This window comes from Meriones unguiculatus, assembly GCF_030254825.1.
Source record: "Meriones unguiculatus strain TT.TT164.6M chromosome Y unlocalized genomic scaffold, Bangor_MerUng_6.1 ChrY_unordered_Scaffold_25, whole genome shotgun sequence".
Lineage (NCBI taxonomy): Eukaryota > Metazoa > Chordata > Mammalia > Rodentia > Muridae > Meriones > Meriones unguiculatus.
The window spans coordinates 23,975,122-24,119,300 of NW_026843710.1; the positions used below are offsets into that span (position 1 = coordinate 23,975,122).

The following is a 144,179-nucleotide window of genomic DNA, read 5'->3' on the forward strand; positions in this document are numbered from 1 at the left end:
GGAAGGGGAAGAAGATGGAGGGATCTCTAGGCTAAAAGAACATAGTCATCCTGATAGTTTGTCATTCAATACAATGATCAAAATTCCAGCAACTTCCAAGGACTAAAGAACAGGACTGACAATCTCCTTTGGGGAATATGTGAAATATTTCCATAACAGAGTATTATTCAGCTTAGAAAATGACATCATGATATTTTCAGGCAAATGGATGGAACCAGAAAAAAATCATCCTGAGGAAAATAACTAAATTGCAGAAAGACAAATACAGTATGTATTCACTTATTAGGAGGTCTCTGAATAGTGGCAGATAAAGTTCCACTAGGACATGTAGTGTGACCAACCCATTCTACAACTAATAGGTGGCCATTAGTTGAGTTTTTGGGCAAAGGCACCCTTGGGAAATTTCCAACAACCCTGGCTGTTGTTATTAAAATATGTTGCTCTCTGCCCTCAACTGATAGATCAGTGCCATGTTCTTGTATCCACAGAGATGCTTCCTTCTGCATCAAATGTGATTGCATACAGAGACCCACAGTCCACTATTATGCAAAGAGAGAAATTAAAACACCCAGCTCTATGATTTCCTTATGAAATTCTCCCTCCACTCAGAGCTCTGGGAAGCCTGCAAGAGAGGAGGCAGGAAGAGTGTCATAAGTACAGTTAATTGAGGACACAGAAAAAACAATGCCCTGAGAATCAGGCCTCCTAGGAAGGTGATGCAGCCAGCTTTGGTGAGAACTAATAGGCAAAGGACAGTTTTAAGGAAGAGGAGGACCTTCCCTATCTGGGAATGAGAGAAGGGGCATAGGGGTAGAAAAAGGAGGGGAGGTGGGACTGGAAGAAGAAAGGGAAGGCAGCAGAAAGAACACAAATTGAAAAAATCAGAGTGGGCCTAAAGGAAACTGTGATCAAGGTGATGATATATAGAGCTCTTCAAGACTGATGACATCTTTTTGGGGTGGTACCAGCATACAGCAAGGGTAAATTCAGTTTTTTTTAAGGGACTTGGCACTGAGAATCTGATCATGTTGCAATGAGTATATGAAAAACACATACTTCAATTGATGTATTTTAAAGAAAATAAATTACTGTATCACATGAGAAGAAATTTCAACCTTTGAGCAATGGTAAAGAGTATAAAATACGTAATATAAAATTCCCACATAATCAATTAAAAAATATGTTGACAACATTAACAATGACTTTTAACATGGAGAAAAGAGTCCGCTAATGGAGGGCAGATTTTTTCTTTGTAAGGCATGCTTTCCAGGAACTCATTATATAGCAGAGAATCCTAGTCATGAACTAGTGGTTACCCAGCTACCTGAAACACCAGGAGCTCAGGTAGAACCTCACAACAAGCAGTCCTGGCACTAAAACTACATTTAAACTGTTTTTTTTTGGAGGATGACAGAAAAAAAAAAAAAAAAACAACCAACCAACCAACCAACAAACAAACAAACACACACACACACACACACAAAACAGCTGTTCTGTGTGCTAGGCATACAATTGGAACCATTTATTTGTCCTGAAGGACCATTTTTAATGTTAAACACCAGTACCAGGAGGCTTGCTCACCTACCTCTGAGTAGGACACAGATGCCAAATGAGCCAAGACAGCCAAAGCATCCCTGATCATAGAGGGTTGCCAACACTTATGGAATAGCACCAGATGTCAAAAGTTTATTGCCCATCATTTCTCCTTTTACACTCAATTATCTTTTTTCTGTTTCAGCAAAACCAGTCCCAGGAATTATGTTTTCCTTCTCTTTTCCCTGCTCTTAAAGACTCAATACCTCAGGGATGCTGAAACCCTGCCAGCCTACTATATCAATAAGAATGTGAAGGTCCATTTAGTTTGTATGCAAGTAATTGCTCAGTTCTAAGTCACAACCTAGGAAATTTCAAATCCAAGAGGACACGTGAAGACCACCTTGTCATTCAGTAGATTCCCATTAGTCCCTTATCACTTTGAGGCTTCCCTACTTAAGAAGATGTCCAATAAATGAACATTAAAGTTTCATTTCCTACTTGAGATTGTCACAGAGGTAAACAGGAGCAAAGTTGTGGGATGTGCATAAAGGGATGAGATAAAGGCTTATTGGGTTTCATAAGACAATGTGAGGTATGCATAGTATTAGAGATACTGGACACTGAGAAAAGTTTGCTTACTCATCTCCATGGAAACCTCAAGATTCTCTCAGTTGCTGACTGGCTGAGAGGGAGAATGATGTCATGAAACATGTGAAAGCCTGTGAGAGTTTCACGAGGATGTTATTAAAATCCAAGTGGACAGCCTGCTTGAGAAAAGGCTGAGCAGCCCTACATGAATCAATCTGAGCAGCTGAAAACACAACCCAGAGATGACAATTCCTGTGTCCAAAACTCTTAGTTCAGGAAAAGTGTCACATATTTCTTTCAAGTGTTCATTAATAAAGTCACGTCCCTTGACCTGTTACATTCACATTATCACTGATTCCATTATTTGTTAAATGCACAAATAAGGCATCAGTCAGTGAATTACTTACTATGAAAATGCTCCCTTACCAAGGCAAATATTTGAAAAAAAAATGTAAAACTGGGACCTTGCTTATATTTTTTACAGAGACCATCCAGGACTTCACATTAGCAAGCATTTATCTTGTTGTAGTCCTTCATCAAAACTGAGAGCTTTTCATACTGAACCACAAGCGGCAGGCAGAGAAGCAGACTGAGAGAGACAGAGAGAGAAATAGCTAGAGAGACAGATTCAGAAACAGAGAGACCAAGACCAACAGAAACAAAGATATAAACTGATCTAGACCTAGAGACAAAGACTCCATTTTATCTGGTAACTTTCATTGGCATATCAACCTCAAAGCACACCTCCCTATAATATAACTCAAATAGGAATTATATTATCTAACAACTTTATACCTTTTAACATTTCCCAGACATTTTCTCACTGGGGATTACACATGTTAATAGATGAGCTTCAAAGGGACATTGATATTCAAATCACCAGGAAATGGAAGAAGTTGGAGAGACATATAAGCTAACAGAACATAGTTATCCTGATAGTTTGTCATTCAAGACAATGATTAAAGTGTGAGCAATTTCAAAGCATTACAGAACAGGACTGGCCATATTCTTTGGAGAAAATGTGGAATATTTGCATAACAGATTATTACTCAGCTAAAAAAATGACATCATGATATTTTCAGGCAAATGGATGGGACCAGAAAAAAATCATTCTGGGTGAAGTAAATAAATGTATAAAGACAAATATGATATGTACTCACTAATTAGGATGTCTCCGAATAGTGGGGGATAATTTCACAGAGGCCATCTATTATGAAGAAAGCAGTCTTCCACTAAGGGGATTAGGTGGCAGTGAATTGAGTTATTGTGCCAGGGCATCCTACAGAAATTTTCAAGCAACCCCAGCTGTTGTTATTAAAATAGATTACTGTCTTTCCTCAACTGATAAATGAGTGTCATGTTCTTGAATCCATAGAGATGTTTCCTTCTACATCAAATCAGATTGCATACAGAGACTCCACAGTCTTATATTATGCAGAGGGAAACCTTAAAATAACCAGTTCTAAATAGGATTTCCCTATGAAATTCTCCCTCCCCTCAGAACACTGGGAAGCCTGCAGGAGAGGAGAAAGTAAGAGTTTCATAAGCATAGGGAATTGAGAACACAAGAACAATGCCCTGAGAATCAGGCCACAGAGGAAGATGATGCAGCCAGTGTTGATGACAACTGATAAGCTAGGGTCGGGTAGAAGGGGGGGAGGACCTCCCTCATCAGGGAACTAGAGAAAAAGTATATTGTTAAAAGAATGATGGTAGGTGGTACTGGAAGAAGAGGGAAGGGGCAGCAGAGGGGATACAATGTCAACAAATCTTAATATAAGAAAAATCAAGGGGATGAAGTATAGAGCTCTTCAGGAATAATGGCTTCCTGGAGGTGGCAAGGATGAACTCAGGTTTCTTTAAGGAACTTGGCACTGACACTCTGATCATTTTCCAATGAGTAGATGAAAAACACATACTTGAATTGACATATTTTAAAGAAACATGTGGGAAGGAATTTGAAACTGGGAGCATGGAAAACCAATATATTATATGAATCTCCCACATAATCAGTAAAAATAACAGGTTAACAACTTTTATAATAACTTTTAAAAAGGAGAAAAGATTCCTCTAAAGGAGTGCAGTGTTTGACTTTGTAAGGCATGCTTTCCAAGAACTCATTATGTAGCAGAGAATACTAGCCATGAACTAGTGTTACCCAGCTACCTCAAACCTCATGTGTATAGGAGGCATCTCGGATCAAGCATTCCTAGCACTAACACTACGTTTAGATTGCTTGTGTGGAGGACAACATTAATAAACACCTCTGCTCTTGTGTCCAAGACATATAACATTGACACATTTCTCTGTACTAAAGGCCCAGTTTTAACTTTAAACCCCTGGATCAGGATGATTCCTCACTGACTACTGAGTAGGACAGACCTGCCAATACAGCTAAGTCAGCCAAGGCAACCACACTCATAAGGAATTGGCAACAATATTGTGGAACATCACCAGCTGTCAAATAGTTTATTGCCCCTTAGTTCTCTTTTTATACACTCTGATCTTTTCTGTTTCATCTAACATTTCCCAGGTATGTTCTGGTTTGCTTCTCTTTTCCTGCTCTTAAAGAGTCAATATTCCAGGGAACCCAAGACCTTGACAGGCTATTATTTCAATAAGAATGTAAATTCACATTTAGTGAGACCATGAGTAGCTGCTCAGTTCAAAGTCACAACCAAGGATATTTCAGATCCAAGACCACAATAGGAGACCCCTTGTCATTTGGTACATTCCCTTTAATCTGATATCACTTTGAAGCTTCCCTACTTAGTAAGCTGTCAATTAAATACACATTAAAGTTTCATTTCCCAACTGACATTGTCAGAAAGATAAACAAGAGTAAATGTGTATAATATATCGAAGGTGTGACAACACAATGATATGACATCATAATACTTATATGATATCTCAAATATATTATGATATCGCAATTGTATTATGATATCACAATTTCTTTAGGATATCTCAGTGGTGCTATGTTATCTCATTTGAGTCATGACATCTCAGATCTATTATGACTTCACAATGTTATTAGGACATCTTCTCCTAGGACATCATATGGTATGATATCACAATGGAATTATAACATCATAATAATAATATTATGTAACAATGCAATTATGAAATCACAATGCTATCCTGACATTACATGAGTATTATCATGTCAAAATGGTATTATGACATCACAAGGCTGCTTTAACATCACAATATTATTAAAATTTCACAGTAGTAAGACATTAAAATACTCTAATGACATTTCATACTATTATTACATCATAATGTTATGATATGACAATAGTTTGGTGACTTCACAATAATAGAACTTCCCAATGTTATTGTCACATCACAATGGTATTATGACATCACAATGCTATAATTACATCACAATGATATGACCACACAATGTTATTATGACTTCACAATGGTATGACATCCCTATGGAATTATGACTTCACAATTGTTTTCTGACCTAAGAATGGTATTATGAAAGTCTTTGACTTGTTTGTTTAGGGTTTACACCAAGGTAATTTATGTCATTTCTGGCTATTATAAAGGGTTGTTTCCCTAATTTCTTTCTCAGCCCTTTGGACTTTTGTATACAGGGGGGCTACTGATATTTTTTAGTTATTTTTGTATCCAGCTACTTTGCTGAAGATTTTTATCAGCTGTAGGAGAGAATTTTGAGGGTCACTCATGTATACTATAATATCATCTACAAATAGTGTTACTTTGACTTCTTCCTTTTCAATTTGTATCCCCTAGAATTTTCTTATTTCTCTAGCAAGGACTTCAAGAACAATGTTGAAGAGATACAAAGAGGAGAAGCAGTCTTGCCTTGTCTCTGATTTCAGTGGGATCGATTTAAGTTTCTCTCCATTGAGTTTGATATTGGCTATAGGCTTGCTGTATATTACCTTTACTATGGTCAGGTATGTACCTTGTATCCATGATCACTCCAAGACTTTAAACATGAATGGATGTAGGATTTTGTCAAATGCCTTTACAGCATCTAAGGAGATGATCATGTGGTTTTTCTCCTTTACTTTGTTTATGGGTGGTTCACATTGATGGATTTCCGTATATTGAACCATCCCTGCATGCATTGGATGAACCCTACTTTGTCATATTTTTGATGTGTACTTAGATTCAGTTTGCAAGTATTTTGTTGTGTATTTTTGCATCAATATTCATAGGGGAGATTGGCCTGAAATTCTCTTTCTTTGTGAAGTCTTTGTGAGGTTTAGGTACCAAGGTGATTGTGGCTTTATAGAATGGGTAGTGTTCCTTCTCTTTCTATTTTGTGGAATAGTTTGAAGAGTATTTGTGTTAGCTCTTCTTTGAAGGTCTGGTAGAATTCTGTGCTGAAACCAACTGGTCCTGGGCTTATTTTATATGGTAGGCTTTTGATGAGAGCTTCTATTTTCCTTAGGGGATATAGGACTATTTAATTGATTTACCTGGTCTTGATGCAGCTTTGGAATGTGGAATTGGTCAAGAAATTTGTCCATATCATTTAATTTTCAAATTTTGTGGCAGATAGTTTTTTAAAGTAAGTCCTAATTATTGTTTGGATTTCTTCAGTGTCTGTGGTTATATCTCCCAACTCTATACCTGACAGAAGACTACTATCCATTATATATAAAGAACTTAAAAAGTTCTTTATATATAAGCTTCTTTAGTTCTTTATATATATAAGCCACAAACCAAATATACCAGTTAAAAAATGGAGTACAAAACTAAACAGAGAATTCTCAATAGAAGAATACAGAATGGCAGAGAACCACTTGAAGAAATTTTCAACATTCTTAGTCACAAGGAAAATGAAAATCAAAATGACCCTAAGATTTCATATTACACCCATCAGAATGGCTAAGTTCAAAAAGTCAAGTGAAAACACATGCTGGAGAGGTTCTGGCAAAGGGGAGCCCTCCTCCACTGCGGGAGGGAAGGTAAACTTATAAAACCACTCTGGAAAGCAATCTTGCCCTTTCTCAGACAATTAGGACTACCACTTCCTCAAGATCGAGCTATACCACTCCTAGGCATATATCCAAAATATTCTCAAGTACACAATAAGGACATTTGCTCAACCATGTTTGTAACAGCTTATTCGTAATAGCCAGGAGCTGGAAACAGCCAGATGCTCCTGAGTGGAGGAATGGATGCACAAATTGTGGTTTATCTACACAATGGAATATTTAGCAATAAAAAACAAGGAAATCATGAAATTTGCAGGTAAATAGTGGGATGTGGAAAAGATCATCCAGAGTGAGGTATTCAGAAAGGCAAAGAGGCTGGACATCAGAAGAAGGAGAAAAAAGGGAACAAGTCAGGAGCCTGAACAGAGGACCTCGGAAAGGCTCTGCCCTGCAGACTATCAATGTAGATACTGAGACTTATGGGCAACCTTTGGGCACAGTGCAGGGAAGCTTAGGAAAGAAGTGGGAAACAGTAAGATCTGGAGAGGACAGGAACTCCATAAGGAGAGCAAAAGAACCAAAAAATCTGAGCACAGGGGTCTTTCCTGAGATTGCTATTCCAATCAAGGACTATGCATGGAGATAACCTAAGACCCCTTCACAGATGTAGCCCATGGCAGTTCAGTATCCAAGTGGATTCCATTGGGATAAGAACATGGACTGTCTCTGACATGAACTGATTGACCTGCTCTTTAATTATCTCCCGCTGAGGGGGAAGCAGCATTACCAGGCCAGAGAAGAGGACAAGGCAGCCTCTCCTGATGAGACCTGATTGACTAGGATCTGAAGGAAGGAAAAGAAGTCCTCCCCTATTCATGGACTTGAATGCAGAGGGTGGAGGAAGGGAGGGATTGGGATGGGAGGAGAGAGGGAACCTTGGGAGGGCATACAAAGTGAGTAAAGCATAATTAATAAGCCAGTCCTGAAGATACCTGATAAAACAGGAACAGATGAATGGGGAGGAGGTCCCCCCCATCAGTGGACTTGGAAAGGGGCACGGTGGAGATGAGGGAGGGAGGGAGGGAGGGACTGGGAGGGAATGAGGGATCGGGACACGACTGGGATACAGAGTTAATAAAATGTAACTGATAAAAAATAAATAAATAAATAAATAAAAAGAAAAAATGAATATAAATAAATAAATAAATAAATAAATAAAGGGGATAAAAGGAATTCATGAAATTTCCAGGTAAATGGTGGAATCTGAAAAAAATCATCCTGAGTGAGCTATACCAGAAGCAGAAAGACATACAGGGTATATACTCACTCATATAAACATAATATAGGATAACTCTACTAAAATGTGTACACCTAAAGAAACTCATCAAGAGGGAGGACTCTTGCTAAAATGCTCAATTCCTATCTAGAAAGTCAAAGAGGAGGGCATCAGAAGAAGGCAAAATGTGGAAATAAGTCAGGAGCCTGACACAGAGGACCTCTGAAAGGCTCTGCCTTGCAGACTATCAATGCAGATGCTGAGACTTAGAGGCAACCTTTGGGCAGAGTACAGGTAATCTTAGGAAAGAAGTGGGAAACTGTAATATCTGGAGAGGACAGGAATTCCACAAGGAGAACAAAAGAACCAAAAAAATCTGAGCACATGGTTCTTTTCTGAGACTGATGCTCCAACCAAGGCCTATGCATCGAGATAAACTAAGACCCCTGCACAGATGGCATTTCAGTATCCAAGTGGGTTCCATTGTAATAAAAACAGAGACTGTCTCTGCTATGAACTGATTGACCTGCTCTTTAATTACCTCCCTCTGAGGGGTAAGCAGCATTACCAGGCCACAGAAGAAGACAATGAAGACATTCCTGTTGAGACGTAATTGCCTAGGATCAGAAGAAAAAAAAAGAAGACCTCCTCTATGAGTGGACTTGGGGAGTAGCATGGATGCAGAAGATGGAGGAAGGGAGAGATTGGGAAGGGAGGAGGGAGGGAATCACAGGGGGGATACAAAATAAATAAAGTGTAATTAATAAAGTATAAAAAACATAAAAATAGAATGGTATTACGACATCACAGTGGTATTATGACTTACAATGCTATTATGACATCACCAGTCTATTATTATGGCACAGGAATGGTATTATGACATGATGGTGATATGACATCACAATAGAATTTTGACATCACAATGATATCATGACAACACAATGCTGTTATGAATTCACAAGTCTATTATGACATCACAAACCTATTATGACATCTTAATGTTATGACATCATAATTATATTATGACTTTGCAATGCTATTATGGTACCTAAGTGGTGTTATGACTTTACAAGGTAATTATGACATTAAATTCTATTATGACGCACAATGGTATTTTAACTTCACAATAGCCTTATGACATCACAATGATATTATGACAGCACAATGCTATTATGAATTTACAATGTAATTATGATATCTCTGTGCAACTATGATATCTCAATGATATAAAACCACAATGCTATTAGGATATCAAAAATGTGTTTTGACATCAGAATGCTATTATGATATCACAAGTATATGACATCTGAATGGTTTTATGATTTCATAATGTTATTTTGACATCAAAATTTTATGATGACCTCACAACACTAATATGACACTGTGGTATGACATCACACTGGAATTTTGTAATCACAATGATATTATGACATTACAAAACTATTATGACATCATAATGTTATTATGAACTCAAAAAGCTAATTTGACCTCAAAAATGTTATTATGACATCACAATGGTATTATGATATCACAATTCTATTATGACTTCACAAAGCTATCATGACATCATAATTGTCTCAATGCTATTATGAAAACAATGATATGATATCAAAATGTCATCACAATGATTTAATGACATTACAATGCTATTATGACATTACAATTTTATTATGACATCATAATGCTATTACAATATGATTGTGGTTTGACATCACAATGGAATGTTGACATCACCATAGCATTAACACTTAAAAAAATGCTATTAGACATCACAGTGCTTATATGGCATATCAATTCTATGGCATCACCATGGTAGTAACACATTGCAATGCTTTGATGACATAACGATGCTCTTATGACATTGCAATGCTATTATCACATCACAAAGGTATTATCATATCACAATAGAATTATGATATCAAAATACTATTATGACCTAGAAATAGTATTATGACATCACAATGATGTTATTACATCAAAATGCTTTTATGGCATTACAAAGATTTTATGATATCACCTTATTATTATAATTTCACAATGGAATTATGACTTCACCCTGCTATTATGACATCACAAATGTAACACTACATGATTGTGGTATGACATCACAATGGAAATTTGACATCAAAATGTTATTATAACTTTACAATGATATGAGTACACAATGGTACGATGACAACAAAATGCTATTATATCTCAATGCTATAATGCCATCACAATGATATGAAATCACAATCAGAAAGGTATTTTGTTATCACAAGGCTATTATGACATCAAAATATTATGACATCCCAATGGTATTATAATTTCACAATGTTATTATGATATGACACTACTATTATGACATCACAATGCTATTATGAGGATAAAATGTTATTATGACATCACTATAGTATTAAGATTTCAAGATGGTATTATGATATCAAAATGCCGTTCTTATATCACAGTGGTATTATGACTTCACAGTGATATTATGACATCACAATGTGATATGAGAACACAATGGTGTTATGATTTCACAAATCTATTATGATCTTAAAATGCTATTATGAGATCAGAATGGTATTATGATATCAAAGTATTATTAAACTTAAAAAGGTATTATGACATAACAATGGAATGATACCTAAATACTACCATGATGCCACAATTATATGACATCACGATGTTATTATGACATCACAATGCTATTATGACATCACAATATATTATGACATCACAATGCTATGAGGACATCACAAAGTTATGATGACATCATAATACTATTACAACATAATTTTGTTATGATATCACAATGGAATTATGACCTGATAAGATTATTAAAATTAAGGACCGTATGTCTTAAAAATGATATTAGGACATCCCAATGCTATGATGACATCACAATGCTTTATATCAATGTTGTATTATGATATTATTGTGGTATGACATCACAATATAATTTTGAGATCACAATGCTATTATGACTTCACAATGACATCATGACATCAAAATTCCTCATGATATTCCCATGATATTATGACATTAAAATGATTTTATGACTTCACAAAGCTTTATCACATCACAATTGTATTATGACATCACAATGCAATGATGATATCACTATGATATTATGATATCACAAAGCTAATATGGCATGGCAATAGTATGAACTCTCAATGCTATAATAACATCACAATGCTATTATGACAACACAATGGTGTTATGACTTCACAATGCTATATTTACCTTAAAAACATAATATGACATCACAGTGGTATTATGGAATAAATATGGTATGACACTGCAATGGTATTCTGATTTAACAATAGTATTATGACATCACCATACTATTATGGCATCAGAATCGTATTACAACATGATTGTGGTATGATATTACAATGAAATTCTGACATCAAAACAGTATTATGATATCACCATACTATTATGACATCACAATGGTATTATGACATTACAATGCTATTATAACTTTGAAAAATATGACTTTACAAGGATATTTAGGACTTCTCAATGCTATGATGATATCACAATGCTATTATGCTATCACAATGGTGTTACGATTTCCCAATGCTATTATGACATTACAATGCTATTATGACATCACATCTTATTATGACTTCACAATGGTATTATGACATCACAATGGTAAAAAAACATGATTGTGTTATGACACCTAACGGAATTTTGACATCAAAATGCTATTATGGCAACAAAATTCATCATGATATACAATTGCAATTATGATATCACAATGCTATTATGACATGATTGTGGTATAACATCATTATGTTGACATCACAATGGATTATGACAACACAATGCCATTATGATGTCACAAAGCTATTATCATATTGCAATGGTATTAGGACATCACAATGCTGTTCTGACATGATTATGATATGACATCTCAGTGTAAGTACGACATCCCAAGCTATTATGACATTATGACATCACAATGCTATTAAATTTCATAAGGCTATTTTGGCATTAAAATGCTATTATGACATCACTAGCATCACTAGCTTATTATGATATAACAATGCTAGTATGACCACAAAGTCGTATTATGACATCACAATGCCTTTATGAAATCATTATTATATTATGACATTACAATGATATGACATCACAATAGCATTATTGCATCACAATGATGTAATGACATAACAGTCCTATTATGACTTCACATTGCTATTATCATATCTCAATGCTGTTAGAATATCACAATGATATGAAATCAAAATGCTGTTATATCATGAAGGTATTTTGACCTCACAATGCTATTATGACCTCAAAAGTGTTTTATGATATCACAGTGCTATTATGACTAAAAAAAGGAATTATGCTATCAAAATTATATTATGACATCACAAATCTATTATGACATCACAATGTTATTATGACAATCATGACCTCAAAATTATATTATGACATCACAACCATATTATGACCTTACAATACTATTATGACAACAAAAAGTATGAGATCACAGTGATATGATATCTAAATTCTATTAAGACAACACAATGATATGACATCACATTCTCTCTGGGAATGCAAGTAGCTTTGCTAAATTAATCAACTATACTTCTGTTTTGGCTTGTGTTGATCCTCCTTATTTACTGCTCATTGGAAACATTGTAGTAAGACATTTTAGAACAATGATACCTATTCAAATGAATGTGTATATTACAATCTTACTAACTGTGTTAGTGTTGATAATAATGCTTCTTCAGTATTAGTTGTTAAGCAACCTGCTTTTGTTATGATTCCTGTTAGGATTTCTGATTCTTGGTATGATGAAATGGAATTTAATTTGACTCAGGTTCAGAATCACCTTGCCGGTTTTTTGTCTTGCAAAAACTTCTCATTGGACATGTTAATGATGAGAAGGGAAGATACATGACATAGAAACCTAGGTTAGAATTGTCCAATACAGCATGGGATAGATTTAGTAGCCTTAGGAGGCGCTTTCCATCTTTCGACTCTGTGCTGAAGTGGGGACTGACACTTGGGGGCCTGGCAGGTATGAGCCTGTGCCTGCCTTCCTTGTGTGTTACAGTTCCTTCTTCAAACAACTTCAGTGCATGCAAGTAGAGTTGCATATTTTTTTTTTTTTAAATATGGAATGCTTCACGAATTTGCGTGTCATCCTTGCGCAGGGGCCATGCTAATCTTCTCTGTAATCGTTCCAATTTTAGTATATGTGCTGCCGAAGCGAGCACGAGTTGCATAAATTTAAATTAAAGATCTCTAACAACCCCATTTGATATGGAGGTAAGTCAATGATGGGTCAGAGTAAAATTGTGGTTTTTCCAACCTAAGACAAAGGGTCATAAAAGTCAGATGCAACCTACATGATGAATAAGGAAAAATGCCCATTTAGCCAAAATAAGACAGGCTATCCATTAAACAAAGAACGGAAAACTGAAGCAATTTGGTAATTGGAATTCTGTCTCTTAGTCATGGCAGATGCAGGTCTTATCTAAGTTCAATGTTTCAGAGAATGTCTTTGGCCATCTCTCTGCAAGTGGGGTGTTCTGAGCCTGAGAAGTAGATAGCAAGTTCCCTGCAACCATGGGAAAAGAGCACAAACTTGCTGTAACTTTGAGTAAATTCCTGGATGCCATGCCAGGTGGCATAAATGTGTTGCTAATGTAAAAAAAAATACTTGCTTGTACTTTGCTTTATAAGTGTTGTTTGCACATTCAGTAAAATGAGACTTGAACAGGAAACTGTCTTGTCTCCATTCTTTGTGTCTCCGTCCCCAATATACACTCCCTCTTTCAGGTAGACCCTGATAAACTAGCCAGCAGGACTATCAGGTTGCCTTGTCTTTTACCAGCTTTTAAAGACTCAATCCACCAGTGAGCCCTAGACCCTGTCAGCCTATTATATCAGTAAGAATGTGAAGGTACATTTAGTGAGTATGCCAGTAACTGCTCAGTTCAAAGTTACAACCTAGGAAATTTCAGAGCCAAGACCACAGAAAGAGATCACCTTATCATTCAGTACATTCCCCTTAATCCTACATCCCTTTGAAACTTCCTTATTTAAGCAGCTGTCCAATTAAAAAGTGTTGCTTTCTGCCCCCCACATCAGTGCCATGTTCTTGGATCCACGGAGATTCTTTATTCTACTCAAATGGAATTCGATACAGAGACGCACAGTCAGATACTATGCAGAGAGAAACCCTTAAACACCTAACACTGAATGAAATTTCCCTATGAAATTCTAGCTCCCCTCAGTTCTCTGCTAACCCTGCAGGAGAGGAGGAAGGAAGAGTGTCATAAGAAGAGGAAATTGAGGACACAGGAGAACAATGCCCTGAGCATCAGGCCATAGAAGAAGATGATGCAGCCAGCCTTGAGAGACCTGATAAACTAGTGTCAGAGAAAATGGGGTGGTAGATCCTGGAACTAGAGAAATAGCATAGGGGTAGAAGGAGGAGCCTGGTTGTGACTGGAAGGAAAAGAGGTAGGGGATAACAAAGTGAATAAATCTTAATAAATAAATACATAAGAGACACTGTGATCAAGGTGATAAAGTATAGAGCTCTTCAGGACTGATGGCTTCTTCTTGGGGTTGGTGCCAGGATACGGCAAGGATGAACAGTTTTCTTTAAGGAACTTGGCATTGAGACTGATAAAGTTCAAATAAGTATATGAAAAACACATAATTAAAATGATGTATTTTAAGGAAAAAAATATTGTGACACATGGGTAAGAATTTGAATGTGGGAGCAATGGAAATGGAGTGTAATATATATTATATGAAATTCCCGCATAAGCAATAAAAATAACATGGTGATAACTTTACAATGACTTTTAACATGAAGAAAAGATTCCACTAAAGGAGGGGAGAGTTTGACTTTGTAAGGCATGCTTTCAAGGAACTCTTTATATAGCAGAGCCTCCTGGGCATGAACCAGCTACCTCCAGATCATATGAGTTGAGGTGGCATCTCTGAACCAGCAGTTCTGGCACTAAGACTGTTTAGAGTGTTTGTTTGGAGGACCACAGCAGGCAACACAGCTGCTCTTGTGTCCTAGGCATATAATACAACCCATTTTTCTATCCCAAAGGCCCAGGTTTAACATTAAACCCCAGGACCAGGAGGATTTATCACTGACCACTGATTAAGACACAACTGCTGATCAAGCCAGGTCGGCCAAGGCAACCCTTCTCATAGAGGGTTGGCAACACTATTGTGCCTCAGCTGTCAAATAGTTTATTTCCCCTAATTTCTACTTTCACATACACCGATCTTTCTCTGTTTCAGCCTAACCAATCACAGGAATTGTCTGGTTTCCTTCTCTTTCCCCACTCTTAAGGACTCAGTACCACAGGGAACCATAGACCCTATCAGGCTTTTATATCAGTAAGAATGTGAAGGTTCACATTCTTAGTATAGGAGTAACTGCTCAGTACAAAGTTTCAACCTAGGATATTTCAGATCCAAAACCACAGTAGGATACCACCTTTTCATTGGTACATTCCCCTTAGTCCCACATCATTTTGAAGCTTCCCTACTTAGGAAGCTGTCCAATTAAATAAACATTAAAGTTTCATTTCCCACCTGACAATGTCACAGAGATAAAAAGGAATAAAGATGTGGGATCTAGATAAAGGGATGAGATAAAGGCTTGTTGGGTTTCACAAGAAAATTTTGCATGTGCACAGATACTGGACACTGGGAAAAGTTTGTTTATTTATCTCCATGAAACCTCAAGATTCTCTCAGGTTCTGATTGGCTAATATGGAGAATGATGTCATGCAACAGGTGAAGGCCAGTAAGAGTTTCAGGAGCCAGTTATTAAAAGGGCCAAGTGGACAGCCTGCTTGAGAAACCCAAACTAGAGATGACAGTTACTATGGCCAAGAAAGTGTCACATATTTCTTTCAAGTGGTCATTAATAAGGTCAGGTATCCTTGACATGTGATTTTCACATTATCACAGATACAATTATTACTTGTTAAATGCACAGATAGGTCTTCAGTCAGTGAATTACTGAGTGTAAAAATGCTCCCTGACCAAGGCAAATATTTGAACAAAATGCATTTAATTGGGACCTTGCTTATATTTTTATAGAGACAATCCCTGATGTCATGTCACCAAGCAGTCAAATTGTTGCAATCCTTCAGCAGAACTGAAACTTTTCATAATGAACCACAAGTGATAGGCAGAGAGATGGAGAGAGAATAATAGAGCAAAGAGCTAGAGAAACAGTTTCAAAAACAGGTTGAGACAAAGACCTACAGAAACTAAGATATAAATTGACCTGTACTGAGATACAGACTCCCTTCTGTCTGGTCACTTTTATAAGTATATCAACTTCCAAGCATAACTTCCTAAAATATAATGCCAAGGAGAATTATGTTTTTCAATATTTTTATTTTAATTTTCATTAATTACAATTTATCACTTTGTATCTTCCCATAAACCCCTCATTTCTTCCTTCCGTGTCCTACCTTCTGTCCCCCTTTTCCATGCATGCTCCTTCCCAAGTCCAAGAAGTTCAGAGGACTTTCTCTCCTACTTCTAATCCTAGTCTATCAGATCTCATTAGGAGTGGATTGTCTTCCTCTGTTGCCTGGTAAGGCTGCTCCCACATCAGGGTGAGGTAATCATAGAGCAGGCAAATCAGTTCATGTCAGAGGCAGGCCCTGTTCCCATTACTGTTAAACCCACTTGAGCACTGATCTGCCATGGGCTACATTTCTGTAAGGCTTCTAGGTTATCTCCATGCATAGTATTGATTAGAGTATGAGTCTCAGGAAAGACAACTGTGCTCAGATTTTTTGGTTTTATTGCTTACATTTTGGAGCTCCTGTCCTCTCCAGATCTTACTATTTCCCACTTCTTTCATTAGATTTCATGCACTTGCCCGACAGCTGGCCATGAGTCTCAGCATCTGCTTTCATAATGTGCAGGGCAGAGCCTTTCAGAGGCCTTCTGTGGTAGGCTCCTAACTTGTTCCCTGTTTTCTCCTTCTTCTGATGTCCATCCTTTTTGTCTTTTGGGATGGGTATTGAGCATTTTAGCCAGAGTCCTGCCAATTTATTACTTTCTTTAGGTGTACAGATTGTACTAGGTGTATCCTATATTATATGTGTATATGAGTGAGTATATACCTTGGGTCTTTGTGCTTCTGGGACAGCTCACTTCCACTTCCCATCATTTTCCTGCAAATTTCATGATTTCCTTTTTTTTTCTGAGTAATATTCTATTGTGTAGATATACCACAACTTCTGTATCCATTCTTCACTTAGAGGGCATCTGGATTGTTTCCAGCTCCTGGCTATTAAAAATAAAGCTGCTACAAACATGTTTGAGCAAATGTCCTTATGTGTACTTGAGCCTCCTTTGGTTATATGATTAGGAGGGGTATAGATGAATCTTGAAGAAGCACTATTCCTAGTTGTCTGAGTAAGCACCAGATTGATATACAGAAACGTTGTATATATTTACATCCACAGAAGCAGTGGAGGAGGATTCCCTTTGTCCACAATCTCTCCAGCATGTATTGTCACTTGTGTTTTTGATCTTGGCCATTCTGATTGGTAAAAGATGAAATCTCAGAGACATTTTGATTTGCATTCCCTGATGGCTAATGAGGTTGAGCATTTCTTTAAGTATTTCTTTTCCAATCGTTATTCGTCTATTGAGAATTCTCAGTTTAGTTCTGTTCCCCATTTTTTAAATGGATTACTTGATTTGTTGCTTATCAACTTGTTTAGTTCTTCATATATACTTTATATTAGCCCTCTGTCACATAGAGGCTTAGTGAAGATTCTTTCCCAATCTGTAGCATTCGTGTTGTTTTGATGACAGTGTCCTTGGCTTTACAGAAGCTTTTCAGGTTCATGAGGTCTGATTTACTGACTTTTGCTCTTAGAGCCTATGTTGTTGGTATTTTGTTCAGGAAGTTGTTTTCTATACCAATGAGTTCAAGGTTCTTCCCCACTTTTTCTTCTAATTGATTTAATGTGTCCAGTTTTATGTTCAGGGCTTTGATTTGTTTGGACTTTAGTTTTGTGCAGGCTGATAAATATGGATCTATTTACATTTTTTTCTACATGTATACATCCAGTTACACTAGTACAATTTGTTGAAGATGCTAACTTTTTCCATTGTATGGTATTGGCATCTTTGTCAGAAATCAAGTGTCCTTAAGTGTGAGGGTGTATTTCTGGGTTTTCTTTTTTTTTCTTCAAAAATAGGCTATTTATTTAAATGCAATTTAGTCACTTAAATGAATATTTTTTTTTGTTTTTTTTTTCAATGCAGTTTATTCAGGAACCTTGAACAATCATCTGACCCTGGGGAAAACCAGCCCACAGCTTAAAGAGCCTCTGGGTAGCCAACCCCAGCATGCCACGTGGGCAATGCAGATAGGTCCACATACATGGAAGCAAGCCAGATCCTCAGCCTTAGCCAAATGTGGAGTTGTTCGTGACAGAGAGCACTCACCATCGGGAAGGTGGAAGGCAGAAACCAGCTCCATCTTTAAGGCGCTGCATTAAGCAGCTCTCTACAGTTCCCCCTTTTTGTTTTAGACACATCAGGCAAGAGTAGAGGTCTGATCTCTGATATTAGAAATAAACTGGGACTTTGTATTGATGTTCATTTAGGTGTCATCCATCCGAAGAGTATCAGACCTGTCTGATACCTTTTTCTCAGAGGTGGGACCTGGGGCATCAACCTGCATGCAATCAGACATGCTCTTCTCTGGGTCCAAAGCAGCTGACCCTGAGTGCAGTGCTTAGCCTCGCATCCTGAGCGTAACATTTTAGCTTTTTATTGTAGCCAACCATGCTTGGGGAGACTGTCCTGCTTCAATGGCTGTAAAGACCTGAATGGTCATGGCTGCATTACGCTGTTGGGAGACTCTAATCTTGCATATATACCACAGGCAAACCAAGGAGACCAACACCAGAAGGCCTGCTAACACTCCCATGCCCACCCATTCCTTCAGATGATTCATGGCTGCAGCAGTCCATTATGATAATCCTGTGGCTAGTCCTGCGTCCACTCTGGTAGAATTTACCGTGACAATGGCCACTCACAGCTGCTCCATCGTAGTATTGAATTCTCCAGTCCAATTACCTAAAATATAGCTAGACAATTGTTTAGACAGATTTGCAGCACAGGGAAAATTCTCATGTTGTATGCTAGTGACTCAAAGTCCAGCATACTTTCATTGACAGCCAAGTTGAGCGATTTGCCATAGGGGATCAATTTGCTCCTGCACGAGGTCAATCCTCTGATTGAACACCATCAAGCCTCCTTTTAGTTGAGCATTAATTCCTTTTTGTACATCTAAGGCATGCGCTACATTGGCTAAAAGGTTATTCAGGGTCTGAGCAGTCTGCACAGTATGACTCCTGGCTAATGTCGCGGTGGTAGCTTCAACAGCCGCCAATGAGATGGCAGTAACAATGGCGGCTATAATTCCAAGATCCCTTTTCTGTCTAAAGAGAGTCATAGCGTGAGGGGCATCAACAGGCACAGGCACCCAGCAAGGCATGTGAGTAACCAGCTAGTAAATTTACTAGCATTCCAGCATTGGGCAAAAAAGCAAGTATCATTACCACAATTACTTGGCTCTATCTGGCTAATAATGAATACAAATGGGGGATATAAACAAACAGGTGTGGGCTTATAGGAAATATTATGAGAAGCCTTAACCCCCTCGTTGGAACATCCTGCATCAGTTCTAGAACTAGCAGTGGTGGTGTCCGAGGTCTGAGTAGGTTCAGGAGACCATTGCCCCCAGGGGCGAGATGTGCTCCATGTAAATTGACTAATTCCATGTTTTCCTCCACTTTTGAAAGTCATTTAAGGTTCTTAAATTATTTTTCCCCCTTTTTTAAAATTTTTTTCATCAATTACACTTTACTCATTCTGCATCCCCCCATAAGCCCGTCCCTCCTCCCCTCCCAATCCCACCCTCCCTCCTCCCTCTGCATGCATGCCACTCCCCAAATCAACTGATAGGGGAAGTTCTCCTCTCCTTTCTGATCTTAGTCCATCAGTTCACATCAAAAGTGTCTGTATTGTCCTCTACTATGGCCTGGTAAGGCTGCTTCCCCCGAGGGGGAGGTGATCAAAGAGCAGGCAAGTCAGATTATGTTAGAGGCAGACCCTCTTCACATTACTATGTAATCCAATTGGACTCTGAACTGCCCTGGGCTACATCTGTGCAGGGGTTCTGGGTTATCTCTATGAATAGTCCTTGTTTGGAGTATGAGTCTCTGGGAAGTTCCCTGTGTTCAAATTTTCTTGTTCTGTTGCTCTCCTTGTGGAGAACCTGTCCTCTCCAGCTCTTACTATTTCCCAGTTCTTACATAAGAAGAAGAAAACAGGAAACAACCTAGGAACCTACCACAGAGGGCCTCTGAAAGCCTCTGCCCTACAGACTATCAAAGCAGATGCTGAGCCTGATGGGCAACTGTTGGGCAGAGTGAATGGAATTTTATTTCTGGGTTTTCTATTCAGTTATATTGATCCACCATTCTGTTTCTATGCCAGTACCATGAAGTTTTGGTTACTGTTGCTATATAATACAACTTGATATCAAAGATGGAAATACCTCCTGAAGATCTTTTATTATTGAGGATTGTTTCAGCAATTGTTGTTTTTCCATATGAATTTGAGAATTTTTTTCCAGGTCTGTAATGAATAGATTTTGTAATTTGATGGGTATTGCATTGAATCTGTACATTGGTTTTGGTAAAATCATCATTTTTACTATGCTAAGACTGCCAAACAATGAGATTGGAAGATCTTTCCATCTTCTGATATCTTCTTCTGATTCTTTTGTTTTTACAATTTCACCTTTTTAATAAGAAATAGGAATAAGAAAATTCATAAAGATAGAAAGCAAATGCTATTTTATTGAAATGGTTTAATGTTGCTCAAGTTCATCCCAGTTTCTGAAATTTTTTCTTTTTTTATTTTTTTAATGTTTTTTTATTAAGTACATTTTATTCATTTTTTATCCCCCCATAAGCCCCTCTGTCCTCCCCTCCTGATCCCACCCTCCCTCCCTTTCTGCATGCATGCCCCTCCTCAGGTCCACTGATAGGTGAGGTTCTCCTCTCCTTCTTTTTGATCTTAGTCTATCAGTTCTTATCAAAAGTGACTACATTGTCCTCTTCTGTGGCCCGGTAAGGCAGCTCCCCCCTCAGGGGGAGGTGATCAAAGAGCAGGCCAATCACACTATGTCAGAGGCAGTCCCACTTCCCATTACTATGTAACCCACTTGGACACTGAACTGCCATGGGCTACATCTGTGCAGGGGTTCTAGGTTATCTCCATGAATAGTCCTTGGTTAGAGTATGAGTCTCTGGGAAGTTCCCTGTGTTCAATTTTTCTTGTTCTGTTGCTCTTCTTGTGGAGTTTCTGTCCTCTCCAGCTCATATTAATTCCCACTTCTGCCTGACAGTTGGCCATTAGGCTCAGCATCTGCTTTGATAGTCTGTAGGGCAGGGGCTTTCAGAGGCCCTCTGTGGCAGGTTTCTAGTTTGTTTTCTGTTTTCTTCATCTTCTGATGTCCATCCTCTTTGCCTTTCAGGATGAATATTGAGCATTTTAGTTAGGGTCTTCTTTAGATGCACAGATTTTAGTGGGTTTGTCCTATATTGTATGTCTATATGAGTGAGTATATACCGTGTGTCTTTTTGCTTCTGGGACAACTCACTCAGGATGATTCTTTCCAGGTCCCAACATTTACCTGCAAATTTCATCATTTCCTTATTTTTCATTGCTGACTAATACTCCCATCATATAGATATACCAAAATTTCTGCATCCATTCTTCAGTTGAGGGGCATCTATGCTGTTTCCAGCTTCTGGGTATTACAAATACAGCAGCTACAAACATGGTTGAGCAAATGTCCTTTTTGTTTACTTAAGCCTCTTTTGGATATATGCCTAGGAGTGGTAAGGCTGGATCTTGAGGAAACGCTTTTCCTAGTTGTCTGAGAAAGTGCCAGATCGATTTCCAGAGTGGTTGTACAAGTTTACATTCCCAACAACAGTGGAGAAGGGTGTGTGATCCACGCGAACTTCTCGCCAGCAAGAACGCACACGCAGACACTAGGATCCTTCTGCAGTAAACATTTATTAAGTTGAATAGAGGAAGATGATAACCGCCAGAATGGTGCTGCTTAAATACACCTTATGGCGGCGTGTACTCCGCTGGTTGACTGCTTGCCCATTGCCCCGTGTGACGCCCTGGACTGGGCAGTAACGCCCTTAGGCTGGACAGTGGCTTGGCGCGCTTTTACAACTTGCAGACGTGGTCTATTGTTTGTTCATTAGGGCCAGGGCCGGGTGTCAGCGCCATCTCGTAATGGCGATTGCACTCTCTCGGCTCTCCACATCTCCCCCTTTTTGTTTTAATAAATGAAAACTGCCTCAAAGCCTTGTAAGCACGGCACAAGAAAGCCCTAAACTCGATCAAGCAAACTCCTTCTTTGGGGAGTAAGCGATCAAGAGCTTTAGATTACTCCCTTACCCCACCAGGTGCAATGGAGACAAGTCCTCTGGGTGCAGGGGCTAAGGGAGAAGAATAAAAATGGAGGTGACACCCATTCCCGTGCAATGGAATAAAATTCCAGGGAGTGCAAGGGCTGTCATTCTCCTATTTTGGTACCGCAGCCACTTAGGCAAAGGCAACATTGTGATTTGGATCACTCATCGACTCAGTGCAATGGGTAAAACCCCTGAGGTGCATCGACTGAGTGTCACAGTCTGTTTTAATTTTTTAACATGGATAGCCAAATTTTGGGAGATGATCCTTGTTCCAAGGCCACAAGTGCTTGCGTGATCACGACCTTGTCATGTTGTTGTTGGGCTTTGAGCTTGCAGACCAACCAGAGTAAGAACACTAAGCCACAACATAGGGCTGCACCAAACATTCCAACACCAACCCATTCCTTAAAATAAGAAAAGGCGGAAGAAGCCCAGGATAATAAGCCATCTGTGAGCGATAAATCCACTCGAGTAGAATTAATGGTCACCACCGCCGCCCTTAGCTCTTTAAGCATTTCTTTAAATCCTTCTGACCAGTTTCCTGCAAGATATAAGGACAATTTCCTGGACAAATTAGCAGCTTGGGTAAGATTTTCATATTGTACACTGGTAATACAGAGTGATCCTATTTTTCTCTCACATCCTAATTGAGACAATTGAAATAAAATATCTATTCTTTCTTCCATAAGATCCAAACGCTGGTTAAGAATCATCAATCCACCTTTTAATTGTGCGCTAGCAAATACATGAAGGTTCATGGCTTCAGCCACACCTGCTGACAATTGTTTTACTGCTGTGCTTGTTTGGACTGAATTTGCCATTGCCAAGCCGGCTGCAGTGGCAGCAGCTGCACTGACAGCGATGGCAGTAACATTGGCTGCGGTGATGCCAAAATCTCTCTTCTGTCTAAACAGGGAGAGGGTGAATGGAGTCTCCACAGGGATTGGGATCCACTGTGGGACTCTAACAACCAGGGCACGAGTGTAACGCCTGGCATTCCAACATTGTGACATCCAGCATGTCTCATTGGTACAATTTCTAAAAGAATTATTGGACAAAACAAGTAAGCAAGGAGGATAAACACAGACAGGACTAGGTGGAAAAGTCGTCTGATTTGTAATGGTTTTATTCCAATGGGTAATCTGCCTTGACACATTTTCCATTTCCATAACCTTTTTTCTTAATGCAGTACCATTTATGGCGCCCATGACGATTGATTTCCCTACAGTAGCGCCACTAATGAATCCCAGAGGATTGAGGTCCGTACAACTACCATTTGTCCCACAAAGTATCCATTTATAAAAAGGGACCATATCTCGATGTTGTATAAAGAGCCCCTTTCTCATTACCATTCTTTTTGTAGGATCCATCAACATATTTGGGGAAAAAGAAAAGGTTTTATTTTTGTCAGCCCATCAAATAAAGCACGACTGACAGTCGGACCATGGAGGGATGGTCCCATCATCCTCCCATGCACATGAAGGGGCCACCCTAGGTTGAAGAGGTCTATCTATATCTAAAAAATTTGGTCCTAAAAAGGAAGCGTTTATCCAGGTGACCTTATGCGAAAAGGTATAATGGATATCGATGGCGTCCTTACTATCCCTTTCCTTTTGGGACATAACTTCCCAATCCCAATCCTTATAGCCAAATGACCCAAGAATCCGTTTGGTAAGCCGAACACAGTCTCCTACAGAATCCTCGATTTGAAAGCAAAGGGAGCCAGCTTCTGGAAAGTCATGGCTTTCCCCTAATGATGCCTCAGTCTCATCATAAGGCAGATAAGGCAGACCTAAATCTTTATTGGACGAGAAGAATTTTGGGAAAGTCAATGAATTATGTCTGACCAGCATAGGCTTCGGGAATGCAGACAAAATGGCCCAAAGTTGTACCCCCACAATACAAGGAACCCGATTTAGAAGAATCCAAGCAAGAACTGGAATTAGTTGCAGGTATATTCGTTGGAGGATCATCTTCAGCTGCCGCGAGCTTTTGCGTGAGGTGCTCCGGTACACAGAATGGATTGTTTTCTTCCTGTGGGAAAACACAGACAGCTGCCCTGGATCTTATTAAAATAGAATCCAGGCCTTTCCACTGACCAGTCAAGACATCCTTCCATTTGACCATTTCCTTAGGCCTATCAGGCTCTAAGCAGTGGCAATCAGCCGCCGAGTGGCCCTGACTGTCCAAATTTAAAAAAAATTGAGAGTAAAGAGTGCCAAAGAAACAGTCACTGGTGGCACTGAGGGCAGAGCCTCCTGGACTCCCCTTTTTGTTTTATTAAATAGGATTTTAGAGTGCGATGACCACGTTCAATGATACCTTGTCCCTGAGGGTTATATGGGAGACCTGTTAGATGGGTCACTCCCATTTGATGACAAAACTGTTCAAATTTTTGAGAAGTATAGGCTGGCCCATTACCAGTTTTTAGAATTTTGGGCTTTCCCCAGGCACTCCATGCCTCCAAGCAATGTTGAATAACATGGGCTGCCTTTTCTCCAGTCAGGGGAGAAGCAAACATAATTCCAGAGCAAGTATCAATGGAAATGTGTAAATATTGTAGTTTGCCAAAAGATGACATGTGAGTAACATCGATTTGCCACATCTGTAGAGGATGGATTCCTCTGGGATTAATCCCAACATGAGGCACAGGTAAAAACTGACAACAATTTTGACATTGGGTAACAATATCTCTAGCTTCCTTTCTAGTTATGTCAAATCGATGATGCATTGTCTCAGCTGTAACATGAAATTTTTTATGAAACTCCTTAGCCAATTCTAAATTTGAAAGGAGGGCAAATGCAATCATCTTTGTGGCTCGATCTGCCAGGTCATTTCCATGGGACATGGGCCCCGGTAGACCGGAATGAGCCCTAATATGTGTAATAAAAACAGGGGATCTTCTGGAAATTAAGGCAAACTGAATCCTTTGAAAAATTTTTTCAAGCTTGCTAGATGCTTTAATTAACCCAGCAGCCTCCAAAATCTTTGTTGCATTAACCACATAACAGGAATCCGAAACAATGTTTAAAGGACCCAAAAATTTTTCCAAAACTTCTAATACCACTAGACATTCCACAATTTTGGGCGAGGTTTCATGATATTGTATAGAAACAACTGTATTATTAACTATATAAGCTCCTACTCCTGTTTTTGATCCATCTGTATACACTACCAATCCATCCCGAAGTGGTTCCTGGGATGTTACATGCGGGAAGACTACCTCTTGAGTTAAAGCAAATTGCAAAACAGGGTGTCTACGGTAATTATGTCAATCAAACCACTAAAGGAGGTAACTAGCACTGCCCAAGTATCAGAGGTAGCAGTTAATACCTGAACTTGATGAGCTGTATAAGGCACTATTAAGGACTTTGGCTCCTTTCCAAAGTATGTAATGGCTGCTTTTAGCCCACGAAGTGCAAGTTGAGCAACTGCATCTGGATACCATTCAATAATTTTTGCAGGAGAAGCATTGGGATGAACCCACAATAAGGGTCCATCTTGCCATAATACAGCAGTTGGTAAATGTTTAGTCTTAATGACACACAGGTCAAAGGTCTTAGTTTCATCTACACGTTTTAATTGGGCATCTTGTAAGCGTCTTCTACCACTTGTAGGGCGTGGCTTGCAGCCGGTGTTAAGGCTCTGGGTGAAGAAATATGAGCATCCCCTTCCAAAATATCAAATAGGGGTTTTAATTCAGCAGAAAGAATCTTTAAAAATGGCCTAAGCCAATTTATATCACCTAATAATTTTTGAAAATCATTTAAGGTATGCAAATGATCCCTGCAAATTTTTATTTTCTGAGGAACTATTCGTTCTGGATAAATAACAGTCCCTAGAAAGGAACCTACTTCTGAAATTTGGACCTTTTCAGTGGCTATATGCAATCCCCATTGTTGCAGGGTTTTTTGCAACAAAGGATACGCATCTTGCAAGATGGCTAACTCCTCATGGCACAAGAGAATATCATCCATATAATGAATCAGTAACAAGGAAGGAAATTGCTGTCTAACTGGTTCAAGAGCCATCTGCACATACAATTGACACATGGTGGGGCTATTAGCCATGCCTTGAGGTAGAACAATCCACTGATATCTTTGGTCTGGCTCATGGTGATTAAGAGCAGGTAGGGTAAAGGCAAATCTCTGTCTGTCTCGTGGGCACAATGGAATGGAGAAAAACAATCCTTGATGTCTATTATTATAATTCTCCATTGCTTAGGCAGGGCTGAAAGCAGAGGCAAGCCTCGTTGCACTGTTCCAAATAATCGCATCTGTGCATTAATAGCCCTCAAATCATGGAGAAGCCTCCATTTTCCTGATTTCTTTTTTATAACAAAAATAGGTGTATTCCAGGGGGAAGTAGATGGTTCCAAATGACCAAGCTGTACCTGTTCTTTAACCAGCCTTGTAGCGGCTTCTAGCTTTTCAGAGGAAAGGGGCCATTGAGGAACCCATAAGGCTTCCTCTGTGAGCCAAGATATGGGCATGGAACCCTCAATGGCAGTTAATGAAAACCCAGGCCTTGTTTCCCTGTATTACTTTCCTGTGAAATCGGGTGTAATCTCCCTTGTTCCTGTTTACCAAGACCTTTTCCTTCCTTATAACCCATCCTTTTCATTATATCAACCGCTTGTTGAGAGTACTCATTGGTCAATGCTAATCCTAAATCCTGCAAAATATCTCTTCCCCAGAGATTGACAGGGAGAGGAAGAACATATGGTATGAAACTTCCTGTTTGACCTTCCGGTGCTTGCCACATTAAAGAACATGAACTAACTGTATACAGGGCTGGCCTCATATCCCAACCCTTGTAAGGAGTGGGATGATTGTGTAACAGGCCATGCCTTAGGCCACCAGGTGGAAGAGATGATGCTTTTATCAGCCCCTGTGTCCAAAATACCAGTAAAACTTTTTCCTTCTATCTGCAGCTGTAGGGTAGGTCTAGTTTTAAAATCAACTACCAAATGAGCAAAGTCTGTTCCTGTGGAACCGAGTCCTTTTGCGCCCCTTGGTGTCCTGGTAGATGGAAAACAGTCATGAAGGCTTGGGAGGAGGACTAATTGAGCAATCCTATCTCCAGGAGAAATAGAAAATACGCCTTGGGGGCAGGAGCAAAGCACCTGGAGCTGTCCCGTAAAATCCTGATCTAATATTCCAGGATGGACCATAAGTCCTTTTAAAGTGAGAGAGGAGCAACCTAAAATAAGACCAACACTTCCTTCAGGCAGGGGGCCTTCAAACTTCACTGGGACAGGTTGCACCCCCATGTGTGGCATTAATAAGAATTGGGAAGTGGAACGGAGGTCCAGGCCTGCTGATCCTCTTGTTGCTCTGCAGCTGGATAAACCCTCCTGTTGTCTGCCTGTGTCCCATATTTGTTGGGGCCCTGAGACTTGGGGCCCTGAAAACTGCTTTTTGGAATATTTTTATCTCTCTCATTGGGGGGGGGTTCATGCTGGATAAGCTTTCCCTGAATATCTCTAACTGAACGGCATTCATTAGCCCAGTGATTGCCTTTTTTACACTTAGGGCAAAGTCCAAGAACTTTCTTTTGCGCAGACACAGGACAATCTTTTTAAAATGGCCCATTTTGCCACAATTAAAACAAACTTTATTGTTTCCAGAACTTGGGCGGTTCTTGGTCTGTATTATGGCTGCTGCCAGGCCGGTGTTGGTAAGCGGGCCTCCGAGTCCTCGGCAAACTTTTATCCAATCTGTTAGCCCTTTGTTCCTTCTAGGAGTAATGACTGTCTTACATTCTGGGGAAGCATTTTCATATACCAGCTGTTCTATCATTGGCCTAACTTGCTCCGGGTCTCCAAATATTCTACCTGCTGCTTCTGTCATTCTGGCCACAAATTCTGAGAATGACTCCTGAGGGCCTTGTATATTCTTGGTCAGGTCTCCATTGGCCTCGCCCTTCTTTGAAAGGGCTTTCCATGCCTTAATAGCAGCAGCAGAGATCTGACCATATGCCCCCCAGTCATAATTTGTCTGATTATGAACAAACTGGCCTTGCCCCCTTAGCAAATCAAAGGTCCACTGCCGCTGATTGTCTTCTGCATAGGCATTGGACCTCGCCTGAGTTTGGGAAGCATCATACCACAAGGCTTTCCATTCTAAGTACTGTCCCATATTAGGGAGAGCAGCTTTTATGGTACTTTGCCAATCATTTGGAGTCATGGCCACGGTAGCAAGTCTTTCAAGCTGCAAAATTGTAAAGTTAGCATCTACCCCGTATTTGTTAACTGACTCTGCCAGTTCTTTAACAAGAGGATATTCTACCAGTGCATGAACACGTTTCCCTTCCGCAGCTTCCAATACAGGGAAGGCTTGTAAAAGCCTTTTTTATCCCCTTTTGAAATGAAGGAGTCTAAACTGTGTCTCTCAACATAAGGCGCAGGAGCTTTAGGGGTTAATGAGAAAGCCCCATGAATCTCAGCTCCTCCCCTCTTTTGTTCACGATTTGGTGGTAACCGTGGTTCCTGAGGGTGGCGCCCCTCCTCCTCGGAGCAAGCCGCTTCTCAGTCTAAATCTGACCCCTCGGAGGAACTTAGTTTGTCAGATTCAGAGCTATGAAGCCCCAAAGCCTCCAATTCTCTTATCAATAGAGAGGCTTTCTTTTTGGATTTTTATTTCCCTTTATACCTTTCTCTCCCAGGGCATCCTTTCCCTCACTTTTCGCTTCTGTGGTTTTAACATCCACAGAAGGGTCTTTTTTCTTAGAGACGTCTTCTTTTTCTTTTTTCTTAAGGGCCCTTAACCTATTTTCACGTTCTGTTTCTGACATGCTGTCTTGTAATTCCTCTAACACCCCCTGGCCAGCTGCTACAGATGGATGGCATCTCTCATCTTCTAAGCAAGATTTTACTAAAATCCATAATGACCTAGCTCCAGCTTTTAGCTTTCCATTTTCTTCTGCCCTCCGTAAATCAGCTTCTAGCTTATCCCAGGAAGCAAGCGTCAGCGACCCTGAACATGCAAATCAGGGAGCAATGTGATCAATTTCCATAATAAACCTTTTTAATGTTCTTTTTGAAAGCTCTAATTCATGTTGTTTTAAAAGCGACTGAAGTGCTGTGATCACCGAATGTGAAGCTCCCATGCTGCTCCCTTATCTACGAGAGAAACTGACACAGGGATGGGCAAGGCGGCTTATGTATGACCGACTAACAATGTCCCAACAGCACACCAAAAAAAAAAATAGGGAGGGAGGGGACACTGCGGCTTATACATGCCCATCTAACGATGTCCCATGGAGAAAAAACACTTTAGCACTACTCTTTATGGAAGCAAAATGAATACCAAAAGAAGAATCGCTGAAGCCATCAAAACAAATGTAAGAGCAACTGGGACAGTTAAATGGGGCGGTATCTCTTTAAGACCTAGCAAGTCTCAGAACGTACCTTTTGTACTGCAGTTCTGAATCTGCCCGTGAGCGGCGGGGGGGGGGGGGGGGGGGGGGGGGTCTCCTCACAGGGCCGGCGATCAAAGGCTGCCTGGCGTCCGGGTTTCGGCACCAGCTGTGATCCGCGCGAACTTCTCGCCAGCAAGAATGCACACGCAGACACTAGGATCCTTCTGCAGTAAACGTTTATTAAGATGAATAGAGGAAGACGATAACCGCCAGAATGGTGCTGCTTAAATACACCTTATGGCAGCCTGTACTCCGCTGGTTGGCTGCTTGCCCATTGCCCCGTGTGACTCCCTGGACTGGGCAGTAACGCCCCCAGGCTGGACAGTGGCTTGGCGCGCTTTAGGGCCAGGGCCGGGTGACAGCGCCATCTCGTAATGGCGATTGCACTCTCTCGGCTCTCCACAAGGGTGGAGAAGAGTTCCCCTTTCTCCACAACCTCTCCAGCATGTGTTGTCACTTGATTTTTTGATCTTGGCCATTCTGATGTTTGTAAGGTGAAATCTTAGGGTTGTTTTGATTTGCATTTCCCTAATGGCTAATGAGGTTGAGCATTTCTTTAAGTGCTTCTCTTCCATTTGATATTCCTCTATTGAGAATTCTCTGTTTAGCTTTGTTCATTATTTTTTAAGTTGCTTACTTGGTTTGCTACTTTTCAGCTTTTTTAGTTCTTTAGATATATTGGATATGATTCCTCTGTCAGATAAAGGTTTGCTGAAGATTCTTTCCCAATCTTTAGGCAGTTGCTTTGTTTTGATGACCGTATCCTTTGCTTTACAGAAGCTTTTCAGTTTCATGAGGCCCCATTTATTGATTGTTGTTCTTAGAGCCTGTACTGTTGGTGTTCTGTTCAGGAAGTTTTCTCCTGTACCAATGAGTTCTAGGGTATTCCCCACTTTTTTTTTTCTAGCCGATTTAATGTGTCTGGTTTTATGTTGAGGTTTTTGATCCACTTGGACTTCAGTTTTGTGCAGGGTGATGAATATAGATCTATTTTCATTTTTCTACACATAGACATCCAGTTAGACCATCAGCATTTGTTGAAGATGCTATCTTTTTTTTCCATTGCATGGTTTTGGCATCTTATTGCTAGAGCAATAAGACAGTTGAAGAAGATCAAGGGGATACAAACTGGAAAGGAACTATCATATTTGCAGATGATATGATAGTATACATGAGTGACCCCAAAAACTCTACCAGGGAACTCCTACAGCTGATAATCAACTTCAGCAATGTGGCTGGATACAAAATGAACTCAAAAAAAAATCAGTAGCCCTCCTATATACAAAAAGGCTGAGAAAGAAATTAGGGAAGCAACACCCTTCACAATAGCCACAAATGACATAAGTTACCTTGGAGTAATCCCAACCAAGGAAGTCAAAGACTTGTATGAAAAAAATTTCAAGTCTCTGAAGAAAGAATTAGAAGAAAACATCAGAAGATGGAAAGATCTCCCATGCTCATGGCTTGTCAGGATTAACATAATAAAAATGGCCGTCTTACCAAAAGCAATCTACATATTCAATGAAATTCTCATCAAATTACCAACACGATTCTTTACAGACCTGGAAAGAAAAATTCTCAACTTCATATAGAATAACAAGAAACCCAGAATTGCTAAAACAATCCTCTACAATAAAAGATCTTCTGGAGTTATCTCCATTCCTGATCTTAAGTTGTACTATAAAGCAACAGTTTTAAAAACTGCATGGTACTGGCATAGAGACAGAATGGTGAATCAATGGAACAGAACAGAGAACCCAGAAATAAACCCACACACTTATGGACACCTGATCTTCTAATTCTTTCTCCAAAGAATTTATTTTTTTTATTGTATGCTGACTTACTTGGTTAGGGTCATACCAAGGTACTGTATGTCTTTGACTGAATATAAGGACATATCAAAGATATCATCCACAATGACTGATCAGGCTTGACCGCATGTATGCAGGTGGTTCAATATTTAGAAAAACATCAATGTGATCAACCATATTAGCAAACTGAAAAAGAAAAAAAAAACACATGATAATCTCCTTATATGATGAAAAAGCATTTGACAAAATCCAAAATTCATTCACGTTTAAAGTCTTGGAGAGATCGCTTCTCAGCCTTTTGGCTAAGATCAAGTGTAAAGTCTTGGAGAGATCAAAGACACAAGACACATATGTAAATAAAGTAAAAGCAATATACAGTAAGCCTATAGCGAACATCAACCTAAACACAGAGAAACTTAAAGCAATTCCACTAAAATCAGGGAAAAGTCAAGGCTGCCCACTCTCTACACATCTCTTCAACATAGTTCTAGAAGTCCTTGCTAGAACAGTAAGACAATTGAAGTATTTCAAGGAGATAGAAATAAAAAATAATGAAGTCTAACTATCACTATTTGCAAATGATATGATACTATGCCTGAACGACCTCAAAATTTCTACCAGGGAAATCCTACAGCTGATAAACAACTTCAGCACAGTGGCTGGATACAATATTAAGTCAAAAAATCTATAGCCCTCAGGTATACAAAAGACAATAGGGCTGAAAAAGAAATTAGGGAAACAAAATGTATTATATTATCTAACTATGACTTAACTCATAATCCTTCCCAAACATTTCCTCACTAGAGACTCCACATGTAAATAATGGTATTCAAGAGGACATTGCATTGAAAACTACCAGTAATTGGAAGAAGATGAAGGGAATTTTAGGCTAAAAGAACATAGTTATCCTGAAAGTTTGCCATTCAATATATAGATTAAAGTCCCAGAAACTTCCAAGTACTAAAGTTCAGGCCTGTCAATCTCCTTTGGAAAAGAATGTGAAATATTTCCATAATGGAGTATTCTTAAGCTGAGAAAATGACATCATGGTATTTCCAGACAAATGGATAAAACCAGGAAAAATCATCCTGGGTGAAGTTACTAAAATGCAGATGGAAAATATGGTATGTATTCACTTATTAGGAGCATCATCTGACAAAGAGTTTATTGACTCTCAGTTCTCCTTTTACACTCAACAATCTTTCTCTGTTTCAGCCAAAACAGTCCTAGGAAAGGTTTGGTCTTCTACTATTTTTCCCTGATCTTAAAGACTCAATACCCCAGGAAACCCTAGACCTTGCCAGCCTATTATATAAATAAGAATGTGAAGTTACATTTAGTGAGGACATGAGTAACTGCTCAGTTCAAAGTCATAACCTAGGAAATTTCAGATCCAAAACCATAGTAGAACACATTGTCATTGGGTACATTCTCTTAATCCCACATCACTTTGAAGTTCCCTATTTTGATAGATGTCCAAATAAACATTAAATTTTCATTTTCTACCTGACATTGTCTCAAAGATAAACTGGAATAAAGGTGTGGAATCTGGATAAATTGATGAAATTAAGGCTTGTTGGTTTTCATACACATACACACACACATACACACACAAAAAGTCATATGTGCACAGGATCAGAGATAAAGGACAATAAGGAATTTTTGTTTTGTTGTCTCAGTGGAAACCTCAAGATTCTCTTAGGTTCTGATTGGCTGAGTGGGAAAATGATGTCATGAAAAAGGTGAAAGCCAGTAAGAGTTTCAGGAGCCAGTTATTAAAAGGGTCAAGTGGACAGCCTGTTGGTTTGAAATCGTGGTCACTGTGACAGGCCTCAATATGGGCAGCTAAAGCAAACAACGCAAAGATGACAATTCCTGTGTCCAAGAATCTTAGTTCAGGAAAAAAATGTCACCTATTTCTTTCAAGTTGTCATTAATAAAGTCAACTGTCCTTGACATGTGACTTTTACTTTATCACAGATTTCATTCTTATTTGTTAAATGCACAGACATGTCCTCAGTCAGTGAATTACTTACTGTCAAATGTTCCCCGACCAAGGCAACTCTTTGTAAAGAGAGCTTTTAATTGGGACCTTGCTTATATTTTGAGACAGACCATCCATGATGTCATGTCAGCAAGCACCCATCTTGTTGTAGTCCTTCAGATAAACTGAGAGCAATTGAATCACAAATGGCAGGAAGAGAGAGAAAGAGCTAGAGAGACAGATACAGAAATAGACCGAGATCTTCGGAAACAAAGACATAAAGTCACAGAAACCAAGAAACAGAGACTCCTTTGTGTCTGGTCTTGCATTGGCATATCAACCTCAAAGCACACCATCCTATAATATAACTCCATTAGGAATTACATTATCCTTCAATTCCATATCATTTAACCTTTCCCAGACATTTTCTCATTGTGGGCGAATCTTGTAAATAAATGAGGTTTCCCGGGGACATTGCAATTCAAATCACCAGGAAGTTGAAGAAGTTAGAGGGACTTCTAGGCTAAAAGAACATAGTTATCCTGAGAGTTTGTCATTCAAATACAATGATTAAAGTCCCAGCTACTTCCAATTCTAAAGAAAAGGACTGACAATCTCCTTTGTGAAAAATGTGGATTATTTCCATAATGGAGTATTATTCAGAAAATGACATCAGGATATTTTCAGGCAAATGTATGAAACCCAGAAAATCAACCTGTGTGAAGTAAATAAAATGCATAAAGACAAATATGGTATGTATTCACTTATTAGGAGGTCTCCTAATAGTGCAGGATAAAGTTCCAATAGGCCATCTCTTGTGACCAAGCCAATCTTCAATAGAGGGATTAGGTGGCAGTTAATTGAATTCTGTAGCCAGGGTATCCTATGAAAATTTTCAAGCAACCCAGGCTGTTTTTAATAAAATATGTTGCTTTCAGTCCTCAACTGATAGATCAGTGCCATGTTCTTGGATCCACAGAAATGCTTCCTCTTTCATTAAATGGGATTGCCTACAGAGACCCACAGTCCAATATTATTAAGAGAAAGACCTTTAAATACCCAGCTCTAAATGGGATTACATTAAAAAAATTCTTCCTCACCTCAGAGCTCTGGGAAGCCTGCAGGAGAGGAGGCAGGAGGAGTGTCATAAGTAGAGGGAATTGAGGACACAAAAAGAAAAATGCCCTGAGAATCAGACCACAGAGGATGATGATGCAGCCAGCCTTGTTTATACCTGATGAGCTATGGCCAGGTAGAAGGTGGAGGAGGGCCTCCCATATCAGGAAAATAGAGAAAGATCGTAAAGGTAGTAGAAAGAGTCTGAGTGAAACTAGAAGGAGAAGATGGAGGGGGCAGCAGAGGAAATAAAATGGAACAAATGGTAATAAGTAAATGCATAAAATCTGTGATAAAGATGATGAAATATAGAGCTCTTCAGGACTGATGGCTTCTTTTTGGGGGTGGTGGCAGGGTGGGGCATGGATGAACTCAGTTTTCTTTAAGGGACATGACACTGAGACTCTGTCATGTTTCAATGCATAGATGAAAAATGCATACTTGATGTATGCTTGATGCATTTTCAAGAAAAAAAAAAACAGTGTGAAACAGGTAGTAATTTGAATATGGAAGCAATGGAAAAGAAGTGTAATGTATGTTATATGAAATTCCCACATAATCAATAAAAAAATATATGTTGACAACTTTTACAATGACATGGAAAATAATTCTGCTAAAGGAGGGCAGAGTTTGTCCATATAAGGCATGCTTTACAGGAACTCATTACATAACAGAGAATGCTAGCCATAAACTTGTGTTTACCCAGCTACTTCAGACCCCATCATCTGGGCGGCACCCCACAACAAGCAGTCCTGACACTAATACTACATTTAGGGGGTTTGCTGGAGGGCAGAGCTGCTATTGTGTCCTAAGCATTAACAAGGACCCATTTCTCTGTCCTGGAGGCCCAGTTTTAACTGTAAACCCAGGACAACTGGGGTTCCTTACAGACCACTATTGAGGACACAGCTGCAGATCCAGGGTTGGCAACACTAGTGGAACAGCACCAGTTGTCAAACTGCAGTGCTCCTTTTGCACTAACCATTCTTAATCTGTTTCAGGAAAAACAGTCCCAGGAACTACCTGGTTTCCTTCTCTTTTCCCTGCTCTTAAAGTCTTGATAGCACAGGGAACCCAAGGCCCTGCAAGCCTCTTATATCAATAAGAATGTAAAGGTACTTTTAGTGAGTATGCCAGTAACTGCTCAATTCAAAGTCACAACCTAGGAAATTTCAGAACCAAGACCACAGTAGGAGACCACCTTCTCTTTTGGTACATTCCCCTTAACTCCTCAACACTTCCAAGCTTCCCTACTTAGGAACCTGTCCAATTAAAAACACACTTAAAATGTCATTTACAACCTGACATTGTCACAGAGGTAAAAAGGATTAAAGGTGTGGGATCTGGATAAAGGGATGAAATTAAGGCTTGTTGGGTTTCACAAGAAAAAGCAACTTGTGCCAAGGATCAGAGATAATGGACACTAAAGAATGTTTGTTTACTCATCTCTATGGAAACCTCAAAATTTTCTCATAGACTGACTGGCTGAGAGGGAGAATGATGTCACGTAAAAAGTTAAAGCCAGTGAGAGTTTCAGGAGCCAGTATTTAAAAGGCCCAACTAGACAGCCTGCTTGAAAGAAAGGCCTCTGAGCAGCCCTACATGCCTCTTTCTGAGAGCTGAATGAACACAATCCAGAGATGACAATTCCTGTATCCAAGACTCTTAGTTCAGGAAAAGGGTCAGATATTTCTTTCAGCTGTTTATTAATTAAGTCATGTGCCCTTGACATGTGATATTCACATTATTACATATTCCACTATTATTTGTTGAATGCACAGATATGTCCTCAGTCATTGAATTACTTACTGTGAAAATGCTCCATGACCAAGGCAAATCCTCAAATAAAATTCTTTAAATTGTGACCTTGCTCAAATTTTTACAGAGATCATCCAGGAAGTCACATAAGCAAGCACTCATCTTGTTGTAGTCCTTAAAAAGAATTGAGAGCTTTTCATACCGAACCATAAGCAGCAGTTTTAGAGAGGGAGACTGAAAGAAAAACATCTACACAAAAATATTCAGAAATAGAGAGAATGAGACAGACAAAAACAAAGACATAAATTCACAGACACTGAGAGACAGAGCCTCCATTGTTTCTTGTCACTTTCATTGGTATATCAATCTCAAAGCACACCATCCTATGAAAGAATTCCAATAGGAATTGCATTAAGGTACATTATGCACAGAGAGATCTTAAATTACATCTAACAGGGCCATACCACCTAAACTTTACCAGACATTTCCTCAATGTGGTCTAATCTTGTAAATAGAAGAGCTTCAAGGAGACATTGCAATTCAAATCACCAAGAAGTGGAAGAAGATGGAGGGAATTCTAGGCTAAAAGAACATAGTTATCCTGTTAGTTTGTCATTCAACACAATGACTAAAGTTCAAGCCACTTTAAAGATCTAAAGACAGGACAAACAAGTTCTTTTGGGAAAAATGTGGAATATTTTCATAATGAAGTATTATTCAGATAAAAAATTATATTATAATACTTTCAGTCAAATGGATGGAAGCAGAAAAAAATGGTAAAATAACTAAAGTGCAGAAAGGCAAATATGGTATGTGTTCACTTTTTACAAGGTTTCCTAATAGTGGGAGATAAAGTTCCAATAGGCCATCTATTATAAGCAAGCCAGTATTCCACTCAGGGGTTTGGGTAACAATTAATTGAGTTGTGATGCCAGAGCATCCTAGAGAAATTTTCAAACAACCCAGGGTGTTGTTATTTAAATATATTGCTCTCTGCCCTTGACTGATAGATCAGTGCCATATTCTTGGATCCACAGAGATGCTTTCTCCTGCATCAATTGAATTAATTATAAAAAAACTTAGTCCGATATTATGCACAGAGAGACCTTAAAACAAACAGCTCTAAATAGGATTTCCCTATGAAATTTTCCTTCTGGGAATCCTACAAGAGAGGAGGCAGGAAGAGTGTCCTAAGTAGAGGGAATTGAGGACACAAGGAGAACAATGCCCTGAAAGGCAGGCCACAGAACAAGATGATACAGCCAGCCTCGATGACCACCTTATGAGCGAGGGTCAGATAGAAGGGGGAGGAGGACCTCCCTTTTCAGGGAAATAAAAAAAGAGCTTAGGAGGAGGTGAAGGATGGTGTGTTTGACTGGAAGAAGAGGGAGGGGGCAGCAGAGGTGATAAAAAGTGAGCAAATCAAAACAAATAAATATAAAAGAAAAACTGTAATCAAGGGGATGAAGTATACCTCCTCAGGACCAATGGTCTTCTTGGAGGTATTTGTAGGGTACAACAATGATGAACTCAGTTTTCTTTAAGGAACTTGGCACTGAGACTCTGATCATGTTCCAAAGAATATATGAACAACACATACTTAAATTGGTGTATTTTAAACTTTTTTTTTTTTTTTTTTTTTTTTTTTTTTTTTTTAGTGTGAGACATGGTTATGAATTTGAACCTGGGACAATGGAAAAGGAGTATATTGTATATTGTATGAAATTCCCACATAATCAGTAAAAATAATATGTTGACAACTTATACAATGACTGTGAAGTGGATAAAAGATTCCACTGAACAAGTAGTCCTGGCACTAACACTATGTTTAGAGTTTGTATGGAGAAGCACTGAAGTAAACATAGATGCTCTTGTTTCGTAGGCATATACCATTGACCCATTTTTCTGTCCTGAAGGCTCAGGTATAACTGTAAACCCCAGGACCAGGAGAGTTCCTCACTGACCACTCATGTATACCTCTTGAAAGAAAGCCTGAGCATCTCTACATACCTAAATCTGGGCAGTTGCTATCACACAAACCCAGCAATGACAGTTCTTGTCCAAGTCTCTTAGTTCAGGAATAGTGTCACATATTTCTTTCAAGAGGTCATTAATAAAATCGCCTGGTATGACAGCAAAATGGAATTTTGACATCATAATGGTATTATGACATCACAATGCTATGATGACATCACAATGGTATTATGATATAATGATAGGTTTATGACATCAAGATGCTATTATGGTATCACATTAATATTATGATATCACAATGGAATTATGATATCACAATTGTATTATGACATGACAATGCTATTATGAAATCATGGGTGGTATGACATCAAAAAGGAATTTTCACTTCACAGTGGAATTATGACCTCAAAAAAATATTATATTATCAAAATGTTTTATGACATCAGAATGATATCATGATATTACCATGAGTGTGACATTACAATGCTATGATAACTTCACAATGGTATTATTACATCACCATGATATGATAACATAACAATGTGTCCATGATATTGCAAGGGCATATGACATCCCAATGTATTATAAAATCACAATGCTATTTAGATATTATAATGCTATTATATCTTCATAATGATTAAATATCACAATAATGTTATGCCATCACAATGGTATAATGGCTTCACAATGGTATGTTATAGGTGATGATTTATATTTACTATTGATTTATCTTCTATTAATGCCTGCTGTTAAACCTTAAAAGCTATATAACCAATTCACCATACAGAGACTGGGTTTATTTAGTTAACATAGAACACAATGATGGTCAATTAGTTACTCTCTCCTAAACCTTCAAGCCCTCATAGTTTCCTAATATTTATATTTTACCCATTATACTTCCTTTTTTTGAAGTCTTGGGTCTGGTTCATGTTCTCCACACTGTTCCAAGATCTCTCCTCCTTCTCTGCTCTCCAAGCTCTGTTTCCTTGCCCTCTTTCTTCCCACATATTTCCTGCACTCTGGCTCTTCCTGTTGCTCAACATTTTACGTAGTTACTTTATTCTGGCCTTTTTACACAAAGTTGAGAGAGGATGCTTAAAAGAAGTATCACAATGCCATCTTCACATTGAAAGCAGGGAGTGGGGCATAGAAATCAGCATTTGAATAAACAAAGGTAAGTTGTATATATTTCAAAAGAACATAATACCAACAATGGTATGACAACATAACAATGCTATGATGACATCACAATGATATTATCTCATCACAATAGGGTTATGACCTCAATATGCTATTGTGACATCACGTGGATATTATGACATCAAAATGCTATTATGACATCACAATGATAATATTAATTCACAATGGTATTATGAGATCTCAATGTCATTATAATATCACATTGATATTATAGCATGTCAATGTTATTATGACAGCACAACTTTATTATGATATCTCAATGGTATCATGTCATCACAAGGGTGTCATGACAACTCAGTGCTATTTATGACGTCACAATGGTATTATGATATAATAATGGTGTCTTGATATCCCAATGGTATTATGATATCATTCTATTAGGACTTCACATTGGCATTATGATATCACAGTGAAATTTTGAAATCAGAATTTCAATATGACCTCAAAATGCTATTATGATATCACAATTACATTTTGATATAATAATGATAGTATGATATCACAATTGTACTATAACATCACAATGTTATTCTGATATGATTGTGGAGTAACATTACAATGGAACTTTAACATCAAAATAGTATTATGACTTAAAAATAGTATTTTGACATCACATTGCTCCTTTGACATCACAATGCTATTATGTTATTATGAAATAATGATGCTATTATGACATCATAATGCTATAGTGATGTCAGTATGCTATGATATCATAAAGGTATTATTTCACAATGGTATTTTGACATCACAATGCTCATATGACATCTCAGTGCTATTATGACCTCATATGATATAATTACATTACAATAGTATGACATCACAAGGTATTTCACAGTGCTATATGACATCACAATGGAATTTTGACTTCACAATGCTATTATGATGTCACAATGTTATTACTATTTCACAATACTATTATAACATCTCAATAGTATAACATAGAAATGCTATTGCATTATTGTGTTATGACATAAAACTGTAATTTTGAATCACAATGGCATTATGATATCAAAATGCAATTATGACATCACAATTGTATTACATCATCACAATGCTAATATGACATCACAATGTTATTATGACATCTCAATGCTATTATGACATCACATGGTATGATATATTAGTGGTACCATGACAACACAATGATATGACATCACAATCTGATCTCTCAATTATATTATGTGATCACAATTGTATTATGACATCACAATTTTCTATGACATAATGGTTTTATGTCATCTCAGTGGTGTCATGACATCTCAGTACTATTATAACTTCACAGTGTTATTAGGATCTCATACTGCTTTTATGACATCATATGGTATGATACCAAAATAGAATTATAACATCACAATTAAAATAACATAACATAACAAAGTAATTAGAACATACCAATTCTATCCTGACATCACAGGAATAGTATCATATCACAATGGTATTATGAGATCAAAATTCTGTTTTGACAACATTGCTATGGTATTATGACATCAAAATGCTATAATGACATCATGATGGTATGTCACCTAAATGCTATTATATCATAATATTATGACATCCAAGTGGTTTTATGACTTTACAATTATATGATATCACAATACAATTGTGACATCACTTTGGTAGAATAACATCACAATGGTATGTGACATCACAATGCTATTATTATATCACAAAAATATCACATAATAATGTGATTATGACATATGACATCACAGTGGCATTATGTCATCATAATGCTATGATGACTTCAAAATTATAATATGACATCACAATGGTATTTTGACATCATACTGATATTATGATGTCAAAATGCTATGACTTCATAACTATATGAGTTCACAGTGGTATTAGGACATCACAAAGATATGATATCACAACTCCATTAGTTCAACAGAATGCTCTTATGACATCAGAATGCTATTATGACATCACAATTGTATTATAGATTCACTGTTTTTATGACATCACAATGCTATAATGACATCAAAATGGTATGGAGTCTCAATGTTATGAAAAAACATTGATATGACATCACAATGTTATAATGACATTACATTTCAATTATGATATCAGAAATGTATGGCTTTATAATGTTATTAGGCTATCACAGATATAATGAAATTAAAATGCTGTCATGACATCACAATTGTATTATGACAATAAATGCTCATATGATGTCACAATGCTACCTCACAATGCTATGATGATATCAAAATGGTATGACAACTCAATTTTATTATGTCATAACAGTGGTATTATGACATCACATTTCTATAATGACATCACAATACTAATGTGCATAAAATAATATGACATCACAATGGTATGATGACATCACGGTTCTATGATGACATCACAGTGTTATCACAACCCAAAGGTATTATGATTTTCACCATGAGGTCATGATATCTCAGTGCTCTTATGACTTCACAATGCCATTATGACATAATGCTTTTATGACATCACAGTTATTATGACATCACAATGGTATTATGACTTCACAATGGTATTAAGACATTACAATTCTATTGTGATTTAACAATGCTATTATGACATCACAATTGTATGACATCTTTGTTGCATGTGTCGATTAATATTTACATTTGGTATATCTTCTGGTAAAGCTGCTGTTAATCTTATAGAACTGTATAAGCAATTGAACACACAGAATGTGGTTGTATTTAGTTAACCTAGAACACAATTCTGGCCGATACTTACTCCATCCTAAATCTCCAAGCCCTCATCATTTCCTAACGTTTAGATTTTATATGAAAAGTATTCTTAACCTCTAAACAACTCAAGGTTAATTGTGGCACTATAACTATTTGGTCTTCAACCCCATCAGAGACTTGAGAAGGAATAAAATTAGTTATTAGAGTAAATAGGAAGTGCATGTTAGTAGCTTCAAAAAATTAAAAAATTGACAGAAACTGTTAGCTGCCTGAACAGTCACCCATAACTCTCTATAATGTTGGAGCATTATTTTCAGCCTTCTGGCTAAGAATATTTGACAGACATATATGTGAAGGAAGAACTCTTTAGGACTTGCATACTGTGTCATGGTGGAGTTCAGCAAAGGTATGAGATCTCAATGCTATGATGACATTCCAATGTCATGACATCACATGCTATTATGACATCATAATTGTATGACACCTCAATGATATCATGACATAATTTTAGATGACATCAAAATGAAATTTTGACATCACGATGCTATAACAACATCACAATACTATTACAATAAGATAGTTTTAGCACATCACAAGGGAATTATGAAATTATGACACAATAATGCTATTATGACATCACAAAAGTATGAATCTCAATTCTTTTAAGAAATCACAGTGTATTATGCTATCACCATACTATTATGTCATCACAATCTCATGATGACCTAACAATGGTATGACCTAACAATGGTATACAACTGTATGATTTTACAATTATATTAGAACATCTTGATGCTATGATGACATCACAATGCTATTTTAATATCACTATGCTATTATGAAACCACAATGTAATGATGGCATTATATCATATTAACAATTCAATTATTATATCACAATTGTATAATGACATCACAATGTTATTTTATCATTCAAATGCTATTGACATCACAATGGCATTATGACTTCACAATGGTATTGTCACTTAACAATATTATGATGACATCACAATGGAATTATGACATCATAATAATTTCATGATATCACCATGATGTTATGATATTAGAATGCAATGATGACATCAAACTTTTATTATGATATCACAATTGTATCACACCACAATTCTATGATGAATCATATTGGTATTATGATATCACAATTTTATTATGCCATCCCAAAGGTAATATGACCTCATGCTGACATCACAATGGTATATTAGCTTCAAAATGCTATTATGACATCTCAATGGAATTTTGACATCATAATGGCATTATACTCTCAAAATGCTATATTAGCTTCAAAATGCTATTATGACATCACTATGGCATTTTGACATCACAATGATAGAATGACATAACAAAGGAATTATGACATCACAATGCTCTGATGGCATTACAATGGGAGTATGCTATCACAATGGCTTTATGACATTAAAATTCATCATGACATTCCAAAGCTATTTTGAAGTCAAAATGCTATTATGACATGATTGTTTTATGACATCACAAAAGAGTTTTGAGAATCACAAGGCTATAATGACATCACAATGCTATTTTAAAATCACAATGCTATTATGACCTTAAAATGTTAATATGACATCACAATGGTATTATGACATCACAATGTTCTTATGGCTTCAAAATTCTATTGTGATATCTCAATGCTATTATGACATTACAATGGCATGAAATCACAGTGCTGTTACAACATCACAAAGGTATTATGACATCATAATACTATTGTGATATCACAATGTTATGGCATCCCAATGGTATTTAGATTTCACAATGCTATTATGATATCCCAATGCTATTATGACATCACAATTCTATTATGACATCAAAATGATCTTACCATGGGATTGGGTTACGAGATCACAATGGAATTATGATACTACAGTGCTATTATGAGTTCATAAAAATATGATTTTCCAATGATATTAAGACATCTCAATGCTATTATTACATTACAATGCTTTTATCATATCAAAATGCTATTGTGATATCTCAGTGCTATTCCAACATCACAAAGATATAATGACATCATAATACTATTATGAAATTACAATATTATGACATCCCAAAGGGATTATGATTTCACAATGTTATTAAGACATCACAATGCTATTATGATTTTACAATGGTATTTCAACATGATTGTGTTATGAAATCAAATGGAATTTTGAAATAAAAAAACTATTATGACTTCACAACAGTAAGACTTCACAATGATATTAGGAAATCAAATGCTATGATGACATCACAATGCTATTTTGACATCACAACTGCATCATGAATTCAAGATTCATCATGATTTCCCAATGAAATGACAATGTTTAGGTGTTGATTGGCTGGGAGGAAGAATGATGTCATGAAACAGTTGAAAGCCAGTAAGAGTCTCCAGACCCAGAGATCAGACCTCTACTCTTGCCTGATGCGTCTAAAACAAAAAGGGGGAACTGTAGAGAGCTGCGTAATGCTGCGCCTTACACGGAGCTGGTTTCGCCTTCCACCTTCCCGATGGTGAGTGCTCTCTGTCACAAACAACTCCACATTTGGCTAAGGCCGAGGATCTGGCTTGCTTCCATGTATGTGGACCTATCTGCATTGCCCACGTGGCACACTGGGGTTGGCTACCCAGAGGCTATTTAAGTTGTGGGCTGGCTTTCCCCAGGGTCTGATGATTGTTCAAGGCTCCTGAATAAACTGCATTGAAAAAAAAAGCCAAGGGGACAGCCTTCTTGAGAGAAAGGCTGAGCTGCAGGACATGCTTCAATATGGGTAGCTGTAAGCACACAACCTAGAGATGATGGTTCAGCGACCAAGATTCTTAGTTCAGTTAATCTGTCACATATTTCTTTCAAATGGTCATTAATAAAGTCCTTGTTCCTAACATGTGACTTTCATATCATCACAGATTCCAATATTATTTATAAAATGCACTGATATGTATTCAGTCAGTGAATTACTTACTGGGAAAATGCACACCGACCAAAGCAACTTTTTGAACAAAAAGTGTTTAATTGGGTCCTTGCTTATATTTTTACAGAGACTATCTATGATGTCACATCAGCAAGCAGACAACTTGTTGTAGTTCTTCAGCAGAAATGAGAGCTTTTTACACTGAACCACAAGCAGTAGGTAGAGAGAGGGAGATTGAGAGACAGGAAGAGAAAGAGCCAGAGAGATAGATTCAGAAATAGAGAGATGAAGACCTAGAGAAACAAAGATATATATTAACAGAGACATAGAGAATGAGATCAATTCTCTCTGGTCACTTTCATTAGATATCAACCTCAAAGCACAACCTTCTACAATGTAATTCCAATAGTAATTATATTATATAATGAGGCCAAACCTCTTAAACCTTCCCAAGCAATTCCTCACTTTTGACTAAGATTCATGAGGACATTGCAATTCAAATCACCTGGAAGTAGAAGAAGATGGAGGGACATCTAGGCTAAAAGAACATAGTTATCCTGATAGTTTCTCATTCAATACAATGATTAAAGTCCAAATAAATTCCAAGTTCTAAAGAACAGGATGGAAAATCTCCTTTGGAGATAATGTGGAATATATCCATAATAAAGTATTACTCAAATAGCTAAGAAAATGACATCATGATATTTTCAGGCAAATAGATGAAACCAGGAAAAATTATCCTGGGTAAAGTAACTAAAATGCAGAAAGAAAAAAAATGACATGTATTCACTTAATAGAAGGTCTCCTAATAGTGGGGGATAAAGTTCCAATTGGCCATCTAATTGTAACAAAACCAGTCTTCTACTAGGTGGATTGGGTGGCAGTGAATTGAGCTCTTGAGCCAGGGCATTCTATGGAAATTTTCAAGAAACTGAGGCTGTTGTTATTAAAATATGCTGTTCTCTGCCCTCAACTGATTGATCTTTGCCATATTTTTGGATCCAAAAGATGCTTCCTTCTGCATAAAATGTGATTGCATACAATGAGTCAAGTTCTGATATGCAGAGAGAGAACTTAAAATACCCAGCTCTAAATGGGATTTCATTTTTAAATTCTCTCTCCACTCAGAGCTCTGAGAAGCCTGCAGGAGAGGAGGCAGGAAGAGTGTCATAAGTAGGACAATTGAGAACACAATTGAGAACAGTGACCTGAGAATCAGACTTCAGAGGAAGCTAATGCAGCCAGCCTTGATGAAATCCTGAGAAGCTAGGGTCAGATGGAAGTGGGAGGAGAATCTCCCCTATGAAGGAACTAGAGAAAGAGCATGGAACTAGAAAAAGGAGGGTGCATGGGACAAATAGAAGAGGGAGGGGAAAGGAGAGGGGATACAAATTGAACAATATGTAATAAATAAATATATAAGAAAAACTGATCACGGTGATGAATTATGCAGCTGTTCAAGACTGATGGCTTTTTCTTGGGGTTGGTACCAGTATGAAGCAAGGATGAACTCACTTTGCTTTAAGGGAGTTGGCACCAAGACTTTGATCAAGTTTCAATTAGCATATGAATATCACATACTAAAATTAATGTATTTTTGTGGAGAGCTGAGACTCAGACGCCATCTAGTGGTGCTGACATCTGCCCTCAGAACTGTAAAGTACCTCCAGAGCACAAGTGCGGGTTGCAAAAGCACGCCAAGCCACTGCCCAAGCCCAGGCCATCAGGCGGGGTGAAGAGTGAGCAGCCAATCAGGGTATGACACGTCACTTAGGTGTGACCAGGGCTTATATAAACAGCGCCACTTCGGGGCTAGGTCTCTCCTCCTTTCATCACTTGAATGTAATAAAGCCTGTTGCAGAAGGATCCTTTTGTCCCTATGTGTTCTTGCTGGTGAGATGATCACGCGGCTTGCAACATCTGGTGCCGAAACCCGGGATTGAACCACCCAGGAAGCAGGGAGCGTGCCACCACCCAGTGCTGCCAAGGAAAGCCTCCAATTGCGGGGAGGTTTCAGAACTGCAATATCGAGGTTAGTTCTGAGAGGCATGTTTGATCTTGATTTATCTCATTTTTCATTTCAGCTAGCAGAAGCCCTTATTGGCTTCCTTGTTGTGATTGTTGCCCTAGCCCTCTTTCTTTTGGTTTCATACAAGCTTGAGGGTGGCCTCAGAAGGGAAGAGATTAACAAAAGGCTAAGAGTAGGCACTAAGGGAGTGTTAGAGGAGATACAAGACGGCATGTCAGAAACAGAACGTGACAAAAGATTAGGGGCCACAATGGATAGAAATAGAGACGTCTCTAAGAAAAAAGGTCCTTCTGTGGATGTTAAAGCCACAGAAGAGAGAGGTAAGGGAAAAGACGCCCTGGGGGAGAAATGTGAGATGGGAAGGAAAAACCAAAAAGAAAAGCCTCTTTATCCGGTAAAAGAATTGGAGGCTTTGGGGCATGAAAGCTCTGAATCTGAGCAGCTAAATCCCTCTGAGGAAGAGGACTTGGAGGGGGAAGCAGCCCGCTATGAGGAAAAACGATACCATCCGGATGAGCGGCCATTACTGTTGTATCAGAAGCAAAGTAGTATGAGGAACAGGAAGGGCGCACTTTCTCAGTCGGCCGCTCCCATTGTCTCTAGTGCTCCTCCACCCTACACTGGGAGGCACTGTCCTGATTCCTTCTTTTCAACAAAAGATAGACACAAAATTTTTCAGACTTTTCCAGTATTTGAAGATGTGGAGGGAGGCCGTGTCCACGTACCTGTAGATTACCCTCTAGTCAAGGAACTGGCAGAGTCAGTTAATAAGTATGGGGTGGATGCTAATTTCACAATTATGCAGCTTGAGAGGCTAGGCTTTACAGCAATGACCCCAAATGATTGGCAAACTGTAGTGAAAGCTGCCCTCCCTAATATGGGAGTGTATTTGGAATGGAAAGCCTAATGGCATGATGCCTGTCAATCCCAAGCTAGGGCTAATGCCAATGCAGAAGACAATCAATGATTCTGGACATTTGAGCTACTAACAGGACAAGGTCCACATGTTCAACAACAGACAGATTATGATTGGGGAGCGTACAGCCAAATATCTGCTGCTGCAATTAAAGCATGGAAGGCCCTTTCAAAGAAGGGTGGGACCGAGGGCCATTTAACAAAAATTATCCAGGGTCCTCAGGAGTCATTCCCAGAATTTGTGGCCAGAATGACAGACGCAGCAGGCAGAATATTTGGAGACCCGGAAAGGGTCCGGCAATGATAGAGCAACTGGTGTATGAGAATGCTTCACCAGAATGCAAGGCAGTCATTACCCCCAGAAGGAACAAAGGACTAACAGATTGGAAAAAAGTTTGCCGAGGACTCGGAGGCCCGCTTACAAACGCCGGCCTGGCGGCAGCCATATTACATAACAATAACCGCCCAAGTTCTGGAAACAATAAACTTTGTTTTAATTGTGGCAAAATGGGTCATTTAAAAAGAGACTGTCGTGTGTCTGCGCAAAAGAAAAGTGTCTGCACTGGGCTAATGAATGCCATTCAGTTAGAGATATTCAGGGAAAACTTATCCAGCATGAAACCCCACCTAATGAGAGGAATGAGAATATTTAAAAAAAAAACGGGTCTCAGGGCCCCAAGTCTCAGGGCCCTCACAAAAAAATGGGACATAGGCAAACAACAGGAGGGTTTATCCAGCTGTAGAGCAACAAGAGGATCAGCAGGCCTGGACCTCCATTCCACCTCCCAATTCTTATTAATGCCACACATAGGGGTACGACCTGTCCCAGTGGAGTTTGAAGGCCCCCTGCCTGAAGGAAGTGTCGGTCTTATTTTGGGTCGCTCCTCTCTCACTTTAAAAGGACTTATGGTCCATCCTGGAATTTTTAGATCAGGATTTTACAGGATAGCTCCAGGTGCTTTGTTCCTGCCCCCTAGGCGTATTTTCTATTTCTCCTGGAGATAGGATTGCTCAATTAGTCATCCTCCCAAGCTTTCATGACTGTTTTTCATCTACCAGAACACCAAGGGGCACAAAAGGACTCGATTCCACAGGAACAGATTTTGCTCATTTGGTAGTTGATCTTAAGACTAGACCTACCTTACAAATACAAATAGAAGAAAAGAGTTTTACTGGTATTTTGGACACAGGGGCTGATAAAAGCATTATTTCTTCCACCTGGTGGCCTAAGGCGTGGCCTGTTACACAACCATCCCACTCCTTACAAGGGTTGGGATATGAGGCCAGCCCTACAGTTAGTTCATGTTCTTTGAGGTGGCAAGCACCGGAAGGTCAAACAGGAAGTTTCATATCATATGTTCTTCCTCTCCCTGTCAATCTCTGGGGAAGAGATATTTTGCAGGATTTAGGATTAACATTGACCAATGAGTACTCTCAACAAGTGGTTGATATAATGAAAAGGATGGGTTATAAGGAAGGAAAAGGTCTTGGTAAACAGGAACAAGGGAGATTACACCCGATTTCACAGAAAAATAATACAGGGAAGTAAGGCCTGGGTTTTCATTAACTGCCATTGAGGGTTCCATGCCCATATCTTGGCTCACAGAGGAAGCCTTATGGGTTCCTCAATGGCCCCTTTCCTCTGAAAAGCTAGAAGCCGCTACAAGGCTGGTTAAAGAACAGGTACAGCTTGGTCATTTGGAACCATCTACTTCCCCCTGGAATACACCCATTTTTGTTATAAAAAAGAAATCAGGAAAACGGAGTCTTCTCTATGATTTGAGGGCTATTAATGCACAGATGCGATTATTTGGAACAGTGCAATGAGGCTTGCCTCTGCTTTCAGCCCCGCCTAAGCAATGGAGAATTATAATAATAGACATCAAGGATTGTTTTTTTCTCCATTCCATTGTGCCCACAAGACAGACAGAGATTTGCCTTTACCCTACCTGCTGTTAATCATCATGAGCCAGACAAAAGATATCAATGGATGGTTTTACCTCAAGGCATGGCTAATAGCCCCACCATGTGTCAATTGTATGTGCAGATGGCTCTTGAACCAGTTAGACAGCAATTTCCTTCCTTGTTACTGATTCATTATATGGATGATATTCTCTTGTGCCATGAGGAGTTAGCCATCTTGCAAGATGCGTATCCTTTGTTGCAAAAAACCCTGCAACAATGGGGATTGCATATTGCCACTGAAAAGGTCCAAATTTCAGAAGTAGGTTCTTTTCTAGGGACTGTTATCTATCTGGAGTGAATATTTCCTCAGAAAATAAAAATTCACAGGGATCATTTGCATACCTTAAAAGATTTTCAAAAATTATTAGGTGATATAAATTGGCTTAGGCCATTTTTAAAGATTCCTTCTGCTGAATTAAAACCCCTATTTGATATTTTGGAAGGGGATGCTCATATTTCTTCACCCAGAGCCTTAACACCGGCTGCAAGCCACGCCCTACAAGTGGTAGAAGACGCTTACAAGATGCCCAATTAAAACGTGTAGATGAAACTAAGACCTTTGACCTGTGTGTCATTAAGACTAAACATTTACCAACTGCTGTATTATGGCAAGATGGACCCTTAGTGTGGGTTCATCCCAATGCTTTACCTGCAAAAATTATTGAATGGTATCCAGATGCAGTCGTTCAACTTGCACTTTGTGGGTTAAAAACAGCCATTACATACTTTGGGAAGGAGCCAAAGTTCTTAATAGTGCCTTATACAGCTCATGAGGTTCAGGTATTGACTGCTACCTCTGATACTTGGGAGGTGCTAGTTACCTCCTTTAGTGGTTTAATTGATAATTATTACCCTCGACACCCTATTTTGCAATTTGCTTTAACTTAAGTGGTAGTCTTCCCGCATGTAACGTCCCAGGAACCACTTCGGGATGGACTGGTGGTTTATATAGATGGGTCAAAAACAGGAGTGGGAGCTTATGTGGTTAATAATAAAGTTGTTTCTAAGCAATATTATGAGACCTTGCCTCAAATTGTAGAATGTTTAGTAGCACTAAAAGTTTTGGAAAAATTTCCAGGTCCTTAAATATTGTTTCTGATTCTAGTTATGTGGTAAATGCAACCAAAATCTTAGAGGCTGCTGGATTGATTAAAGAATCTATCAAGCTTGCAAAAATTTTTCAAAGGATTCAGTTTGCCTTAATTACCAAAAGATCCCCTGTTTTTATTACACATATTAGGGCTCATTCCAGTCTACCGGGGCCCATGTCCCATGGAAATGACCTGGCAGATCGAGCCACAAAGATGATTGCATTTGCCCTCCTTTCAAATTTAGAATTGGCTAAGGAGTTTCATAAAAAATTTCATGTTACAGCTGAGACATTGCGTCATCGATTTGACATAACTAGAAAAGAAGCTAGAGATATTGTTACCCAATGTCAAAATTGTTGTCAGTTCTTACCTATGCCTCATGTTGGGATTAATCCCAGAGGAATCCGTCCGCTACAAGTGTGAAAGATGGATGTTACCCACATTTCATTTTTTGGTAAACTTCAATATTTGCATGTTTCCGTTGATACTCGCTCTGGAGTTATGTTTGCTTCTCCCCTGACTGGAGAAAAGGCAGCCCATGTTATTCAACATTGCCTGGAGGCATGGAGTGCCTGGGGAAAGCCCAAAATTCTAAAAACTGGTAATGGGCCAGCCTATACTTCTCAAAAATTTGAACAGTTTTGTCATCAAATGGGAGTGACCCACCTAACAGGTCTCCCATATAACCCTCAAGGACAGGGTATTATTGAACGTGCTCATCGCACTCTAAAATCCTACTTAATAAAACGAAAAGGGGGAGTCTAGGAGGCTCTGCCCTCAGTGCCACGAGTGACTGTTTCCTTGGCACTCTTTACTCTCAATTTTTTAAATTTGGACAGTCAGGGCCACTTGGTGGCTGATCGCTACTGCTTAGAGCCTGATAGGCCTAAGGAAATGGTCAAATGGAAGGATGTCTTGACTGGTCAATGGAAAGGCCCAGATCCTATCTTAATAAGATCCAGGGCAGCTGTCTGTGTTTTCCCACAGGAAGAAAACAATCCATTCTGAGTACCGGAGCGCCTCACGCAAAAGCTCGTGGCAGCTGAAGATGATCTTTCAACAAATACACCTGCTACTACTTGAAGAATTAAGGATGGCGGTGGTGACCACTAATTCTACTCGAGTGGATTTATCGCTCACAGATGGCTTATTATCCTGAGTTTCTTCCACCTTTTCTTATTTAAAGATTTGGTGAGGGTTGGAATGTTTGGTGCAGCATTATGTTGTGGCTTAGTGTTTTTACTCTGGTTGTTCTGCAAACTCAAAACCCAACAAAAACGTGACAAGGTGGTGATCGCACAAGCACTAGCAGCCCTAGAGCAAGGCTCATCTCCCGATGTTTGGCTTTCCATGTTAAAAGAATGATAAACAGAAAGGTTACCTCTGCCTTTGTTGTTGTAGTGCCACAAAATTGGATGAGACTGGATTAGCAGTCTTTGCACTCCCGGGGACATGTTCCCATTGCACGGGGATGGGTGCGATTCTATGTTGTCTCCTCATGAGTATAAAAATCAAAGGGTCTGGAAAGTCAGTGACGGAAGAGTGCAAATAAGTCTCTGCCCACCTAAGACAGGACAGCCTCGCTGTGAGGAGGTTGCTCCAATGATGGGTAAGGGCTGAACATTGCCTTCCATCAGGCTCAGACGTTGGTTATGCTCTCAAATAAATTGGCACAGCACCTCGTCGGCAGAAGGGTACTTGCTATATTTAAAACAAAAGGGGGAGATGTGGAGAGCTGAGACTCAGACGCCATCTAGTGGCTCTGACATCCACCCTTGGAACTGTAAAGAACCTCCAGAGCGCATGTGCGGGTTTTGAAAGCACGCCAAGCTACTGCCCAAGCCCAGGCCATCAGACGGGGTGAAGAGTGAGCAGCCAATCAGGGTATGACACGTGACTTAGGTGCGACCAGGGCTTTTATAAACAGCGCCACTTCGGGGCTAGGTCTCTCCTCCTTTCATCGCTTGACTGTAATAAAGCCTGTTGCAGAAGGATCCGTTTGTCCGTGCGTTATACAGCTACTTCAGACATTATGAGATCAGGTGGCATATCTGAATGAACAGTCCTGCCAATAACATCACATTTGGAGTGTTTGCCTGAAGGACCACTGCAGGAAACACTTCTGCTTGTGCATCCTAGGCATATAACAGGGGCATATTTCTCTGTCCTGAAGGACTAGTTTGAACTGTAAACCAAGAGAAAGACAATTGCTCAGTCACCACTCAATAGGACATAGCTGCCAATCCAACCAGTTCAGACAAGGCAACCCTGCTCATAGAGGGTAGGGAACAGTAGTGTGGAACAGTACCAGCTGTTAAATCCTTTATTGCCCCTCATGTCTCCTTTTAAACTCACAGATCTTTCTCTGCTTCAGTCAAACCAGTCCCAAGAATTATCTGGTTTCCTTCTCTTTTCCCTGATATAAAGACTCAATTCCCCAGGGAACCCTAGGCCAGGACTCCTATTATATCTATAAGACTATGAAGGTACATTCAATGAGTAAGCCAGTAAATGCTCAATTCAAAGTCACAATCTAGAAAGTTTCAAATCCAAGAACACAGTAGTAGAGCACGTTGTCATTTGGTACATCCTTAATCCCACATCACTGTGAAGCTTCCATACATAGGAAGATGTCCAATTCAATGAACATTAAAGTTTCATTCCCTACCTGATACTGTCAAAGAGATAAACAGGAGTAAAGGTGTGGTATCTGGATTAAGGGATAAGATAAAGGTTTGTTAGGTTTCACAAGAAAGAGTCAAGTCTGCGCAGGATCGGAGATACTGTACCCTGAGGAATGTTTGTTCACTCATCTCTCTAGAATCCTCAAGATTCTCTCAGGAACTTATTGGCTGAGACAGAGAATAATGTTGTGAAACATGTTAAAGGCAGTAAAAGTTTCAGAAGCCACTTATTAACAGGACCAAGTGAAGAGCTTCCTTGAGAGAAAGTCTGAGCAGCCCTACATGCTTCAATTTGGGCAGGTGAAAACAGAGATCACAGAGATGACAGTTCCTGTGTCCAAGACTCTTAGTTAAGGAAAAGTGTCACATATTTCTTCAAGTGGTCTTTAAGAAAGTCAGCAATCCTTGACATGTGAGTTTCACATTATCACAGATTCCATTATTATTTGTTAAATACAAAGATATGTACTCAGTCAGTGAATTACTTACTGTGAAAATCCTCCTTTACCAAGGCAAATCTTTGAATAAAAATTGTCTAATTGGGACCTTGATCATAGTTTTACAGAGACCATCCAGAATGACATGTCAGCAAGCAGTCATCTTGTTGTAGTCATTCAGCAGAACTGAGAGCTTTTCATATTGAACCACAAGTGGCAGGCAGAGAGTGGGTAGCAGAGACAGAGAGAGAGAAAGAGCTAGAGAAACTGATTCAGAAATATACAGAGATCAACAGAAACAAAGAGATGAATTGACCTAGACTGAGAGACGGAGACTCCATTCTGTCTGGTCACTTTTATTTTCATATCAACCTCCAATCACACCCTCCTATAATATAATTCCAAAAGAAATTATATTTTTTAATATTTTTTATTTTAATTTTTATTAATTATACTTTATTCAAGTTGTTTACCCACATAAAACCCTCTCTCCTCCCCTCCCAATCCCACTATCCATCCCCCTTGTCCAGTCATGCCCTTCCCTAAGTCCACTGATATGGGAGGACTTCCTCTTTTTCCTTCTTATTCTAGTTTATCAGATCTCATAGGAGTGGCCACATTGTCTTTGTCTGTGGCCTGGTAAAGCTGCTCCCCTATCAGTGTGTGATTTTCAAACATCAGGCCAATCATTTAATGTCAGGGATAGTCCATGTTCCAATTACTATGGAACCACCTTGGTCTTTGAAATGCCATGGACTACATTTCTGCAGGGGTTCTAGCTTATCTGCAGGCATGCTACTTGGTTCGAGTATGAGTCTTAGGAAAAAATCTTGTGGTCAGTTTTTGGTTCTGTTGCTCTCCTTGTGTAGCTCCTGTCCTCTCCAAATTTTACTACTTTTCTCTTCTTTCATTAGAATCCATGCATTTCTCACAACAGTTGGCCGTAAGTCTCAGCATCTGCTTTGATAGTCTTCAGGATAGAGGGTTTCAGAGGCCCTCTGTTGCAAGCTCCTAATATCGTCCCTGTTTTTTCTTTCTTTTGATGTCCTTCCTCTTTTACTTTTGGGATGGATATTGAGGATTTTGCCAGAGTCCTCCCACTTGATTAGTTTCTTTAGGTGTACAGATTTTAATAGGTTTGTCCTATATTATATGTCTATATGAGAGAGTATATGCTGTGTGTGTCTTTCTGATTATGGGATACTTCACTTCCAGTTCCCACAATTTACCTGAAAATTTCATGATTTCCTTGTTTTTTATTGATGAGTAATATTCCATTGTTTAGAGATTAAACAATTTCTGTATCCATTCTTCAATTGGAGGCCAATTGGGTTGTTTCCAGGTTTTCCAGGTTCTGGCTATTACAAATAATGCTGCTACAAACATGGTTGAACAAATGTCCTTAGTGTGTACTTGAGCTTCTTTTGGATATATGCCTACAGGTAGATAGCTGAATCTTGATGAAACACTTTTCCTAGTTGTCTGTTAAAGCACCAGGGCCAGGTTGATTTCCAGAGTGGTTGTAAAAGTTTACATTCCCATCAGCAGTGTTACAACTTTACACTCCCACCAGCAGTGGAGGACAGTTCCCCTTTCTCCACAACCTGTCCAGGATGTGATGTCACTTAAGTTTTTACCTTGGCCATTCTGATGGTAGTAAGGTGTGATCACAGGGATGTTTTGATTTGCATTTTCTTGATCATTAGTGATGTTGAGCATTTCGTTGAGTGTTTCACTGCAATTTAATATTCCTCTATCAAGAACTCTCTGTTTAGCTCTGTTCCCCCTTTTTTAATTGGATTACTTGATTTGTTGCTTTTCAGCTTCTTTAGTTCTTTATATATAAAGGATATTATCCCTCTGTCACAAATAGGCTTCAAAAAGATTCTTCCCCCATCTGTACGCAGTCCTTTTGTTTTCATAACAGTGTCTTTTGCAATTGCAAAACCTTTTCAGTTTTGTGAGGTTACATTTACTGATTCTTGCTCTTAGAGTCTGTGCTAATAGTGTTCTGTTCAGGAAGTTGTCTCCTGTGCCAAAAAGTTCAAGGCTCTTCCCCAATTTTTCTTCTAACTGATTTAATGTGTCTGGTTTTATGTTGAGGTCTTTGATCCACTTGGAGTGTAGTTTTGTGCAGGGTGATAAGTATGGATCTATTTGCATTTTTCTACATGTAAACATCCAGTTAGAAAAGCACCATTTGTTGAAGATGCTATCATTTTTCCAATGTATGATTTCGACATCTTTGTCAAAACTCAGGTGTCCATAAGGATGTGGTTTTATTCCTGGGTCTCCTATTCAGTTCCATTGATCCACCCCTCTATTTCTACACCAGTACCATGCAGTTATTATTAATGTTGCCCTATAGTAAAGCTTGAGATCTGGGATAAAGATACCTCCAGAAAATGTTTTATTGTAAAGGATTATGTTTGCAATTCAGGGTTTCTTGTTTTTCCGTATGAAGTTAAGAATTTTTCTTTCAAGTTTTATAAAAAAAATTGTGTTTGTAATTTGATGGGAAATTGCATTGAATCTGTAGATTGCTTTTGGTAAGATGACCATTTTTACTATCTTAATCCTGCCAAGCCATAAGCATGGGAGATCTTTCTATCTTCTGATATCTTTTTCTAATTTTTTTCTTCAGAGACGTAATTTTTTTTTCATACAATTCTTTGACTTGCTTGGTTATAGTCATACTAAGCTACTTTATGTCTTTGACTGAATACAAGAACACATAAAAGATATCATTCACTATGACCAAGTAGGCTTGATCCTAGGTATGCAGGGATGGTTCGATATACAGAAATTCATCAGTGTGATCCACAATATCAATGGGTGTAAAATGTAATCTCAGGGTTGTTTTGACTAGCATTTCCCTGATGGCTAATGATGTGGAGCATTTCTTTAAGTGTTTCTCTGCCATTCAATATTACTCTATGGAGAAATCTCTATTTCTTAATCCCCAGTTTTTAATTGGATTACTTGATTTGTTGCTTTTCAAATTCTTTAGTTCCTTATATATACTGGATATCACTTCTCTGTCACATAGAAGCTTGGAGAAGATTTTTTTCCAATTTGTAGGCATTAGTTTTGTTTTGATGACAGTGTCCTTTGATTTACAGAAACATTTCAATATCATGAGTTCCCATTTAATTATTGTTGCTCTTAGAGTTTTTGCTGGTGGTGTTCTGTTCAGGAAGTTGTCTCCTGTGCCAAAAAGTTCAAGGCTCTTCACCAATTTTTGTTCTGATTTAATGTGTCTGTTTTATGCTGAGATCTTTGATCCACTTAGACTTATGTTTGTTCAGGGTGATAAGTATGGATCTATTTACATTTTTCTACATGTAGACATCCAGTTAGACCAGCATCATTTGTTGAATATGCTATCTTTTTTCCATTATATGGTTTTGGCATCTTTGTCAAAATCCATAAGTGTGAGGATTTATTTCTGGGTCTTCTCTTCAGTTCCGTTGATCCACCATTCTGTTTCTCTGCCAGTACCATGCAGTTTTTCTTACTCTTGCTCAATAGTACACCTTGAGATCAGGGATGGAGGTACCTCCAAAAGATTTTTTTTATTGTGGAGCGTTTTTTTTTTTTAGCAATTCTGGGTTTCTTGTTTTTCCATATGAAGTTGATAATTTTTATTTCAATTCTGTAAAATATTGTGTTGGTAATTTGATGGGAATTGCATTGAGTCTGTAGATTGCTTTTGGTAAGATGACCATTTTTAAAATGTTAATCCTGCCAAGCCATGAGCATGGGATATTTTTACATCTTCTGATATCTTCTTCTCATTATTTCTTCAGAGATTTGAAATTTTTTACATACAAGAATTTGACTTTGTTGGTTAGGATTTCACCAATGTATGTTATGTCTTTCATGGCTTTTGATAAGTGTGTTGTTTCCCTTATTTCTTTCTCAGTCCTTTTGGTTTTTATATGCAAAAAGGCTACTGATTTTTTTGAGTTAATTTTGTATCCTGCCACTTTGCTGAAAATGTTTATCTGCTGTAGGTATTCCCTGGCAAAATTTTTGTAGTCACTCAGGTATAAAAACATATCATCTGTTAATAGTATTACTTTGACTTCTTCCTTTCCAATTTGTATCACCTTGATCCCTTCAATTGTCTTATTGTTCTAACAAGGACTTACAGAACTATGCTGAGGAAATAAGGAGAGAGTGGGGAGTCTTGCCTTTTCCCTGATTTCAATAGGGTCACTTTAAATGTCTCTCAGTTTAGTTTGATGTTGGCTATCGGCTTTTTCTATATTGCCTTTACTGTGTACATATAAGTGACTTGTTTCCAGGATATAGCCAATACTTTAAGCATGAATAGGGTTTTGGATTTATCAAATACTTTTTCAGTATCTAAGGAGATTATCATTTATATTTTATTTTCTTTCAGTTTGTTAATATGGTGGATCACATTGATGGATTTCCATCTATTGGACCACCCCTCCATATTTAGGATGAAGCCTACTTGGTCATCGTCGATGATATCTTTGATGTGTTCTTGGATTTGGTTTGCAAGTATTTTGTTGAGTATTTTTACATCAATGTTTATAAGGGATATTGGCCTGAAATTATCTTTCTTTTTTGCGTTTTTGTGAGGTTTAGGTACCAAGGTGACTGTGGCTTCATAGAATGAGTTTAGTAGTGTTCCTTCTGTTTCTATTTTGTGGAATATTTTGAAGAGAAATGGAGTTAGCTCTTCTTTGAAGGTCTGGTAAAATTCTGCAGTGAAATCATCTGGTCCTACTCTAATTTTGGATTTAAGAATTTTGATAACTGCTTCTATTTCCTTAGGGGATATAGTACTATTTAATTAGTTTACCTCATCTTGATTCAGCTTTGGTATGTAGAATAGATCAAGAAAATTGTCCATTTCTTTTAGAGTTTCAAATTTTGTGGCATATAGACTTTTGAAGTAAGTACTAGTGGTTGTTTGGATTTCTTCAGTGTCTGTAATTTTGTTCCCCTTTTCATTAATGAGTTTGTTGACTTGGATGGTGTCTCTCTGACTTTTAGTTAGTTTGGGTAAGGGTTTGTCTATCTTGTTAATTTTCTCAAAGAATCAGGTCTTGGTTTCATTGATTCTTCAATGGTTTTATTTGTTTCTAATTGACTGGTTTAATCCCTGACTTTGATTATTTCCAGGTGTCTACTCCTTTTTGGTGTGTCTGCTTCTTCTTTTTTCTAGGGATTTTATGTGAGCCATCAAGTTGCTTGAATGAGCTTTCTTGAATTTCTTCTTTTTTTAAATTTTGTTAATTACATTTATTAACTTTGTATCCCCCATAACCACCTGTTCCCTCCCAATCCTACCTTCCATTCCCCTTCTCCACAGTTGCCCCTCCCCAAGTTCACTAACAGTTGAGTTATTTCTCTCCTTCCTTTTAAATTTATTTTATCAGAATTCATCAAGAGTGGCTGAATTGTTTTCTTCTGTGGCTTTGTAAGGCTGCTCCCCCTGCCCAGGGGAAGGTGATCAAAGAGCAGGCCAATCAGATTATATCAGAAGCAGTCCCTCTTTACATTACTATGGAACCCACTTGGACACTGAACTACCATGAGCAACATCTGTGCAGGGGTCATTGCATGGTATTTAGTTGGAGTATGAGTCTCTGGAAAGACCACTGTGTTAAAAATTTCTGTTTCTGTTGCTCTCATTGTGGAGTTCCTGTTCTTTCGAGATCTTACTATTTACCACTTCTTACACAAGATTCCATGCACATTGCCCACAGTTAGGTATAAGTCTCAGCATCTGCTTTGATACTGTGCAGGGCAGAGCCTTTCAGAGGCCTTCTATGGTGGGTTCCTAACTTGATTCCTGATTTCTACTTCTTCTGATGTCCATCCTCTTTGCCTTTTGGAACAAGGATTGAGAATTTTAGTCAGGGTCCTCCCTCTTGATTAGTTTCTTTAGGTGTAGAGATTTTAGTAGGTGTACCCTATATTATATGTCTATATGAGTGATTATATACTGTGTGTGTTTTTCTGCTTCTGAGAGAGCTCACTCTGGATGATCCTTTCCAGTTCCCATCATTGCCTGCAAATTTCATGATTTCCCTATTTTTCATTGCTGAGTAATATTCCATTGTGTAGATGTACCACAATTCCTGTATTCATTCATCAGTTGAGGGATATCTGGGTTGTTTCCATCTTTAGACTATTATAAATAGAACTGCTACAAACATGGTTGTGGAAATGTCCTTATTGTGTACTTGAGCATCTTTTGGATATATGCCTAGGAGTGGTATAGATGGATATTGAAGAAGCACTCTTCCTAAATGTCTGAGTAAAAGCCAGATTGATTTCCAGAGTGGTTGTACAAGTTCACATTCCCACCAGCAGTGGAGGTGGGTTCCCCTTTCTTCACAACCTCTACAGCATATGTTGTCAGTTGAGGTTTTGATATTGGCCATTCTGATGGGTCAAAGTTGAAATCTCAGGGTTGTTTTGATTTCTATTTCTCTAATGGATAATGACGTTGAGCATTTCTTTAAGTGTTTCTCTGCCATTTGATATTCCTCTATGGAGAATTCTCTGTTAAACTCTGTTCCCAGTTTTTAATTGGATTACTTGCTTTCTTACTTTTTAGATTCTTTAGTTCTTTATATATACTGGATATTAGCCGTCTATGACAGAGTGGCTTGTTCAAGGTACATTCCAATCTGTCACATTTGTTTTGTGTTGATGATGGTGTCTTTTGCTTTACAGAAGCTTTTCAGTTTCATAATGTCCCATTTACTGATACTTGCTCTCAGAGCCTGTGCTATTGGTGTTCTGTTCAGCAAGTTGTCTCCTGTACCAATGAGTTCTAGGGTCTTCCCCTCTTTTTCTTATAACTAATTTAATGTGTCTGGTTTTATGTTGAGGTCTTTGATCCACTTGGATTTTAGGTTTGTGCATGATGGTAAGTATGGATCTATTTGCATTTTTCTACATGTAGACATCCACTTAGACCAGCACCATATCTGAAGATGCTGTCTTTTTTCCATTTAATAGTTTTGGCATTTGTGTCAAACCTCAGGTGTCCATAATTGTGGGGGTATATTTCTGCAACTTCTGTTTGGTTCCATTGATCCACCCCTCTGTTTCTATACCAGTACCATGAAGTTATTATTAATGTTGCTCTATACTACACCTTGAACAGGGATGGAAATAGCTCCAGAAGATCTTTTATTGTGTATATATTTTTTTAACAATTCTGGGTTTCTTGTTATTCCATTTGAAGTTGAGAATTTTTCTTTCAAGTTCTATAAATAATTTTGTTGATTGCATGCGGGTTGATGCCCCAGGTCCCGCCTCTGAGAAAAAGGTATCGGACGGTCTGATGCTCTTTGGGTGGATGACACCTAAATGAACATCTGTACAAAGTCCCAATTTATTTCTAATATCAGAGATCAGACCTCTACTCTTGCCTGATGCGTCTAAAACAAAAAGGGGGAACTGTAGAGAGCTGCGGAATGCTATGCCTTAAAGATGGAGCTGGTTTCCGCCTTCCACCTTCCCGATGGTGAGTGCTCTCTGTCACGAACAACTCCACATTTGGCTAAGGCCGAGGATCTGGCTTGCTCCATGTATGTGGACCTATCTGCATTGCCCCCGTGGCACGCCTGGGTTGGCTACCCAGAGGCTATTTAAGCTGTGGGCTGGCTTTCCCCGGGGTCCGAAGATTGTTCAATGTTCCTGAATAAACTGCATTGAAAAAAAAAAAAAAAAGGAGAGCACAATTAGAAATGGAAAAAAAAATAAAAAATAAAAAAAATAAAATGATAAAAGTTCCAGCAACTTACAAGGACTAAACAACAGGCCTGACAATCTCCTTTGGAAAATGTAATATTTCCATAATGGAGAATTATTCAGCTAAGAAAATGACATCACAATATTTTCAGGCAAATTGATGGAACCAGAAAAAAAACATTCTGGGTGAAGTAACTAAAATACACAAAGACAAATATGGTATGTATTCATTTATTAGGAGGTCTCCTATTAGTAGTGGATAAAGTTCCAATAGGCCATCTATTGTGACCATACCAATGTTCCACTATGGGGATTGGGTGGCAGTTAATTGAGTTGTTGGGCCAAAGCATCCTACAGAAAATTTCAAGCAAACCCAACTGTTGTTATTAAAATGTGCTGCTGTCTTCCCTCAACTAATAGAGCAGTGGCATGTCCTTGAATCCACAGAGATGCTTCTTTCTGAATCAAATGAGATTAAATACAGAGACCCACAGTCCCATATAATGAAGAAAGAGAGACCTTAAAACACCCAGCTTGAAATGGGATTTCTCTATTATACTCTCTCTCCCCTCAGAGCTCTGGGAAGCCTGTAGGAAAGGAGGCATATAGAGTGTCATAAATAGAGGTAATTGAGGACACAAGGAGAACAGTGCCCTGAGAATCAGGCCACAGAAGATGATGATGAAGCCAGCCTTGATGAGCCCTGATGATCTAGGGTCAAATAGAAAGGGGAGGAGGACCACGCCTACCTGGCCAATTAGAGAAAAGCATAAGTGTAGAGGAAGGACCCTGGGTGGGACTGGAAGAAGACTGATGGGGCAGCAGAGGTGATACAAAGTGAACAAATCATAATAAGTACAGAAGAAAAACTGTGATCAAAGCGATAATTCATAAAACTCTTTATGACTGATGGCTTCTTCTCGGTGGTGCCAGGGTTTGGCAAGGATGAACACAGTTTTCTTTAAGGGACTTGGCACTGAGAAGCTGATCATGTTCCAATGAGTAGATGAACAACACATACTTCAATTGATATGTTTAAATAATAAAAAATTACTGTGACTCATGTGTAGGAATTTGAATGTGGGAGCAATGGAAAAGTAGTGTAATGTAATTTATATGGAATTCCCACATAATCAGTACGAATAATATGCTGACAACTTATGCAATGACTATGAAAATGGAGAAAAGATTCTGCTCAACAAGCAGTCCTGGCACAAACAATATGTTTAGAGTCATTGTCTGGAGCACCACTGAAGGAAACAAAACTGCTCTTATATCCTAGGCATATAGCAGGGATTAATTACTCTATCCTGAAGACCAAGGTATAACAGCCAACCTCAGAACCAGAAGGGTTCCTCACTGAATACTGGGTAGGACACAACTTATTTGAGAGAAAGTCTGAGCAGCCCTACATTCCTCACATCTGAAAGCACACAACCCAGAGATGACAGTTCCTGTGTCCAAGACACTTAGTCTAGGAATATTGTCACATATTTCTTTCAATAGTTCATTAATTAAATTGCCTGGTATGACAGCACAATGGAATTTTGATATCACAATACTATTATGACATCACAATGGTATTATATCTTCACAATGATATGACATCACATTGGTGTAAAGACATCACAATGTTATAATGGCTTCACAATGGTATGTAGTAGGGGATGATTAAAATTTACTAATGGTTTATCTTTTATTAATGCTTGCTGTTAGCTGCATAACCAATTCATCACACAGACTGGGTTTAATCAGTTAGCTTAGAACACAGTGCTGGTCAATAGTTACTACCTCCTATACCTTCATAGTCCTCATAGTTTCCTAACATTTAGATTTTACCCATTATCCTTGCTTTTTGTGAAGTCTTAGGTCTGGTTCATTTTCTCCACACTGTTCCAAGACTTTTCCTCCCACTCTGTTCTCCAACCTCTGCTCCCTCTCACTTTCCACTCATTTCCTGCCCTCTGGCTTCTCTAATTGCTCAAAATTGTGCTAATTGCTCTATTCTCGCCTGTTTACTCAAAGTTAAGACAAGATGCTTAGAATACATATCACAATGCAATATCTGGATTGAAAAGAGAAAGTGAGGGGTAAAATCAAGCAATTGAATGAACAAGGGTAAGGTATATAAATTTCAAAAGAACATTATACCAATAATGGTATGACAACATTACAGTGCTATGATAATATCACAATGCTATTGTGACATCACAATGGGTTTATGACCTCAATATGATAATATGACATCACATGGATATCATGATATCAACATTCTATTATGACATTACAATGATATTATGACATCACATTGATATTATTACATCACAATGCTCATATGACATTAAAATGATTTATGACATCACAATTGTATTATTAATTCACAATGCTATTATGACTTAATGATATGACATCACAATACTATTATGACATCACATTGATACTATGACATCGCAATTATATTATGACATCACAGTTTATTATGACATCTCAAATATATCATGTCATCAAACTGTGTCATGACATCTCAATGCTATTGTGACATCACTATGGTAATATGACATAACAATGGTGTCAGGATAGTCAAATGGTATTATGACATCACAATTCTCTTATTATTTTACTTTTTCATCATGACAATATAGTGGAATTTTGACATCACAATTTCATTATGACCTCAAAATGTAATTATGATATCAAAATACTTTTATGACATCTCAATTATATAAGATATCACAATTCTATTATGACATCATAATGCTATTATGATTAAAAATAGTATTATGACTTCATAATGGTATTAGGACATGATTAGGGTATGCCATCACATAGAATTTTTATATAAAAATGCTATTATGCCTTCACAACGGTATGACTTCACAATGATATTAGGACATCACTATGTATAATGACATCAAAATGCTATTATGATATCACAAAGGCATCATGATATCAAAATACATCAGGGCCTCCCATTGCTATTATGACATCACAATAGTATAATGACTTCACAATGGTATTATATCACAAAGCTATTAAGACATCACAATGCTATTAAGAGATGATTTTGTTGTGACATCAAAATGAAATTTGATATCATAATACTATTATGACATCACAAAGTTATGATGACATAACAATGCTATTATGACATGATTGTTTTAATGACCTCACAATGAAATTTTGAAATTAAAATGCTATTATGACTTCACAACTGTATGAATCTACAATGATATTAGGACATCTCAATGGTATAATGACATCACAATGCTATTATGTCCTTAAAATGGTATTATGACAACACAATGGTATGACATCTAAATGCTATTATGTTATCAAATGATATGACATAACAATGGTATTCTGACCTAAAAATGGTGTTATGACATCACAATGCTATTATGATATAAAAAAACTATTTTCACATCACAATGTTATGGCATCTAAATGCTATTACGACTTCACAATGATATGATATCACAATGCATTAGGACATCACAACCATATTTTGACATCCCAATGCTATTATGATGTCACAATACTATGATGAAGACAAAATGCTATTATTCTATCACAGTGGTGATATGACTTCACAACGCTACTGTGACATCACAATGCTATTATAATATCAAAAGTCATGATCACTTCAAAATATTATTATGACATCACAATTCTATTTCAACATGATTGCGGTAGGACATCCCAATGGAATTTTGATATTTTGAAAGCACAATGCTATTACCTCAAAGAGGTATTATGCCATCAATATTCATCATGACATGTCAATACTATTATGACATCACAATGCTTTTATGTCATCACAATGTTATGATGACCTCACAATGCAATAATGATATCATATGGCATAATTTCACAATGGAATTAGGACATCACAATGGTATAATGACATCACAATGTTATTTTATCATCACAATGCTTTTATGACCTCACAATGGTATTATGACATCACACTGTTTTATGCTATCGCTATGGTATCATGTCTTCACAATGCAATTATGACATTCCAGTGGTATTATGACATTATCTCAGTGGTATGACATCCCAATGGTATTTTTACATCCCAATTAAATTATGACATCACAATTACTTTATGACTTCATAATGGAATTCTTACTTTACAATTGTATTAATACATCTCAATTCTACGATGACATCCCATTACTATTATTTCATCACAAAGCTGTGATGACATCACAGTGCTATCATGACATCAAAATGGTATTACAACATCACAATATTATGATATCACAATGTGCTTATGCCATCACAATGGTATTATGACACCACAAGAGTATTAAGATATAACCATGATAGTATGATATCACAATGCTATTATATCTTCACAATGATATGACATTGCAAGGTGTTATGATATCACAATAGTATAATGGCTTCACAAAGGTATGTTGTAGATGACATCACAGTGCTATTATGACTTCACAATGGTATTATGACATCACAATGCTATAATGACCTCATAATAACATTATGATATAAAAATGCTATTATTCTCCATCTATGTTGATTGAAAGCTTTGCAGGGTATAGTAGTCTGCGTTGGCATGTGTGGTCTCTTAGAGTCTGCATAATTCCTGCCCAGGCCCTTCCAGCTTTCACAGTTTGTGATGAGATGTTTGGTGTGATTCTGATAGGTCTACCTCCATATGTTACTTGGCATTTTTCCCTTTCTGCCTTTAATATCTTTTCTTCTGTAAATTTAGTTTTTGACTATAATGTGACATGATATATTTCTTTTTTGGTCTAGTCTATTTGGTGTTCTGTAGGCCCCTTGTATAGTTATGGACATATCTTTAAGTTAGGAAAATTTTCTTCTATGATTTTCTTGAAAATGTTTTCTAGACCTTGGAATCCAGAGTCTTTTTTCATCGATTTCTATTATTCTTAGGTTTCATCTTTTCATGGCATCCTTGATTTCTTGGATATTTTGTGCTTGGGACTTTTCTGATTTTACTTTTTCTTTAAGAGAAGTATCAAATTTCTGTGAGTGAATTTTCAGCATCAGAGATTCTTCCATCTCTTGTATTCTGTTGGTGACGCTTACCTTTGTGATTCTTGATCATTTCTCTAAGTTCTATAGACACAGAGTTAATAAAATGTAAATGATAATAAAAAACAAAAGACATTAAAAATGCTATTATGACATCACCATGATATAACACGCCAATGCTATTATGACATGACAGTGTTATTATGATATCACAATTATGTGACATATCAAAGCTATTATGACAACACAATGATATGACATCACAATGGTATTATGATATCACAATTGTGTGACATATCAAAGCTATTATGACAACACAATGATATGACATCACAATGGTGTTATGATATCACAATGCTAAAGTGCATCACAATGGTATTATGTCATCACAAATGTATGACATCCCAATGTATTATGACATCCCAACGATATTATGACATCACAATACTATTATAACATCTCAATGTTATTATGAGATTACAATGGTATGATGTATCAATGGTATCATGACAATACATGATATGACATCACATTACTTTTATGACATATCAATTATATAATGATATCACAATTGTAGTATGACATCACAATTTTTTTTATGAAATCCTAGTGGTTTCATGACATCTCAGTGTTATGACTTCACAATGCTATTAGGACATCATATGGTATGATATCACAATGGAATTATAACATCACAATAATAATATAGCATAATGATGCAATTATGACATCACAAGGGCATCCTTACCTCACATGCATATTATCGTATCAAAATGGTGGTATGAGATTACAATGCTCTTTTGATATCACAATGGTGTTATAACATCACAGTGATATTATGACATCAAAATGCTACAATGGTATCACAATCGTATGTGACCTCAATGCTTTTATGACATCACAGTGGTATAACATCATTATGGAATTAGAACTTCACAATGGTATTCTGACTTAAAATGATATTATGACATCACAGTGGTATTATGACATCACAATGCTATGATGACATCAAAGTAGAATCACATTCCAATGGTATTATGACATCAAATGGTATTATAACTTCCCAATGCTACTATTACATAACAATACTCTTATGACAGAACAAAGCTATTATTTCATCACAATGGTATGACATCTCTGTTGCATATCTATATTAATATTTACATTTGATATATCTTCTGGTAAAGATGCTGTTAATCCTATAATAGAGCTGTATAACAAAATCACCACACAAATTCTGGATTTATTTAGTTAACCTAGAACACAATTCTGGCTGATAGTTACTTCCCCCTAAACCTCCAAGCCCTCATAGTTTCCTAACATTTAGATTTTACCCATTACACTTGCTTTTGTGAAATATTAGTTCTGGTTCATTCTCTCTAAGCTGTTCCAAGATCTCTCCTCCCACTCTGCTCTCCAAACTCTGGTCCCTAACCCTCTCTCCTCCTACTCATTTGCTGCCCTCTGGCTCCTCCCACTCATTTCCTGCCCTCTGACTCCTCTCATTGCTTAACATTGTGGCTAGTTGCTTTATTTGGGCCTTTTTACAAAAAGTTGAGACAGGATGCATAGAATAATTATCACAATGCAATATCTGGATTGAAACCAGAGAGTGGGGAGGGGTAGAAATCAGTATTTGAATGAATAAGGGTAAGGTGTATACACTTCAAATGAACACTTTACCAACATTTCTCCCTTTAAGTCCAATAAAAGGCTCCTTTTATTTCAATACAATAATAATTATGAAATTATAAAAACTATTAGGTAAAATCTACAATTGCAATGTCTATTCCATATGACATCACAGTGCTATAATGATATGATTGTGGTATGGCATAACAATTGAAATTTTGACATCACAATGATTTTATGACATCACAATAATAATATGACCAAAAAATTGTATTATAACATCAAAATGGTATTATGACATCACAATGGTATTATGACATCATAGACTCATTATGACATCACAATGCTATTATGACATCACAATGGTATTATTACATTGTGATGGTATGATGACATCACAATGCTATTGACCTCACAAAGCTATTATGACATCCTAATTTTACTATATCAAAATGCTATTAAGATATCACAATGCAATATTACCTCAAAATTTAATTGTGACATCACAATGAAATTGTAAATTTACAATGCTATTATGACATCACAGTGGTATTATGACATCACAATATTATGATGACATCAGCATGCTATTTTGATATCACAATGGTATTATGATTTCACAATGATATTATGACATCAACATGCTATTTTGATATTACAATGGTATTACAACATGGTTGACATATGACATCGCAATGGAATTTGGACATCAAAATTTTATTATGACTTCACAATGGTATGACTACAATATTAGGTCATGGTAATGCTATGACAACATCGCAATGATATTATGCTATCATAATTGTATTATGACATCACACTGGTAGATGACATCACCATGCTATTATGACATCACAGTAGTATTACAACATGATTGTGGTATGACATTAAAATGTAATTTTGACATTAAAATGCTATTAATATTTCACAACGGTATGACTTCACAATGCTATGTTGACTTTACAATCATATTAGGACATGATTTTAATATAACATTGGAATGGAATTTGAACATCACAATGCTATGATGAAATTACAATACTGTTATGACATCACAGTGCTATTATTCCATTCCAATAATTTTATGACTGCAAAATGGTACGATGACATTGGAATGGCATTATGATATCACAGTGATTTTATGATTGTAAAAAGATATTATGATATTATAATATATGACTTCTAAATGCTATTATGCCATCACAATGATATGACATCACAAAGGTATTATATTACAGTGATATTGTGAAATGATTGTGGCATGACATCACAATGGAATTTTAACATCAAATTCTATTATGGCATTAAAAAAGTATGACTTCACAATGCTATGATGACTTCACAATGCTTTGATTACTTCACAATGGCATCATGAGATCACAATGGCATAATGAGATCACAATGGCATCATGACATTAAAATTCATCATGACATCCCAATGCTATTATGACGTCAAAATGCTATTAAGACATGATTGTGGTATGATAGCACAATGTAATTTTGACATGACAATAGAATTATGACCTTACAATGCTATTATGATATCTCAATGCTATTACGCCATCACAATATGAAATTACAATTTTATTATGACATTACAAATATAATTTGACATCACAATACTTTTATGACATCCCAATGCTATTTCAACATCCCAATGTTGTTTTGACATTATAAAGGTATAATGACATCATAATGCTATTATGACCAAAAAATGGGTATTATGACACCACAATGCTATTAGGATATCACAATGATATGACATCTAAATGGTATAATGAAATCATAATGATATGTCATTTAAATGGCATTATGACATCACAATGCTATTATGATATGAATGTGTCATGACATCACAATGGAATTATGACGGTACAATGCTATCATGACTTCACAAGAGTATGGTGTTAAAATGATATTAGGACATCTCAATGTTTTGATGACATTACAATGCTCTTGTGCTATTATCGTAATGGTGTTATGACTTCACAATTCTATTAGGACATTACAATGCTTTTAGGACATCATAATGCTATGATTATATTACAAAGGTTTTATGACTTCACAATTGTATTATGACATTAAAATGCTATTTGGACATACAATGATATTATGACATCACAATGGTATTATGGCCTCAAAATGGTATTGTGACATCTTAATGCTATTATGAATTCACAATCACTTTACTATGTCAATAGTCCATTATGACATTACTATGCTATTATGACTTCACAACGGTATGACTGTACAATGATATTAGGACATTTCTATGTGATGACATCACAATGCTATTATGCTGCCACAATAATATTATTTCACAATGCTATTATGCCATCACAATGCTATTATGACATCACTGTGCTAATATGACATCACAATAGTATTATGACTCCACAATGTTGTTATAATATCACAATGTTCTTATGACCTCAGAATGATACAGCTTCACAAAGATATGATGAAATCACAGTGCTTTTTTAATATACTAATGGCATCATGACATTAAATTTAATGACATCCCAATGCTATTAGACAACAGAATGCTATTATGACATGATTGTGGTATGATATCACAATTGAATTTTGACATCACAATGACATTATGATATCATAATGTTATTATGACATCACAATTATATCATGAACTCACATTGCCTCTATGACTTCAAAATGGCTTTATAACATCACAATGGCATTATGATATCATAATAATATTATTTCTTCATAATGTTATCTTAACTCAATGTTATGATATCATATTGGTATGAAATCATAATGCTATTATTATATCAGAAAGGTATTTTGACATCACAATGACTTCACAATATGATGACATCAATGTTATTATGATTTTATGAGGTTATTTTGACCTTAAAATTACTTTTTTGACATCACAATGCTATTATGACATTACAATGGTATTATGATATCACAATAGAATTATGACATTACAATATTATCATGATTTCATAATGGTATGTGTTTAAAATGATATTAGGATATCTCAATGCCAAGATGACATCAGAATGCTATTATGTTATCACAATAGTATTGTGACTTCACAATGGAATTATGATATCACCGTGATATTATGATATCACAACGGATTAAGAAAGGATTGTGTCATGACAACACAATGGAATTTTGACATCAAAATGCTATTATGACTTCACAATGCTATGATGACATCACAATGCTATTATTACAGCACAATGGCATCAGGATATTATAATTCATCATGATACTCCAATGGTATTATGACATCACAATGCTGTTATGACATCACTTACAATTTTGACATCAAAATGCTACTTTGACCACAAATGATATTGTGACATCACAATGCTATTATGACATCAAGATGTTATTATGGCATTACAATGCTATTATGACATCTGAATGCTATTATGACATCACAAATATATTATGACTAAATAATTCTATTATGACCTCACAATGTCATGATGACAACAGAATGCTATTATGAGATGTGGTGTTAGGACCTCACAATGGAATTATAACATTAAAATGCTATTACCTTTTCACAACGATATGTCTGCACAATGATATTAGTATATCTCAATGCTATGTTGACATTACAATGCTACCATGACCTCAAAGTGATATTATGACAACAAAATTCTATTATGAATTAAAAAATGTATTATATCATAGTGATGTGAAATTACAATGCTATAATGACACCACAATGCTATTATGACATAACAATGCTATTATGACATCACAATGCTATTATGATATGATATGACAACCTCAAAAATAGCATTATGACATCAAAATGGTATTATAACATAAGAGTGCAATTATGACATCACAAATCTATTATGCTATCACAATGCTATTATACCTATTATACTATTTTGACATCAAAATGTCATGGAGAAATCAAATTTCATCACGATATTCTAATGCTTCTATGACATCATAATGGAATTTTGACATCAAAATGCTATTATGACTTCAAAACAGTATGACTTTACATGATAATAGAACATAACAATGTTATGATCACATCACATTGTTATAATGATATCACAAAGGCTTCATGACATCAAAATTCGTCATGACATCCCAATGTTCTTATGATACCACAATGTTATTATGCCATGATTGTGGTATGCCATCACAATGGAATTTTGACATTGAAATGCTATTTTGACTTCACAATGGTATGACTTCACAAATAAATTAGCACATCACATTGTTATTATGACCTCACAATGCTATTATGACATGGCAATGTTATGACATTTCAATGTTATTGAGTGCAGAGTGCTATTATGACTACTAAATGGTGGTATGACTTCACAAAGGTATTATGACATCACAATGCTATTATTATGTAATTACAATGGAATTATTATATTACAATGGTATGATGACATCACAGTGCTATGATGACTTTTCAATGCAATTATAATATCAGAATTGCATCATGACATCAAAATTCAGTATGACTTCTGTTATAATGACATCACAATGGCATTATGACATCACAATCACATTATTACGTTAATAGGCTATTATGACATCACAAAGTTACTAAGACACCACAATGGTTTTATGAGATCAATATGCTATTAGGACATCACAATGCTATTATGATATCTAAATTCTATGAAGTCATCAAAATGCAATTATTTCAACACATTGGTATTATGACATAACAGTGCTATTTTGATAATGCAAGGCTATTATATATCACAATGATGTTATGACTGGACAATGTCATCATAATTCTATTATGACAACAAAATGTTATAATGATATCACTATGCTTTTATGACATGACTATGTTATAACATCATCATTGAATCATGACATTACAATGCTTTTTTGACTTCACAAATGTATGACTATTATTTTATATTAGGACATCCTAATGCTATGATGACATTACAGTGCTTTTTGTGCTCTTACCATAGTGTTATGACTTCACAATGCTTTTCTGACATTACAATGCTATTGTAAAATCACTATGCTGTTATAACATCATAATGGTATAATGACATCACAAAGCTATTATGAAAACAAAATGGCATTATGACATCACAATGCTATGATGACATCACAACGATGTGACATCTGAATGCTATTATGGCATCCTAATGATATGACATCATAATGGTGTTATTAGTTCACAATGCTATGATGACATCACAATGGTAATATTACATAACAAGGGTATTATAACATCACATTGATATAATGTTATTATAATGTTATCATGTATTACAGTGGTGTTATGGCTTTACAATGCTTTTATCAAGTTACAGTGCTCTATGACTTCACAGTTCTATTATGACTTCACAATATTATGATAACATCACAATGCTGTTATGACAATTCTTTTATAAGATTACAATGGAATTATTATTTCACAACAGTCTGACTTTAAAATGATATTAGGACATCTCAAAGCCAGTTAGTAAAAGAACCAAGTGGACAGCCTGCTTAAGATAAAGCCTGAGCAGCCCTACATGCCTCAATCTGGGCTGCTGAAAGCACACAACCCAGAGATGTCAGTTCTTTTGTCCAAGACTCTTAGTTGAGGATGGCTATCACATATTTCTTTCATGTAATATTTAATAAAGTCACGTCCACTTGACATAATTTTCACATTATCACAAATTCCATTAGTATTTGTTAAATGCATAGATATGTCCTCAGTCAGTGAATTAGTTACTGGAAAAATGCTGCCTGACCAAGGCAACTCTTTGAACAAAATGCAGTAAATTGTGACCATGCATACATTTTTAAAGAGACCACCAAGGATGTCATGTCAGTAAGTAATCATCTGGTTGTAGTCCTTCAGCAGAACTGAGAGCTTTTTATACTGAACCATAAGTGACAATTAAGATTTACTTGCAAAAAAAAAAAAAAAAAAACTAAGAAGGGGGAGCCACTCCCCTGGATACCTATTTTTCTTTTTTTAATTTTGGATAAGCAGGGTAAATCTGCAACAGATATTTTTCTGGTATACGAAAGCCAAAACTCTTTTGCTAAAGTAAGATGGAGAAATCCTTTAACAAATCAATGGCATGGGCCAGACCCTGTAATCATATAGGGACAAGGAACTGTCTGTTTTTTTGTTTTGTTTTGTTTTGTTTTTGCTTTGATAGTCAGCAGAGCAGAGCCTTTCAGAGGCCAACTGTGGCAGGCTCCTAACTTATCCCTGTTTTCTCCTTCTTCTGATGTCCATTCTCTTTACCAAAAATTCAACCAGAGAACTCCTTCAGCTGATAAACACTTTCAGTAAAGTGGCAGGATACAAAATCAACTAAAAAAAATCAGAAAAGAAATTCTTCATGTCAAAGCATAGTCAAACCAATGAACCTACAGATCAAAGAAAAAAATTCTAAAAGCATCAAGGGAAGAACACCAAGTAATATATGAAGATTGAACATTTTAGCCAGAGTCCTCCCTCTTGATTAGATTCTTTAGGTGTACAGATTTCAAATTATGTCTGTTAGTGAGTATATACCATGTGTGTCATTCTGCTTCTGGAATAGTTCACTCAGGATGATATTTTCCAGTCCCCACCAGAAGCTATTCAGTTTTGTGAGGTCCCATTTATTGAATGTTGCTCTTAGACCTGTGCTGTTGGTGTTCTGTTCAGGAAATTGTCTCCTGTGCCAGTGAGTTCTAGGATGTTCCCCACTTTTTCTTCTAACAGATTTAGAGTATCTGGTTTTACATTGAGGTCTTTGATCCACTTGGACTTAAGTTTTGTGTAGGGTGATAAATATGGATACATTTTCATTTTTCTACATGTAGACATCCAGTTGGACCAGAGCCATTTGTTGAATGGTGTCACTGGATTCAGTTTGCAAGTATTTTATTCAGTGTTTTTGTGTCAATGTTCATAAGAGAGATAGGTCTGAGTTCTCTTTTTTTGTTGGGTCTTGCTGTGTTTTAGGTATCATGGTGACTGTCACTTCATAGAATGTGTTTGGTAATGTTCTTTCTGTTTCTATTTTGTGGAATAGTATGAGGAGAAATGGTGTTAGCACTTCTTTGAAGGTCTGGTAGAATTCTGCGGTGAAACTATCTGGCCCAGGGCTTTTTTTTTTTTTTTTTGGATGGGAGATTGCTAACGACTGCTTCAATTTCATTGGAGGATATAGGGCTATTCAGTCTTTCTATCTGATCTTGACTTAATGATGGAAGATCGAATCAATCAAGAAAAGTGTCCATTTCATTTAGATTTTCAAATTTTGTGGCATATAGGCATATTACTTAATGATTGCTTGAATTTCCTCAGTGTCTTCAGTTATGTCTGATTTTGCTGATTTGGATATATTCTCTCTGATTTTTAGTTAGTTTGGCTAAGGCTTTGTCTATCTTGTTGATTTTCTCAAAGAATCAGCTTATTGTTTCATTGATTCTTTGAATAGTTTTATTTGTTTCTAATTGATTGATTTCAGCCCTGAGTTTGATTATTTCCAGCCATCTGCTCCTCTTGGGTGTATCTGATTCTTTTTTTTCCCCTAAGGATTTCAGTTGGCCATTAAAGTGCTTGTATGTGATGTTACAAATTTCTTCTTGAAGGCACTTAGTTTTATAAATTTTTCTCTGAGCACTGCTTTTAATGTGTCCCATAAATTTGGTATGTTGTGCCTTCATTTTCATTGAATTCTAGGAACTCTTTAATTTCTTTCTTTATTTCTTTCTTAACCCAGCTATCATTGAGTAACAAATTGTTCAGTTTCCATATGTGTTTCGGCTTTTTGTTATTTTTGTTGAGGTCCAGCTTCAGTCCATGGTAGTCAGATAGAATACAAGGGATTATTTCAAACTTTTTGTATCTGTTGAGGTTTGCTTTATAACCAGCTATATGGTCTATTTTTGAGAAGGTTCCATGTGGTGCTGAAAAGAAGGTATACTCTTTGGGTTTGCGTGAAAAGATCTATAGATGTCTATTAGGTCCATTTGATTTAGGGACTCTGTAAGTGCTTTTATTTCCCTATTTTTTTTTCTGTCTAGTTCATCTGTCCCTTGTTGAGAGTGGAGTGTTGAAGTCTCCCACTATTAAGGTATTAGGATTATTCTGTGATTTAAGCTTTAATATTGTTTCATTTACAAATGTGGTTGCTCTTGTATTTGGGGGTAGATATTCAAAATTGTGATGTCTTCTTGATGGATTTTTCCTTTGATGAGAAAATAGTGGCCCTCCTTATCTTTTTTTTATTAACTTGGGTTGAAAGTCTATTTTATTAGATATTAGGATGGCTACTCCCGCTTGTTTTCTGGAAACTTTTGCTTGAAAAACTTTTTTCCAACCCTTTACTCTGAGGTAGTGTTTATCTTTGTTGCATAAGTGTGTTTCTTGGATGCAACAGAATGTTAGATCCTGTTTCCACAATCATTCTGTTAGGCTGTATCTGTTTATTGGGGAGTTGAGTCCATTGATGTTGATAAATACTAGTAACCAACAATTGTTACTTACTTTTGATGTGGCATTAGTGGTGTCACTGAGTTTCATTGCTTGTATTCTTTTGTTTTTTTTGTTGTGTAGTTATCTATTTCCCTGTTTGTTTAGATGTAGTTGTTTTCCTTGGTCTTGGGGTTTTTGTTTTAGTAACTTCTGTAGAGCTGGGTTAGTGTGTAGATATTGTTTAAATTTGGTTTTGTCATGGAATATTTTGGATTTTCCGTTTATGTCTATTGAAAGTTTTGCTGGGTATAGTAGTCTGGGTTGGAATTTGTGCTCCCTTCAGGACTTCATGATTCGTTTCCAGACTCTTTTGGCTTTCATAGTTTCTGTTGAGAAATCTGGTGTGAATCTGATATGTCTACCTTCATATAATCCTTGGCATTTTTCCCTTGATGCTTTTAGAATTTTTTGTTGTTGTTGTTCTGTAGGTTCATTGTTTTGACTATGATTTGACATGAAGAATTTCTTTTCTGGTCTAGTCTACTTGGTGTTCTGTAGGTGTCTTGTATGTTTATGGACATCTCTTTCTTTAAGTTGGGAAAATTTTCCTCTATAATTTTCTTGAAATATTTACTGGACCTTTGAGCCTGATGTCTTGTTTTTCTTCTACTCCTATTAATCTTAGATTTTGTCTTTTCATGATGTCCTTGATTTCTTGGATGTTTTGTGTTTGGAACTTTTCTGATTTTATTTTTTCTTTGAGAGCTGAGTCAATTTTTACAAGTGCAATTTCAGCTCCTGAGGTTCTTTCTTCTGTCTCTTGTATTCTGTTGGTGATGCTTACCTTTGTAGTTCCTGATCTTTTCTCTATGTTCTCCATCTCCAGGTTTTTCTCTCTTTCTGTTTTCTCTATTGATTCTAATTCTGTTTTTATGTCTTGCACCATTTCCTTCATCTCTTTGAATGTGGGGACCTGCTTTTCAATGCCAGATTCTTTTTTTTGTTTGTCTGTTTCCTCTCTATATACCACTAATTGTGCCTCTCCTTCTTTGGCTGTATTTGCCTCTATTTCTATGAGATTTGTTTATTTCTTCTTTATTTGCCTTCATTTGTCTGGACATTCCTTTGAGAGCTTTGTTCAGTTCCTCTTTGTTTGCCTCAATTTTCTTGGTCTTTTCTCTGAGATCTTTCATTCTTCTTTGTTTGTCTCGATTTCTTTGGATATTTCTCTGAGGCCTTTGTTCATTTCATCTTTATGGGCCTCTAATAACTGGAAAAACATACTTTTGAAGTTGTTTTCTTGTGTATCTATTAATTTGAAGTTTCCATTGTATTGTGGGGTTGTTGGTGAGGTCATTATGTCCTGATTTTTGTTGGGTGTGTTCTTATGGCCTCTAGCCATCTTGTTATTTACAACCCTCACTGTTTACTCCTCTAGTTTGTAGATCAGGCTATGATTGTCTCTTCCTGCTTTCTGGACTGTTTTTTCAGGAAGATGAGAGAAGTTCACTGGTTTGGGAGAGTGTGTTGTGGTTTCAGTTTTACTGAAGTAAGGAATGTGACTCTGGCACTATTCGCATGTGATTTTAGCGGGCACAGTGTGCATGTGCAGATTCTCTGACTATTGCAGTGGCCTACAGCCCAAACTAGTATGCATCTATGTCTGGGATCCAGGGATTCTTTTCCTGGATTACACTGGTGGACCCACAAACCAGAGGCTTCAGCATTGGAGTCGCTATTCCTAGAATCCCTATAATGCCCACAGTAGGGGTGTGGGTGGCAGGAATCTTGTCTGTTTGTTTGTGTAGAAAGTCCCTGGGTCTGGGGCAAATTCTCCCTAGAAGGCTCACTCACTCTCTTGCAGGACCAGTTGGAAAGCACAGGTGTTCCCCTTGCTCTGTACTCTCAGATTTGCTCCTGCTGTTGAAAATCCGTGGGTAGGCTAACAGCTCTGTGGCACTGTGGCAGCAGGACTCAGTGTCCACCTTCCCTGTGTGTGGCCTCTCTGTCCTTCCCCTCCACCAAGGAAGGGTTATGTTGGCTGGTCCCAGGGTAGCATGGGAAAGGGTTGGGTTGAGGATACCAAGAGTTCCTGGGCCCAGATCTCTCTGCCAGAAGCAGCCTGGAGCTAGAACTTATGTTTGCCAATTCCTGGAGAGTACCAGGTAGGGTTGAGTGTCCTCAGATACAGAACTCAGGTTTCTCTGCCAGGGGCCACTGGGTGAGTTGGAGAGCGGGTGCTGTGTCCTTTGGCAGGCTGCCTCTCTGTCCTTCCTCTCTGTCCTTCCCCTCTGCTAGGGCAAGCTTATGGCTGCGCTCTCAGGGGAGTGGCAGGAGACTTGGGACTTCTCAGTGCCCTATCCTGAGCTGGGGTTTCTTTGACAGGGGCCGGGGGCCGCTGGTGCTAGGACTTGGTGCTAGACCTTATTGTGCTGGACATGGGAGAGGCTCAGGATGTGTTGAATGACCACAGTCCCAGATCCCGAGCTGAAGTTTGTTTGCTATGAGCAGTCAGCAGCACTGGGCACTGTGGAGCTGCTGTGCACCTCTCTATCCGTCAGCTCTGCCTGGGCAGGGTTATGGTAGTGTTCTCATCCTTGGGGGAGTGCCCAAAAGGATTGGGTTTTCTCAGCCCTGATCTCAGGTTTGTTTTTTATTGTTGTTGTTGTTGTTGTGAGCTACAGCTCTTGCTGGGGCTGGGGTATAGACAGTGTGGTCTGTGGCAGATTCTGCTGGATGCCTCCTGCTTCCTCCGAAGAGGGAGTAGGGTGTTGGGTGCAGGGGAAGTGCCTGGGGATCACCTCTCAGGGGGTCTCCTCCCAGAGGAGTCTGCCATGACCTGATTCTAGATGGACTCAGATCATGGTTAGTCTCTCTCTTCTTTGAAGTTTAGATAACTCTGTTCTGGGTTGATCAGCCCCTTCACTCAGCAATTTCCACGTTCCAGGTCCTCTCCCCTTCAGCTAAGCTGCACCCTAGCCACTGCCATATTCCGATCAGGCAATAAGCTATTTTTCTTTTTAAATATCTCTTGCTCTCACCCTTGCTTTTCAGTCAACATAAAAACTCATCAAAATCCTTTCCATCTTGACATGATCCTGCTGGAGCCTATGATTTTTTACACGCAAAGCAAAAACAAGTCATATTAATACAAAAAAAGGTCTGAAAATGCCAAATCCTTTTTTTTTAATTACTTCCCTGTAGCAGACAAGGTGGTCCAATTTTCCATAAACAAACTCTAAGGACTTAGAACAAGTTTTAAGGAACTTGATGAAACTTACTCTTTTCTGTCTCAAGGTGAAGACCATGGCAGAAACATGTTTTTTTTTTTTTGATAAACAAAGCAGCTTAACAAACAAACAGCTCTTCACAAGATACATTCTAAAAAACTGCAATATTTTTTTTTTTTCAATTAGCTCAAATCATATGGCTTGGTTTCATTTAGTAAAAGTAATAAAATAAATACAAAAGTTTTTTGTTTTTCCCCAAAAGTATGGAGAATCTGTTTCAAACTTTGTCTAAAATCCCTGATAAACTTTAATTTTTTTATAGTCTTAAAATTTTTTCAAAACCTGTTTTTGCAATATTAAAATAAAGTACCCCTTTTGTAGGAGAGAATTCACAAAGCATAACCATAGTTTTAAAGATCAAAACCAGATTTTAAAAGCAGTGCAAACAATTTAATTTTTAAAACCCATACTAATTTAAAATAACTCATCCTTTTTGTCTAGATGGAAATGAAAATTATTTGACTAAGGTTCCCCCTTTTATTTTAAACCAATATCATGTGACTACCAAGATGATGGTCACAGGTAACATTATATTCTACTAGGTGATTTCATGATGGAAGAGTTATCCATCGTTGTTGCCATAAACACATAGGCACACATATATATTTTAAACAAATTTGAATTTAATATTTAAACATACCCAAATTATTTTTGATCAGATTAATGATGACCCACAGAGCATAAAATTAGTCAAAGACAGACATGATGGCCATACATACATTTAAACAGACAAAACTGTTCTTACTCCAACTAAAACTGATGGTGGGATTAGTCATCCACCCCAGACACATTTACTTTTCCTCTTGAGTCCCACAGCTGTGACTCTCAAGTGTGTCTACTCAATGTCCCACCACTCCTACAAACACCACGAGGCCTTCAGAACAGAAAACAGAAGGTAGACACAAACAAATACTACACAGAGACATTGAGACAAAAAACACCAGCTGGCCAAATTTCCTAGGACCAAAACTGACTCTTTCAAACATACTGATTCCTCCTGCTGCTATACCCCAGTGAGTGCAGGAAGCATGGGGCCTGCTGCCTCAGGAGACAGGAAGAGTGGGCTGTTGCCCTGGGAGATATCAAGTGGTATTCACTGGGATCAGGCAGGCTAGGCCTGTGAGAGCAGACATTCTGAAGCTTACAGTGTGTCTGGGTGACTATGCCATGCCCTGCCTCAGGCTTTCCATAACCAGGAGTACAAGGTCACCATGCTCCACCATGTTGGACAAGGTCACTGTACCACACCATATTGGAAGTGTGTCTGGCAAAGGTCTAACAATTTCACTCACCAACAGACACACACACACACACACACACACACACACAAAGAACCAAAACAGACTAGAGAGATTACCCACCAAAATACTGATGAAGCCAGAGATATCTCCCTAAACTTCGGCAGCTGTGACTACCAGTGTGTCCACATTGATCATGTCTTGCTACCCAGATAATAACACCCACTCTCCTAGGTGTTCTCCAGAATAGAGAACAGAAAGTACTGCTCACACAGACATTGCACAGAGACCTTTGCATTTAGACCTTTAAGGCCCCCCAAAATGTTCTGCCCAATTTAAGAACCCCAAGAGACCAGGAATAAACAGACTTTGCTGTAAATACACGGTGTTCTTTTATTACAAATTACAAGCTGAAGCTTGGGCCCACACCCCCATCATCGAAGAGGTGGGAGCCAAGAGCCCCGTGCTCAGGTGAGTTGGGTGATTTAATATTCTGGTCCAACCCAGCATGCCCAAGGTAGGGGTGCTTCCTGCCTGGCAAACATCTATTGGTCAAAATGCTACATTTTGAATTGTTTGGCTATAGGAAGGTTCCCAGACCATTAATGACCTGCCGTCCCTCCCTAAAGGAATGGGCCAGTTTCCCGTCAACTGTATCTCTAGTGGGTGGGGAAAGAATTCAGTAAGGTGGTTCTTCCCACTGGGCATTACAAGACTTCTCCACCCTACCTAGTTCAGGCCATAATAATAGCTGCTAACTTTTAATCTTTTGGTCTATCACAGTATGTTGACAACATTTACAATGACTTTTAACATGAAAAAAAAAGATCCCATTAAGGAGATCACAGTTTGACTTTATAAGGCATGCTTTCCAGAAACTCATTATGTAACAGAGAATCCTTGCCATGAACAAATGGATACCCATTTATGTCAGACCCCATGAGCTTAGGTGGAACCTCTGAACATTAACACTACACTTAGAATTTTGCTCTGGAGGACTACTACAGCTGCTCTTGCATACTAGGTATATAACACCAACCCATTTCTCTGTCCTGATGGCCTCGTTTTCACTGTAAACTTCACTACCAGGGAACTTGTTCAATGATCACTGAGTAGGATACAGCTGCCGATCCAGCCAGGTCAGCCAAGACAACCCTGCTCATAGAGGGTTGACAACAGTAGTGCGGAATAACATCAGCTGTCATATAATATCTTGTCCTTCAGTTATCTGTTTACAGACACTTATCTTCCTCTGTTTCAGCCAAACCAGTCCAAGGAATTATCTGGTTTCCTTTTCTTTTCCCTGCTTTTAAAGCCTCAATACCCAAGGAAACCTAGACCTTGACAGCCTATTAAAACAATAAAAATGTGAAGGTACATTTTGTGAGTACACAGGTGACAGCTCAGTTCAAAGTCACAATGTTGGAAATTTCTGATCCAGTACCACAGTAGGAGACCACCTTGTCATTCAGTAATTCTCCTTAATTCCACATCATTCCCTACTAGGAAGCTGTCCAATTAAATAAAGTAAGATTAAAATCTCACGGCCTACCTGAGATTGTCACAGAGGTACACAGTAGTAAAGATGTGGTATCTGGATAAAGGAATGAGATAAAGGCTTGTTGGGTTTCACAAGAAAAAGTCACATGTGCACAGCATCAGAGAAAAAAAAATGCTGAGGAACGTTTACTTATTCATCTCCATGGAAACATGGAAACGTCAGGATTCTCTCAGGTACTAATTGACTGAGAGGGAAAACAATGTCATGAAATAGGTTAAAGTCTGTTTAAAGTGTTTCAGGAGCCAGATATTAAAAGTGCAAAGTGGACAGCCTGCTTGGGAGAAAGGCTGAGCAGCCCTACATGCCTCAAACTGGGTAGCTGAAAGCACACAATCCAAATGTGACAGTTTCTGTGTCCAATAGTCTTAGTTCAGGAAAAGTGTCACATATTTCTTTCAAGTGTGCTGAGAACCAAAGCTATTTACTGAAGCCAAAGACAAATATTGAGCAAATGTCATTTGGTAGAAAACCAAAGCCAATTAGTGAAAGAGTTATCTAGGACTCTAGGTCATGGCTGATAGATTTGTAAGGACATCTCTCTGTTAGTTTTAGAACATCCGTGAGATATCTTAAGAAAACATCCTTACAATATATTGCAGGTGCAATATTCAAGCCATGAAAGCACTCTTGCTATCTCCTGCAGCAGTAATTCACCCTTTTCCCTTCCATGCCTTCTCACTATATAAGTTGGGTAAAAATTTCTAATAAATGAAGTCTCAATTCCCTTGAAATAGGTGAGGACAAGGCTGCAATTCCCCAACTCTCCTGAGCTACTTCTGCCTGTGACTCTATCTCCATACCTATGCTGGAATTAGGGGCTCCATTCCTAGTTCACCCTGCCGCCCACTTCCTTTAACCCTCCCTTACAGCCCTGTAGTCTCAGACATGTGATGGTCCTAATGACACACCTTTCCCTGAAAAGGCCATTTCCCTTGGGGAGAAAGCCGTCAATTCCTTTAATCTAGACTGGCAACCCCTCGCATCTTTCACAGCTTCAGCTGCTGTTCCATGTATTAAAGCTCCTCCTTTCTTCTTGCCAGCTTTATACTTTTAATCTGACTTCGATAATGCTGCTCAGCACGTTAAAACTAAACTCTGTCAGGAGGTCAGATCCCTCAGAGAACTGCTCCAAAAGAAAATAAAGCATTTAAAACTTCTTAAAGAACTGTGGGAGCTGACTCCCTCCTGGAGCAGCCTGCCTCCTGCCCAAGACAGAGAAAAAGGCTTCCAATACCTTGCAGGCTTTTCCTGTAACTCGAAGAAGAGAGCAGGCTCCTGCCCAACCCCCCACCAAAGAGGTCCGGTCCATCTTGGCCCCTGAAGTAAAGGGAGAAGACTCTAACCCAGATGATGAGAATAATCTTACCTCTGATGAAGAGGCCCCTGCTGGCAAAAAGGAAATTTCTGCCATCTCAGATGGGCATGGATTTGGAATATATGAACAGCAGCATCACCCCCTTGGATTTGGATATATAAAAGAAATGAAAAATCTAGTGGCACAATATGGCTTGTTTGTTCCCTTCACACTGCCCATAATTGAAATTCTGAGTGACGGGTGACTCACACCCAAATGATTGGTAATTTTTGATGGGTGCAGTATATTTGATTTTGTCTTCTGGAAGTCATATTTTACTGAATTTTTCAGGGAGAACACATGCTATAATAGGGTGGCTAGCAGCACTTCCAAACACTGGATGTTTCAAAAATTACAAGTGAATAGCTCCTGTGATACCAATGAGCAACAAGCCAAGTGCCCTCCTTGTCTTCTTTCTCAAATACAAACTGCTGGACTCAAGGCTTAGAAATGGCTTCCGCCTAAAGGAGCCATAATTAACTTCCTAGCTAAAATCCAACAAGGACCAGATGAGCCCTATAGTAATTTCATCAGCCACCTTACTGACACAGTGGAATGGTTTCTGGGTAAATATAAAAATGAAAGGGGATTCATACAACATCTCGCTTTCAAAAATGCTAACCCTGCCTGCCAAGCTGCCATAAGGCCATACCACAAAGGCAAGGACATTTCGGATTATAACAGGTACTGTGCAGGCATTCATTCTATTGGCTTTGCAATTGGAGCTGCTGTCAAAGGCCTAACTTAGGGCTCCCTCCATAAAGCTTGCATTATTTGCAAACAACAAGGAGATTTCACAAAGTAATGCAAGGCTACTAAGGCTGAGCACCAATTTCCTTCATCTCTGTGTCCCAGGTGCAAAAGAGGGAAACATTGGGCCTCAGAGTGTCACTCTTAAATGGATATTCAAGGCAATTCCCTACCAAAGCAGGGAAACTTATTAAAGGGCCTTGTCCTTACCCGAACATGAGATAAACCTCTGGGACTATAGGGTTTGTCTCACAAACATTAACCCCTCAAGCTCAGGCATTTCAAGTATTTCCTCTATTGCCAAACAATCGATCCTTTTCTCCCTCCCCTGAGAAACCACAGGAAGCACAGGGTTGGACTGTTCACCAGCACAATACTAACACCTGATATGGGAATTCAGGTCATGCATACAGGAGTTTCTGGCCCCCCGGCTTCTGGCATCTTTGGACAACTTCTTAGTCATGGTAGTTCAGCTCTCCAAGGACTAAATATCTCCCCTGGAGTTATTGATAAGTGATTATACAGGAGAGATAAAAATTCTAGCTTCTTCAACTTCTGGTCCCTTAACTATTAACAAGGAACAAAGAATTGCTCAGCTATTATTGCTTCCTCTCACCCATCTTAACCAGAAAAGCTTTTAAAAATTCAGAGGCAGCAATAATTTTGGATCCTTGGATGCTTACTGGATTCAGACAATTACTCAGGATAGACCCCTCCTCAATTTGAAATTGGATGGAAAAACTTTGAAGGGCTTGTAGATACCAGAGTGTATGCCACCATAATTAAAAAAAAATTGCCTCCCTCCTGGCCCCTTACAGCTTCTTTAATCCACCTCAGGATCATAGCACACAAATGTCCAATCCCCAGCAAAGTTTTAAAGTCCTCACATGGACAGATGAGGAAGGCAATACAGACTCCTTTTGATCCTATGTTGTGCCTGGCCTACCTGTTAATCTCTGGGGTTGGGATATTCTCTCCCAGTTAAATCTCATTATTTGTAGTACAAATGAAATTGTTACCCACCAAATGCTAAAACAGGGCTTCCTTTCCAGACAAGGCTTAAGAAAACATTCACAGGGAATAAAAGAACCTATCCAAGTAACTGAAAAATCTTACCGCCCAGGATTAGGCATGACAAATTTACCCTAATGGCTGTTGGCATCCCTGTACCCCATGCAGACAAAATCACTTAGAAATCTGATGAAGCTGTTTGGGTTGGTCAATGGCCTTTAACCTCAGAAAATTAGCAGCTTCTATGGCATTAATACAGGAACAGCTTGCCACTCTTCCTACTTCTCCTTGGAAAACTCCTATTTTAGTTATTAAGAAAAAGTCTTGCAAATGGAGGTAAGCAAGACCTAAGAGACATTAAGAAAACTATGCTTACCATGGGTGCTTTACAACCAGGACTACCTACCCTTGTAGCCATCCCTGCTGGCTTTTATAAGATAGTTATATATCTTAAAGATTTTTTTATGAACCCTCTACATCCCAGAGGTGAAAAGTGCTTAGTTTTTACCCTGCCAGTAACAAACTTCAAAGGGCCTATGCCTTGTTTCCAATGGAAAGTTTTGACCCAAGGCATGGATAATAGCCTGACTCTGTGTCAAAAGTCTGTATCTCAGATTATTGATCCTTTTAGAAGACTCTGGCCTTCTATTTATATAATATATAATATGGATGATATCCTTTAGATGGACATGATGGCTCACTGGTGTTTCATTGCTGTCAGAAGCTTTCACAAACATTAATAGATTATGGTTTACAAATTACACCAGATAAAATTCAATTAAAAGACCCATATTTTTATTTAGGATTTGAGCTCCATAATCAAAAAATTACTACACAAAAATCCAGTTAAAAACTAGCCATTTAAAGACTTTATATATGACTTTCAAAAGCTCCTAGAAGATACCAATTGGATAAGACCTTATCTTAAACTCATCAAAGGAAAACTTAAACATCTCTTTGATGTTCTCATTAACAATTAGGGAAATGCAAATCAAAACAACACTGAGATTTCAACTTACACTCATCAGAATGGCCAAGATCAAAAACTCAAGTGAGAACACATGCTGGAGAGGTTGTGGAGAAAGGGGAACCCTCCTCCACTGCTAGTGGGAAAGTAAAATTGTACAGCCACTCTGGAAATCACTCTGGTGCTTTCGCAGACAACTAGGAATAGGCTCAAGTACACAAATAGGACATTTGCTCAACCATGTTTTTAGTAGCTTTATTTGTAATAGCCAGAGGCTGGAAACAGCCCAGATGCCCCTCAACTGAAAAATGGATGCAGAAATTGTGGTACATTTATACAATGGAGTATTACTCAGCAATGAAAAATAAGGAAATCATGAAATTTGCAGGTAAATGGTGGGACCTGGAAAGGATCATCCTGAGTGAGTTGTCCCAGAATCAAAAAGACGCACAAGGTATATACTCACTCATATAGACATGCAACATAGGATGTAACCCACTGAAATACGTACATCTAAAGAAAATAAGCAAGACAGAGGACCCTAACTAAAACACTCAATCACCATCCTGAAACACAAAGAGGATGGACATCAGAAGAAGAAGAAAACAGTAAACAACCTAGGAACCTGCCACAGAGGGCCTCTGAAAGCCTCTGCCCTGCAAACTATGAAAGCAGATGCTGATCCTGATGGTCAACTGTTGGGTAGAGTGAATGGAATTTTATGTAAGAAGTGGAAAATAGAGTTGGAGAGGACAGGAACTCCACAAGGAGAGCAATAGAACAAGAAAATTTGAACACAAGAGAACTTCCCAGACTCCAACCAAGGACTATTCATGGAGATAACCTCGAACTCCTGCACAGATGTAACCCATGGCAGTTCAGTGTCCAAGTGGGTTCCATAGTAATGGGAAGAGGGACTGCCTCTGACATAATCTGATTGGCCTGCTCTTTGATCACCTCCCCCTGAGGGGGGATCAGCCTTATCAGGCCACAGAAGATGACAATGCAGCCACTTCTGATGGGAACTGATAGACTAAGATCAGAAAGAAGGAGAGGAGGACCTCCCCTACAGTGGACTTGGGGAGGGCATGCATGCAGAAATGGGAGGGAAGGTGGGATTGGGAAGGGAGGATGAAGGGGTTTATGGGGGGATACAAAATGAATAAAGTGTAATTAATAAAAGTTAAATAAAAAATTTAAAAAGTAGAAGATTAATTTAAAAGGAGAAACTATTAATAAAGCTACCTGCCTTGCCCAGATTAAAACAAACAAACAAACAAACAAACAAACAAACAAAAATGCCCTTCATAAGTTAAAGAAGGGGGAGTTATATCCCATGAAAGGATCTCCAAGAAATATTCTTCATCATGCACTGTTTTTTTTTAATTTTTTAACCTTGGACGCCTATGGCAAGTCTGCTGCTGATTGCCTTTGGTACCCTGAAACAAATAAAAATTATGCCACAGTCATGTGGAAAGACCCCCTCACTTCCAAATGGAATGGCCCAGACCCAGTCATTATCTAGGGTTGAGGAACAGTTTTCCTGTTTGACACCAAGGGGGGTGGGCAGGCAGATGGCTGCCAGAAAGGCTGGTACAACAAATAGATGGCCCCTCCTCAGAAAAAAAAAATAGAACCACCAAGAGACAAACCATGTACTCCTGACATCCGCGCTGGTGAGAACCGCTGAGATCCTTCTCTTTTCTTTACAAATAATACCACTTTGGATAATATTCCTTTAAGTGATGATGCAATGCCAGAAGGTGATTACAGACCAGAAGAACAATATCCACCAACCCTATAAATATACATGGTAAGATACAGAGAATATAGTGAGGTATATTATATACAATCACAAGTCACTTCTGATACTGAGTGGTACCCAGACATGTCCTTTCTTGCCCCATACCCGTGAGTCACTCTTCACCTGTGAACAATGGGAACTGGCAATTGGACTTTATGCCTGCCCAGGTTATAAGAGGATTAAGGGATGAGGAGGTGCTGGAGACTTTTACTGCACCTCCTGGGGATGTGAAACCTCAGCTGTAATTGCCACAGGAAGCTGGGGACACCTTAATAGTGATGATTACATTGTGATAACTGTTACATCTAAGATTGATATTAACTCCTGGAAATCACATTATTATTTGACAAATACTTGTTATGGGCTAAGATGTCCTCAAGCTGGCAACAGCTCCAGCTCCCCATCTTAAAGCTATATTTTACTTCTAAAGGAAAACAAAAACCAGTTCCCTCATATTCGGGCCTCACTTGGGGCCTATGCATATACTGCAGTGGGCCAAGAATGGTCCAGTAGTTATCATTTACCTCACACTAAGGAAAGAATCAGCTATTCCACCCATAGCTATTGGACCCAATCCTGTCCTTGCCCCACCCACACAGATAGAATCCAGGAAAAATGATTTTCCTACACAGACAGAGCCTAAGAAAAATGTCCCTGCCTTCCCAATTCCTTCCTTTGCTGATAAGCCTATCACCTCTTTAATTGAAGATGGGATTAATACACACCATATTATTTTGGACCTTGTTAATAATACCTTAGCCTTGAATCATACATGCCCTGAGATTACTGAGTCCTGTTGGCTTTGTTATGATTCTACCCCTCCTTTTTATGAAGGTATTGCTGTCACTGAGGAAATAGTCTCCTCCTCTGACCATTCTAAATGCAGATGGTCACAACAAGCTGAGGCTAGATTCTCTGACTTCTGTTTCTCAACTTGGGTTATGCATACATAGTCAATAGTATTCCTCAGAAATACAGACATCTTTGTAATGAAAACATTACACCATCAAGCTACCTTCCCAATTATATCCTCAGAGTCAATAATAGCTGGTGGATTTGAAGTGATGGTCTTATCCCCTATATATACTCCCCTAACCTCCAAAGCAATTTTACCACATTCTCTGTCCTTGTCCAATTAATTCCCTGCTTGATTTATTATTCTGGGGAAGATTTTTCCTGGTTTTGGGAACCTGTTAATGACCATGAATTGCTTAGAACAAAAAGAGAGGCCCTAACAGCAGTTACAGAAACTGTTCTCCTTGCCCTCTGAGCTGTGGGTGCTGGGCAGGCATAACCTCTCTAGTTCTCTCCAATAAACATTACTCCGACCTTTGCTGGACAATTGGCAAGGATGTTGAGAGATTGGATATTGGCATCACCAACTTGGAGAAATTGCTTGTCTCACTGTCTGAAGTTGTCCTACAAAACTGAGAAGAGCTAGACTTGCTTTTCCTCCAGCAAGGGGGACTCTGTGCTGCTTTTACACAGATTATACTGGGATTATTAGGGGTACCATGGCTAAGGTGAAGGAAGGCCTAGAAGAAAGAAAGAGACAGAGAGAACAAGAGTAGAGTTGTTTCATAATTGGTTTTCAACCTCTCCCTGGCTCACCACCCTCCTTCATTCAATTGTGGGACCCATGGTGGTTTTTCTTCTCCTCAAATCTTTCTGCCCATGGGCCATTAAAAGACTTACTAACTTTGTAAAACAGCAAATTGACTCCCTGGCATCTAAACACTTGCAAGTTCATTATCACAGACTTGATTTGGCTGACAGAGGCTTAGCTAAACCCAAGAAAGACTGCTAAATGTCCATGACATGGGTCTTGACTGCTTGCATTTGGCTTTCATGGGAACAGAGTGAAACTCAGATGAATGCTTGCCTGATGTAGCATGAGCTCCACTGGGGTGCAGGATGAGGTACCACAAGTAAAGGGCCCAATTGCCAGCTTCTGCATTCCCTGAGTAGCAAACTTGATTGCATAGATTTTGGTGTCTGATTACCCCTAACCACAACCTGCTGGGGATGCCCTCAGGAATTGATGGGGTCTTCCTCTCCTCCCCAAAAGGTACCCAAAAAGTCTGAAAAATGCCTTGGGAGGATAAGGTTACTACTTACCCCCTCTGGTTAATGCCCACCATTTTCAAAAGACCTCATGTTCAAAACCTACTTGCTAGCCTCTTAAATTGTTTAAGAATGAAGGAGATCCTGGGAGCCAAAGCTGTTTACTGAAGCCAACGCCACATAGTGAGGAAAAGCTATTTAGTGAAAACAAAGCTGTTTATGGAAGCTAAAGGCTAATAGTAACCAAAAGTCATTTGATAGAAACCTAAAGCCAATTAGTAAAGGAGTTATAGAGGGGCCTAGGTCATGGGTGATAGATTTGTGAGGACATCCATTTGTTAGTCTTAAAACATCCATGAGATATCTTAAGAAAAGATCCTTATGGTATCTTATGCAATATTCAAGCCATGATAGCACTCTTGCTATATGCTGCAGCAGTAATTTAGCATTCCTCCTTTCCTGCCTTCTCCCTATATAAGTTGGGTAAAAAATTCTAATAAATGAGGTTTTGATCAGACAAACAGAATTCTTCAGGTCTCTGTCCCATATCATTCTTTTCAACACCCCTCCCCATTAGGAACCATTTCACTCTCACTGGACAGGACACAAGTGGTCATTAATAAATTCATATGACTTTCACATCATCACAGATTCCATTATTATTTGTTAAATGTACAGATATATCCTCAGTCATTGAATTCCTTATTGTGAAAATGCTCCTTGACCAAGGCAAATCTTTGAACAAAAAGCATTTAATTAGGGCCTTAATTATATTTTTACAGAGACTATCCAGGGCCATGTCAGCAAGCAGTCGTCAAGTTGTTGTCCTTCAGCAGAACTGAGAGGTTTTCATATTCAATCACATGCCCCAGGAAGAGAGAAGGGAACAGAGAATGATAGAGTAAGTAAGATCTAGAGAGACAGATACAGAAATAGAGAGACCAAGACTGACAGAAACAAAGATATAAAGTGACAGAGACAGAGAGACAGAGACTCGATTATGTCTTGTTACTATCATTGGCATATCAACCTCAAAGCACACCCTCCTATATAATATAACTCCAATAAGAATTACATTATCTAACAAGGCCATACCTTCTACCCCTTTCCAGACATTTCCTCACTGGAGACTCAACATGTAAATAGATGATCTTCAAGTGCACATTTCAATTTAAATCACTAGAGACATTGCCATTCAAATCACCAGGAAGTAGAAGAAAATGGAGAGAATTTAAGGCAATAAGAACAGATTTATCATCATATTTTGTCATCAATACAAAAAGTCCCAGCACCTTCCAACGACCAAAGAACAAGATTGACAATCTCCTTTGGGAAAAATGTGGAATATTTCCATAATGGATTATTGTTCAGCTGAGAAAATGACATCATGATATTTTCAGGCAAATGGATGGAACCAGAAAAAAATCATCCTGGATGAAGTAACTAAAATGAAGAAAGACAAATATAGTATCTGATCACTTATTAGGAAGTCTCCTAATAAGTGTGGGATAATGTTCCAATAGGCCATCTATTCTGACCCAGATAGTTTTCCACAAGGAAATTGTGCTATTTCAGTTGTTGTGTCAGGCCCTTGTTATTAAAATATATTGTTTTCTGCCCACAGCTGATAGATTAGTGTCATGTTCTTGGATCCAAAAAGCTGCTTCCTTCTGCATCACATGGGATTGCATACAGATAACCATAGTCTGATATTATGCAGAGAGAGACCTTAAAACACCCAGCTCTAAATAGGATTTTCCTATGAAATTCTCCCTTTCCTGAGAGCTCTGGGAAGCCAGCAGGAGAGGAGAAAGGAAGAGTGCCATAAGTAGAGGGAATTCAGGACACAAGGAGGACAAAGCCCTGAGAATCAGGCTGAGGGGAACAAGATATAGTCAGCCTTAATGAGACAAGATAAGCTAGGCTCAGACAGAAGGAGGAGGAGGACCGCACCTCTCAGTGAAGTAGGGAAAAGCCATAGGAGTAGAAGAAAGAGAGTGGATAGAACTGGAAGGCGAAAAGGGAGGGAGCAGAAGAGGAAATACCAAGTGAACAATTGTAATAAATAAATACAGAAGAAAAACTGTGATTAAGGTAATGAAGTATAGAGGTCTTCAGGATAGGCTTCTTCTTGGGGGTGGTGCCAGGGTGTGTCAAGGATGAACTCAGGTTTCTTTAAGGAACGTGGCACTGAGAATCTGATCCTGTTTTAACAAGTATATGAACAACTCATACTTCAATTTATTACTTTAAAGAAAAAAAGAATTTAGTTTGACACATGGGTGCAATGGAAGAACATTCCAATATATCCAATAAAAGTAATATGTTGATAACTTTTACAATGATTTTTCACATGTAGAAAAGATCCCGCTAAGGAGGGCAGAGTTTGACTTTGTAAGGTATGCTTTGTAGGAACTCATTATGGAGCAGAGAATCCTAGAATTGAACTAGCGTTTAACTAGCTACTTCAGACCGCTTGAGCTCAGGTGGCACCTCTGAACAAGCAGTCCTGGCACTAACACTACATGCAGAGGGTTTCTCTGGAGCACCACTGTAGGAAACACAGCTGCTTCTATGTACTAGGCATAGAGCATGGACCCATTTTACTGTCGTGAAGGCCTAGTTTTAACTGTAAACCCAAAATAAGGAGGGTTCCTCACTGACCAGTGAGTAGGACACAGCTGCCAATCCAGCCAGATGAGCCAAGGCAACCCAGGTGAAAGAAGGTTGGCAATAAAAGTGTGAAAAAGCAACAGATGTAAAATAGTGAATTGACCCTCAGTTCTCCTTTTACATACACATTGATCTTTTACTGTTTCAGCCAAACAAGTCCCAGGAATTTTGTGGTTTCAGTCTCTTTCCACTGTTCTTATTTATCATAAGAATGTGAAGGTACAGTTAGTGAGTATGCAAGTAACTGATCAGTTCAAAGTCACAACTTAGGAACTTTCTGATCAAAGACCACAATAGGAGATCACCTTGTCATTCAGTACATAAACCTTAATCTCACATCAGTTTGAAACTTCCCTACTTAGGAAGATGTCCAATTCAATAAACTTTAAAGTTTCATTTTCTAACTGACATTGTACAGAGGTAAACAGGAGCAAACGTGTGAGATTAGGATAAAGGGATGAGATAAAGACTTGTTGGGTTTTGCAAGAAAAAATTTACTTGTGCAGAGAATTGAGATAGTGGACAATGAGGAAAGTTTGTTTACTAATCTTTATGGAAACCTCAACATTCTCTCAGGTGCTGATTGGCTGAGAGGCAGAATAATGTCATAAAACAGGTGAAAGCCAATAAGAATTTCAGGAGCCAGTTATTAAAATGTCTAAGTGGAAAGCATGACTGAGAGAAAGGTTGAGCAGCCTTACATGCCTCAATCTGGGGAGCTGAAAGCACACAACTTAGAAATGAGAGTTCCTTTGTCCAAGATTCCTAGTTGAGGAAAAGTTTCACATATTTCTTTCAACTGGTGAGTAGTAAAGTCAAGTTTCCTTGACATGTGAGTTTCACATTATCACAGATTCCATTATTCATTGTTAAATGTACAGATATGTCCTCAGTGATTGAATTACTTACTGTGAAAATGCTGCATTACCAAGGCAATTCTTTGATCAAATAGTGTTTAATTGGGTCCTTGTTTATATTTTTACAAAAACCATCTCTGATGTCCCATCAGAAAGCAGTCATCTTGTTGTAGCCTTGAGCAGAACTGACAGCTTTTCATACTGAGCAACAAGCAGTAAGCAGAGAGAGGAAGACTGAGAGAGACAGAGAAAAAGAGCTAGAGAGACATATTTAGAAATATAGAGAACAAGACCAAAAGAAACAAATGTAAATATTGACAGAGACCAAGAGACAGGTCTCCTCACTTTCATTGGTATATCAACCTCAAAGCACACCCTCCCATAATATAACTCCAATATGAATTATATTATCTAACATGTCCATATCTTTTAAACCTTCCCAGATTTTCCTCAGTGGGGATTAAATATGTAAATAGATAAGCTTCAAGGGGACATTGCAATTCAAATCACCAGGAAGTGGAAGTAGATGGAGGGACTTCTAGGCTAAAAGAACATAGTTTGTCATTCTTTACAATGATAAAAATCCCAGTAACTTCCAAGTTATAAAGAACAGGACTGACATTCTCCTTTGGTGAAAATATGGAATATTTTCCTAACAGAGTATTATTCAGCTAAGGAAATGAGATCATGTTACTTTCAAGCAAATGAATGAAACCAGGAAATATCATTGTGGTTGAAGTAACTAAAATGCAGAAAGACAAATATGGTATGTATTCACTTATTAAGAGATCTCCAATAGTGAGGGATAAAGTTCCAATATTGTGAACAAACCAATCTTAAACTCAATTAGTTGAGATGTGGGGGAAGGACATCCTATGGAAAATTTCTAGCTAACCCAGCTATTGTTATTAAGATATGTTGCTCTCTGCCCACAACTGATAGATCAATTTCATGCTCTTGCATCCACAGATATGCTTACTTCTGCTTCAATTTGGATTGCATACAGAGACCCACAGTCCAATATGCACAGAGAGACCTCAAAACACCCAGCTTGAAATGAGATTTTCCTATGAAATTCTCCCTCTCCTCAGAATTCTGGTAAGCCTGCGGGAAAGGAGGCAGGAAGACTGTTATAAGTAGAGTGAATTGAGTACACAAGGAAAAAATGCTCTGAAAATCAGGCCACGGGACAAAATTTTGAAGCTAGCCTTGATTAGACCTTATAAGCTAGGGTTAGATAGAAAGGGGAGGAGACCACAGATATCTCACTAATTGGAGAATGGCAAATGGGTAGAAGAAGGATGGTGGGTAGGACTAGAAAGAGAAGATGTAGGGTACTGTAGATGGGATACAAAGTTAACTCATCATAATAAATAAATACATAAGAAAACTGAACAAATTGATGAAGTATAGAGCTTTTCAGGACTGATGGCTTCTTCTTCTGGGTAGTGCCAGTGTGAGGCAAGGATGAACTCAGTTTTCTTTAAGGGATTTGGCCTGAGACTCTGATCATGTTCCAATGAGTAGATGCACGACACATACTTCAATAGGTGCATTTTAAAGACATTTTTTTTAATGTGACACATGTGTAGGAATTTCAACCTTGGAGCAATGGAAAAGGAGTATATTGTATATTATATGAAATTCCCACATAATCAGTAAAAATAATACGTTGACCACTTATGCAATGACTGTGAAAACGTAGAAAAGATTCCACTGAACAAGCAGTCCTGGCACTAACATTAAGTTTAGAGGGTTTGTCTGGAGCACCACTGAAGAAAACAGGATGCTCTTGTGCCATAGACATAAAGCAGGTACTCATTTCTCTGTCTTGAAGGCCCAGGTATAAATGTAAACCCCAGGACCAGGAGGGTTCCTCACTTACCACTGTGTAGGACATAGCTTGTTTGAGAGAAAAGTTCAGTAGCCCTACATGCCTCCATCTAGGCAGTTGACAGCACACACTTAGAGATGACAGTTCCTGTTCAAGACACTTTATTTCAGGAATAGTGTCACACATTTCTTTCAAGAGTTCATTAGTAAAATCGCCTGATATAACAGCAGAATGGAATTTTGATATCACATCAATATAATCATATTGTGATGAGGACATCACAATGCTATTATGACATCATAGGATAAAATATCACAATGGAATTATAACATCACAATAGTAATATAAAATAACAATGCAATTTTGACATTACAATACTATCATGACATCACATATTGTCATCATATCACATTCGAATTTTGACATCACAATGTTTCTTTAACAGTATTATTTACCTAAGAAAACATATTTTTGGCAAATGGATGGAACCAGGAAAAATCATCCTGAGTGTAGTAACTAAAATGACAAAGACAAATATGGTATCTATTCACTTATTAGAAGGTCTCCTAATAGTTGGGAATTAAGTTCCAAAAAGCCATGTATTGTCACCAAACCAGTCTTCTACTAGGAGGACTGGATGGCTATTAATTGAGTTGTTGGGCCAGGGCATCCTATGGAAATTGTGAAGCAACCCAGGCTGCTGATATTAAGATATGTTGCTCTCTGCCCTCAACTAATAAATCAGCACCATGTTCTTCAATCCACAGAAATGCATCCTCCTGCATCAAATGGGATTTCATACCCACAGTTTGATATTATGCACAGAGAGACTATAAAACACCCAGCTCTAAATGGTATTTCTCTATGAAATTCTACCTCCCTTCAGAGTGCTAAGAAGTCTGCAGGAGAGAAGGAAGGAACAATATCAAATGTAGAGGGAATTGAGAGAGAACAATGCCCTGAGAATCAGGCCACAGAAGATGATTCAGCCAGCCTTAATGATAGGTTCACATAGAAGCTGAGGACAACCTCCCCTATCAGGGAACTAGAAAAAGGGATCAGAGGAGTAGGGTGGGTCAGACTGGAAGAAGAGGGAAAGGGCACCAGTAGGTTACAAAGTGAACAATTCGTAAAATCTAAATACATAAGAAAATCTGTGAAGAAGGTGATGAAGTATAGAGTTCTTCAGAACTGATGGCTTCTTGTTGTGGGTAGTGCCAGTGTGGGGTAAGGATGAACTCAGTTTTCTTTAAGGAAGTTGGCACTGAGACTCTGATAATGTTCCAATGAGTATATGAACAACACTTACTTCTATTGATGTATTTCAAAGAAAAAAATATTAGTGTGACACATTGGTAGGAACTTGGATCTGGAAGCAATGTAAAAAGAGTATAATATATGTAATATGAAATTCCAACATAATCAATAGAAATAATAGGAATAATAGTTTTTTTTTCATACAGGTCTTTCACTTTTTGGTGCGAGTCACTCCAAGGTACTTTATTTTATAAGTGGATATTGTGAAAGGTGTTGTTTCCTAATTTCTTTCTCAGCCTTTTTGTCTTTGGTATACGAAGGGCTTCTGAATTTTTAGAGTTGATTTTGTATCCAGCCACTTTGCTGAAGGTGATTATCAGCTGAAGGTGTTAGCTGGTTGAATTTTGGGGGTCGCTCATGTATACTATCATATCATCTGCAAATAGTGAAATCTTGACCACCTCCATTCCAATTTTTATTCCCTTGAACTCCTTTAGTTTTCTTATTGCTCTAGCTAGGATTTCGAGTACTATGTTGAAGAGATATGGAGAGAGTGGGCAGCCTTGCCTTGTCCCTGATGTCAGTGGGATTGGTTTTAGTTTCTCTCCATTGTGTTTGATGTTGGTTATAGGCTTGCTGTATATTGCCTGTACTATGTTTAGGTGTTTGCCTTGTATCCCTGATCTCTCCAAGACTTTAAACATGAGTGGGTGTTGGACTTTGTCAAATGCTTTTTAGGCATCTAAGATGATCATGTGGTTTTTCTCCTTCAGTTTGTTTATGTGGTGGATTACATTGATGGATTTCCATATATTGAACCACCCTTGCATCCCTGGGATGAAGCCTACTTGGTCATGTTGGATGATATCTTTTATATGTTCTTGGATTTCATTTGCCAGTATTTTATTGACTAATTTTGTACTAATGTTCATAAAAGAGATAGGTCTGAAGATCTCTTTTTTTGTTTGGGCTTTGTGTGGTTGAGTTATCAAGGTTATTGTGCTTTATAGAACGAGTTTGGTAATGTTCCTTCTGTTTCTATTTTGTGGAAAAGTTTTTGTGGAAAAGTTTTGAGGATTATTGGTGTTAGCATTTTTTTGAAGGCCTGCTAGAATTCTGTGCTAAAATCATCTGGCCCAGGTTTTTTGTTTGTTTGTTTGTTGCTATGTTTTGTTTTTGTTTTTGTTGTTTTGGGAGGGGAGACTGTTAATGACTGCTTCAATTTTCTTGGGGGAGATAGAGCTATTCTGTGTTTCAACCTGATTTTGACTTAATGTTGGTAGATGGAATATATCAAGAAAATATTTCATTTTTCATTTTCAAATTTTGTATCATATAGATTTTTGTAGTATGACCTTGATTGTTTGAGATTTGTCAGTGTCTGTAGTTATGTCACCCTTTTCATTTCTGATTTTGTGGATTAGGATAGATTCTCTCTGCTTTTTAGTTACTTTGGCTAAGGATTTGTCTATTTTGTTGATTTTCTCAAAGAACCAGCTTTTTGTTTCATTGATTCTTTGAATCATTTCATTTGTTTCTAATTGATTAATTTCAGCTCTGAGTTTGATTATTTCCAGCCACCTCCTCCTCTTGGGTGTATCTGCTTCTTTTTTTCTAGGGTTTTCAGTTGGTCCTTTAAATTGCTTGTATATGATGTTACAAATTTCTTCTTGAAGGCACTTAGTGCTATGAATTTTTCTCTAAGCACAGTTTTCAATGTATCCCATTAATCTGCATATGTTCTGACTTCATTTTCATTGAATTCTAGAAAGTCTTTAATTTCTTTTTATTTCTTCCTTAACTCAGCTGTCATTGAGTAGCAAGTTGTTCAGTTGACATGTTTGTGTAGGCTTATTGTCATTTACCATGATGTTGAGTTCCAGTTTAGTCCATGGTGGTCAGATAGAATACAAGGGATTATTTCAATCTTCTTTTATCTGTTGAGACCTGCTTTGTAACCAAATACATGGTCTATTTTGGAGAAGTTTCCATGAGATGCTGAAAAGAAGGCATACTCTTTTGAGTTTGGGCGAATAGATATATAGATGTCTATTAGGTCCATTTGATTTAGGGACTCTGAATGTTTCTTTATTTCCCCATTTGGTTTCTCTCTAGTTGATCTGTCCCTTGTTGAGAGTGTGGTGCTGAAGTCTCCCACTATTAAGGTATTAGGGTCAATGTGTGATTTAAGCTTTAATAGTGTTTTATTTATGAATGTATGTGCTCCTGTATTTGAGGCATAGACATTGAACATTGTGATGTCCTCTTGGTGGAGTTTACCTTTGATGAGAACGTAGTGCCCCTCCTTATCTTCTGTAATTAATTTTGGTTGAAAGTCTATTTAATCAGATAGTAGGATAGCTAATCCAGATTGTTTTCTGGATCCATTTGCTTGAGAAACATTTTTCCAACCCTTTACTCTGAGGTAGTGTTTATCTTTGTTTCATAGGTGTGTTTCTTGGATGCAACAGAATGTTGGCTCTTGCTTCTACAACCATTCTGTTAGTCTGCTTCTTTTTATTGGGGAGTTGAATCCATTCATGTTTATAGATACTAGTGACCAACAAATGTTACTTTGTTGGTGGTGTTGTGGTATTTCATTGCTTGTATTCTTTTGCGGGTTTTGTTGTTGTTGTTGTTGTTGTTCTGTAGTTATCCTTTCATTTTATTTTTATAAAAAACAGTTATCCTCTGTTTCCTTAGATGTAGTTGTTTCCTTTGGATCAGTTTCCCTTCTAGTAACTTCTGTAGAGCTGGATTACTGTGTGGATATTGTTCAAGTCTCTGAAGAAAGAAATTGAAGAATATATAAGAAGATGGAACGATCTCCCATGCTCATGGATTGGTAGTATTAAAATAGTGAAAATGGCTATTCTGCCAAAAGCTATCTACAGATTTAGTGCAATTCCCATCAAAATACCAACACAATTCTTCATAGACCTTGAGAGAAAAATTATCACCATCATACGAAGAAACAAAAAAACCCAGATTTTCCAAAATGATCCTGTACAGCAAAAGATCATCTGGAGGCATCTCCATCCCCGATCTCAAGGTGTACTATTGAGTAATAGTAATAAAAAGTGCATGGTACCCATATAGAAATGGAATAGGACCGAATAGAAGACCCATAAATAAACCCACATAACCATGGATACCTGATTTTTTACAAAGAAGCCAAAACCATTCAGTGAAAAAAAGACAGCATCTTTAACAAATGGTGCTGGACAACTGGATGTCTACATGTAGAAAAATGAAAATAGATCCGTACTTATCAACCTACACAAAACTAAAGTCCAAGTGGATCAAAGAATTCAACATAAAAAGAGATACAATAAATCAGTTAGGAAAAATCAAAAAAACAAAAAACAAAATTGGGTATGATGTTGGAACTCATTGGCAAAGGAAACAACTTATTGAATAGAACAACAACAACACAGGCTCTAAGAGCAACAATCACTAAAGGGGACATGATGAAAGTGAAAAGCTTCTGTAAAGCATAGTTCATAGTCATCAAAACAAAATGACAGCCTACAGACTGGGAAAGGGTCTTCACGAACCTTATATGTGACAGAAGATGATATCTAGAATATATAAAGAACTAAAGAAGTTAAAAATCAGCAGCAAAACAAGCATTCTGATTTAAAATGGGGTACAGAAATAAACAGAGAATTCTCAGTAGAAAATACAGAACCGCGGAGAAGCACTTTAAAAATGCTCAATGTCATAAGCCATCGGGGAAATGACAATTAAAATAACCCTGAGATTTCACCTAACACCCACCAGAATGGCTAAGATAAAAAACTCAAGTGACAACACATGCTGGAAACGTTGTGGAGAAAGGGGAACCCTCCTCCATTGCTGGTTTGAATGCAAACTTGTTGAACTACTTTGTAAATCAATCTGGCGATTCTCAGAAAATTAGGAATAGTGCTTCCTCAAGATTCAGATAACCACTCCTAGGCATAACCAAAATATACTCAAGGACAAAACAAGGACATTTGCTCAACCATGTTTGCAGCAGCTTTATTTGTAACAGGCAGAAGATAAAAACAACCCACATACCCCTCAACTGAAAAATGGATACAGAAATTGTGGTACATCTACACAATGGAATACTACTCAGCAATTAAAAATGAGGAAATCATGAAATTTGCAGGCAAATGGTGGGACCTAGGAACAATTATCCTGAGTGAGGTATTCCAAAAGCAGAAAGACACACATGGTATATATTCACTTTTATAGACCTATAAGATAGGATAGGGTGAAATCTATACACCCAAAGAAGATAAACAAGAAAGAGGACCCAGGGTAAGATGATCAATCTTCACTTAGACAAAGTGAATGACTATTGGATGTAGCAGAAAACATGTATATTGGACAGGAGCCTACCACAGAGGGTCTCTGAATGACTACATGGCAGTGTATCAAAGCAGATATCAAGACACACAACCAAATCTTTGGCAGAGTGCAGGGGGAGTTAATATGAACTGGATAGGATAGGAGCTCAACAAGGACCACATATATCTGGGCACAGGGTTTTTATAAGAGGCTGTTTCTCCAACAAAGGACCATGTATGGATATAACCTAGAACCTCTGCTCAGATGTAGCCCTTGGTAGCTCAGTTTTCAAGTGGGTACGCTAATAAGGAAGAGGGACTGTTTCTGACATGAACTCAATGGCAGACAGTTTGACCTCCCCCTATGCTTGAGGTAGAAGCAGCCATGCTAGGCCACAGAGGAGGACTTTGCAGCTAGTCAGGATGATATCTGATAAACCAGTATCAGATGAAGAGGGGAAGGTTCTCCCCTAACAGCGGACTTGGAAAGGGGCAGGGAGGACATGATGGAGGGAGGGTGGGTTTGGGAGGAAAATGGGAGCATGATACAGGAAGGATACAAAGTTAACAAAATGTAACTAATATTAAAAAATAATAATAAAAATTATACATTGATAAATTTTACAACAAATTTTAACATGGAGAAAATATTTTGCTAAAGGAGGGAAGAGTTTGTCTTTCTAAGGAATGTTTCCAGGAACTCATTATGTAGCAGAAAATCCTAGCTATGAAAGAGTGGTTACCCAGCTACCTCAGATCTCATGAGCTCAGGTGGCACCTGTGAACAAGCAGTCCAGGCATGAACACTCTATTTAGAGGGTTTGTCTGGAGGACCACAGCTGGTGACTTAGCTGCACTTGTATTCTAAGCATAACACCAACCCATTTCTCTGTCCTGATGGCCCAGTTTTAACTGTAAATCTCAGGATCAGGAAACTTATTCAATGATCACTGAGTATGCCAGTGCTGCCCATCCAGCCAGCACAGCCAAGGCAACCCTGCTCATAGAAGTTTGCCAACACTATTGTGGAATAGTACGTGCTGTCATTAATATTTTGCCCTTCAGTTCATTTATGGACAATGATCTTTCTCTGTTTCAGCCAAACCAGTCCTAGGAATTATTTGGTTTCTTTCTCTTTTCCCTGCTCTTAAAGAATCGTTACCCTAGGAAACCCTAAACCCTGCCAGCCTATTATAACAATAAGAACATAAAGGTCCATTTAGTGAGTACACCAGTAAATGCTCAGTTCAAAGTCACTACCAAGGAAATTACAGATTCAATACCTTGTCATTCAGTGCATTCCCCCTTAATACCAGATCACTTTGAAGCTTCCCTACTTAAGAAGCTGTCCAATTAAATAAAGTAAGATTAAAGTTTCATTACCTACTTGACATCTTCTCAGAGTTTAACAGGAGTAAAGGTGTGGGATCTGGATAAATGGATGAGATAAAGGCTTGTTGGGTTTCACAAGAAAAATTCACATGAGCACAGGATCAGAGATACTGGAAACGGAGGAAAGTTTGTTTACTCATCTCCATGGAAACCTCAAAATTCTCTCAGGTGCTGATTGGGAGAATGATTTCCTGAAACAGTTGATAGTAAGTTTCAGAAGCCAGTTTTTAAAAGGGACAGCATGCTTGAGAGAAAGGCTCAGCAGCTCTCATGCCTCCCTCATTCTGGTAACTCAAAGCACATAACCCAGAGATGACAGTTCCTGTGTCCCACACTTATAGTTCATTGAAACTGTCACATATTTCTTTCAGTGGTCATTAATAAAGTCAGGTGACTTTCACGTTATCACAGATTCCATTATTATTTGTTAAATGCACAAATATGTCCTCAGTTAGTGAATTACTTACTGTGAAAATGCTCCTTGACCAAGGCAAATCATTGAACATAAAGTGTTTAATTGGGCCATAGCTTATATTTTTACAGAGACCATCTAGGATGCCATGTCAGCAAGCAGTCATCTTGTAGTCCTTCAGCAGAACTAAGAGCTTTTCATACTGAATCATAAGAGACAGGCAGAGAGAGAGAGAGAGAGCTAGAGAGACAGATTCAGAAATAGAGAGACAGAGAACAACAAAAACAAATATATAAAGTGACAGACAAAGAGACAGAGACTCCATTCTGTCTGGTCACATTCATTGGTATATCAACCTCAAAGCATACCTCCTATAATATAACTACAAAAGAAATGCTCTCTGTCACGAACAATTCCACATTTGGCTAAGGCTGAGGATCTGGATTGCTTCCATGTATTTGGACCTATCTGCATTGCCCACGTGGCACACCTGGGTTGGCTACCCAGAGGCTATTTAAGCTGTGGGCTGGCTTTCCCCAGCATCAGATGATTGTTCAATGCTCCTGAATAAACTGCATTGAAAAAAAAGAAGAAATTATATTTTTAGTATTTTTAATTTTAAATTTTAATCACTCTTTTATCACTTTGTTTTCCCCCATTAAAATCTCCCTCCTCCTCTCCCTATTCACCTTCTCTCCCCTTCTCCACATATGCCCTTCACAAGTCTACTGAGAGGAGAGTACTTCTTCTCCTTCCTTCTGATGCTAGTCTATCAGATCTCATTAGATATGGCTGCATTGCTTTCCTCTCTGGCCTAGTAAGGTTTCTCACCCATTAGGGTGAGGTGATCAAAGAGTAGGCCAAACAGTTTAAGTCAGAGGCAGTCCCTGTTCCTATTACTATGCAACCCACTTGGACACTGAATTTCAAGGGGCTACATCTGTGCAGGTGTTCTAGGTTATCTCCATGCATGGTACTTGGTTGGAATGTGAGTCTCTGGAAAGACCCCTGTCTTCAAATTTTCTGCTCTCCTTGGGGAGCTCCTGTCCTCTCTAGATCTTACTATTTTATACTTCTTTCATAAGATTCCATGCACTCTTCTCAACAGTTGGCCATAAGTCTCAGCATCTGTTTTGATAGTCTGCAGGGCACAGCCTTTAAGAGGTCTTCTGAGGCAGGCTCCTAACTTGTTCCCTGGTTTTTCCTTTTTTGGAAGACCATCCTCTTTCTCTTTTGGGATTGAGCATTTTATCCAAAGTCCTCCTTCTTGAAGAGTTTCTTTTGGTGTACAGATTTTAGCAGGTTTATCTTATATTATATATCTGTAAGTGAGTATATACCATGAGTGTCTTTCTGCTTCTGGAAGAGCTCACTCAGCATGATCTTTTCCAGTTCTCATCATTGACCTGCAAATATCATGATTTCCTTTTCTTATTGCTGAGTAATATTCCATTTTGTAGATGTAGCACAAATTCTGTATACATTTTTTAGTTGGTGGTGGGGCAATTGGGTTGTTCCCAGGTTCTCTCTATTAAGAATAAAGGAGCTACAAACATGGTTGAGCAAAGGTCCTTATTATTTATTTGAGCCACTTTTGGATATATGCCTAGGAGTGGAACTTTTTCAGAGTTTTATGAGAAAGCACCAGATTGATTTCCAGAGCGGTTGTACAAGTTTATATTCCCACAATTAGTGGTACAAATTTACATTCAAACCAGCATCAGAGGAGGGTTCTCCTTTCTCCACAAGCTTTCTAGCATGTGTTGTCACTTCAGGTTTTGATCTTGGCCACTCTGATGTGTGTAAGGTAAAATCTCAGAGTCTGATTTGCATTTTCTGATGGCTAATGACCATCAAAATGTTTAAGTGTTTCTCTGCCATTTGATATTCCAGTTTGAGGAATTCCATGTTTAACTCTGTTCCCCATTTTTAAGTGGATTACTTGATTTGCTTCTTTTCAACTTCTTTCATTCTTTATATATACTGGATATCAGCCCTCTATTGCATCGAGGGTTGGTGATGATTTTTTCCCAAACTGTGGTTATTCGTTTTGTTTTGATGACAGTGTTCTTTGCTTTAGAGAAGCTCTTCACTTTCATGAGTTTCAATTTACTAAATGTTGCTCTTAAAACCTGTGCAGTTGGTGTTTTATTCAGGAAGTTGTCTCCTGTGCCAACAAGTTCAAGGCTCTTTCCCAACTTTTCTTCTAACTGATTTAATGTGTCTGGTTTCATGTTGAAGTCTTTGATCCACATGGAGTTTAGTTTTGTGCAGGGTGATAAGTATGGATCTATTTACATTTTTCTACATTTAGACATTCAGTTAGAACAGCACCATTTTTTGAATTCTATCATTTTTTCAATGAATGGTTTTAACATCTTTGCCTAAACTAAGGTGTCCAAATATTTGTGGGTTTGTTTCTGGGTCTCTATTCAGTTCCATTGATCCACCCTTCTGTTTCTATGCCAGTACTATGCAGTTTTTATTACTGTTGCTCTATAGTACAGCTTGAGATCAGGGATAGAGATACCTCCAGAATATCTTTTATTGTATAGGATTGTTTTAGCAATTCTGGGTTTCTTGTTATTCCATATGAAGTTGAGAATTTTTCTTTGAACACCTGTAAAGAACTGTGTTGGTAATTTGATGGGAATTGCATTGAATCTGTACATTGCTTTTGGTAAGATGGCCATTTTTACAATGTTAATGTTAATAGTGCCAAGCCATGAGAATGGGAGCTCTTTCCAATTTCTGATTTCTTCTTCTATTTCTTTCTCCATAGTTTTGAATTTTTTTTCATACAATTCTTTGACTTGCTTGGTTAGGACCATACCAAGGTACTTTATATCTTTGAATGAATACAACAATACATCAAAGATATCATCCACAATGACCAAGTAGGCTTCATCCCAGGTATGCAGGGGTAGTTCAATATACAGAAATCTAACCATGTGATCCACCATATTTAAAAAATGAAAGAAAAAGAAAACACATGATAATAATCATAAATGATGAACAAGCATTTGAGAAAATTCAACTCATATTTAAAGTATTGGAGAGATCAGGGATACAAGGCACATATCTAAACATAATAAGGCCAATATAAAGAAATCCTATAGCCAACATCAAACTAAACAAGAGAGAAACTTAAAATGATCCAACAGAAATCATGGACAAGGAAGGCTGCACACTCTCTCCATATATCTTCAACATAGTCCTGAAAGTCCTTGCTAGAGCAAGAAGACAGTTGATGGAGATCAAGGGTATACAAATCAGAAAAGAAGTCAAAGTATCACTGTTTGCAGCTGATATGATACCTGTGTGACTTCAAATATTCTACCAGGGAACTCCTACAGCTCATAAACTCCTTCAGCAAAATGTCTGGGTAAAAAATTTATTCAAAAAAGTCAGTAGCTATCTTGTATACAAAGGATAAAAGGGTTGAGAAAGAAATTAGAGGTACAAAAGGAATTATATTATCTAACAAGGCCATACCTCCTAAACATGACCAGACATTTCCTCACTATGGACTCTACATGTAAATAGATGGGCTTTGAGGGGACACTGCAATTCAAATCACCGGAAGTAGAAAAGATGGAGAGACTTCTAGACTAAAATAATCCTGAAAGTTTGGCATTCAATACAATTACTAAATTCCCTTCAACTTCCAAGAACTAAAGAACAGGACTGACAATATCCTTCAGGGAAAATGTGGAATATTTCCTTAAGGTAGGGAGTATTATTCAGCTAAGAAAATGACATCATGATATATTCAGGTAAATGGAAGAACTAGGAAAAAACATCGTGGGTGAAGTTACTAAAATGTAGAAAGACAAGTATGGTATGTATTCACATTTTAAGGGGTCTCCTAATAGTGGGAGATAAAGGTCCACTAGGATGTCTATTGTGAACAAACCAGTTTTTCACTAGGAGGACTGGGTGGCATTTAATTGAGTTTTTGGGCCAGGGCATCCTATGAAAATTTTCAAACAACACAGGATGTTGTTACTAAAATATATTGCTCAATGCCTTAACCTGTAGATCAGTGCCATTTCCTTTTACCCGAAGATATGCTTCCTTGTGCATCAAATGGGATTGCAAATAGAGACCCACAGTCTGATAATATGCAGTTAGAGACCTTAAAACACCCATCTCTAAATGGGATTTCCTTATGAAATTCTCCCTTCCCATCCAAGCTCTGAGAAGACTGCAGAAGAGGAGGAAGAAAGAGTTTCATAAATAGAGGGAATTGAGGACACAAAAGAGCAATGCTCTGAGAATTACGCCACAGACGAAGACTATGCAGCCCTCCTTGATGAGAATTTTATAAGCTAGGGTCAGATAGGAGAGGGAGGAGGATCTCCCTTATTAGGTAACTAGAAAAAGGGTATAAGGGTAGAAAGAGGAGGGTGGGTGGGACTGGAAAGAGAAGAGGAAGGGGGCAGTAGAGGAGATACAAAGTGACCAAATCATGGTAAATGCATAAGAAAATCAGTGAAGATGATGAAGTATAGAGTTCTTCAGGACTGATGGCTTCTTCTTGGCTGTGGTGCCAGTTTGTGACAATGATGAACTCAGTTTTCTTTAAGGAACTTGGTGCTAAGACTCAGATCATGTTACAATGAATATGTGAACAACACATACTTCAATTGATGTATTAACGAAAAAAAGAATTTAGTGTGACATATGGGTAGGAATTTGAACCTGGGAACAACGGAAAAGGAGTGTAATGTATATTATATGATATTCCCACATAATCAAAAAAACTGATATGTGGACCAATTTTAGAATGACTTTTAACATGGAGAAAAAAAGGACAGATTTTGACTTTGTAAGGCATGCTTTCCAGGAACTCATTATGTAGCAGAGAATATTTGCCATGAACTAGTGGTTACCAGCTACCTCAGACCATATGAGCTCAGGTGGCACCTCTGAACAAGCAGTTCTGGCACTAACACTGCATTTAGAAGTTTTGTCTGGAGGATTATAACATGAAACTGAAAGGGTTAGGCTAACTTTGTAAACTATATGTCCTCTAAAACCTATAGTTTTGAGTTTTAGGTCCAGGTTAAGCTAAAGTCTCTTAGTACCTTTCCAGAGAGTGAAGGAATGTGACCCTATCTGTGAGGACAGATATAAAAAAAGGGCAAGCAAGCAATGACCTTCACTCAGCAAAAGAACAACCAGACCCTTGTCCTTGAGATAGCATTTCTTAGCAACAAACCTAGACTTCTTCTGAGTAGCTTTTGACCTCCAGCCAAGAGCCTGCAGCCCTAATCTTCAAGGATGAGCTAACCACCCCCACCTTAAATTGCAGCTGCATCCACACTTGGCAGGACTGGCCAAGCTTGAGCACCTAAGCCTAACCAATTATCTTACTTTATAGCTTCCTCATCCAATCCTAAATTGCCAAAACTTAAACTTCAAATCTCCCGCAATTTTTCTTTTAAAAACCTAAAGGCCTTTGTCTCCCAGTGCCACTCTTTGCTGACCAGCAAGGGTGACCCCATTGTACAATGGTTAATAAACCTCTTGCTTTTGCAACGAGTCTTGGTCTGAGGGAGTTTCTGGAAAGGGCGCGATTAAACTCCTGAGCAATACATATATATATATATATATATATATATATATATATATATATATATTCAGAAAAAGCTAATTTTGTGTCCTAGGGTATAACAAGGGCCCATTTCTCTGTCCTGAATTATGGGTTTTAACTGGTAAACCCCAGGAAGAGGAGCGATCTTCACTGACCACTGAGTAGGACACAGTTGCTCATCAAGCCAGGTAAGCCAGGCAACCCTGCTCCTAGAGGGTTGCCAACACTAGTGTCAAACATCACCAGATCTTAAGTATTATCTTGTCCCTCAGTTCACCTTTTCCATTCACCTATATTCTCTATTTGATCCTGGTTTCCTAATCTTTTCCCTGCTATTAAAAAAATCAATACACCAGGGAACTGTAGATCCTGCCAGCCTATTATATCAATAAGAATGTGAAGGTACACTTAGTGAGTACACCAGTTAAATGCTCAGTTCAAATTCACAACCTAAGAAATTTCAGATCCAAGACCAGAGTATGAGGCCAACTTTTCCCCTTAATCCCAAATCACTTTGAAGTTTCCCTATTAGGAAACTGTCCAGTTAAATAAACACTAAAGTTTCATTTCCTACCTGTCTTTGTCACAGAAGTAAAGAAGAGTAAGTGTATGGAATCTGGATAAAGGGATGAGATAAAGGCTTGTTGGGTTTCACAAGAAAAAGTCACCTGTGCGTGGGATCAAAGATACTAGACACTGAGCAAAGTTTGTTTAGTCATATCTTTGCAATCCTCAAGATTCACTCAGGTGCTAATTGGCTGAGAGGGAGTATGATGTCATGAGACAGCCTACTAGAGAGAAAGGCTGAGAAGCCCTATGTGCATCAATATGGGCAGGTGAAAGCATATGACCCAGAGGTGACAGTTCCTTTATCAAAGACTCTTAGTTCAGAAAAATTGTCTCATATTTCCTTCAAATGTTCATTAATAAAGTTGTGTGTCCTTGACATTTGACTTCCAAATTATCACAGATTCCATTATTATTTGCTAAATGCACAAATATGTTCTCAGTCAGTGAATTTCTTTTGTTAAAAATGCTTACTGACCAATGCATTTAATTAGGACATTGCTTATATTTTTACATAAACTATGCATGGTGTCACATCAGCAAGTCTTCCTTCTCCAGAATTGAGAGCTTTTCATATTGAACCACAAGAGGTAAGCAGAGAGAAAGAGCTAGAGCCACAGATTCAGAAGTACAGATACAGAGATTGAAAAAGCAGAAATATAAAGTGACAGAGACCAAGAGACAGAGGCTTCATTCTGTCTGGTCACTTTCATTGGCATATTAACCTCAAAGCACAACATCCCATAATATAACTCCAAAAGGAATAATTTTCTCTAACAAGGCAATACCTCCTGACACTTCCCAGGCTTTTCCTCACTAGGGACTCCACATTTAAATACATGAGCTTCAAGGTGTTATTGCAATTCAAATCAACAGGAAGAAGAAGATAGGGGGATTTCTAGGCTAAAATAACATAGTTATCCTGATAGTCATTCAATGCAAAGATTAACTACCCAACAACTTCCATGTTCTAAAGAACAGGTGTGAAAAAGTCTTTTGGGAAAAATTTGGTATATTTCAATTATAGAGTATTCTTGAGCTAAGAAATTACATTGATATCCAGGCATATTTATGGAACCAGGAAAAATCATTATGAGTGAAGTAACTAAAATTAAGAAAGACAAATATGGTATGTATTTACTTGTTAAGAGGTCTCCTAATTGTGGGGGATAAAGTTCGAAGAGGACATCTACTATGACCAAACCAGTCTTCCACTAGGGGGATTAGGTGGCAGTGATTTAAGTTGTGGGGCCAAGGTATCCTCTGGAAATTTTCAAGCAACCCAGGCTGTTGTTGGTAAAATATGTTCTTCTCTACCCTCAACTGAAAGTTCAAAGCCATGTTCTTATACATACAGATGCTTCCCTCTGCATCAAAAGGGAATGCATAGAGAAGCAAAGTCTGATATTATGCTGAGAAACCTTGAAACACCGAGCTCTAAAAGGGATTTCATTATAAAATTCTCCCTTCCCCCAGAACCCTGGGAAGCCTGAAAGAGAGGAGGCAGGGTAAGAGTGATGAGTAGAGGGAACTGAGAACACAAGAAGAACAATGCATTGAAAATCAGGCTGCAGAGGAAGATGATTCAGCTAGCCTTGAATAGACCAGAGAGAAGGGTGAGGAGGACTATCAGGGAAGGAGAGAAAGGGCATATTTGTATAAGAAGGTGGGTGGGTGGGACCAGAGGGAGAAGGAAAGGGGGGAGCACAGGGGATAAAAATTAAAGAGATCATAATAAATAAATACATAAGAAAAACTGTAATCAAGATGTTGAAGTATAGAGCTCTTCAGGATGGATGGCTTCTTCATGGGTGTGGAGCCTGGGTACAGCAAGGATGAACCCAGTTTTCTTTACTTGATTGTCACTAAGACTCTGATCAAGTAATTGATATACTTTAAAGAAAAACAATTGTTTTTTAGTGTGACACATTGGTAAGAATTTGAACCTGGGATCAATGGAAAAGGAGTGTAATATATGTAAGATGAAATCCCTACATACCCATTAAAAATAATATGTTGACAACTTTACAATGACTTTTAACATGGAGAAAAGATTCCACTAAAGGAGTGCAGAATTTGACTTTGTTTTTATCTATTTATTTATTTTTTGAATTTGACATTGTAAGGCATGCTTTCCAGGAACTCATTATGTAGCAGAGAATCCTTGCCATGAACTAGTCATTACCCAGCTACTTCAGAACCCATGAGCTCATTTGGCACCTCTGAACAAGCAGTTCTGGCACTAACACTACATTTAGAGGGTTTTTTGGAGGACACAACTACTCTTGTGTGCTAGGCATACAACATGGAAAATTATTCTGCACTGAAGGCCCAGTTATAATGTAAACCCCAGGACCAAGTGGGTTCATCACTGAACACTAAGGAGGACACAGCTGCAGATCCAGCCAGGTTAGCCAAGGCAACCCTGCTCATAGAGGTTTGGCAACACTAGTGTGGAAGAGCACCATCTGTAAAACAGTCCATTCACCATTTACACTCACTGTTCTTTCTCTGTTTCACCCAAAAAGTCCCAGCTATGGTCTGTTCCTTCTCTCTTACCTGTTCTTAAAGGTAACGTAGGTTACCCTAGACCCTACCAGCCTAATATCAATAAGATTGTGAAGGGAAATTTAGTGAGTATAGTAGTAACTGTAACAGTTCAAAATCACAACATAGGAAATTTCAGATCCAATACCACAAAAAGAGACCATCTTGTCACTTCGTACATTCCCCTTAATCTCACATCAATTTGAAGCTTTACTACTTAGGAAGCTGTCTAATTAAATAAACATTAAAGTTTCATTTCCTACCTGACTTTGTCACAGAGGTAAACAGGAGTAAATTTATGGGATCTGGATGAAGGGATGAGATAAAGGCTTTTTATGTTTCACAAGAAAAAGTGATTTGTACACAGGATCACAAACACTAGACAGTAAATAAAGTTTGTTTATCCATCTCCATGGAAACCCCAAGATTCTCTCAGGAGCTGATTGGCTGAGAGGGAGAAGGATGTCATGATACAGGTGAAAGCCAGTAAGAGTTTCCGTAGCCAGTCATTAAAAGGGCCAAGTGGACAGTCCACTTAAGAGAAAGGCTGAGCAGCCCTATATGTGTCATTCTGTGCAGCTAAAAATACACAACCCAGAGATGACAGTTACTCTTTCCAAGAGTCTTAGTTCAGGTAAACTATCACATATTTCTTTCAAGTGGTTACTAATAAAATCATGTGTCCTTGACAAGTGAGTTTCACATTATCACAGATTCCATTTTCATTTGTTAAATGCACAGATATGTCCTCAGTCAGTGAATTACTTACTGTGAAAATGCTCCTTGACCAAGGCAAATATTTGAACAAAAAGCATTTAATTGGGACCTTGCTTATATTTTTACATTCCCTGATGTCACGTCAGCAAGCAGTCAACTGCATCTATTCCTTCAGTAGAACTGAGAGCTTTTCATACTGAAACACAAGTGGCAGGCAGAGAGAGGAAGACAGAGAGAACAAGAGAGAGAATGAGCTATATAGACAGATTTGAAATAGACCGAGACCAACAGAAACAGAGATATCAAGTGACAGAGACTGAGAGACAGAGACTCCCTTCTGTCTGGTCACTTTTTTTGGCCTATTAAGCTCCAAGCACAAGCTTCTATAATATAAATCCAAAAGAAATTATATTTTCACTAATTTTTAATTTTAATTTTTATTAATTACAATTTATTCATTTGGTATCTCCCCATAAACCGCTCTTAACTCCCTCCTCCCACCTTCCTTCCTCCTTCTTCATACACACCTCTCCCAAGTCCACTGACAGGGGTGGACTTCCTCCTCTTACTTCTAATCATAGTCTATTAGATCTCATTAGGAGTTACTGCATTGTCTTCCTATGTGGCTTGGTAAGGCTGATCCCCCATCAGGGTGTGGTGATCAAAGAGCAGGCCAAACAGTTTATGTCAGACACAGTCCATGTTCCCATTACCGTAAAACCCACTTGGACACTGAAGTGCCATGGGCTATGTCAGTTCAGGGGTTGTAGGTTATGTCTACGCATGGTACTTGGTTGAAGTATGAGTATCAGGAAAAAGACCCTGTGCTAAGATTTTCTGATTCTGTTGCTCTCTTTGTGGAACTCCTTTACATTCCAGATCTTACTATTTCCCACTTTTAACCAGAGTTCTCCCTCTTGAAAAGTTGCTTTAGTTGTACAGATTTCAGTAGGTTTATCCTATATTATAAGTCTATATTAGTGAGTATATGCCATATGTGTCTTTCTGCTTCTGGGATAGCTCAATCTGGATGATCTTTAATAGTTCCCACCCTTTACCTGCACATGTCATAATTTACTTGTGTTTTTATTGCTGGGTAATATTGATGGCTGAGCAAACAGTCATCTTGTTGTAGTCCTTCACCAGAACTGAGAGCTTTACATATTGAACCACAAGTGACAGAGAGAGGGAGATAGAAATAGAGAGAGAAAGAGCTAGAGAAATTGATTCAAAAATAGAGAGACTGAGACTGACAGAACCAAAGATATTAAGTGACAGAGACCTAAATAGAGAGGCTTCATTTGCTGGTCATCTTCATTGGTATATCAACCTCAAAGCACAGCCTCCCATAATATAACTCCAATAGGAATTATATTCTCTAACAATGCCATATCACATAACACTTCCCAGATATTTCCTCTCTGGAAACTAAACATATAAATAGATGAGCTTCAAATGGACACTGCAATTCAAATCACCATCAAGTGGAAGAAATTGAAGGGACTTCAAGGCTAAAAGAGCACAGTTATCCTGATAGTTTGTCATTCAATGAAATGATTGAATTCCCAGCAACTACCAATGTCTAAAGAATAGGACTGACATTCTCCTTTGGGGAAAATGTGTATAAATCCAAACAGGAGTATTATTAACCTAAGAAAATGACAACATGGTATTTTCAGGCAAATGGATGGAACCAGGAAAAATCATCTTGGGTGAAGTAACTAAAATGAAGAAAGACAAATATAGTATGTATTCACTTATTAGGAGATCTCCTAATAGTGGGGGTTAAAGTTCCAACGGGCTATCTACTGTGAACAAACCACTCTGAAACTAGGAGGATTGGTTGGCAATTAATTGAGCTGTGGGTACAGGTCATCATACAGACATTTTCAAGCAAACCCAACTGTTGTTATTAAGGTATGCTGCTCTTTGCCTTTAACAGATAGATCGTTGTTGTGTTCTTGTATCCACAGAGATGCTTCTTTCTGTATCATTTGGGAATGATTGCATACAGAGACTCAGAGTCCAATAATATCCACAGAGAGATCTTAAAACCTCCAGTATTAAATGGAATTTCCCTGTAAAATTCTTCCTCCACTCAGAGCCCTGGAAAGCCTGCAGTAGAGGAGGCAGGAAGAGTGTCATAAGTAGAGTGAATTGAGGACAAAAGGAAAATAATGCCCTCAGAATCAGCTGTAGGACATGATTATGAAGCCAGGCTTGATGAGACATGATAAGCTCAGGTCAGATAGAAGGGGGAAGAGGACCACCCTTATCTGGGTAATTATAGAAGAACATAGGGGTAGAAGAAGGATGGTGTATGGTACTGGAAGGAGAAGAAGTAGGGATAGCAGAGGGGATACAAAGTGAACACATCACAATGAGTAAATACAAAAGAAAAACTGTGATCAAGGTGATGAAGTATAGACTTCTTCAGGACTCATGGCTTCTTCTTGGAGATGGTGCTAGGGTTCAGTAACTATGACCTCAGTCTTCTTTAAAGGACTTGGCACTGAGACTCTAATCAAGTTCTAATGAGTATATGAACAACATATACTTCAATTTATGTATTTTAAAGGAAAAAAAATACTGTGACACATGGAAAGAAATTTGAACCTGGGAGCAATGGAAAAGAAGTGTAATGTATATTATATAAAATGCCCACAGAATCAATAAAAATAATATATGACAACTTATACAATGACTGTGAAAGTGGAGAAAAGTTTCTGCTGAAGAAGCAGTCCTGGCACTAACACTAAATGTAGAGGGATTGTCTGGAGCTCCACTGAAGGAAACAGAGCTGTTTTTGTGTCTTAGGCATATAACAGGTACCAATTTCTCTGTCCTGAAGGTCCAGGTTTTACTTTAATCCCCAGGACAAGGAGGATTCCTCACTGACCACTTTGTAGGACACAGCTTGCTTAAGAGAAAGCCTGAACAGCCCTACATACCACCATCTGGGCAATTGATAGCACACAACACAGAGATGACAGTTCCTGTCCAAGACTCTTATTTCAGGAAAAGTGTCACAAATTTATTTCAAGAGGTCATTAATAAAATCACCTTGTGTGACAGCAGAATGGAATTTTGACATCACAATTATATCATAATGATAGCACAATGATATCACAATGCTATGATGATCTCACAATGCTATTATGATCTCATATTGTATGATATCACATTGGAATTATAACATCACAATAATATAACACAACAATGGAATTTTGACATCACAATGCTATCATGACATCATGTTATTGTCATTATATCATAATAATATTATGATTTCACAATCCTTTTATGACATCATTGTGGTAGGATATCACATGGAATTTTTACTTCACAGTGTCATTATGTCCTCAAAATACAATTATATCATTATGATGCTTTTATGCCATCACAATGATATATCACAATAGTATAATGACGTCACAATAGTATTACATCACAATGCTATGATGACTTTCCAATGGTATTATGACATCACCGTGGTATTTTGACATAACAATGGTCTCATTACATCACAATGGTATTATGACATTCCAATGGTATGATGACATAACAATGCTATTATAACATCATAATGCTTTGATGACATCACAATGCTATCATGACATCACAATGCTATTTTATCTTCACAATGATATCACATCGCAATGATGTTATGACATCAGAATGGTATAATGCTTCACAATGGTAAGTTGTAGGTGATGATTAATATTTACTATTGGTTTTTCTTTTATAAATGCTTGCTGTTAAACCTTAAAAGCTGTATAATCAAATCACCACACAGGGACTGGGTTTATTTAATTAACTTAGAACACAATGCTGATCAATAGTTACTCCCTCCTAAACTTTCAAGCCCTCATAGTTTCCTATCATTTAGATTTTACCCATTATACTGCTTTGTGTGAAGTTCTAGGTCTGGTATATTCTCTCCACACTATTCCAAGATCTCTCCTCCAGCTCTGCTCTCCAAGTTCTGCTCCCTTGCCCTCTCTCCTCCCACTCACTTTCTGCACTCTGGCTCCTTCTACTCATTTCCTTCCCTCTGGCTCCTCCTACTACTCAACATTGTAGCTAGTTGCTTTATTCTGCTCTGTTTACATAAAGTTGAGCCAGTTGATTAGAATAAGAATCACAGTACAATATCCAGATTGAAACCAGAGATTGGGGGGTAGAAATCAGCATTTGAATATACAAGGTTAAGGTGTATACAAATAAAAAGAACATTATATCAACAATGTAATGACAAATCACAATTCTATGATGACATCACAATGCTATTATTACATCACAATGGGTTTATGATCTCAATATGCTATTATGACATCACATAGGTATAACATCACAATGTTATTATGACATCACAATTGTATTGTATTACAATTTTATTATGACATCTCAATGGTATCATGTCATCAAAATGGTGTCATGACATATCAGTAGTGTCATGATATCCCAATGGTATTATGAAATCACAATGTTATTATGACCTCAGATTGTGATTATGACATCACAGTAATATTTTGATATCACAATTTCAATGTAACATAAAAATGCTATTATTTTATCACAATGATATTTTGAAATCACAATGATGCTATGACATCACAATTGTATCATTACATGACAATGCTAATACAATATGATTTTGGAGTGACATCACAATGGAATTTTGATATCATAATGGCATGACTTGAAAAAACACTATTATGACATCACAATGATATAATGGCATCACAAATGATATTACAACACACTGCTATTATGCCATCTCAGTTAAACTAAGATATCACCATTGAATTAAGACTTTACAATCTTTTATGGAATCTTAATTGTGTTATGTCATTTCAATGGTGTCATGACATCTCAGCTGTAGTATGACTTCACAATGCTAGTAGGATATCTGCTTTTATGACATCACATGTTATGATATCACAGTGGAATTATAATATCATAATAATTATATAAAATAACAATGACATCAAAATGGTATCCTGAGATAACATGAGTATTATCATATCACAATGGTATTATGACATCACAATGCTCTTTTGAGATAATAATGGTATTATAATATCACAGTGGTGTTCTGATATCAAAATGCTATAATGACATCACCTTAGTATGTCACATCAATATTATTTTGACATCAAAATGTTATGACATCACAATGATTTTATGCCATCACAATGATAGGACATAACAATGTTATTGTGACATTACATTGGCATTATGATATCACAACGGTACTATGATATCACAATGCTATTATGATTTCACAATTCTATTATAACATTATAATGCTATTAAATATGATTGTGGTATGACATCACGATTGCATTTTGTCATATTAATGGCATTATGACCTGAAAATGCTGTTATGTCATCACAATGGTATATTTTTTTTTACTTTAACTATTTTTTTAACTTTTATTAATTACACTTTATTCATTTTGTATCCCCCCCCCATACACCCATCCCTCCTCCCCTCCCGGTCCCACCCTCTCCCCCTTTCTGCATGCATGCCCCTCACCATGTCCACTGATTGCAGAGTTCCTCCTCTCCTTCTTTCTGGTCTTAGTCTATCAGCTCTCATCAGAAGTGGCTGCATTGTCAGGGTTCTAGGTTATCTCCATGAATAGTCCTTGGTTGGAGTACGAGTCTCTTGGAAGTTCCCTGTGTTCAAATTTTCTTGTTCTGTTGCTCTCCTTGTGGACTTCCTGTCTGCTCCAGCTCTTACTATTTCCCATTTCTTACATAAAATTCCATTTACTCTGCCTGTCAGTTGGCCATCAGGCTCAGTATCTGCTTTCACAGTCTGTAATGACATCATAAAGATACTAAGACATCACAATGTTAATATGACTTCATATAGGTATGAGTTCGCAATGGTATTAGGACATTACAATGCTATAAAACCACAATGCTATTGTGACAACACACTGTCATTAAGACATCACAAAGCTGTTATGAATTACTTTTCTATTATGAAATTAAAATGGTATTATGACATGACTGTGGTATGAAATCACAATAGAATTTTGACAACACAATGATATCATGACATCACAGTGCTATTAGAACATCACAATGCTATTATGATAACACAATGCTATTATTACATCACAAAGCTATCATGACATCAAAATGTTATGACATCACAATGTTATTATGACCTCACCATGGCATTATGACTTCACAATGGCATTATGACATCAACATGCTAAATCACAGTGCTATTACAACATGATTGTGGTATAATGAAATTTTGATTTAAATATACTATTATGACTTCACAATGCTATTATAACATCAAAATTGCATCATGACATCCGAATTCCATGATGACACCAAAATTCATCATGGCATCACAATGCTATTATGACATCACAGTGTTATTATGATATGATTGTGATGTGACATCACAGTGGAATTGTAACATCACAGTGCTATTATAAAATCAAAATGTTATTATGATAGCACAATGATATGAAATCACAATGGTGTTATATCACATTGATGTTATGAATTCACAATGATATTATAACATCACAATTGTATTATGACATCACAATGCTATTACAAGTTTACAATGCTATTATGATATCTCAATGCTTTTATGATATCTCAATGATATGAATCCACAAGGCTATTAGGATATCACAAAGGTATTTTGATATCACAATGCTATTATGACATCACAAGGTTATGGCATCTGAATTATTATTTCACAAATATTATGATTTCACACAGTTATTAATATGTCACAATGATACTATGTCATCAAAATGCTATTACGAAATGATTGTGGTACAACATCACACTGGAATTTTGACATTACAAGATATTATGGCATCACAATTCTTTTATAACATGACAAAGCTATCGTTACATCACAATGGTATGACATCTAAATCTATTATGACATCACAATGATATGACATGTCAATGGTGTTATGACATAACAATGGTGTTATGAGTTCACAATGCTATGGTGATATCACAATAGTTTGGGGACATGACAATGGTATCATGCCATCACAATGCTATTATGACTGCAACGTGTGTGTTATTATTACATCCCAATGCTATTATGACATCACAGAGGTATTATGACATCACAATGCAATTATGACCTCAAATGGTATTATGACATCACAATACTATTATGGAATTACAATGCTATTATGACATAACAAAGGCATCGTGATATCAAAATTCATCATGACATTGCAATGCTATTCTGATATCACAATGGTTAGGTACTGATTGGCTGAGAGGGAGAATGATGTCATGAAGCTGTCCAATTCAATAAACATTAAAGTTTTATTTCCTACCAGACCTTGTCACAGTAGTTAATAGGAATAAAGGTGTGGGATCTGGATAAAGGAATGAGATAAAGGCTTTTTGGGTTTCACAAGAAATAGTCACATGTACACAGTATCAGAGATACAGGACACTGAGGAAAGTTTGTTTACTCATCGCCATGGAATCCTCAAAATTCTCTCAGGTGCTGATTGGCTGAGAGGGAGAATGATGTCAAGAAACAGGTGAAAACTAATAAGAATTTCAAGAGCCAGTCATTAATGAGGCAAAGTGGACAGACTCTTGAGAGAAAGGCTGAGCAGCCCTACAGGCATCAATCTGGGGAGCTGAAAGCACTCAACAGAGAGATTATAGATACTGTGTCCAAGTTCAGGAAATGTGTCATATATTTCTTTCAAGTTAATTAATAAAGTAAAATGTCCTTGACATGTGAGTTTTATATTATCACAGATTCTATTTTTATTTTTAAATGCACAGATAGGTCCTCACTTGGAAAATGTGGCCTCACCAAGATTATTATGTCTTCACAAAGCTATTGTGACATCACAATTGCACTATGACATCACAATAACACTATGACATCACAATGTTATAATTATATCATAATGATATGACATCACAATGCTATTATGATATCACAATTCTATTTTGACATTATAATGCTATTACAAGATGATTGTGGTATGACATCACAACGGTATTTTTAACATATCATGCAGGAGCCAAGGCTATTTACTAAAACAAAGTCAATTAGTGAGCCAAAGCTATTTAGTGGAGACAAAGCTATTTACTGAAGCCAAAGCCAAAGAGTGAGCAAAGGTCATTTAGTGGAGACCTAAAGCTATTTAGTGAAACAGTACCTAGGACCCTAAATCATGGGTGATAGATTTGTGAGGACATCCATCTGTTAGTTTTAGAGCATCTGTGAGATATCTTTTTTTTTTATTTTTTGAATGCAGTTTATTCAGGAACCTTGAACAATCATCGGACCCTGGGGAAAGCCAGCCCACAGCTTATATAGCCTCTGGGTAGCCAACCCCACCGTGCGACATGGGCAATGTAGATAGGTCCACATACATGGAAGCAAGCCAGATCCTCAGCCTTAGCCAAATGTGGAGTTGTTTGTGACAGAGAGCACTTACCATCGGAAGGCGGAAACCAGCTCCATCTTTAAGGCGCGGCATTACGCAGCTCTCTACAGTTCCCCCTTTTTGTTTTAGACGCATCAGGCAAGAGTAGAGGTCTGATCTCTGATATTAGAAATAAATTTGGACTAATAAAACATCCTTGTAGTACCTTGCAGGTGCAATATTCAACCCATGAAAGCATTCTTCCTATCTCCCGCAGCAGTTATTTAGTATTTCCCCTTTCCTGCCTTCTCCCTATATAAGTTGGGTAAAATTTTCTAATAAATGAGGCTTTTGTCAGAAAAACACACTTAGTCTCCATTTCTTGCATTTCTTGTTTTCCCTACCCTTCATTCCTTCCATCCCCCTCTTTAGGAACCCATTGAAGTTCTTCTGGTTGAGGCAATATCAATGGCATTATGACCTGAAAATGCTATTATGACATCACAATGGCATTTTCCATCAGAATTATATTGGGTTGGGTGTCCAACAGTCAGGACATCCAGCTCCAAAAGACTTTCTGTATTTGTGCAGATTTGATGCTCTAGCCTTCTACAGCAGACATGAGCTCATGCTCACCTGCCATTATTGAGTAGCTCTAGGTCACTCATGACTTCACAAAGCTATTGTAACATCACATTTGTATTATGTGATGAATCCTCAAACCTACAAAAGCCAGAGAGCCATTACAGCAGCACTCAGATACTGCTCCAAGGATTAACCAGTTATCTCTAGCTAAACTGACAAAACTGTGGGAATCCCTGAATCTTCAAGAGGGCTGAAGGCAAAAGTACAACTTAAGAGCAGCAAGAGCTGCTCACTAATTCTGAACAAAAAACCCAACAGTAGGGCAGCAATCACCAGGACCTCTCCTGATGAGAGGAGAGCCTTCTCTCTCTATGAACACCACAGTTACCAAACAGGTCCATACACCTGAAGTGAACTGTGACAATTCCTGAGAAGAACACCATTCAGCTGACCTAACCAAAAATCAGAGGAGAACATCAGAACGCTGCCAAGTGGATTCTCCCCAACCCAGGACACATCAGGCACCAACAGAAATTAACAGAAAATACTTGAGAAAGAGAGATGGGTAGAGGCCAGTGAAAAAACACAAATAAACAAAAGGCAAAGTAATATGGTATTCCCAGAACCCAGTTATCCAGGGGCAAGTAGCCCTGGAAAACCTAACAGGAGTGAAATTCAAGAAGATGACCTTTCATCTATGCTTATGAAAAGATTAATAGAGGAAGCAAATAAAATGTGTGAAAAATTATGGGAAGATATGATAAAACAGATTATGGTCATCCGTAAAGAAACACAGGAAGATGCAGCCAAACAGTTTGTGGCATTCAGAGAGGAAATTATTATATCTCTGAAAGAAATAAAAGAAACAGAGGAATGTTAAAAAAAACAGCTGAAGAAAGTGAAGGAAAATATAGTCAGAGTTTTGAAGGAAATCAGCAAAAGAGTTCAAAATGAGAAGATAGAATGGGAAAAATTAAAGAAAACCCAAGTGGAAGAAATCATGGAGAGGGAGAACAAGGAAAGAAAACCTGAACTACAGAGGTAAGCATAACTAAAAGAATACAAGAAGACCAACACCAGAAGGCCTGCTAACGCTCCCATGCCCGCCCATTCCTTCAGATGATTCATGGCTGCAGCAATCCATGATGATAATCCTGTGGCTAGTCCTGCGTCCACTCTGGTAGAATTTACTGTGATAATGGCCACTCTCAGCTGCTCCATTGTAGTATTGAATTCTCCAGTCCAATTACCTAAAATATAGCTTGACAATTGTTTAGACAGATTTGCAGCACAGGAAAAATTCTCATGTTATGCTAGCATTCCAGCATTGGGCAAAAAAGCAAGTATCATTACCACAATTACTTGGCTCTATCTGGCTAATAATGAATAAAAATGGGGGATATAGACAAACAGGTGTTTCTGCCTTCCACCTTCCTGATGGTGAGTGCTCTCTGTCACAAACAATTCCACATTTGGCTAAGGCTGAGGATCTGGCTTGCTTCAATATATGTGGACCTATCTGCATTGCCCACGTGGCACGCCTGGGTTGGCTACCCAGAGGCTATATAAGCTGTGGGCTGGCTTTCCCCAGGGTCCGAGATTGTTCAAGGTTCCTGAATAAACTGCATTGAAAAAAAAAAAAAAAGAATTGTTCTGATCTAGTAAAATGATGATTGCATGTTCTCATCTAAGATCCACAACTTCACTAGGTATGGGTTATTGGCTGAGTTCCAGTACCAGGCATAATTTCCTTCCCTTTAAATGGGCCGTAAGTAAAACTACAGAGCTTTTGGTTACTACCGAGGTGTAAGTGCCAGTGTTGATCTTTTAGAAGTATCTTGCTGTAATTGTGGTTCAGAGCCATTCTGACTGTGAGAAACTTTTGTTTGGTTCCTTCCCTTGGCAGCTAGCATATCAGCTTCTGGTACTATGAAACCTAGTCCTCAGGGAGGAGGTTCTCAGGCTCAGCTTCAATATTCTGAGTCCTGTGTTTGAAATACATGGCATCTTTAGCAAGAGTAACTTACTTCCAATGCCTAGAAACATCAGTCACAGCCTATGTAGCCTTTTAATTAATTATTTATTTGTCTTGAAGGGGTAATGTTGACTCTGACATGGGAAAACTCCATTTTAACTTTCTATGTAAATATAAAAATTTTCTACAATAAAAAAAAAGGTTGAAGATACAATGGAAGAAATCGATATATCCATCAAAGAAAATAATAAATCTAAAAAATTCCTAACACAAACCATCCAAAAAATCCAAGAAAACATAAAAAGACAAACACCTAAGAATAATAGTAATAGAGGAAAAAGAAGATTCCCTCCTCCAAGGCCCAGAAAATATTTTCAAAAAAATCATTGAAGAAAATTTCCCCAACTTAAAGGGGAGGCCTATAAGAATCCAAGAGGCCTACAGAATACCTAATAAATTAGACCAGAAAGGAAAATCCTCCCATCACATAATAATCAAAAAAGTAAGTAAACAGAACAAAGAAAAAATACTAAAAGCTGCAAGGGGAAAAAGGCAAGTAACATATAATGACAAACCCATCAGAATCACACCTGAATACACAACAGAAATTACAAAAGCCTGAAGAGCCTTGATGGATATCATGCAGACCCTAAAAGAACAGAGATGTCAGCCTAGGCTACTGTACCCAGCAAAACTCTCAGTCCTCATAGACGGAGAAAACAAGATATTCAATGACAAATTTCAACAATACCTACACACAAATCCAGCATTACAAAAGATACTAGGAGGAAAATTAGAACGTAAGGAAACTAACTACTTTCAAGAAAACAAAGGAAATAAATAACCTCACTACCTCAAAACAAAAAGTAGCCAAACACATAAGCACACTACCATAGCCAACATCAACATCAGAGAATCTAACAACCACTGGTCATTAATTTCCGTCAACATCAATGGACTCAATTCTCCAATAAAAAGACACAGACTAACAGAATGTATGCGTAAACAAGACCCAACATACAAGAAAGACAGCTAAATCAAAATATAGACATTACCTAAGATGGGCTTGAAGAGGGTTTTCCAAGCAAATGGACCCAAAAAGCAAGCACAAGTAGCCATTCTAATTTCTAATACAATAGATTTTAATAAATTTTAAAATAAATTCCAAAATTAATAAAAAGAGATAGAGAAGGACACTTCATACTCATCAAGGGAAAAATCCACCAGGAAGATATCACAATCCTGAACATCTATGCCCCAAATTCAAGGGTACCCACATTTTAAAAGAAATTTTAATAAAATTCAAACCACACATAGACCCACACACATTGATACTGAGAGACTTCAACACACCACTCTCAACAAAGGACCAGTCAACAAAACAGAAATTAAACAAAGAAACAATAAATCTGACAGAGGTCCTGAACGAAATGGACCTCACAGACATCTACAGAACCTTTCTCCAAACACAAAAGAATTTACATTCTTCTCAGGACCTCATGGAACCTTCTACAAAATAGACCATATAGTTGGACACAAAGTAAGACTCAACAGATAAAATAAGATTGAAATAATCCATTGTATCCTATCTGATCACCATGGACTAAAGATAGAACCCAATGACAAAAATAGCAAAAGGCCTACACACACATGGAAACTGAACACCTTGCTACTAAATGACAGCTAGGTCAGAGAATAAAGAAAGAAAGAAATTAAAGAGTTTTTGAATTCAATAAAAATGAAGGCACAATATACCCAAACTTATGGTAAATGAAAGCAGTACTAAGAAAAAAGTTCATAGCACTAAGTGCCTTCAAAAAGAAATTTGAAACAAAACAAACAAACAAACAAACAAACAAAAACAAGCAGACACACCAAAGAGCAGTAGACAGCTGGAAATAATCAAACTCAGGGCTGAAATCAATCAATGAGAAACAAGTAAAACAAGAGTTGGTTCTTTGAGAAAATCAACAGATAGACAAATCCTTAGCCAAACTAACTAAAAGGCAGAGAGAAACTATCAAAATCAACAAAAACAGAAAGAAAAGGGGGGACATAACCACAGACACTGAAGAAACCCAATCAATAATTAGGTCTTATTTCCAAAGTCTATATGCCACAAAATTTGAAAATCTAAATGAAATGGACAATTTTCTTGACTGATTCTACATGCCAAAGCTGAATCAAGAACATGTGAACAAAATAAATAGTCCTATATCCTGTAGGGAAATAGAACTGGTCATCAAGTCTCCCATGCAAAAAAGGCCTAGGATCAGATGGTTATAGGACGGAATTCTACCACACTTCCAAAGAAGAGCTAACACCAATACTCTTCAAACTATTCCCCAAAATAGAAACGGAAGGAACACTACCAAACTTATTCTATGAAGCCACAGTCTCCTTTGTAGTTAAACCTCACAAAGACCCAACAAAGAAACAGAATTTCAAGCCAATCTCCCTCACGATCATCAATGCAAAAATACTCAATAAAATACTTGCAAACTGAATCCAAGAACACATCAAAGATATCATCCACTATGACCGAGTAGGCTTTATCCCAGGCATTCAGGGGTGGTTCAATATATGGAAATCCATCAATGTGATCTACCAAATAAAGAAACTGAAGGAGTAAAAGCACATGATCATCCCCTTAGATGCTGAAAAGGCATTTGACAAAATCCAAAACCCATTCACGTTTAAAATCTTGGAGATATCAGGGATATATGGCACATACGAGAACATAGTAATGGCAACATACAACAAGCCTATGGCAAATATCAAACTCAATGGAGAGAAACTTAAATAATTCCCACTAAAATCAGGGAAAAGGCAAGGCTGCCCACTCTCTCTATGTCTCTTCAACATAGTTCTGGAAGTCCTTGCTATAGCAAGAAGACAATTGAAGGAGATCAAGTATATACAAATTGAGAAGGAAGAATTCAAATTATCACTATTTTCAGATGATATGATAGTATACTTTAGTGACCCCAAAAATTCAACCAGGGAACTCCTTCAGCAAAGTGGCTGGATAAAAAATTAACTCAAATAAATCAATACCCTCCTGTATAAAAAAGACAAAAGGACTGAGAAGGAAATAAAGAAAACCCCCTTCACAATAGCCAAAAAGGACATAAAGAACCTGAAGAACATAAAGAACTTGTTGTGAACTTAACCAAGCAAGTCAAAGTCTTGTATGAAAAAAAGTTTCCAGTCTCTGAGGAAAGAATTAGAAGAAGATATCAGAAGATGGAAGGATCTCCCATGCTCATGGCTTGGCTGGATTAACATAGTAAAAATGGCCATCTTACCAAAAACAATCTACAGATTCAATGTAATTCCCATCAAATTACCAACACAATTCTTTACAGACCTTGAAAGAAAAATTCACAACTTCATAAAATAATAAGAAACACAGAATTGCTAAATCAATTCTCTACAGTAAAAGATCTTCAGGAGGTATTTCCATCCCTGATCTTAGGCTGGTACTATAGAGCAACAATACTAAAAACTGTATGGTACTGCCATAGAAATAGACTTGATGGATCAATGGAATTGAAGAAAACACCCTGACATAAATCCACACACTTATTCACACCTGATTTTTGACAAAGATGCCACTGCCATTCAATGGAAAAAAGACAGCATCTTCAACACATGGTGCTGGTCTAACTGAATGTCTACATGTAGAAAAATGCAAATAGATCCATACTTATCATCCTGCACAAACCTAAAATCCAATTGGGTCAAAGACCTCAACATAAAACCAGACACATTAAATCTCTTCGATCCAGAAAGGCAAAGATGATAGACATCAGAACAAGGAGAAAACATGAAATAAGTCAGGAGCCTGACACAGAGGACCCCTGAAAGGCTCTGCCCTGCAGAATATCAATGCAGATTATGAGACTTATGGCCAAACATTCGGCAGAGTTCAGGAAATCTTAGGAAAGAGGTGAGAAACAGTAAGATCTGGAGAGGACAGGAACTGCACAAGGAAAGAAGCAGAACCAAAAATCCTGAGCACAGGGGTCTTTCCTGAGACTGATACTCCAAGCAATGATTATGCATGGAAATAATCTAAGACCCCTGCACAGATGTTGCCCATGGCAATTTTGTATCCAAGTGCGTTCCATTGTAATAGGAACAGGGACTGTCTCTTTCATGAACTGATTGGCTTGATCTATAATTACCTCCCCCTAAAGGGGAAGCAACATTACCAGGCCACAGAAGAAGACAATTCTGCTACTCCTGATGAGACTTAATTGACTAGAGTTAGATGGAAGAACAGAAGACCTCACCTATCAGTGCACTTGGGGAGGGGCATTCATGCAGAGGGTGAAGGAAGGGAGGGATTGGGACGGGAGGAGGGAAGGGAACCACAGGGGGATACAAAGTGAATAATGTGTAATTAATAAAGAATTTAAATAAAAGAAAAAAATTAGAAGTGTTAAGAAATCACAATTGTATGACATCTAAATGCTATTATGTCATCACAATATTATGACATCACATTGGTATTATGACATTACAATGTTCTTATGACATCACAATGGTATTATAACATCATAATGCTACTAAGACATCACATTAAAATGAACTTGTGATCAGAAAATTGTATTATGACAACACAAAGGTATCTTGACATCAAAATTTATCATGACATCCCATTGCTATTCTGATATCACAATATTATTACTATATGTTTGTCATTTGACATCACAATGGAATTTTGACTTCACAGAGCTATTATGATGTCACAATGCTGTTATTATGTGACAATGGTATTATTACATCACAATGGTATGACATCTCTATGCTATTATGACATCACAAAATTATGACATCTAAATGCTCTCAGTGATATGATGACACAATGGTGTTTTGTCAGCATGATTGTGTATGACATCACAATGTCCGCATCACAATGCAATGATGATATCACAATTGTATGACATATCAATGCTATTATGAAAACACAATGATATGACTTTACAATGTTATTATGATGTTAAAATTATTACTTCACAATGGTATGGCTTCACAATGTTTTTATGACATCACAATGATATGACATCACAATGCTATGATGATAGCAGAATGCTAATATGACATCACAAATGTATTATGACATCACAAGAGTTAAGATATTACAATGCTACGATGACATCAAAATGGTGTCATGACATCTCAATGGTATTATTATATTATACTAATGCTGTTATAACATCACAATGCTATTATGACTTCATAACATGATGATTTTGCAATGGTATTATGATCTCACTATGCTATTATGACATCACAGTGGTATCTCATACCAATGGTATTACGATTTCACAATGGTGTCATGACATCTCATTGCTATTATGACATTATAAAGCTTTTATGACACCACAAAATTTTCTGATATACAAGGGTATTGTGACTTCACATAGTATTATGACATCACAAGGTTATTATGACATAACAATGCTATTATTTCATCATAATGGTATGACATCACTGTTGTATGTGTCGATTAATATTTACTGATATATCTTCTGGTAAAGGTACTGTTAATCCTATAGAGCTGTATAACCAAATCACCACAGAGATTCTGGTTTTATTTAGTAAACCTAGAACACAATGCTGGCCAATAGTTATGACCTCCCAGCCCTCATATTTTCTTAACATTTAGATTTTACCTATTTTCCTTGCTTCTTTTTTATGAAATCTTGGGTCTGGTTCATTCTCTACATAGTTCCTAGTTCCCCTCCCAGCTCTGCTTTCCTAGCTCTGCCCTTGCCCTTTTTTCCTCCCATTCATTTTCTGCATTCTGGCTCCTCCCCTCTCCTTGCTCAACATTGTGGCTAGTTGCTTTATCTTGGCCTGTTTACACAAAGTTGAGACAGGTTGCATAGAATAAGTATCACAATGCAATATCCAGATTGAAATCAGAGAGTGGGGGATAGAAATCAGCATTTGAATGAATAAGGGCTTATAAGGTATATACATTTCAAGAGAACATTTTACCAAATTTTCTCCCTTTAAGTCCAATAAAAGGTTCCTTTTATTTCAATAAAATAACAATTATGAAATTATGAAAACTCTTAGGTAAAATCATGTGTAATGTCCAGTCCATGTGTATTTAGCAACTTAGGAGAAAGTATCTGATTATCTTATCTATCTTGAGAAGTTTAGATTTCCATACCTAAATTAACTATTATTCTTATTGGTATTATCTATATGAAAGCATTTTTTTAACTTTTAAACAACTCACACTTAATTGTGGCATCAGAGACTTGAGAAAGAATAAAATTAGTAACATTGGAGCACCATCTTCAGCCTTCTGGTTCAGAATATGTTACAGACATATATGTGAAGGAGAAACTATTTAGGACTCCCTAGAGTATCTTGGATTTATGACATTATAATGCTATTATGGGGTGGACATCAGAAGAAGGAGGGAAGAGGGAACAAGTCACTGGCCTGACACAGAAGACCTCTGAAAGGCTCTGCCCTGCAGACTATCAAAGCAGATGCTGAAACTTATGGCCAACCTTTGGGCAGAGTGCAGGGAATATTACAAAAGATGTGAGAGGGGAGGAAGGGAAGGAGTGTGATGGGAGGAAAGCAGGAACCACAGGTGGTATACAAAGTGAATAAAGTGTAATTAATAAAGAATATAAAATAATAATAATGCTTTTATTACTTCACAACGCTATGAAGTATGATTTTAAAATATTAGGACATCTCAATGCTATGATGACATCACAATGCTATTATGACTTCACAATGATATTCTGACATTACACTTCTATCAATACATCACAATGGTATTATAACTTCAGAATGGTATAATTACAACACCATGCTATTATGACATCACAAGGCTATTGATGTCACAGCTATTGTGACATCACAATGTTGTTATGACATCACAATGTTGTTTTGTGATCACAATGCTATGATGATATTACAATGGTATTATAACAAAACAATGTTATTATGAATCACAATGCTATTATGACATCACAATACTACTAAGACATCACAAAAGCATTTTGACATCAAAAGTCATCATGAAATCCCAATGCTATTACATCACATGCAAATATACCATGATTGTATTATCACATCACAATGGAATTTTCACATAACAATGATATGATGACATCATAAACTATTATGACATAACAATGTTATAATTACATCACAATGCTATTAGTATATGATTTTGTTATGATTTCACAGTGTAAGTTTGACATTAAAATGCTAGTACGAATTCACAAAGGTATGACTTCACAATGATATTAGTACATCATATTGCTATTATGACATCATAATGGCATCATGACATAAAAATCATAATGACATCCAAATGCAATTATGATATCACAATGCTATTATGGCATGACTGTAGTGTGACATCACAAAGGTATTTTGACATCACAATGCTAATATGATTTCAAAATGCTATTATGACTGCAAAATGGAATTATGACAACACAATGGTAGTATGACATCACAATGGTGTTATGAGTTCACAGTGTTAGGATGACATCACAATGGCATCATGACCTCAAATTCATCAATACATCCCAAAACTAGTACAACTTCACAAAGCTATTACAACAAGATTGCGGTCTGACATCACAATGCTATTACTTTACCACAATGCTATTATGATATCACAATTGTTTTATAAATTCACAATGTTATTATGAAATGAGTGTGTCATAAAATTGCAATGGAATTATGATATTACAATGATATTTTGACTGTTATGACTTCACCAAGGTATGGCTTTACAAAGATATTAGATCTCAATTTTATGATGTCATCAAAATGTTATTATGACCTCAAAATGTTATTATGATATCATGATAGTATTATGTGACACCACAAGGTATTATGACTTCAAAAGGGTATTATGACATCACAATGGTATGACATCTAAATGCTATTATGACATCATGATGATATGACAATACAATGGTACTATGACATCACAATGCTATAATGTCATCATAAAGATATTATGACATCATCATGTTATTTTATCATTACGATGCTATTATGACATCTCAATGGTATGACATCTAAATGCTTTTATGACATCTCAATGCTTTTATGGCTTCACAATGCTATTATGTCTTTACACTGTTATTTTCACATCACAATGCTATTATAACATCACACTAGTATTACAGGATATTTATAGTATGACATCATAATAGAAGTTTGACATCAAAATGCTATTATGATTTCACAATGGTATGAATTCACAATATTAAGATTTCACAATACTATTATGATATCACAATGGCATCATGATATCAAAATTCATGACATCCCAATGCTAATATGAGATTGCACTGCTATCATGACATGATTTTGATATGAAATCACAAAGGAATAATGACATCACAATGATATGACATGACAATGTTCTTATGAGTTCACAATTCTATTAGACATCACAATGCTATTATGACAAAATGATATTATGACATCAGAATGACATTATGACCTCAAAAGTGTATTATAATATCACAATGGTTTTAAGACATAGCAAGGCTATTATGACATCACAATTCTATGATGATATCTCAATGCTATTCATGACATAACAATGATATGAAATCACAATGCTATTTTGCCTTCATAAAGGACTTTGGTATCACAAGACTATTATAATATCAAAATGCTATTATGACCGCAAAATGTCATTATGACATCACAATAATATTATGCTATCACAGTACTATTATGACATCACAAAGTAATTATGACGTCAATATGATATTATAACATCACAATGGTATGACATCTAAATGCTACTTATGACTTCACAAAGCTATTATAACAAAGCCATGGTGTGACATTTCAGTGATATGCCACAAAAATTGTATTATGTCATCAAAATGGTGTTATGATATCAAAATTCATTATGATATCACAAGGCTATTATGACATAAAAATGCTATTATGACATCACAATGCTATTTTGGCTTCACAATGCTATTATAATATATTAATGCCATTGTGACATCACAATGATCTGAATACAGAATGCTATTATGACATCACATAGGTATTTTTGACATAAAAATGCTATTATGATATAACATTGCTATTATGACATCAAAAGGCTGTTATGACATCATAATTCTATTATGACATCACACTGCTATTATGAACACAAAATGTTATTATGATATAACAATGTTGTTATGATGACACAATTCTATTATGACATCACAATGCTATTATGAGAGCAAACTGAAATTAGGATATCACAATTTTATAATGACATCACAATGTTATGACATCCCAATCATACTATGATTTCACAATGCTATTATGACATCAAAATGGTATGTAGACACCACAATGTGATTATGCTATCGCACTGGAGTTGTTAATTCACAATATACTATGACAATGCAATGCTAGTGTTATGACATCATAATGCTCTGATGACTTCACAATGATATGACATCACAATGGCTATTATAACATCACAATGGTATAATGACATCACAATATTATGATGCCATTGAAATAGTCACAATGCTCTTACCACATCACAATTTTGTTATGACTTCACAATGCTATTATGACTTCACAATGCTATTATGGTATTATAATTACACAATAGTATTATGACATTACCATGCTATTATGACATCTCAGTGGTATTATGACATGGTTGTGGTATGACATAACAATGGAATTTTGTCATCAAAATGCTGTTATGATATTATAATGTTATTGTGACAACAAAATCTTATGATGGCATCACAATGCTCTAAAAACATGATTGTGTTATGACATCACAATGGAATTATGACAGTACAATGCTATTACAACTTCACGAAGTTATGGCCTTAAAATCATATTAGAATATATCAATGCTATGATGACATCAGAATACTAATATGCTATCACAATGGTGTTATAACTTCACAATGCTATTATGACATCACAAGGCTCTTTTATCACAATGCTATTATCACATCAAAATGCTATGATGACATTACAATTATATAATGATATCACAATGACAATGTGACATCAAAATTCATCATTACATCACAATGCTATTACGACAGCACAATTCTTTTATGATATGACTGTGGTATGACATCACAATGGTAATATGACATAACAATGGTTAGGTGCTGTTTGGCTAATGGGAGAATGTTGTCATGAAACATGTGAAAGCCAGAAAGAGTCTCTGGAGCCAGTTAATAAAAGGGCCACGTGGAGAGCCTGCTTGATGGAAAGGTTGAGCAGTCCTACATGCTTCAATCTAGGCAGCTGAAAGCACACAATCCAGAGATGACATTTCCTGTGTCCAAAACTCATCATTCAGTTAAATTGTCACATATTTCTTTCAAGTGGTCATTAATAAAGTTACTTATCCATGACATGTGAGTCTCATATTATCACAGATTCCTTTACTATTTGTTAAAAGCACAGATATGTCCTCAGTCAGTGAATTACTTACTCGCAAAACACTCCCTGACAAGGCAACTCTTTGAAAAAAGTGGTAAATTGGGACCTTACTTACGTTTTTACAGAGACTATTCATGATGTCACATCAGCAAGCAATCAGCTTGTTGTAGTCCTTTCAGCAGAACTGAGAGATTTTCAAACTGAACCACAAGTGGAAGGCAAAAAGAGGGAGACTGAAAGAGAAAGAAAGAGAAACAACTAGAGGTACACATTCAGAAATAGAGATACCAAGATCTACAGAAACAAAGAAATAAAGTGACAGAGAGAGAGAGAAACACAGACTCCATTCAATCTGGTCACTTTAATTGGCATAAAAACCTCAAAGCACACCCTTGTATAACTCAAATAGGAATTATATTATCTAAAAAGGCCATACCTCCTAACAGTTACCAGACATTTCCTCACTGGTCACTCAACATGTAAATAAAAGAGCTTCAAAGGGACATTGCAATAGAAATCACCAGGATGTGGAAAAAGATGGAGGGATTTCTAGGCTAAAAGAACATAGTTATCATGATAGCTTGTCATTCAATACAATGATTAACGTCCCAGCAACTTGTGAGTACTAAAGAACAGGACTGACAATCTTCTTTGGAGAAAATGTGGAATATTTCCATGAAGGAGTATGATTCATCTAAGAAAAAGACATCATGATATTTTTAGGCAAATATGTGGAACCACGAAAAATCATCCTGGTGAAGGAACTAAAATGTGGAAAGACAAATATGGTATGCTTCCACTTATTATGAGGTCTCCTAATTGTGGGGGATAAAGTTCCAATAGACCATCTATTGCAACCAAACCAGTCTTCTACTAGTGGTATTGGATGGCAGTGAATTGTACTGTTGGGCCAGGGAATCCTGTAGAAATTTTCATGCAGCTCAGGCTATTTTTATTAAAATATGCTTCTCTCTGCCCTCAACTCATAGATCAGTGCCATGTTCTTATATCTACAGAGATGCTTCTTTGTGCATCAAGTGGGATTGCATACAGACACCCACAATCTGTTTTTATGCAAAGAGAGAACTTGAAACACCCATCTTTAAATGGGATTTCCCTATGAAATTATTTCTCCCCTCAGAGCTCTGGGAATCCTGCAGAGGGGAAGCAGGAAGAATGTCATAAGTAGAGGGAATTGAGGACAGAAGGAGAACAATGCCTTGATAATCAGGCCAAAAACGAAGCTGATGCAGCCACCCATGATGAGACTTGATAAGGTAGGGTCAGATAGAAGGGGAAGGAAAACCTCATCAGGTCTTCTCCTTCTTCTTTTTTTCTTCTTCTCTTTCTTTTTCTCCTTCTTCTCCTTCTCCTTCCTTCTCCTTCTCCTTCTCCTTCTCCTTCTCCTTCTCCTTCTCCTTCTCCTTCTTCTTCTTCTTCTTCTTCATCATCTTCTTCTTCTTCTTCTTCCCATATGCCCTAGAGAAAGGGTATAGGGGAAGGAGAAGGAGGGTGGTTGGGACTGGACGAAAAAGGACAGGGGTAGCAGAGGAGATACAAATTGAACACATCATAATGAAAATACATAAAAAACTGTGATCAAGATGATGAAGTATAGCGGTCTTCAGGATGGATGGCTAATTCTTGGGGGTAGAGCCAGGGGGTGACAAGGATGAACTCAGTTTTATTTAAGGGACTTGGCCTGGGACACAGATCTTGGTCAAATGAGTACATGAACAACACATACTTTAATACATGTGATTTAAAGAAAAAAAATAGTGTGACACATGAGTAGGAATTTGAACCAGGGAGCAATGGAAAAGTAGTGTAATGTATGTTTTATGAAATTAACACATAATCAAAAAATATGATGTTGACAACTTTTACAATGGCTTTTAACCTGGAAAAAAGATTCTGTTAATGGAGGGCAGAGTATGATTTTGTAAGGCATGCTTTCCAGGAACTCATTGGATAGCAGAGACTCACAGACTTGAACTAGTGGTTACCCAACTACCTCAGACCCCATGATCTCTGAACAAGCAGTTCTGGCACTAACACTACCTTTAGAAGGTTTGTCTGGAGGAACACAGCAGCTCTTGTGTACTAGACATACAAAATTGTCCCATTTCTCTGTCCTGAAGGCCCATTTTGAAATTTAAACCCCAGGATCAGAAGTGGTTCCTCAATGTCCACTGAGTAGGACACAGCTACTGATACAGCAGTCAGCCAAGGCAACCCTGCTCATCAAGGATTGCCAACACTAGTGTAGAATAGCACCAGCTGTCAAATAGTTTATTGCCCCAGAATTCTCCTTTTACACTCACCAATCTGTTTCAGTCAAACCAGTCCCAGGAATTGTCTTATTTCTTCTCATTTCCCTGCTCTTAAAGGCTCAATAATCTAGGGAACCCTAGACCTTGCCAGCCTATTATATCAATAAAAATGTGAATGTACATTTAGTGAATATGTTAGTAACTGCCTAGTTCAAAGTAACAACCTAGGAAATTTCAGATCGACTACCACAATAGGAGACCAATTTGTCTTTCAGTACATTATCCTTAATCCCACATTTCTTGGAATGTCATTTCCTGTGACATTGTCACAGAAATAAACAGGATTAAATGTGTTGGGTCTGGATATAGGGATGAGATAAAAGCTTGTTGGGTTTCACAGGAAAAGTCATGTGTGCACAAGATAAGAGAAACTGGACAGTTTGAAAAGTTTGTATACTCATGTCCATGGAAATCTCAAGATTCTCTAAGGTACTGATTGACTGAGAGGCAAAATGATGTTATGAGAGAAGTGAAAGTCAGTAAGAGTTTCAGGAGGGAAAGGCTGGTCATCCCTACATGCCTCAATCTGGATAGCTGAAAGCACACAACCCAGAGATGACAGTTCCTGTATGCAAGACTAGTAGTTCAAGAAAAGTGTCACATATTTCTTTCAAGTGTTCATTAATAAAGTCATATGTCCTTGACATGTGAGTTTAACATTATGACAGATTCCATTATTATTTGTTAAATGCACAGATATGTCCACAGTCAGTGAATTACTTACTGTTAAAATGCTTCCTGACCAAGGCAACAATTTGAACAAAAAGCATTTAATTAAGACCATGCTTATATTTTTACAATGACCATCCAGGTTGTCACATCAGCAAGCAGTCAACATGCTGTACTCCTCTTGCACAACTGAGAGCTTTTCATATGAAACCACATGTGGCAGGCAGAGAGAGGGAGCCAGAGAGAGAAAAAGCTAGAGGGTCAGATTCAGAAATAGAGATAACTAGACTGACAAAAACTTAGATAAAAAGTGACAGAGACCAAGTGACAGACTAAGTTATGTCTGGTCATATCAACCTCAAAGCACAGGCTCCTGTAATATGAATCCATTAAGAATTATATTGTCTGACAGGGCCATAACTTCTAACCAATACAATATATTTCCTCACTGGGACTCCACATGTAAATAAAGTGGTTCTAGGGGACATTGCAATTCAAATCACCAGGAAGTGGAAAAAGATGGAAGGAAATCTAGGCTAAAAGAACATAGTTATCCTAATAGTTTGTCATTCGATACAATGATTAATATACCATCAAATTCCTAGCTCTAGAGAACAGAACTGACAATATCCTTGGGAATAATGCAGAATATTTCCATAACGGATTATTATTCAGCTAAGAAAATGTCATCATGATATTTTTAGGCAAATGGATGGAACCAGGAAAAATCATCCTGGGTGAAGTAATTAAAATGCAGAAGGACAAATATGGTATGTATTCACTTATTAGGAAATCTCCTAATAGTGGGGGATAAAGTTCCAGTAGGCCATTTATTGTGAAAAAAACAGTCTTCCACTAGGAGTATTGAGTGGCAGGTAATTTAGTTGTTGGGCCAGGTCATCCTATGGAAATTTTTCAAGGAAACCAGGCTGTTGTTATTAAAACATGTTGATCTCTGCCCTCAACTGAGAGATGATTGCCATGTTATTAGATCCACAGAGATGCTTCATTCTCCATCAAATGGGATTGCATACAAAGACCCACATCTGATATTATGCAGAGAGTGACCTTGAACACCCAGCTAAATGAGATTTCCCTATGAAATTTTTCCTCCTCCCAGAGCTCTGGGAAGGCTGCAGGAGAGGCGGCAGGAAGAATGCCACAATTAGAGGTAACTGATGATACAAGGAGAACAATTCCCTGAGAATCAGGCCTTAAAGGAAGATGATGGAGACAGATTTGATGAGACCTTTTAAGCTAGGTTTAGATAGAAGGAGGAGGATGAACTCCCCTATAAGGGAACTAGAGAAGGGCATATGGTTAAAAGAAGGAGGATGGGTGGGACTAGAAGGAGAAGAGGGAGGGGATGACAGAGGGGATACAAAGTGAACAAACTGTAATAAATAAATATATTAGAAAACTGTGATCAAGTGGATGTAGTAGAGAGTTCTTCAAGACTGATGGTTTATTCTTGGGGATGGTGTCAGGGTTCAGCAAGGATGTACTCAGTTTTCTATAAGGGACTTTGCACTGAGACTCTGATCGGGTTTCAATGAGTATATGAAAAACACATACTTCAATTGATGTATTTTAAAGAAAAAAATAGTGTGATTCATGGGTAGGAATTTGTACCTGGGATTAATGGAAAAGGAGTGTAATGTATATTATATGAAATTCCCACATAAGCAATAAAAATAATATGTTGAAAATTTTCACAATGACTTTTAACATGGAGAAAAGATTCTGCTAAAGGAGGGCAGAGTTTGACTTTTTAGTAAGGCATGATTTATGGGACTCATTATGTAGCAGACAATCCTAGTCACGAATTAGTAGTTACCCAGCTATCTGAGACTCCATGAACTCAGGTGGCACCTCTGAACAAGCAGTCCTCACACTATGTGTGTTATGACATCACAATGGTATATGACATCACAAAGCTAGGATGACATCACAATGCTAGGATGTCATCACAATGCAGCTATGATCTCAAGAAGCTATTAATACATCATATTGATATCATGACATCACAATGGAATTTTGACATTACAATGCCATTATGACACCACGCTGGGCTAATTCCCTCAATATGCTATTATGATATTACAATTTTATTATGACCTCATATGGTATGATATCACAATGATATTATAATATCACAATAATAACATTACAGAACAATGGAATTATGACATCAAATTATTGTTATTATATCACTTTTGTATTATGACATCACAATTCTATTATGACATCATTATGGTGTGACATCACAAAGAAATTTTGACTTCATAGTGGCATTATGACATCACAATACTATTATATCATCATAATGCTTTAAACATCCCAATGATATCATTATATCACAATGGTATTATGACATCACAGTAGTATGACATTATAATACTATGCTGTTATGACATCACAATGGTATTTTCACATCACAATGCTATTATCACATCACAATGGTATTACAACATGACTGTGGTATGACATCACAATGGAATTTTCACATCACAATGCTTTTATGTTATCACCATTCTTACAAAATCAAAATGCAATGATGATATATTGTATAATTTCACAATGGACATATAACATCACAATGGTATAATGACATCACAATGTTATTTTATCATCATAATGCTTTATGACCTCCAAATGGTATTATAACATCGCAATGCTCTTTTGCTATCACAATAGTATTATGACTTAACAGTGCTGTCATTACATTCCAATGATATTATGACAACACAGTGGTATGACATCCCAAAGGTATTATTACATCTCAATTTTATTATGGCATCAATTGTTATGACATCAAAATAGTATTCTGACTTCACAATAGTATTATTATATCTCAATGCTATGATGACATCACAGTGCTATTATGACATCAAATGAGATCGTGACTTGAAAATTCATCATGACATCTGAATGCTATTTTGATATCACAATGATTAGGTGCTGATTGGATGAGAGGGAGGATGATGCCATGAAATAGTTGAAAGCCAGTAAGAGTCTCCAGAGCCAGTTATTAAAAGGGCCAAGTAAACATCCTGCTTGAGAGAAAGGCTGAGCAGCCCTACATGCTTCAATCTGGGCAGCTGTAAGCACACAACCAAGAGATGACAGTTTCTGTGTCCAAAATCTTAGTTCAGGAAAAGTGTCACACATATCTTTCAAGTGGTCACTAATAAACTCATGTGTCCTTGACATTTGACTTTCATATTATCACAGATTCCAATATTATTTCTTAAATTCACAGATATATCCTTGCTCAGTGAATTACTTACTGGGAAAAATGCTCCCTGAACAAGGCAATTCTTTTAACAAAAAGCAATTAAGTGAGACCTTGCTTATATTTTTACAGAGACTATTCAGGATGTCACATCAACAAGCAGACAACTTGTTATAGTCCTTCAGTAGAACTGAGAGGTTTTAATACTGATCCACAAGCAGCAGGCAGAGAAAGGGAAAATGAGAGAGACAGAATGAGAAAGAGTTAGAGAGACAGATTCAGAAATAGAAACAAATATATGAACTGACAGAGACTGAAAGAAAGAGACCCATTCTGTCTGCTCATATTCATTGGTATATCAACCTCAAAGCACACCCTCCTATAATATAACTCCAATAAGAATTATATTATCTAACAAATGCATACCTCCTAACACTTCACAGACATTTCCTCTCTGGAGATGCAACATGTAGGATGAGCTTCAAGGGGATATAACAATTCAAATCAACAGGAAGTGGAAGAAGATGGAGGGGTTTCTAGGCTAAAAGACTATAGTTATCCTGATAGTTTGTCATTCAATACAATGATTAAAGTCCTAGCAAATTCCAAATTTTAAAGAACAGGACTGACAATCTCCATTGGGGAAAATGTGGAATATTTCCATAATGGAGTATTATTTATCTAAGAAAATGACATCATGAAATTCTCATGAAACCAGGAAAAATCATCCTGGGTCAAGTAACTAAAATTCAGAAAGAAAAATATGGTTTGTATTCACTTATTAGGAGGTCTCCTAATAGTGGGGGATAAAGTTTAAATAGGCCATCTAACTGTGACCAAACCAGTCTTCTACTAGGGGGATTGGGTGGCAGTGAATTGAGCTGTTGGGCCAGGACATCTTACAGAAATTTTCAAGCAACCCAGGATGTTGTTATTAGAATATGTTGCTCTCAGATTTTAACTTATAGATCAGTGCCATTTTCTTAGATCCACAGAGATGCTTCTTTCTGCATCAAAAGCGATTACATACAGAGACCCACAATCTGATATTATGCACAGAAAGACCTTAAAACACCAAGCTCTAAATGGAATTTCCCTATGAAATTCTCACTCCTGTCAGAGCTCTGGGAAGCCTGAAGGAGAGGAGGCAGGGAAAAGTGGCATAAGTAGAGGGAATTGAGGACACATGTAAAAAAAAGAGCAATCTACAGATTCAATGCAATTCCTTTCAAATTACCAACACAATTCTTTACAGACCTGGAAAGAAAAATTGTCAACTTCATATGGAATAACAAGAAACCCAGAATTGCTAAATCCATCCTCTACAATAAAGGATCTTCTGGAGGTATCTCCGTCCCTGATCTCAAGCTGTATTATTGAGCAACAGTAAGGAAAGCTGCATGGTAGTGGCAGAGAAACAGAATGGTAGATCAATGGAAACAAATAGATGACCCAGACAGTCACCTGTATTTTGACAAAGACCCCAAAACCAAACAATGGAAAAAAAGATAGCACCTTCAACAAATGATGTTGGTCTAACTGGATGTCTACATGTAGAAAAATGCAAATAGATTCATACTTATCACCCTGCACAAATCTCAAGTCCAAGTGGATCAAAGACCTTAACATAAAACCAGATACATGAAAATAAGTTAGAAAAAAAGTGGAGAAGAGCCTTGAGCTTTTTGGCAAATAAGAGCATGGGAGATCTTTCCATCTTCTGATATCTTCTTCGATTTCTTTCTTCAGAGACTTGAAGTTTTTCTCAAACAGGTCTTTCACTTGCTTGGTTAGAGTCACCTCAAGGTACTTTATGTTATTAGTGGCTAATAGTTTCCTAACATTTAGATTTCCCACATTATACTTGCATTTTGTGAAATCTTAGGTCTGGTTCATGCTCCTCTTCCTCCAAGATCTCTCTCCCAGGTCTTCTCCCAGCTCTCCTCTTCCCCCTTCTCCACCCATTAATTTCCTGCCCTCTAGCTCCTCCCACTGATATCCTGCTCTCTAGCTCCTCCCCTCTTTCCTATCCTTTGGCTCCTTCCAGCACAACATTGTGCTTTATTTGGAAGTTTACACCAAGTTGAGAGAGGATACTTAGAATGAGTATCACACTGTAATATCCAGAGAGGTGGGGGTAGAATTCAGCATTTGAAAAAAAACGAGGTAAAGGTGTATACATATTAAAAGAACATTAAACCAACATTTCCCCCTTTAAAAAAAGGCTCCTTTGCTTTCAATACAATAATAACTGTGAAATTATGAAAATTGTAAGATAAAATCTACATGTGCAATGTCTAGTGCATGTGTTTTTAGCAACTTTGGAGAAAGTAATTGATCATCCTATATATCTTGATAAGTTAAAAGGTCTATACCTAAATCAATTTTTATCCTTGTTGGTATTACCTATATTAAAAATATTTATTAACTTTTAAACAACTTAAGTTTAAAAGTTAACTTTGTAACTGTAACTCTTTGGTCTTCAATTCCATCAGAGAATTGAGAAGGAATAAAATTACTTGAGTAAATAGGAAGTGCATGTTAGCAGCTTCCAAAAAATTAAAAAAAAAAAAGTGACAGAAACAGACTCATGCCTGAACAATCATCCATAACTCTTTATAACATTGGAGCATCATCTTCAGCCTTCTGGCTCAGAAT

The 144,179-nt window shown here is 37.6% G+C and overlaps 1 non-coding gene across 1 annotated transcript; it reads right to left on the reverse strand.

Annotated features, from left to right (window-relative positions):
- Positions 1-13,439: 13,439 nt before the first annotated feature.
- Positions 13,440-13,547, reverse strand: LOC132651844 (U6 spliceosomal RNA). The gene has a single exon (XR_009589403.1). It is a non-coding gene; the product is annotated as a U6 spliceosomal RNA (small nuclear RNA).
- Positions 13,548-144,179: the final 130,632 nt, after the last annotated feature.